At 43.4% G+C, this 144,179-nt stretch overlaps 1 protein-coding gene and 1 long non-coding RNA gene across 2 annotated transcripts in view; one reads left to right on the plus strand and one right to left on the minus strand.

Annotated features, from left to right (window-relative positions):
* The first annotated feature begins 29,224 nt into the window (after window positions 1-29,224).
* On the plus strand, window positions 29,225-117,098 carry PIRT (phosphoinositide interacting regulator of transient receptor potential channels). The gene is made up of 2 exons (XM_088468406.1): window positions 29,225-29,389; window positions 116,560-117,098. Exons 1-2 carry the CDS (start codon window positions 29,225-29,227, stop codon window positions 117,001-117,003), a joined length of 609 nt encoding a protein of 202 aa, XP_088324532.1. The 3' UTR covers window positions 117,004-117,098.
* Window positions 117,099-135,349: 18,251 nt separating this feature from the next.
* The window catches only part of LOC148542467 (uncharacterized), a 91,544-nt gene continuing 82,714 nt past the window's right edge, over window positions 135,350-144,179 (minus strand). Inside the window, exons 2-3 of the long non-coding RNA XR_015877787.1 lie at window positions 135,894-136,237; window positions 135,350-135,772 (exon numbers count right to left, since the gene is read on the minus strand). This is a non-coding gene — a long non-coding RNA (uncharacterized LOC148542467). The remainder of the gene's footprint in view (window positions 135,773-135,893; window positions 136,238-144,179) is intronic.

Here is a 144,179-nt window from a genome sequence, read left to right on the forward strand (position 1 = left end):
AATTATATGTGTTCCACCAAGGTCCCGGTGATGCTTTCCAATAAATAGGAAGTCCCATGTGTTCCATAATGAAAACAGAAGACGGATCAGCCATTTTCTGGAAGATTAATGCGTTTCAAAAAATGATTGTGCAGTCCACATATTTAACCTATCGGATTATTTTTTAATGGAGAATTTGGAATTAAATGAATAAATAGTTGAAAATACTCTTTTGATGCGGCAGTCTTATTTTAAAATGAAGAAGTTCCAAAAATATGGGCATACTCGCATGTATTCCTGCAGCGGCACTGGCTCACACTCACACATTTAGCTCAATATGTTAAATAAACATAGCGTAAATGTCATACTTATTATCAATACTTTAAAAAACATTAAGGGCCAGATGTAATAGGGTGAAAGTTTAGAAAATGTGAGAAAAAACTCTCACATTTTTATACTCGGCCAATGTAATAAAGTCACAGAACATGCAAATTTGCATGTTTTCCAGACTCAAAAAGTCAAGATTTAAACTCTCATCTAGGTGTTTCCTGTATTGAAAATACAACTCGATCAATGTATTAGTGTTCGAGTTTTACTGCTAAACTCACATTTTCTAAACTCTCACCCTATTACATTTGGCCCTAAAACTGTCAGAAAATCCTTAATTTTAATAATCAACTGTGGAATGCACGTGTCCCTACATCTGGCTACAATTCCGCCCCTATTCCCACTACGCCCCTAACTGTGTGGAGTTTGTATATTCTCCCTGTGCTTGCATGGGTTTCCTCCGGGTACTCCAGTTTCCTCCCACACTCCAAAAATATACTAGTAGGTTAATTGGCTCCCAACAAAATTAACCCTAGTGTGTATGTGTGTGCTTGTAAGCTCCACTGGGGCAGGGAGTGATGTGAATGGCCAAATATTACCTGTAAAGCGCTGCGGAATATGTGTGTGCTATATAAATAACTGGTAATAATAATAATTACATCTCAATAGCGAATGCGTTGGTGTGCGTCCACTAACGTGCATAAGTTCCCTCCTGGAACTAACAACACACCTTTGCCGTTCTCTTAACGCAAGCATCATTATACGTCAACCTATATGCATTGGCCATGCATTTATGGCATACCCGGAAGTCCCTATGCATTCCAACTCAGAAATGCAAAGCGATAAAGGTGGAAATCATTATAATACAGACATCCAATGTGAATAGAGATCTTAACATGTAATTGGCCCACAAAAAACTGAAGGATAAAACCACAAGTGCTTTTAGCCAGATAACAATATTTGAGGAAGTGCAAGTAGGAAATTGTCAAGTTCATAGGGTATATATGTGTATATATATATATATATATATATATATACTAGTCCAAAAAGCTGCACTCACAACGATGAAGCCTCAAATTGTGGGGTGCTCCATTAAAGACATCAAAGTCCCAAATATATAAAGTCCAAAAACGGAATAGGCACTCACCAGTCAGTTGCAAAAAGTGTTTTAATCACTCACATGATCGAAAAAATGGTCGACGTTTCGGTCCAGATTGACCTTTGTCAAGACAATAAATCACCAGCATGTCACCACCACAGGTAACCCCAAGTCCACCTGTTATGTGAGCCTATTTATATAGCCAGAACCAGCGAGTCAGTACCTCCCCTAGGTACAACCCGGAAGTAACAATGGGTTGTAACTAGGGGAGGTGCTTACTGACAAAGGTCAATCTGGACCGAAACGTCAACCATTTTTTCGATCATGTGAGTGATTAAAACACTTTTTGCATATATATATATATATATATATATTCATATATATATATATATATATCCAAAGAAATCCTGCACTCTCCTACAATAAAAGCAACTACCTGCGTGCTCGTGCTGTATACGATAAATGTCCTGATAGGTGTATGACAATCAAACACACCATGCCCGGCACTGCAGTATATATACTGCAGTGCCGGGCATGATGTGTTTGATTGTCATACACCTATCACGACATTTATATATATATATATATATATATATATATATATATATATAATATATATACACAGTATAAAGAAATCCTCTGGCGTGGTTGTGCGTCCACGCACTAATAAAGGACGACGGCACTCCGATTGGTAAGAAGAGTGAATGTATTCAAGCAAACAGCGAATTCATGGTGTAAACATGTGTCGACGTTTCAAGGCACAGGCCTTTTCATCAGGACATACACATATATATGAATAGACAACCAGGGTGTGGATTTGCAGGTATATCCAGCAAGTGCAATAATGGGCCTATAAATTAGGGAAAACATAGGACAATACCTATTTTATTTTTCAACTAAAACTGTAACCGCTTACATGCCAAACTTGTTACAAACATAGAAAATTGTTACCAGATATGAGATTGTGACAATGGCCAAGGTCTAAATAGGGTTAGGCCACAGTTTCTTCATGATCACCAGCAACTATATATGTCAACTTTTTGAAAACTATTGGGGGTGTCCACACTAATGAAAATTGGCATGCATAGATATTGCCAGTGGCTGTAGCACCACAACTATTAGGGGTGATCAAGAACCCACATAGCTGACACGTACACCATCAGCATAGCTTTATACGCTCTGGAAGTACTAGAAGAAATGGGTCATGATGGAAACCCTCTTACCACACTCACCTATATTAAACTCCAAGAGTGGATTGGGCCACCAGGAAAGTGGGAAAGTTATTGCTGGGCCAGTCCCATTCTCTCCTCTCCTGGGGCGGCTAACACTGCCTACCGGACCAGATGGCTGCTACCATGTTTGGAGCTCAACTCTGATTGGGCAGCGGTCAGGGCTCATAAGTCACACCTCGCAGATCCACCTCCAGCACAATAAAGCTTTTTTTTATTTAGTGCAGCAGGTCAGGTGCAGCAAGTGCAGCATCATGAAGTTACACTGCGCTGCTGAGCAATGGAGCATTGAAGAGGAGGAATAGCCAGAACAGAAGAGAGACACAGGCAAGTAGTAGAGACATTGGGACTGGAACCAGAGAGACACAGAGGGCCATAGAGAAGGACTGAAGATGGAGAGATACAGGGTTGCCTGGAGAGTCACAAGGGAGCCTGGAGTTGAAGAGATCAAGGGGGAGCATGGAGAGACACAAGGGGGCCTGGAGAGATGCAGGGAGAGCATGGAGAGTTGCAGGGGGAGCCTGGAGAGATGCAGGGGGACCTCGATAGACATGGGCCTGGACCTGGGGAGACACAGAAGGGCTGGAGAGGCACAGGGGGATAGATATACACTCTCTCTATTTGTTTTTGCTCTTTTCTAATTACATTGTAGCTCTCTCATTAGCAGGGCTCTCACTACTCTACTTTCATGCCTACATTAATTTGTTTACTGTGTATGTTTTATGTATATGCTGTTTCTACTCTGACCATACAAGTCTTTTCAAGATTATTGTTTCTAATAATTTTTTTCTTTTAAATGTTATTCATTAGCTTTATATTTTTCCAACCATGATGAAAAAAAAGATGTGTTTTGGTTTTTGTTCTAAATCTTCATTGTGTTTTGGTTTTGTGGGGCCTATTCATTAAACGTAAAAATTCAATGGAGATAATTAGCTTTAGAACTCTCATGGAGTTCTAGCTAATTATAGGTGGAATTCATCATTCCACCTCTCCATAAGTATCTATTCCGAAAAGCTGTCATTTTTGCGATGACAGCTTTTCGGGAAATAGATACTTTTCCCTCTCTACACTACCTTATCGCGTCTGGAAACAGTGCTGCGCATGCGCTGTTACATCTGTAAAACCAGCGCAAGCGCAGCACTGCCAACAGATGCGGTAAGTTTCGTACTTACCTAACCTTAACTCCTACCCCTTCCCCTAACCCCAATACTTACCATCGGTATGTCAGCGCATCGGGATGCTTGTTCCAGGATTCTGACTGGTGTTGAGATTCTGGCGCTGACATCCTGACCACCGAGATCATAACTGCATTCCCTGCAACGAGCTTGCTGGCTAAACTAAGTGGCAGAGAACAAACACATGGCAGTTTAAAAGAATATAGCACATATATGACACATAGTGGCACAGCAGTGGGAGGCAGGATGGCAGTTTAATAAACTATAGGACCCTATAGAATGTTTTTTACAGGTATTAATCATGAACTAATAGTCTAAAAGTAAAAGCCTAATAGAAAAAAATATTATATATTTCCAACACACTTCTGCAAACAGCGAATCAGAATTCACAGGCCTCGGGCCTATACAGGTGACTCAAGCCAGAGTAGCAGCAGAATAAGAGGCTAGCACAAGAAATTGATAATTGATAATTAATTATTATCAATTTAACTAAGCAACAGAGCAGCGCAACAAACATATGTCAGTTTAAAGAATATAGCACATCTATGAAACATAGGGGTCTATTTACTAAGTAGTGTCAGGAGACAGAGTGAAAAGTGATAAGAAAGTGATAAGGTGCCAGCCAATCAGATCCCAACTGTCATCTCACAGACTGTGTTTGAAAAATGACAGTTGGGAGCTGATTGGCTGGCACCTTATCACTTTCTTATCACTTTTCACTCTGTCTCCTAACACTGCTTAGTAAATAGACCCCTTAGTGGCACAGCAGTGGCAGATGGGATAGCAGTTTAATAAACTGTACAACCCTGGGATGAATGGGAAGGCAGCTAGTGCCGTGCGCTAATCACCGAATCACCTCAGCCTCCTCCCACTCTGCCCCCCACACGCACACACTGCTTGACAGTTTACTGCAGGAGTCCCTGTCTACTATTTGGGGGTGGTGACGGTGGGGTGGTCAGCCGAACGTTTGAACGCTGTTGCATTGGCATGCATCTATTATCCATTGCGATACAATATGCAGCCTGAGGCCTCATAGCGTGCACTGAAGTAAGCAATTCCTGAGTAAGGTCTGACCTGCCTTAACTGTGCTTGAGGCTGCGATGGCACTCGATTGTACCAATGTTTTCGCAGTCTTGCTAAACATTACGGATGTGCGTGTAAGGTAAAGTGGGCGTCCTTATTTAGTGCTGCGGTGGCATTGCAATCGCTATGGATTAACATACTATGTCAGTAAAACTGCGTGCGTACGCAATATTGTATACCGTAGTGAATCAGGATCTTAATTCCATGAGCACTGTATATATACTGTATATAAGAAGCCCTCCTGACTTAAGTGCCCTGAGCCCCCCAGAGCTTTAATCTGGCTCCGCTATGACCCTATAGAATGTTTTCATTAATTAAGAACTAATAATCCAAAATGAAAAGCCTAGTAGAAGATATAATATATTACCAACACACTTCTCCAAAGCTGCTAGTTTACATTCTGCTCATTGCAATGGAATAGTTAAAAAAAGATTTAAATGTATGGGGTTTCCCTCAAATCAATAACCAGCCCTGGACCTCTGAGTCTTGTCTGGTAATGAAAAATAGGGTTAAAAAAATGGTGTGGGGTTCCCTTATTTTCAAATAACCAGCACCAGGCTGAGCCAGCCGGTGGGCTGGTGCTATAGCAAGAAGCAGGGGCGTGCAGTCATAGTAGGCAGGGGAGGCAGAGATTTGATATAAAAATGATTAGAATAATACAGAAGATATTGATAACTTATAAACATCTTTGTTTATTGTAATAATTTTTATAGTTAACCCTCACCAGCTTTGTGGAGCTCCCTGGGACTGCAGGGAGATGGGAGATGAGGCAGCAACAGCTCAGCCTCGCTTCTGTATAGTCAGACACTGCTTGCAGAGCTGGGGACAGGACCACACCACGGGCAGTAAGCTGCACAGAAAGAGAGCTAATATAGGCATGCCTAAGAGTATGGGGGGCGTGCCTTGAGCACTGATGGACACGTTGGATGTGTCATGTGACCAGGAAGTGCACTGCAGTGTTTAGAGATTGAAGCTATCAGCAGCAGCAATAGAAGACACAGTGATGCAGGAAGGAGAATCAATGGATACTGAAGCTTAGTGTAGTAAAGGAATAGTTACAGTTAGTAGGGGGTTAGACAGGCTCCCAGAACTCAGACCCATCTCCATATGTGCCTCCCCAGTCATTGACCTCACTGCACGTCACTGGCAAGGAGACACACAGAGTGGGGTCCTCCTGCCATATCGTCAACCAAAACCAAACTGGTGAACTCAGGCCTGGAATTCCTCAGAAAGTGGGGACCCCCAAAAAAATTTTCTTTTTATACTGGCTACTGACTCCTCATGGCTTCTGACAGCTGAGTGTTGCAAAATCATTAGTACGCATCCGTGACTCTTGAGGACAGAGCTGGATTAAGGGTTTGGGGGCCGGGCCACTTAAGGCAGAGAGAACCTTATGGACTAAAATTTAGAACATAGGGCACGATGGTTTGTGTACAACACCAATGGTGAGAGATCAGTACTGCACATTTGCAAGCCTCCTTCTTCGAGATCAGTTGACATGCTGCAGTCGTTTGGGGGTGGTACGGGGAAGCACCGGTGAGCATTTTATAAAATGTGGGTGTGACGTCCCTAATTTGTAAGTGTGTTGAAGCCAGTGTTTGCGTCTTCCCCCGCAGATTTCCTGGCCATGGCAGAGTGAAAACGCCGGCCATCCTGCGTTACCTGAGGGTTACTCAGATGGCCAATGTATTCATAGATGATCCGATGCTGCTTTCCTCGGATGCAGCAGCAGGTCACAGAAGCTTTCAAGAAACCTCTATTTACACAAGACGTCTCCTGTTAGCATACATACACACAGCAGCTGCGTCCAAAGATGCAGCTGCTGTGTCTCCTGCATCCATCTCTGAATCAGGACCATAGTATCATCATTTTTGAGATAGAGAGTTACTATGTAGGCAGGGGCGTTTCTAGAGCGGAGGGGGCCCGTGTGCAGTCTCCGACACGGGCCCCCTCCTCTCTGTCCGGCGGCCGGCTGTGCAGTGAGCGATGAGTGGCCAGCACCGCACTTATAGACTCTGGGCACTAGAGTCTATAGTGCATGCGCAAGTCACCGGGAAAATGGCAGCTGCGGCCATTTTCCCTGTACTACGCATGTGCAAACGATGAGAAAATGGCCGCGGCGGCCATTTTCCAGCCGTTTTTTACAGGCGCAGACACCAGAGCCGATGTGGGGCTCCAGAGAGGTACGTTTTATGGGTGCAGGGTGTGCAGTGCGGGCCCCCCCTGCACCCATTATAAATACGCCCCTGTATGTAGGTGATAAGTATTAAGAGACTTTCAGACCATATCCATCACAAAAGAACACACACTGGTATCACACACCTGAAATACACCGAGTATGATACTCAAGCCACAAGTACATGGACTGATTGAAAAGTAACGAGACTGATTTTTTTATTCAGAATCAGATGACTCCACAGTATCTGAACATTTTTATTTTTCAAAGTAGCGTCCTTCACATTCAGTACATTTTTGCAGTGTTTCAACAACGATTCAAAGACGTGCAGTAGACTGTTTTGTGACATCACTTTTAGTGTTGCAGGTGTGGCATTTTCACTTCATCATCTGTTGAGAACTTCTTTCTGCAGTTGTTTTCAGGGTTGGGAATGCCCAGAAGTCACAGGGCGCTAACTCCGGGCTATATGGAGGGTGTTCCAGTGCTGTTCCGCTAATTTCAGTCAGTGCTGCCAAAGCAACAACAGCAACATGTTGCCAGGCATTGTCTCGGAGCAAAAACCACTGTTTCTTCAGCAAATGTGGTCTGCATAGTAGAGTAGTCACCATGAATTGTCTGTCCATGGGGAACCCAGTGCTGTAGGAACATACCGTTCGCATCAAAGAACAGCAGAAGCATGACTTTCAACGCCAAAGGCATCACACAGAATTTTTTGGCTGGAGGTGAGTTCGGGTGTTTCCATACACTGGACTGTTAGTTGGATTTCGGATCATAATGACAAATCCACGATTCGTCACACGTCACAATCAATGTCAGGAAATCTGGTATCCTCTCCGACATTCAAACGGTGTTCTTGCATGATTCAACTCACATCTGCTGTTCTGTGAGATGTCTGGGTACCCACTTGGCACACTCGGATGCATTTTTCAGTTCCTTGTCACAATATGCTGAACTCATTCGAATGAGATGACAAGTGAAGCCGAAAGTTTGCGTAAAGTTAACCTTCTGTCATTTTGCAACCTCGCCGCAGCTTTGGCAATGTTGACATCTGTACAGCGGTGGATGGTCCCCTATAACGCGCTTCATTAGTCACTCGCGTATTACCCTCTTTGCCATAACATTTCATGAGTTTCATTTCCGCTTTTTCAAGTTTAACACAAAAATAATTCACACATCCCTGACGTAATCTCACAGACACATCTTCCTCATCTGCCATGACGAAACGTACGAAGATCTTCCACTCGCTGTGACCAAACAAAAAAGACTACGGCAGTCCAACCGCAGGTTTAGACACATCGACTTATGAGCTTCACAATAACCAGCATATCGTTGCCACGTCTACCAATGGGACAGAAAAAGAGGCAATCTCATTACTTTTCAATCAGCCCTCGTATATAACACACCTGATACACACTGATCACTGTACACAGGACATAGATATACTGTATAACACAACTGAGGTACACTGATTGCACCAACATTACACGCCTAATACACATGGATCACTATCCACGATTCCACACAGGTCACACTGATGTCACACATCTGATACACACTGATCACTTTACACAGGATATACAAACATCACACACCCAATACACACTGGTTACTATTCTGTCTGGGGCATAACTCGACCTGGGGGGCTCCATAGCTAAATTTTGTCGGGCCTCCCTAGGTCCAATGCCCCCTCTCCTCCGCACACCATGAGTGGGCTACATAAGATTATAATAGAAAAAGTTCAGGATTAGATTCATGAAATTCAACCCTCAAAAGTTGAATGTGAATATACATTTACAGGGTCACTGTGACACAGACTGCACCGCGTGTGTAGCGCTGACCGGACGGAGTTCGGTCAGCGCTACACAAGTGACAAACACACAGCCGCCGGCACCGGCAGCTGTGTGTTTGTTTTGATCAGTAGCCAATGAGAGTCTGTCAGACTCTCATTAGCTGCTGCTGCGCCCACTGCAGGAGCCGCTCCATCTTCCGGCTCCTGCAGTGGGCAATGGGAGAGGCGTCATGACATCATATGACGTCTCTCCAATAATGCAGAGCGGCCCGGCCCGGGAAGGACAGACAGAGGAGCGGATGGCGATGGCGGGAGCGGGGATTCAGGTAAGTGGTTTTTTTTTTTTTTTTTACTACGTGTGTCTACTGGGGGGGAGGCTGGCACTACAAGGGGGAAACCACTACTGGGGGCACCACAAGGGGGGAACCACTACTGGAGGCACTGCAAGAGGGGGACTACTACTAATGGGGGCAATACAAGGGAGGGACTACTACTACTGGGGGCACTACAAAGGGGGAACCACTACTGGGGGCACTACAAGAGGGAGGGACTACTACTGGGGGCACTACAAAGGGGGAACCACTACTGGGGGCACTACAGGGGGGTGGCACTACAAGGGGGGACCACTACCGGGGATTATAACTGGGGGCACTTCAAGGGGGGGACTACAACTGAGGGGACTACTACTGGGGGCACTACAAGGGGGGGATTACTACTACAAGGGGGGACTACTACTGGGGCACTACAAGGGGGGGACTAATACTACTAGGGGCACTACAAGGGGAGGGGACAACTACTAGGGGCACTGCATAGGGGGGAGGGGACTACTACTAGGGGCACTACATAGGGGGGAGGGGACTACTACTAGGGGCATTACATAGGGGGGAGGGGACTACCACTGGGGGCACTGCATCGAGGGACCACTGCTGGGGGCTCTATAAAAAGGGCAATACCGGGGGTACTGCATAGGGGGAGACTACAACTGGGGCCACTATTTAAGGGGCACTGCATAGGGGTTACCATTATTGGGGTACTGCATGGGGTGTGGACTGCTACTGGGGACACTATATAAGGAGCACTGCATAGGGGGTACCACTACTGGGGGCACTATATATAGGGCTTACTACTAGGGGCACAGGGGGCACTGCACAGGGGGGACTGCATAGGGGGGATCACTACTGGGGGCACTACTGGAGGCCTGCATAAGGGGGTTCTCTCCTGGGGCACAGGGGGGCACTGCATATGGGCACCATGATGGGGCTGCCCCTAATCTTTATTTTTACTTTACATTAATCCCATATGGACCCGCCTCCTCCCTGGAACACTTGAGGGGGGGCGCCATAGCACGCACATTCTTCGGGCACCCTGGCTACACGCTACTCCTCTGCCAGGGCCGCCTGCATGCATTTGCCCCCCAGGCTAAAAGTTGCCAGCCAGCCCCTGATGCAGTATATGGCTTTCACCATCCAGGAGGTGGATTAAGCTTTCTGCTCAACAGTGCCAAATATAAGGAATATCCAAAGGATTAGCCAACCAATACCAGCCTGCTAAAACTGTGTGAACGGTGTTTTCAACAGTGTCATAGTTCCTCTCAAGTATATGAGGATGCTCTTCACCATTGTACTGCCCCGCACTGTGTCTGACAAATTTGGAGCAGCCAGCATAACCAATACTATATCTTCCAATAATCCAGTCAGATGTGATCTTAAGAACTGAGTTTATTATTCGATAGAGGAACTTGCGTAGATGTACACAGATCGATGCGTATAAACAAGTGTGCACGTGTGTGCGCATGTGTGCGTGATGAGTGATGATAAGTGATGATAAGTGATGACAAGTGATGTGGTAAAACTGTAAACAAACAATGAATAACAATTACTATATGTGCATGGGAATGCAAGGCAAACCTATACATAACATGAGATATGCAAACAACATGAAACATACAGTATGCAAAGTATAGACTGTAGTGTCACATAGTACAGCTAACATGCATAATATAACTGGCTAGCAGATCTATGGCACAGTTGAAGCTTAGAACTCACCATCGGATGCTGTATCAGGTTGAGCATATGTAATGATGACTGTCTGGGACCATGTGAAAAGGAAAATGGCTGCTTACAGCTCCTTTAGCCCAGAATGCATTGCTAGACTGCTATGGAATGTTAAGAAGGTCAAAATGGATCAGATTTAAACTGCTGCTGTCCTGACCACTAGGAGGGGCTGCTAATGTGAATTAGTGCAACATAACAAAACCTATGCTGAAGGCATGACAACCATATTTGCTTTGCGACAACACAGCACCTATCCCTACAGTACATCTGATGCATCTGTCTGTATGACTAATTAATTTTTAAAGTCAGGTGTCTGCCTCAGGATTCCACGTGACCATAACTGACTGTTTACCCTAGTTAAGGTCAGTCAAAGAAACAGCAACATTGATTCCTAGGTTCTTCTGCTTCTTATTTAGGGGATTATTGCCCTTTTTCGTATTACCTCAATTTTATTAAGTTGGGGCTTTATCAAACCTTGCACCTGATTTCTTTGAAAAAATCAGTTTGTCGGAAGAAACCGGTCAGAAGGTATGCTTGGGAAATTCATTATTCCTACCTGCTGCTATCCATGACGGTATACACACTGGTGTGCTATTAGCCAGGAGCATAATTATTGGCATGTTTTTGCACCACTGAGGTTATGCTAAATTCCACTCAATAGAGATCCAGTATTCATGAGACCAGGGGGTCTTAGTCGTATCGGAGCTACATTTGACAGATCGCAAGCCAGCTCCCTGGCCCCATCATTACTACACATCTCAATATCTGGGGATCAGGGGATACAATCGCATAGGAGCATCATCTGACAGGCCGCAAGCCAGCTCCGGTTGTCCCTTTGTTACACCACAGTGGTTGGATACCGGTGGTGAGTGACTGTATTGGAGCACACGGCAGGTCGCAAGCCGGCTCCATCAATCATTTTGCTTACATATTTATTAGCAAAGACTGCTTTCTGGTTTTTTCTCACGTTGCTCTGGACTAAACGTAACAAATTATTTGCTAACTATGAATAGATTTTTTTATATATTCGCACACCGGCCCTGATTCAGAGCCGGACGCTCTGACAGAGCGCTCGCTCTGAATCAGGGCCGTCCTTCTTGATTTTTAGAGCGGCCCCCTGGCCGCTCGTATAGCTGTGGGTGACCACCCACAGCTATAACGAGCGTCCAGGAAGATGGTCGCGATGGTCAAGACCATCGCGACCATCGGGCTTGCGATGAGACCCTTGTGGTAGGGTCTCGTTGCCGCAAGTCCTAGAGTGCTTTCGGCTCAAACAGAGCCGAAAGCACTCCCACTGACATCACTTGTGATGTCAGTGGGGCCGGCCCCAGACAGTAGGCGTTCCCATGGGAACGCCTCCATCTGGGCAGCCACGCCCCCGGCACGCCCACCAAAGGGGGCATGCTGTCACTCAACATCGAAAGCACGCCCCCTTTGGTACGAGCCCCGGAGCGACGATTTGCCAGTCGCTATCCGTGTCTCGCGCATGCGCACGAAGGAGCCGGCTCCGTCGTGCACATGCGCACTGGGCCAACATCGACCCGCTCGCGAGCGGGTCTGAATTAGGCCCACAGATTGCTATACATATTGGTTGATGTAATTCATATGTACACTGTATGTTTGCAAATAAGTGTTTGTACAGGATGCTTATGATTATAGGTTGATTAATAGAATATATTATATTTTTTTTCATAAATAAGGTATTTCAGAGCCGGTGTGCGAATATATAAAAAAATCTATTCATAGTTAGCATATGTATTTGTGATTACTTAAACCCACTATACCGCTGCTTATATTTTCTTTTTTTAATTAAACCTGCCTATGATGTATTCAAGATACTCTTTCATCCCTAAGCAACATTTTTGGGGGGCTGGCTGTCAATCCTGCCTCACGGATGGAGTCCAACACTGCTTGTACCCTGGGTAAGTGAGACTGCCAATCAGGACTATAGATGACTACATCATTGAGAGAAGCAGTAACCTACTGCACTGTCTATGAGCAGGGCCTCAACTGGGGGAGGCTAGAGGTGCACGTGCACCGGGCTCCGGATTTGAGGGGGTGCTGAAGGGCTGACTGAACCCCCGCAGAACCCACGGTGGCTTGGGGGCGCGGAGGCTTGTGGGGCGCGGTGGCTTGCGGGCTGCAAATTCCATGCGGACTAGCCGTCCGCATGGAATCTTCTGAAAACGTCCCTCCAAAAATGGCCGCCGCCTAGGAGGAGATAGATGCTAGAGGTCCTACTGGACCTCTAGTGTTTGTTAGGCCAGCACATAGCACATAGCATTCCCGGAAGTGCCGGGAATGCTGGCGCTGCTGGAAAAAGATGCAGAAAGCTGCATCTTCTCCCGTGAAACCCCTGGCAACGAGCATAAAACTAGAGATGAGTGGGTTCGGATCTCAGAGATCTGAATCCACCTGAACTTAGAGATCCGGGGCAAGAACCGAACGTGCATCTGAAGCAAAACCTCAGAGACAAAATCTCGCGGCTCGCGAGATTTCATCTCTGCTATATAAGGAGTCCCCACAGCAGCGCCATTTCACTCTGGCTGTGGAAAGTGAACAGGGAGGGTGGGTAGTGTAGGGCTGGGCTACTGTCCTGATCTATCTGGGCTGGTGCTGTCTGCTGTGTCCATCTGGGTTGCTGTGCTGTGTCCATCTGGACTGGTAGCATGCTGCCTGTGTCGTCTATCGCTACTGCCTTGGTCAAGGCTCCAGGAGCAAAGTTCTGGACAAAAGAAAAAAAAAATGTGTTTTTTTTCTGTGTGCGTGTGCGTTAGCCACACTTTTTATCAGAGAGCAACCTAGTGCTGCCTGTGTCTTCAATCGCTGCTGCCTCGGTCAGGGGTTCTGCGGGCCCCAAGTTCTGGAGAAAAAAAATAATGATGAAAACTGTATTTTTTTTCTGTGTGCACGTGTGCATTATCCGCACTTATTATCAGACAGCAATCTAGTGCTTCCTGTGTCGTCAATCGCTGCTGCCTCAGTCAGGGGTGCTCCGGGCCCCAAGTTCTGGGCAAAAAAATAAATAAAAATAATAAGTGTATTTTTTTTCCTGTGTGTGCATGTGCATTAGCCGCACTTAGGACCTCATTCAGAGTCGGTCGTACGCCACCGATGTTCGCTAAACTGCACATGCGTAAAGTTCGCAATGCGCGTGCGCAAAATAGCCGCTACGATCAGAAATTTCTCTCTCCTTGAACACAGCCAGGTCGGTAGTTTGAGTGACAGAATGAGGCGTTTGTGGGTGGTAACAGGGGAAGGTGCTTGAAAACGGGGGAGTGGAGATCCGAACGCAGGCGTGCCTAATTACGCAAACGGCGTTTTATGGGAGTGCATAATTAACAAATTAGTGTCATGGCACACGTGACATGGGTGGTTTGTACACTGACCTGATCGTAGTGCTTAAGAGAGGGTGTGGCCGGAGGCCGACTACACGTGATTAAAATGGCTGTCTATGCATTGAGGGGATTAACCCTCATGCCGTTGCGCCATTTTTAAAAGGACAGTGTAAAAGCACACTGCACATGGTTTATAATAAACTGTATTAAAGTATATATGTATTGCTGTAATGCACTGCAGCTGATGTGCAATGCATTAGTGCATGAAGCAACGTATATTTAATAGGCTATACACTATATGGTTTAACTGTAAACTGGTTTTAAATGTACTTTTTGTATATGGCCTGCCTCCGTGTCTGCAGAAACTAGCAGGAGGTCTGATGAATAGGAAGACCTGTTGTGGTCAGTGAACTCTGGCTGGAAGGTTACTGTGTGAAGGTGTGAATGGTGTCATATAGCCAAACCCTTCAGATACAGAACTTCCTTTTGAAGAAACAATTTGTTTTTAAGAAGATCCTTTTGGATGCCACTTCTAAAAGCTGATTGATAAGGATGAATGTCATTTACCATTTCCTGTGACATGTTATATCAACATTTTAGGAGACAGTATAATGTATGATAAATCAGTTTGTCTTGGTGGATTAGGAAGGAGGATATTGAGTGACTCCTTTGAAATGTAATTGGCTAGAAGGAACACAGGGTGGATTTGCCCCCTGTGATGTTGTGTGTAAGAATGACATAAAAAGAGGGACTGTGAGCCCTGTATGTGGTACAACCCTGTAACTTCTTTGAGGAGAAGAGCTGCTGATAAGATTCCTGTATGTGGTACATCTTTAGAAATCCTTTGTGGAGAATTGCTGTTTGATTTCTGTGTGATATTCCCCTTCAGACGGAAGGGAGGGTCTTCTTTAAGACTTTGAGCAATAAACATCTTTCCTGAATTCAATTGTATCTCAATCCTGCGACCAACAGAATTGCGCAAAATGCTATTCCGTTCTCCTGCTGTTCTGGGTAAGAGCTCCGTGTCTCCAAGTTCAAGCCCTCTGCCAAGCTACCGTGCAGACCTGGTCCATTGCGAGGGATCAGGGGGGAACAGCCGACACCAAACAGGAGGTGTGTCCACAGCTAATCAAACGCATATGCAGCAAAGCGGTTCCAAACGCCGATGGTAGAGTTTGGTGGTGGCAGCATCGTTACACGCCCACGGCGCAGTGGGCGGAGTCAGTGACAGGCGGTCACTGACGGTGAGTGGGAGTCCAAAAGCGCTAACCCGTGACCAGGGCCGGCCTAGGCGAAAGGCGTCCGGTCACAGAGGGTATGGTCAACCTTAAGCTCTACGACCAGTTCCGATGGTTCCCGATGGTCTCGATTAATCCTTATATGGCCGGAGATGACGTGTAATGAGTAGAGAAGGGGACATATTTTTTGTCTTACAGCCACATCCTCCCCTTGGTCGGCCAGCTAACGATCCGATCTTAAGGATGCAACTTGCAAGTGCATCATTTGCATATCCGGACCCTTTTCCCTTACGACCGTGCGGCCGCTACGACCGACTCTGAATGAGGTCCTTATTATCAGACAGCAACCTAGTGCTGCCTGTGTCATCAATCGCTGCTGCCTCGGTCAGGGGTGCACTGGGCCCCAAGTTCTCGACAAAAAACAAATAAAAAATAATAAAAAGTGTATGTTTTTTCTGTTTGAGCGTGTGCGTTAGCCGCACTTATTATCAGACAGCAGCAACCTAGCCATAGCGCCAACTACAGAAATATCCTCCTCATCCTCCTGGTGCACTTCCACAGAAGCATCCTCGATTTCTACATTCAACATGTTGACTTCTGCTGCTCACCCTCACATTTGCAGAGGGCACACAAATGGTGGAAGGAGGATCCTCTTCAAGTACAGTATTAGAAAGGTTAGGCTCACACATGGCAACCGCGGACACACTTGGACTCTCCTGGGATCTGTGACTTTTCTGAGCACACAGGGCCTGATTCAGAGCCGTACACTATTTGCACTCGCTCGTTTAGAAAAAGGGGCCGGCTATTTAAATTGAGCGCTGGCTCTTTGCGGTCTGTTGACGCCTCTATGTCTGAGCGAGCGAACAAAATATGTGCTTGCTATTTTGTAAAGACGCCCCCTGGCCGCTCGCATCCTACGTCATCTCCGCTATTTATTTGATTAATCGAGTACATCGAAAGGCATCTGAACTGCTTGCAGTGCTTGTGGTTGGATTTTCCTACCGCAATCATGCGGCCAGTTCAGGCTAAGAAACAACCAAGTGACGTGGTCGATGACACTGCTTTGTTAATTATGCACACCCTTAAAACGCCCGTTTTGACCTTTTGGCACGCCTGCGTTCGGATCTCCACTCCCCGTTTTCAAGCACCTTCCCCTGTTACCACCCACAAACGCCTCATTCTGTCACTCAAATTAGCAGGCATTCGCTATTTTGCGAGCACATAATTTCCGTCCGCAATGACTGGTTCGCGCATGCGTATTCCAACCCATACGCAGGCGCAGTTCGGAGCGAACGAGCGGCCGCTTACGAGCGGCTCTGAATCAAGCCCACAGTTGGTTCATGTGCCTTAGCAATTTTAATTTTTTTTCATAAATAAAGGCCAAGGGCTTATCCTTTCCTTGCCACTTTTTTTTTGTTTCTCTGCAGCTAACTTAGCTATTAATTTTTTCTTCTGTGAAACATTGCTTGTTTGATTTTAAATGACGGCCTTGTATCGTCAACATGACTGCTGGCAGCAGTTGCAAGACTGGTATGTTGTTCCTGCTCTCCTCTCATTTGATCGTCCTCCATATCAACAAACTTACACTGCGGTCTGACCGGCAGTGTCACCGAACAATATTTTTTAACGCTAGGGAAGAGCACCCCTGAACGATGCAGCAGCCCCTTGTTGAACAACACAGACAGCACCCCTTCTTTATGGACCATAAAGCCCCCCTGCCAAGTGTGAACAGATCACCTGCAGTGCAGAGTCACAAACACGTGGATGATAAACTGCCGTCTGGCTGGCAGTGTCACCTAACAATAATAGCGCATCTAAGTTGCTAACGCACAGACACAAAAAAAAAGAAAAAAAGCACTTTTATTTTTTTTTACACTACGGAAGAGCACACCTGATTGACAGAGCCCCCCCCCCCCCGGACAACACAACACCCTTTTATGAACTTCAGCCCTAGCCCCTTGATGGACAGGACAAAAACACAAGCAGCAAGCAGCAGCCCGTATGTATAACACAGCAGCAGCCCCTTGATTGACAGAACAAGTGACATAGCAGCTGCCCTTATGTATAACACAGCAGCAACCCCTTGATTGACAGGACAAGTGACACAGCAGCTGCAGTCCCCACTGAAACCCCCCTTTATATACTGCAGCCCCAGCCCCTTTATGGACAACACAGCAGCAGCCTTCAGCCCAAGACACCACAAGTTGGACAACACACTGACACAGACAGTGACAGCGACACTTCTGTTCAGTTCACCATCCACATCCGGAATGAAAATGGCGCCGATCACCGGGACCTTTATAGAATCCAAAACCCGCGAGAATCTGACAGCGGGAGGATGACATTTTGTCCCGTTTTGAGATCCGAGTCAGGTGGGAAAACCCGAGCCGAGCTCGGTTCTCACCTCGGATCTGGAAGTTTGGAAGGGTCCAGTTCTCTGAGAACCGGACCCGCTAATCTCTAATATACATATATACATATAAATATACATATATATATACACATATATATATATACACATATATATATATATATATATATATATGATACCAATATAGGCGGCACTATGGAGACTGTAGTTATAATGTATATAAAAGTCCTTTAATATACCGACGTTTCGGGAGTCACCCCGTCATCAGGGACAAGATGGTATCTTGTCCCTGATGACGGGGTGACTCCCGAAACGTCGGCATATTAAAGGACTTTTATATACATTATAACTACAGTCTCCAGAGTGCTGCCTATATTGGTATCATGTGGATGGGTCTTCAGCCCTAGGAGGGCACCGGAGCATTTGTTTGCATCAATTGGAGTGCCGGATACAGCTGGATTTATATATATATAATTATATATATATATATATACGACAGGCTTAATCCACGGCACTCAACCATCTGGGGTGCCCTTGGCATGTGACCACACCATCTACATAAAAAATATCATACAAACTCGGCACTCACATGCTTTTCAAACTGCTGAAGCGGTGGTCAGCTTAACAAATTATTGCAATATTTTGGAACCAACATTCCCTATGTTCAAATGAGTTGCAGTTTGAAAAGCATGTGAGTGCCGAGTTTGTATAATATTTTTTATATATATATACATTTTTTTTACAATTTTGTATTAATTTTTTTATTTATTTTTTAACATTGATGTTTTGGCAGTCCTGTATCAATCAAGACTTGGGACCTCATTCAGTCTCTCGCTAGACACGATCGCTCACCCCCAACCTATGCAAATTTGTCAAAGTGACGCCACGGGAAGTGATCGCTCGCCAAGGCATAAGCACGCCCACCATGTCTTAGCGAGCGGCCAGCGTACGCCCAATCGCACAGGCAGAGCCGCCCAAAAGCACACGTCTCCAGGAAGTGTATTAAAACATTGGTACATCGAGGACAATCGGAAGCGATCGCAGCATTTGTGGTTGCCTTACCCTACTGCAAGCACTGCGAGGACTTCAGTGTAAAAAACAGGCATGTGACGTGTACTATGACACTGCGTGTTAATTATGCACGCCTCTAAAACGGCATTGAAACACTCAGGCATGCCTGCATTCGCACCTCCACTCCCCCGTTATTAGTGTCCTGCCCCTGTTACCACCAACAAACTGCCTCTCCTGTCACTCATTTCACTGGGCTGTCTTTGCTGGGCGAGTGAGCGGCCTGCGATCACACAGAGTAGTTCGTGCACGCACTGAACGAAGTGTGCGCATGCGTGTACGTAAACCATTGGGCCGCTTGCGAGCACACAGCGCTAGTGAGAGACTCTGAATGAGGTCCATGGTATGGGGCCTCCATTTAGGGATAGTATACTATACTAGGGATAGTCAACAAACCATCGATGGTCTACTGTATGACAAGTGGATTTTCCATCGCTAACGGGCACCGTTGCTGCACAATTGATGTTAAGGAAACATCGGTGACTGTGGTCTCAAACAATCAATGGTATAGTATACTATAAAAAATTGCTATTTTTCTGGTATACAGTCTTTAAAAAATATACACTACCGTTCAAAAGTTTGGGGTCACCCAGACAATTTCGTGTTTTACATAAAAACTGACTTTATTTATCAAATATGTTTCAAAATTAATAGAACATATAGTCAAGACATTGGCAAGGTTAAAAATAATGATTTTTATTTTAAATAATAATTTTGTCCTTCAAACTTTGCTTTCGTCAAAGAATGCTCCTTTTGCAGCAATTACAGCATTGCAGACCTTTGGCATTCTAGCTGTTAATTTGTTGAGGTGATCTGAAGAAATTTCACCCCATGCTTCCTGAAGCACCTCCCACAAGTTGGATTGGCTTGATGGGCACTTCTTGCGTACCATGCGATCAAGCTGCTCCCACAACAGCTCAATGGGGTTGAAATCTGGTGACTGCGCTGGCCATTCCATTACAGACAGAATACCAGCTGCCTGCTTCTTCCCTAAATAGTTCTTGCATAATTTGTAGGTGTACTTTGGGTCATTGTCCTGTTGGAGGAGGAAATTGGCTCCAATCAAGCGCTCTCCACAGGGTATGGCATAGCGTTGCAAAATGGAGTGATAGCCTTCCTTATTCAAAATCCCTTTTACATTGTACAAATCTCCCACTTTATCAGCACCAGCAGTCCCAGACCATCACATTACCTCCACCATGCTTGACAGATGGAGTCAGGCACTCTTCCAGCATCTTTTCACTTGTTCTGCGTCTCACAAATGTTCTTCTGTGTGATCCAAACACCTCAAACTTCGATTCTTCTGTTCATAACACTTTTTTCCAATCTTACTCTGTCCAATGTCTATGTTCTTTTGCCCTTATTAATCTTTTCCTTTTATTGTCCAGTCTCAGATATGGCTTTTTCTTTGCCACTCTGCCAAGAAGGCCAGCATCCTGGAGTCGCCTCTGCACTGTAGACATTGACACTGGCGTTTTGCGGGTACCATTTAATGAACCTGCCAGTTGAGGACTTGTGAGGCATCTATTTCTCAAACTAGAGACTAATGTACTTGTCTTCTTCCACAGTTGTGCACCGGGGCCTCCCACTTCTCTTTCTACTCTGGTTAGAGCCTGTTTGTGCATGGAGTAGCCTTTATTTCTAAGAACAAGGATAGACTGTCGAGTTTCACATGAAAGTTCACTTTTTCTGGCCATTTGGAGAGTATAATCGAACCCACAAATGTGATGCTCCAGATACTCAACTAGCTCAAACGAAGGCCAGTTTTATAGCTTCTCTAACGAGCAAACCCATTTTCAGCTGTGCTAACATAATTGCCCAAGGGTTTTCAAGGGTTTTAATAATCCATTAGTCCTCTAACGCGCTTAGCAAACACGATGTACCATTAGAACACTGGAGTGATGGTTGCTGGAAATGGGCCTCTATACACCTATGTAGATATACCTTTAAAAACCAGACGTTTGCAGCTAGTATAGTCATTTACCACATTAAGTGTATTTCTGATTAATTTAATGTTATCTTCATTGAAAAAAAAACAGTGCTTTTCTTTAAAAAATAAGGAAATTTCTAAGTGACCCCAAACTTTTGAATGGTAGTGTATTTTTTTTTTTTTATAAAAACGTGCGGCTACGTTTTAAAAAGTTATTCTTGACCTAATTTTATCATAAAAAAACCCCAACAATTTCTGAGCGGCTTTTGAAAAAAATATTAGCCCGTTCAGTGGTTAAGAAGCTCTTAAGCGCTTCTTTACATTGCCCACAGCACGCAGGCAGTTGCTCACGGCATTTACTGCTTCTGTGATGCCTTGCCACCTCGCCTTCTCTCTGGCCAAGGGAGTATGGTGAGCCTGGTCCCCAAGGAGGCAGTGAAACACTGGCAGCACTGCATGTACCAATGTGCTATTTACATCACACATAGGGCTCTATTTATTAACATTATTTTTACTAAAATAATGTGAAAAGGGATGTTTTCACACCCTTTTCACATTATTTTAGTATAACCTACAGTTACTAAAGGGCAATTGGAGTAGAATTCGTAAAATTCTACTCCAACCCCTAAGTATCACTTATTTTTAGTAAGCAGATCGCATTTCCCATAATTGTAATGGGAAATGTGATCTGGCCAAAGTTACTTAGTGATGGGGGCGGGGCTTGGCAACAGGGGAGTAGCAGCGGCGAAAATACCGTGATAAGGCTCCGGAGGGGATTCGTAGGGACAGAGCTTTCTCGCAAGCTCTGTCCCTGCAAGGGAGTTATAGTAAATCCCTGTGATATTGCCTGAATTACCAATTTGGATTGTAGTAAATAGAGCCCATAAAGTGCACATTCCTCCCAGTGCGCTTCTTTCCTGGTAAAGCAGCAGTAGGCTCATCACTATCCTCCTCCTCCACCTGTGTGTCATTCTCCTCCTTCTGCATCTCCTGCTCACTCTCACCCTGCCTCACAAACACCTCCTTTTCCTCTGCTGACCCCCAACTCTTCTCTTGTAAGCCATGCTGCTCTAAACCCAGTTTTCTCTCTCTCTCTCTTACTAGTAAGAATTCTCGTGAGATGTCAGATGAGAGTTATGATTGTGCCTAAAAATTTGCATCCTATTACATTTGCGAGTTGCGGAACAAACTTGCACCTTCTAAATGTGCAAGAGGTGCGAGTTTAAACTTGCAAATAAACTCGCACCTTATTACATTTGGCCCCATGTTTTTATATTGGTAAGAGTCTTCGGAAAATTGAAAAAAATAAAAAAGTGCTTTGAACAAATCAGGACAACTAGTAAAAAAATTATCTGAGATACAAATTATTTATTACAAACAAAAATAACTTAAAAAAAAAAAAACATTGTAGTCATCCAATCAGATTCCTCTGTCTTGTACTGCCTTCTGCCAACATTAGAGGGCACCATCAGATCAACAACAGCTTCTATATGTTATTTCAGCATTGATGACAGAAACAAAAGTGTCTTATTACTACAGCTGGGTATGGTGATGTAAACCAATAGCATATTTCAGTGAAACACCTCATTCCATTGGTGTGGGAGCTTGTGTACTGTTCAGCACAACTTGAACAATGGTGACCATTATTCATTAAATTAATAAAAATAAAAAAGGAGAAAAAAACAGAACACATCCATGATTAGCAATTCTGAAAGCAGAGTCGCAGAGCTTTGCCCCATTGGATGTTACAGTGTAAATTCATTAACATACAAGCAGAATAGGGTTAATTTTGTCACAATTCAATTAACTTAAGGGGTCTATGTACTAAGCCCCGAAGAGATAAAGTGTACAGAGATAAAGTACCAACCAATCAGCTCCTAACTGTAACTTCACAGGCTGTGTTTGAAAATGACAGTTAAGGCCCCCACATACGGTACGAGTTTTTAAATGATGTTGCCATTTTCGACCGGTTGGAATAACATATTATTTAAAAATGTGCCATGCATAGTCATGATAACAATACGATGTGCACTCTGGCTGGTCATTGATAGTTGTCGGTGATTTCTTCAACATGCAGAAAGAGCACGATTTGCCACATTCCATGTGTGTGCATGATGAACGATGTCATGGCTGACACAGATGCATGCATGGATCAGGGAGATCTGTGATGCATGCATCTGTGTGTAAATATCAGACACAGGGGTGAAAGGGCTCCCCTGGCTGTGGCATAATTCCCCCGCTAGAAAAAGTTTGGTTGCTGGTTATGGAAAATACAGGGGACCTCTACGCTTTTTGTCCCCTATATTTCTATAACCAGGACCGAATCAGAGCCCAGTGCTGGTTGCGCTAAATACAGGGGACCCCTACATCTTTTGTCCCCTGTATTTTGGCAACCTGGGCCGGCTCTGAATAGCACAGGGCTGGTTGTGCTTAATACAGGGGACCCCTTTGCCGTTTGTCCCCTGTATGTAGCACAACCAAGCCCGGGGCTCGTCGTGCTTTTGGGGGGTGGGGGGCACGCTGTTTTTGTTTTTACATTTTACATTGTTTTAAATTTTTTTTTAACACAGAAGCACAGACGGATCTCATTGATCCATCTGATGTATCTGTGTTTTTATACACAAATGCGTGCAAGCATCTGTCTGCTATTGTTCACAATATAATGATATGCAAATCATTAGGTTGTGCACGATAGAGATTTTGCTGCACATCGTGACCTGGAGATGCCGGGGAGAGTTAAAGGGATCGTTAACGAGAATGGATCATTACCTATATCGTGCCATGTGTTCCCACCTTTAGGATCCAGTACCCATGGTACGGGTGAACAGTGTCAGAGTTGCTGAAGGGGAGAAGCAGACAAATGACAAGTAGCAATGGTGATAAGGATAGTGCAAGGGAATGAAAAAAGCCAAAACAACCCTGCCCAAGAACTTACATTTTAAAGTGGTGGATAAACATTTATAGAATGGACTGGGAAGGCGAAAAGGTGGATAGGAGGAGGGAGTAGGAGAGGAATTTACTGGAGGGTAGAGATGTGCGCAGACCCTTGTGTTTTGGTTATGGTTCTTCTAACTCATTGTTGTGTTTTGATTTTAGAAAAACCACCCTCAAGTGTTTTGGTTACAGTTTTGGTCTTGGATCTAGATTTTTCAAAAAATATATAAAAAACAGCTAAAATAATGTAACTTGGACCTGTTTTTGTTCCTATAGTATTATTAACATAAGTAAAATTAATTTCCAATTATTTCCAGTCAATTTTGACCACCTCAAAGCACATTGTTTTCATCAATATTGGCTAAAGGCTGCTGCGAGCTGGCTGGCTAAACTAAGCGACAGAGCAGCTGTACTAACACATGGCAGTTTAAAAGAATATAGCGCATCTATGAAAAAGAATTGTAAGTGCAGCTCACTTCATGTTCACTTCTAATAAACATACACAAGGGCCTGTATGCAGTGGATTGCAGTTACTTCGTGTAGTAAATGGCATATTGCCAATTTTTTGTTTCTCTGCAGCTAATTTAGCTTTTAATTTATTTTTCTTTAACACTGTAAAACATTGCTTATTTGATTTTAAATGCCCTGACTTAAGCCCTTGGGTATCAGCCTTCGCAGATGACTTTGATGGCCTTGCATTGTCATCATGACTGCTGGCAGCAGCTGCAAGACTGGTATCTGGTTCCTGCTCTCCTCTCATTTGATCGTCCTCCATATCAACAAACTTACACTGTGGTCTGACCGGCAGTGTCACAGAGCAATATTTTTTTAACACTGGGGAAGAGCACCCCTGAATGAGGCAGCAGCCCCTTGATGAACAACACAGATGGCACCCCTTCTTTATGGACAACAAAGAAACCCTGCCAAGTGTGGACAGACCACCTGCAGAGACAGAAATATGTGGACAATAAACTACGGTCTGGCCGGTAGTGTCACCAAACAATAATAGCGCAGCCAAGTTGCTAATGCACACACACAAAAAAAATATCTATTTTTTAATTTTTTGGTGGATTAATAATATTCATTTTATTTCACTTTTATTTTTTTAACATTAGGGAATAGCACCCCTGTACGAGGCAGCAGTCCCTTGATGAACAACCACAAAAAGCTCCGCTTTTTTATGGACAACAAAGTACCCCTGCCAAGTGCGGACAGACCACCTGCAGAGTCACAAATACGTGGACTTTAAACTGCGGCAGTGTCACTGAACAATAATAGTGCAGCTAAGTTGCTAATGCACACACAAAAAAAAGAAAGAAAAAAAGCACTTTTATTGTTTTTTACACTGGGGAAGAGAACCCCTAAATGACAGAGCGCCCCCCCCCCCCCCCCGGACAACACAGCACCCTTTTATGGACTGAAGCCCTAGCCTGATGGACAAGCCAACAACACGGCAGCAGCCACAGTTAATTGACAGGACAAGTGACACAGCAGCTGCAGCAGCCACTAAAGAAATCCCCCCTTTATATACTGCAGCCTAAGCCGTTTTATGGACAACACAGCAGCAGCCTTCAGCCCAAAACCCGGACTGGACACACATACTGAGTGACTGACGTAACTACACGTCTGCTAGCTACTCTCTCCACAGCCGGAGTGAAAATGGCGCCGATCGCAGGGACTTTTATATAATCCAAAACCTGCAAGAATCCGCCAGCGGGAGGATGACATTTTGCCACGTTTTGAGATCCGAGTCACCAGGAAAACCCGAGCCGGTTTTGGATCCGACTTGGAATTGCAATGTTCGGGTGGGTCCGGTTCTCGGAGAACCGGACCAGCTCATCTCTCGTCAAAACATACCACATGCACTGTAAGCAACAGAAACTCATTATAAAAGGCTGCACACACCCAAGCAAATTGAAAGGGTGCTTTGTGTAGAGAGAAGAGGGAGGCGTGTGTAGCAGGAGAGTAGGGATTTCATATACTGTAGGTGATTAAAAAGTGAATTCTGTGAGTTTTGTCCTGTCAATTTCTGTATTGTTATTGTCATTTTGAAGTTTGTCCTAGTTTTTGTCTTGTCTAATTTTTTTATTTTGTCAGTGTTCCTGTGTGTGTGCCTTGGCAGTGGGTGTGTTTAAGTTTTTTGTGTTTTTAAGTGCAGTTTGTGTATTTATTTTTCTCTTTGTTATGGAGGCCTCCCAGAATAGGGCAAGAGAGGATAGAGAGGTGGAGGAGAGGGATCCAGTTGGTGAGGATAGTGTGATGAGGAGGCAGAGGGTCAGGACTACAATTCGGGCAGGAGCCTCAACCTGGCAAAACTAAATCTGGCCGCAATGTCAGCTTTAACTTTGAGGAACATTGTGCTTTGGTAAACTCAGTGTTGTCTAACATTGAGGAGTTATTTGGTTGCCGGGCCATGTGGCAGGTGGCAGTTGATGTGGTGAATTCTAGTAGGCATTTAAAACGCGACAAGCACCAGTGTATGAACTGTTTTTTGAACATCCAATGCTGTGTCAACTCCAAGATGGCCCTGGAAAGGCGCTGGAGGAGGGTCACCTGTGGAGGTGGATTATAATGAGTATGAGGAAAGGGTCAAGGGAATTATGCAGCAGAATCTGGTGTCAGAAGTAAAAATTTTATGCCACAGTGCATTACATGCTTGTGTTTCCTTTTATAGGCATCATAATTAAGGGCCTGATTCAGAGCCGGACGCTATTTGCACTCGCTCGTTCAGAAAAAGGGGCCGGCTATTTAAATTGAGCGCTCGCTCTTTGCGGTCTGTTGACGCCTCTATGTCTGAGCGAGCGAACGAACGAAACATGCGCTCGCTATTTTGTAAAGACGCCCCCTGGCCGCTCGCCTCCTACGTCATCTACGTTATTTATTAGATTAATCGAGTACATCGAAAGGCGTCTGAACTGCTCGCAGTGCTTGTGGTTGGATTTTCCTACCGCAATCATGCGAACAGTTCAGGCTAAGAAACAACCAAGTGACGTGGTCGATGACGCTGCTTTGTTAATTATGCACACCCTTAAAACGCCCGTTTTGACCGTTTGGCATGCCTGCGTTCGGATCACCACTCCCCGTTTTCAAGCACCTTCCCGTGTTGCCACCCACAAACGCCTCATCCTGTCACTCAAATTAGCAGACACTCGCTATTTTGCGAGCGCTCGATTTCCGACCGCACTGACTGGTTGGCGCATGCGCATTACGACCCATATGCATGCGCAGATGTGCGAACATCGCTCGGAGCGAACGAGCGGCCGCTTACGAGCGGCTCTGAATCAGGCCTTAAGTTCCTACCTATAGAATGGTGTTTAGAAGCTACAAATTACCTGTTTTTTAATAGTCTATTCATGTGGGAATTTTTCTGTTGATGTTGTAGTCAATTTCCAATCTGACTGTTAGTAAATGAAGAATCCTTTAGTGGTCTATGGGAAAGTATCGATGTTTGGTCAATAGTCGATTTTGGTCAGGATTCGGTTTTATAGTCGATTTTATAGTCGATTTTGGCTTTAGTAAATCCCTGACTTGCAAATCACCTAGCAAATCACCTAGCAAATCACCTATAAATACATCAAAAAGCCAAAATCGACTTTTAGTAAGTATACCTCTAGAGTGTAGTTACCAGGGCTACTGTAGGCAAAGCAATCCTTCTAAAAAAACAAGTAAACCCACAACTAATAATATCTTTCATAAATACACAGCCTCTAACTCTGGTTCCCAGCACCTGTTGCCCTTACTGAGCTACTATATTTGTAAAAAACCTGTTTGCTCTTTTCTAAGTGTGTAATCAGTGACAAATAATAAGGGCTGAACTCTCCCCTGACTTTTTCAGTCAATGACATTGTGATATCACACTGTATGTTTCAATTCATTTGTCCCATTTCTATTGGAGACTCTAACAGTAACAGACTTTAAAATATAAGTGTCGCATATTTATGTTTTATACAATTATTATAACACATAAATGGAATAGAAGGGTAAGCTGAGAAAACAGAAAACACAATGGATAGACTAAGAACACCAGACACGCCGATTCAAACAAAGGGACCAATTCAGAAATGAACAGAAGTCATCCACAATTCCACTCGCACTGTGTGCATGGAGCTAATGTAAATGTGGATATACACCTGTATGCCGGGTTGCACGCATCTATGTGAGTGCACTGTCTACTGTATATCTATTTGCTTCTGAATGTAGCTATCATCATTATCAGCACTCACTTGAGCCGTCTGAAATGAGACAGTTTTCTGCATATGCGCAATTCCATCTAAACGCCCCTGACATGTTCTCACTAAACTTTACTTAAGTGTAAACATCTCATTCCTGTCCCGTTGAACCCATTCATCCACGTGTGCAGTTGCGAATGAAATGCCTACACCTCTGAATCATGCTTAAATGTATGCGCTTGGTAAAGGAGGATGTCCAGTGTGAAAAATAGCAAGAGCCAGAGCCGTAATAAGACGTTTTGGTGCCCTGTGCCAGAAAGAGCATTGGCGCCCCCTCATTGTTCAAAGGGACATAATACACCCAAAAAAGGGCCATGGCCTTATGGGGAGGGGCCAGGGAAGAGATAGGGGAGGCCAGGAGATGCTGGGGATGAAATAAGAGGAAGCTACAAGTGAGTATGATAATAAACAGAAATCTGACAGGCCCAAGCAGCGCCACCTGACCTGTGGTGCCCTGTGCGATGGCACCGGCCGCACTACCCTTGCTACGGCCCTGCAAATGCCCATGACTTTAAAGTGATTTGGATTACAGTTTGGGAACTAACCATATAATAAATGCAAAAAAGGTACAGACACAATTTATTTTTTTTATTCATATTGACAAGGTGATTGTGTTTAGCAAAAAACACGCATATGTTATTTCCAGTTCTTAGCTGGTATAGCATATTGTCAGAGTCCCTCTCATGTCCAAACTTTCCGAACTACAGTAGGTGGGGAAATCTGGGCATTATTCATAAAGGTATGTAAGTACAACTGGTGAGTGGTTGTTGGATAGAGAAGGAGATACAGCAACCAGCAACTGTTTATGATCACAGTATGTGAAGAATGATTACTAGGCTTATATTGATTCAAATTTAATACACGCCACCCCCTCCCTGATATTTGTTCACCTGCATCAATGAGTGAGAGAAAGATGAGAGGAGCTTCCCCTGAGACATCTGGAAATCTCCTCCCTCTCCTCTCCAATGCTAAGATCCATTTGCCATGAGTTCATTAGACAAGCCTAAACTTCTTGATGGAATCAAAATTCTGCTACCAACTTGTATCACAGTAATTCTGCAATCAACAGGAATCCTGACAATGGGTTTTCCTTGTTGTAACAGCTGGAAAGTCAATTTGCATTACACCATATCATTCTACTAAAGTATTTGGCTTCCCAACCAAGGAGCAAAGTGAGGAAGGAGTTAAACCATTAGCAGCACATTATGCTGGCAATATCATCAGCACAAGAGGATGGACAGAGCAGCTGTGACAATGTAACAGGGATCTACGGACAGGAAAGTAAGGATTCTCCAGACTGCGGACTTCCCTGGTCGATGATCAGTAAACTTCTGTTTTTTACATATGACAGGACGGACCCTTGTGACGATGTAAGTACCGCTACCCCAAACCTTGCCAACCTCTGCATAGGGCTGTAGCATGCTGCAGAATCTACTGGGCGTAACATGCTGAAATCTCTGACGATATAACAAAAATAAGTGGAAACAAATGAGTCTGCATATGGTGTGACAATATTTTATTCAGTATTGTGTTAAAATGGAATGGGATTTGATGTGTTACATGGCCAAAAAAACAACAGCAGGTAAGAAAGAGTTAAAGAGACAGCTGATCATTTTAAAAGTTACACTAAAGGGTAGGAAGACAGACACTACCCAGGTAGCAAGTTATACATTATCACTCCGGAAAAAGGAATATTATTGTAGTGTAGTCTTTTCTTTGTTGTCATATTTGCAATACATTACATTAGGAACAGCCTCTATTGGGACTTTTCTGTGGTCCCAGAACAATGTCACAAATTGGGGGTCCTGAGCTAAACAAATAAAAGAAAAAAACTGTTGGAAACTATTGAGTAAAAATAATGTTGCTGGAAATATTATTTTGATAGGTACAAAAATAATCATAATGTATCAGACATTTGTTTACATTATTCCTCCTTGCACCAGACTGATGAATTGTTGGGAGGATGTCGGCATAGGGAATCCAGCTTACCTAAATATTACTGTATATGTTCTCTTTGAGTTCTAGTTCAAAAAATGTTTGAAAACTGCTGAGCTATGTTAGCTTATAATAAATAGTGTTCAATAATAGTGAAAATAATCCTTCTAAAATATTATCATTATTATTAGTATTAATAATAATAATAAAAATATAATGCAACAGATTGATGAAAAGCAGGAAAAGAACTGAATGTTTCTGTTATTGTCATTTTCCTAGGCAAGCTCAGAGAAGGAAGGGGATGGGAGAGGCAGAGGTGTAACTATAGTGGGTACAGGTGGTGCCATTGCTATGATGCCCTGATGGTTAGGGGCCCATCTCCCCTGCACCCAGCTCATTTCAGAGGTGGATCGAGAGGATCAGTTTGTTTGCCCCTCCCCCTAGCATTGCGCAGATGCAATTGCAGTCACTCTCCCCCTATATTTCCCCCGTAAATTACCTTCCCAGGCAACCAACCAGTACTTTTTATTTCCTGCATTGTAAAATGTGACCATCTATTGCAGTCAGGGATGGTTCTACCACTAGGCAGCTTTAGGCAGCTGCCTAGGGTGCTGGGAGCTGGGGGGCCCACTGAGGCTGCCCATCACATTATTAAGAATGTCTCTAAAGGTGCGTACACACTTGCCGAAATTTTGGACGACTGAACGATAATGATATCGTTCACTTTTTCGGCCAGTTTTTACGCAAAACGATGAGCGATAACGACCATGACCAAGGATGCGCGCTCCGCAGCTCGTTGGTCTTAGTCGTTCATTGAACGAACATGCAGGGCTGCCTGGCGATATTGTCAGGTTGTTGCATGCTCGGGGATGAGGGAGGGTGCCTGGCACTGAACGATATTGTGAATTATATCATTCAGTGTGTGTGCTTAATGTCGTTAACGACATCGAGCACACCCCTGCCGGGGACACACTAAACGATGTTGCTCATGGAGTGAATCGTCTAGTGTGTATGCCCCTTTAGAGATATCCTTGTTGTACTCAAAGCAGGTGGGAATTGTGGAACTTACAAATCGTCGCCTCTGCACTTTCACCCGAGGAGCTGGGAAGTGGGTTTTGGTGGTGGGGGGAGGCTGTGGGCTGAAGTATTGCCTAAGGTGCAGAGAAGCCTTTCACTGGCCCTGACTGCATTAATGGGCAACAGGCAGCCCAAGGGCAGTACGTGCGGCCTCCATCTTCTATTTATTATCTGATTTGTTTCTTATAGATTGTAATACTTAAAATGCCTGCTGATATGTTATCACATATATTTGTTTCTTTAATTAAATGTATTGTTTAACTTTTTACTGAAATTAAGGATAATGTTTGGCCCTTTAGAATGTTAGGGAGATGCCCAATATGGCCACTGAAGCATATTAGGTTGCCTATCACTGGTCTGTTGTACTTAGGGGCAGAAATGAAACATCAGTCACAAAACTAAATTCAAATGTAGCAGTTGCAGGACAGGTCCTCTGAGCCCCCCAGAAATGACAAACTTTCTATTGCTGTCTCCTCTGTAGACGTCTGTGCAGACGTGGATTTTGTTTAATAAAATTGATTTTGTTATTCATTTGGCCGCCACTGAAAGTGGTTGTATACTACAATATGGGGTAATGACTATAGTGGAAGATGATGGTGATACGAAGGCATGTGAAGATGAAAACGTTAATGCCAGTGACGTAACTATGGGCCCCGCAGCCCCCGCGGTGGCTTGGGGGCGCCGGGGGCCGTTGCTTCGCCACTGCAACTGAGAGCGCAGGCTTCTGAAGTGATCAGAGGCTAAGGAAGCCTCCGATCGCTTCAGAAGCCAGCGTTCCCAGTGATGCAGTGCGTGGGTGATGTTATGACGTCACCCGCAATGTGAGGAGCCTGCGCAAATTAGATCCAGTCAGCATGGCAGCGTGGAGTCAGGCAGGTAGTGGGATCAGGTAAGTACTGGGGGAAGGCACTACTTTAAGGGTTAGAACTCCAGGGGCACTAATTTAAGGGGCACAACTACAGGGGGCATGACATGGACACAACTATGGGGGCACTGTATATGGGCACAACTACAGGGGGTACTGCTTATGGGCTCAACTACAGGGGGCATTGCATAAGGGGCACTGCTACAGGGGGCCTGCTTAATGGGCATTGCTACAGGGGGCATTGCTTAAGGGGCACTGCTACAGGGAGCATTGCATAAGGGGCACAACTTCAGGGGGCATTGTATAAGGGGCACTGCTACAATGGACATTGCATAAGAGGCACTGCTACAGGGAGCCTTGCATAATGGACACTACTACAGGGGGCATTGCATAAGGGGCACTGCTACAGGGGGCACTGCATATGGGCTCAACTACAGGGGGCACTGCATATGGGCACAACTACAAGGGGCACTGCATATGGGCACAACTAAAGGGGCACTGTATATGGGCACTACTACAGAGGGCCCTGCATAAGGGGCACTACTATAGGGGGCATTGCATAAGGGGCACTGCTACAGGGGGCCTGCATAAGGGGCACTGCTACAGGGGGCATTGCATAAGGGGCACTGCTACAAGGGGGCCTGCATAAGGGGCACTGCAATATGGGGTATTGCAATTGGGGCACTACTACAGGGGGCATTGCATAAGAGGCACAACTACAAGGAGACTACAACAGGGGGCACTGTATAGGGGGCACTAACTTGATACACACAGTTTACAGGTTATAAGCTATGCTCCCAATAATCTGTTTCTACACGGACATAGAAACTGTGCAGACTGGCAGGAGCAGAGAGGAGGGTTGGTGAAGTAGATCTGTCAGGGTGGGATGTATTGGGCATTACTGTGTGGCATAATGTTTAAGGGGCATTACTGTGTGGCACAATGTGCTATTAGGGGTATTACTTAGTGTGGCATAATTTGTTTTATTTGCATTACTGTGTGGCATTATGTGCTATAAGGGGCATAATGTGTAAGGGGCATTTCGGTGCGGCATAATTTTTTATAAGGGCATTACTGTGTGTCATTACATGCTATACGTGGCTGTATTATGTAGCATAATGTGTAAAGGGCATTACTGTGTGACATAATGTGTTGTAAGGGCATTAAGGTGTGGCATTATTTGTTATAAGGGCATTATTGTGTGGCATAATGTGTTATAAGGGGCATTACTTAGTGTGTCATAATGTGTAAGGGACATTACTGTATCATGAAACCACACACCTTAAACAGCGTCTTTGTGTGTGATTGTTTTTTGGTGGGGGGGCCGCCTGAAATTTTTTGGCAGGGGGGAGCAAAATGTATAGTTACGTCAAATGTTTTAGTTACGCCAAGTTTATAGTTGCATTGATATGATAGGCAGCAGTAAGCACACCCCTAGGGAGGAGAATTAGACTAAATACACACAATATAGAATGAGCTGTTTAAAATATGAACATTAAGGGGTCAATCAAATTAGCTGCGAATTGCGAGTTGCTATTTTCTCTTCGAATTCGCATAGCAAATTAATTTTGCAATCCAATTAGAGATGGGTGAGGGATGAAGAGATGAGAGATGGAAAGGAAAATCTTTATTTTAAGGTTAAAATGTCGCGACAATGTGCTGAACCCCTTGGACACCCCCCCTAACGACTAATTAGACAATTGGAAGTTTCAATTTTCATTCAATTTACCCCAAACTTTTTGGGGGTAAAAAGTTTTCCAGTCCACTGGATAACAACATATGTGCAATATGATCGTTGAAAGAATAGTCCTCTCAAAGGACGTGGTATGACTCAGAAAAGAATAAAAGAAAGTGCATATAGTGAAGCACAATTTAATAAACATAAACACATAACATTAGAATAAAGTTAGCAGCATGTAGTCCTCTGCATGAGGTGTCCCACATAGACATAGGGTTGCAATTACTGAATGGCCAGAAAAAATTAGCGTGTAGTGTATAGTCTCAGTGGAAGTCCCAGGCTATCCGCTGGGCACCGCTCACCTCGCCGTCTGATTCTGCTCTGCAAGACCTCCGTCCATGGGTGGTATCCCTCGTGTTCACCGACGCGTTTCGACCAGTTGTTCTGGGGTCTTTTTCAAGGTAAGTTTCAGTGGTCTACAATATTTTTTAATTTAAAAATAATTGTTTTTTTTATAATTTAAAAGGTGCCCTAAAAGTACCACAAAATCACCCCTTTTCCTACTTTATTTTTGCGTTTTTTTCATTTTATTCGTTTGAGATTAAAAAAAAAAGTTTGTTTTTTATTATTTTCTTGCATTAAAAAAAAAAAACACAAATCAGCCATTTGACACCATTTAAAAACCTACAGTGCCTTCCTAATGCCCACAAACAGCCTTCTATGCTGTCCTGCTAATGAAATTATCCATTGTGGGGGTCCAGGATGGTCTCCCCACTTTTTCATGATTGTCTCTGAATTCTCATTTGGCAGTCAATTCACAAACCTCCGCTGCGAGTAGTGTGAATAGGCATTTATAATTGGATTGGAGAATTCTCGGGAGCGTGCATCGATGCAAAGTCTGCGAGTTTCAAGAAACAGACTCGCTACTCGCCATTCGCACCTAATTGGATTGACCCCAAAGCTTTTTGCAGAAATATAGGGTAGTATGAGTTGTAAATTCTTTAAGGAAATACATGTGTACTATAAACAGAAAATACAGATGTGTCCACATACCTGTACATCTTACCTCCGTGCACTGCAAGTCGCGTAGAACCAAGCATCTTTTCGTGCGACTTTTCACCTTCAAATGTGTCTTATTTGCAAAGTGATGCAAATAGGACACTCAAACCGCTGATTAAAATGACATGCGGCATGCCTATATTCTGTGTGCTACTGCAGGTGTATCTGCATGTGAAATACTGCGTTACAGTGTCAGGAGCTGTGATACTGTAACGTAGTATTTCGCATGCAGATACACCCGCAGTCACACACAGAAGATAGGCATGCCCAGGGCCATCTCTTCCATTGGGCTTGTTGGGCAGTTGCACAAGGGCCTGAAATTTTATTGACCATTTACATTTTTTTTCCCGTGAATGGGTGGGCAATGCTTTGCCCAGGGCCCATACTGCTGTTAAGACAACCTTGGGCATGCCGCATATCATTTTAATCAGCAGAAGCTGCTTGTGGGTCCAATTTGCATCACTTTACAAATAAGACACATTTGAAGATAAAAATTGGCACAAAAAGACGATCAGTGCTACCAAGTCACCCCACGGCATTGTGCAACTAGAAGGGCTGTTTAACGTGCAAGGAAGTAACATGTGTGTGGACACATCTGTATGACCGTTTGCTGAAAGGTGGAACCCCAGCTTCCCAGTCTGAAAATCATGGCTTAGACCCAGATGCTTGCATATTTTATGATCAATTTGGGTTATGGCAGTGTTTCCCAAATACAGTCCTCAGGCACCCCCTAGCAGCTCATGTTTCAGTGTTTGTTTAATCATGCACAACTTTGTCTATTTGTCTGGATCAGTAATAAATTCCCCATCGCCTGATGAGTGTTCTCTCCTAACAGTGCAGGGTAAATCATCAACCATAGTCATAATGAAATAATGACACAGAGACTTATATAAGGGGAAAGGAAGGTCAGATTTATTTCATTTTAAACGAATTAAACTATTTAATGTATAACTGAACTAATAGAATAAGAAAGAAAGAAGACAAAGTATGGTGGCGCAGAAAGAACTGCCCCACAATGCAAGATCACCAACTGCATATTCACATCGAACTTCTAAATGGGAGGTGAGCAGCCAGCCCATTACCACGCCCAAGGTATCCACCTCCCACCCCAATGACACGACGTGAGGTCCACCTGGTTAGGTGGTTGCTGCTGACCCCAGTAGGGTAAAATCAGCCTAAGCCATGTATTGGAAGGGAGAGCACCTCAAGCTCCAAAGACAGATGGTGACTGCTACCGTTCTTTCCCGCCAACAGCGGTTCCAAGCTAAGAACCGCACCGCCACCATACCCTAATCTACAACATCTTGACTTCTTCCAACTAACTCCTCAATAACTCCATTCCAATGCACTATCCATCCTTTAAAGAGGACATCAGTGGACCTAATCAAAGCTGGTAAAATGACCACTCCTCCAAAACCCTTGACACTGTAACTCACAGCCAGGTTTATCCATCTTCTGACCACCTACAGGGTCCCAGGAGACAAAACCAGCTCTCCAACCCACAGCCAGGTTTATCCATCTTCTGACCACCTACAAGAGTCCCAGGAGACAAAACCAGCTCTCCAGACCTGCTGTGGAATGATATCAAACCACAAAACTATGCAATAGGGGGCACATGGCAGTAATCGTCTCCAAATGAGCTGAGATGGAATACTCCAAAAACCCTAAACCATCTAACCCTCTCCAAAACTGGAATAAATTCTGTATATTAAATAAATACACAACAAAAACACAAATAGGAAAGAAAAGAGTAGCAAAGACAGAAGCCTAATACAAAGAGAGAGAGGGGGGGCGGGGAGGGGGATCCTAACTTGACCTGAGGCAAAACATAAAACATCCACCAGCCGGCATGCAGCCAAGGTTATAAACTAGTGGTAAAACAAAATTCCCAGGACCCCCAAATATGACGAGTAGCTAGTCCTCAAGTTAGGATGTAAAGCAAAATTTTTACCGAAGTCTAAGGTACATTTTTAAGCACTAGACTTTCCTCAGCTCATGGCCTAACTCTGATCAACGGAAAAAACCCAATGCAACAGTCAATGCAGCTGCACTAATCTGGGCTCTAAAACTGAAAAACTGCCGAAAAAAACTTGTAATAACCATGCAGGAAGACACAAATAGAGTGGGTGCCTACCAACAGGAGGAGCAGGGACCAACTTGGCCCTCCCCTTCAAAGCTCTCTTGACCAAGAAACACTTTGAAAGGTCCTCCAGGCCCAAGACACAGAAAAACTTGAGACAGGCCTGCTAACATCATTACCACTATAGCACTGGACCTGTCCCAATGCAAACAAGCTCTATGGAAAAGCAAGAATAAGCTTTCAACTGGTCTTACCTCGGCTCCCTACATGGGCCAAAATTCAACGCTTTGCCCACCAAGCAACCTGATAAATTGCAAGGTCCTGGGAGCTAAGGACTGATATGCTAGCTCCTCCATGCTGGCTTGATAATATGCTGTATAGCAGAAGGGCAAAAATCGCTGATCTAACTAGGCTAGCAGGACCAAATCGCAAAAATGCAACTAATCAAAATGCGACAAGGCATATGCAAGCATGTTCTAACACCAGGGGTATGCCTGGCCCGAAATAGACTATTCGAACAATGTATGGCTTCATCCAGGTCCTCCAATATGGAAAAACTATGGCTGCTAGGCTTATGCCTTCGCTGTCGCTTTGACCAAGTACGCCACCCAATCTGCATAAAGTGCGAAAGTTGTCTCATCAGAGCTGACCATCTGTTCACTATGTCCAGAAACTGCAGTTATATCTCCATCCCCAGCGGGAGCACCATTCTCTGGAACCGCAGCCTCTGAAAGAGAAACTGAAACCAAAAGAACAACAGGACCAGCCACTGTAGACCTTGCAGAAGAAGTGTAAGATTATTGCTTGCATTTGTAGCAGTATTAGGGCTCCCTTGGAATATTGTAAAGGGGAGGGGCTGTGGTTACCGCTACTGCCAACGGGGTCAAAGTGTATTATACAGTGTGGTGTGACCAGTGTAATTTTCCGAGAAAAGTAGGTTCAGGAACTGTGAGTGGCGCTACTGGGGGAGGAGCTAAAGGAATTAATTATAAACACACACATAGCCCTTTGTGTGACCATTATCCGTGTATACTCAGTATTACCATACAAAGCGGTGTGCTCATCATCAGTGTAATAACTATACCCTGTCTATACTCAGCACTATTATACAGAGCAGTGTATCTTACCTTAGTGGTGTAACTATACACTATGCATACTCAGCATTATTATACTCAGTACCATCATACAGAGCTGTGTGCACACCTCAGTGTTACAACTATACACTGTGTTACTCAGTATTACTATACAGAGCAGTGTGTTCACCTCAGTGTTATAACTATACACTGTGTATACTCAGTGCTCTTATACAGAGCGCTCACCTCAGTGTTATCACTATACCGATAGCTACATAAATAACTATATATAAAAAACTATATGTAATATGTTCTATAAGATCCCATTTATGAGACATTTTACCACAGAATTTGATATTCCGCTGTGGGTCCTGTAATGTACTGTATGTATTTCTCATAGCAATCAAGCCAGAAAAATTTAAGAAATCACATCTTATGCCACTACACAAATGTTTAAAAATTTAAGATTTTATTACGTGCAACAGTATCAATTGTATTTATTTAATCGAATGTTTGTGGCCACCAATATATTTGAACAACCACAAGGAGATTCCGAGACAGATAGGCAGAACACCTGCGGAATATTAAAAAAGGTGTTGCCAACCATTCCCTCAAAAATATCAAAATCATTATAGGGATTAAAAAGATTGAAGGCAATTGGCGTACAAAAGGTACTGATACATTTTTAGCGAAGGCAGAAATGAAATCCATATGCGAAATTAAAACACTACAGCCATAGGGTTTAAATACAGATTTCGAACTAAAGTGGTTTTTATAGTTTTAAGAATTTTTAAATGGTTTTGATTCATATAATAACATGATTTTATATTATTTTTAGATTGTGTTTTTATGCTGGTTATTTTATAGATCTTATTACTGTTTACATACATATATGCACTTTTATTATAATTGATATGCAGTTTTATATTTATTGTTTATAATACCGAAGCCGTTTGCTATATACTAATTATATTAGAGAATTACCTATTTTGCATTTATATCAAACTAGTGAACTCATGTTATACAATGATGTCCCCAGGGTAGTTATTTCTGGTGGACAGACAAGTGCTGGCATGCAGACATACACCCTGACTTGTCCAGTACTTTGCCGTCATGTTAGACCTAGTGGTCCTGTGGATTGCGTCATGTGCTCCATGGCATTGCACACACACCGAGTCCCCCGCAACCATTTCATGTCCGTGGGTCACGTAGCTGGCAGTGTGCGTTCCATTACTAGGCATGCTAGAAGCGTCCTCGAGTTACAGAAAGTGATGATTATCACTAACAAAAGGGGATTATGGCTTGCTATATAACGCAGTAGCTGAGGATACAGCGTACCTAATTAGCGATGAGCTTATACATTAGTACTTTGTATATGTAGATATTTATTTTTATTTATAACTTATATCCACCCATGAGACAGGAAGTGGACGGAGACTTGAATCCCTATAAAGACCTGATCCTGGTCTGATATACAAACACACCTTGAAAAAGACCTACTGTATAGGTAGAAACGCATTGGTGGAGTATTTTGGTACAGCTCAGTAGGGGGACCTAATGAAAATGTCCCCTATATGTATTGATTTGTACCTTTTCCAAAAAGGACTTATATGGTATGCAGCCATTTATGATGTGTATTTTTATGTTGCAATAAATGATTTACTGCTTAACACTATGGATGTGTTCCCCTTATATTTTTTATGATGTCTTTACGAGGGACAATAGAATACTAAGGGACACATAGTATTGAAAACTGCTTTTTTGGAGGACTCAAGTTTGGACTACTTAATGACTTTCTGTATCATATTGAAGTATTGGTGACATCACTATCCGGTGGAAATTATCTTCCTATGAAAAATGTGACTATATATCAGAGATCTTATATTCGTTTCTTTGAAACTATATGTATTTATCCTTACCCGTTAAATCTGGGTTGTATTGTACCTTTTTAAGGTAGAACGCTTGGACCTTTTTATTTTTTAAGAATTTGTATCTTGTGATCTGGTGTTTATCACTTACCTTATATACTCGAGTATAAGCCGAGTTTTTCAGCACAAAAAATGTGCTGAAAAAGTACCCCCTCGGCTTATACTCGATTCAAGTGTAGCGCTGACCGGACGGAGTTCGGTCAGCGCTACACACTGCCAAACACACAGCCGCCGGAACTGGCAGCTGCGTGTTTGGTGTAATCAGCAGCCGCTGAGAGTCTGTCAGACTCTCAGCGGCTGCTGCTGCTCCCACTGCGGGAGCCATCTTCCGGCTCCTGCAGTGGGTGATGGGAGACACGTCGTCATGACGACGTCTCTCCCATGCAAAGCGGCCGGAGGAGCGGACAGCGGCGGGACCAGGAGCGGGAGTTCAGGTAAGTGATTTTTTTTTTTTATCTTTTCACGTCTCTCTCTACTAGGGGGGGGGGGGACTACAGGGGGCCCTACCAGGGGGCGATGACTACAGGGGGCACTACCAGGGGGCATTATCAGGGGGCACTACCAGGGGGCGATTACTACAGGGGGCACTACCAAGGGGCATTATCAGGGGGCGATTACTACAGGGGGCACTAAAAGGGGGGATTACCACTGGGGGAACTACAAGGGGGGGATTACTACAGGGGGCACTACCAGGGGGGGATTACTACAGGGGGGATTACTACAGGGGGCACTAAAAGGGGGGATTACTACAGGGGGCACTAAAAGGGGGGATTACCACTGGGGGAACTACCAGGGGAGGATTACTACAGGGGGCACTAAAAGGGGGGATTACTACTGGGGGTACTACCAGGGGGGGATTACTACTGGAGGCACTGAAAGGGGGGATTACCACTGGGGGCACTACCAGGAGGGATTACTACTGGGGGCACAACCAGGGGGAATTACTACTGGGGGCACTACCAGCTGCTGCCATTTCCCACACTAGGCTTATACTCGAGTCAGTAAGTTTTCCCAGTTTTTTTGGGTAAAAGTAGGTACCTCGGCTTATATTCGGGTCGACTTATACTCGAGTATATACGGTAGGTATTAAGCAGCCTTCCTTCAGTGTGAGTGCACAAGTGTGTATTTATAATCTGTATACTCTGTACTATAATACATAGCAGTATGCATACCTCAATGTAATCACTATACACTGTGTATGCTCTGTACCATTATACATAGTAGTGTGTACAGCTCGATGTTATCACTACACACTGTGTATTCTTTGCACTATTATACATAGCAGTATGCACACCTCAATGTTATCACTACACACTGTGTATTCTTTGCACTATTATACATAGCAGTGTGTACACTTCAATGTTATCACTACACACTGTGTATTCTTTGCACTATTATACATAGCAGTGTGTACACTTCAATGTTATCACTACATACTGTGTATATTCTGTACTATTATACATGGCAGAGTGTACAGCTAAATGTTATCACTACACACTGTGTATATACTGCACTATTATACACAGCAATATGCATACCTCAATGTTATCACTACACACTGTGTATATTCTGTAGTATTATAAATAGCAGAGTTTTTACCATCAGTGATCACCTCAGTGAGGATAATTAAATATATACACAATGGGAAGAAGGAAGACAGGACAGAAATGGAGCAGATATATAAATAAATGGAAATCAGAGAAAGGCAGAATACAGGGTATAAGAACAGTGAAAAAACAGGCAGAGGGGCAGAGAGAATGACATGAAAAGACAGAGAGAAGAAATAGAAGTAGGTAGAGATAATAAATAGAAGTATAAGTCACATAAAGTGAAGTTTTCCTGTCACTAGCACAGCACCTGCTCAAACAGCCGACCAGAGAAATTTCTATAAAATGGCTGCCAAGCAGCAACTCTGAAATAGCACTGACCCACCCTCTGCCAATCCTATAGGCTAACCAAACCTAACCCCACCCCACAACACTATCTCACTAAACAACTAGCCCCTTCTTGTCTAGAAGCCGACACCCACAGGCTCGGGTGTTTACTTTAACTCCTTGCATATGAAACGCACTCCGTCCTATTTATTTTACCTGAAAACATGAGCATTGGGGCAGGGGCTGTATTTGGAAAGCAGTGAGTCACAGTAACATAGCAGTGATACTAAGGGGCCTATTCAATGTGACATAATTATCACTAGTGATAATTATGTTTTAAATTCGCTGCGAGTTTAAAAAAATCTTTTGGGGGCATTCATCATATCTCACTAACAAAAGTAGCACTTCTGAAAAGCTGCTCTTTTTGCGAAGTCAGCTTCTCAGAAAAGTCATACTACAGGTGTGGTATCCATAAGGATTTCCTCACTACGTCTGCTCCCCTTCCCCCCCTCTATTCCCAGTTGTTTTTGCCCCCACCCCCCACCCCTTCCTCGTGGCCTCTGGTGTCTCAGGGTGGCGTACAGCATTTTCAGAACATGATGAATTTCATAATTCTATAAATAATTCATAATTTCTACATCTCCATACTAAAGTATGGGGATTGTGGAAATTATCAAGGCACATTTGTAACCATGAGATATCTGTGACATCTCCAGTGTTACATGAATGATGAATGGGTCTGATACTTATATTATACATAACTAGTATAACCTCTGTGGCTGTAAAACATCACTGGAAGATAGTTTTAAATGTTGCCAGCTATATTACTTTACAATCCCATATCTGTGTAATTGTCCCTGTCTAACTATGGACTGTCTAACATCTGGTGTCTATCTAGACATTGTCTATATAATTACTGTCTATCTGTTATACCACACCTGATCAATGGGTTCTGGACTATAGATACACAGTAATTAGATAGACAATGTCTACATCAGGGATGGGGGAACCTCAGGCCCAGGGGCCATATAAGGCACGGGGAATCATTAGGTCTGGCCCTCAGAGCTTTTTTCTGCTAGCCTCATCTGGCTAGCAGAGTACCCAGAATGGCACCCTGCAGCCAGTATCTATGCAGCAGTGCCGCCAAGGGGCATCCTTAGGACCCTTTTGACGGTACACCGCTGCCCTTACACCTCCCCGGAGCATCCTCAGGATGCTCTGGGTATTGCTGTAATCAACGGTGAATTGTGGCCTCGCCCTGTGCGACGTCACATTGAGGGACCGCGGCCTGCACCGTGCCCACGAATAATGTTATATATATCAAAATGGCCCTCGACAGAAAAAAGGTTCCCCACCCCTGGTCTAGATAGACACCAGATGTTAGACAGTCAATAGTTTGTCAGGGACAAAAGGTAGACAGGGACATAAGTGCGACAAAAAATGGTCGACCCATTTTTTTAAAAAGTTTTTTAGGATTAGGTTTAGGGTTAGGCACTTACTGGAGGGTTAGGGTTAGGCACTTACTGGAGGGTTAGGGTTAGGCACTTACCCCCACGGTTAGGGTTAAGCACCAGGAGGGAGGTTTAGGGTTAGGCACCAAGGGGAGGGTTAGGGTGAAGATTAGAGCTTAAAATTAAAAATGTTGACCATTTTTGTGTTGACCATTTTCATATCAAACTTTTGTTCCTATCGACCTTTTGTCCCTGTCTAACTATTGACTGTCTAACATCTGGTGTCTATCTAGACATTGTATATATAATTACTGTCTATGTTATAACACACCCGATCAATGGGTTCCGGACTATAGATAGGCAGTAATTAGATAGACGTTGTATAGATAGACATCAGATGTTAGACAGTCAATAGTTAGGCAGGGACAAAAGGTAGATAGGGACAAAAGTCAGACACACTAAAGTTCGACATGTAAAAAGGTTGACAGGTACAAAAGGTCGACAGGGTCAAAAGTGCGACAAAAAATGCTCACATTTTTTTTAAGTTTTTTTAGGATTAGGTTTAGGGTTAGGGTTAGGCACTTACTGGAGGGTTAGGCACTTACCCCCACGGTCAGGGTTAGGCACTTACCCCCACGGTTAGGGTTAAGCACCAAGAGGGAGGGTTAGGGTTAGGCACCAAGGGGAGGGTTAGGGTGAAGATTAGGGCTTAAAATGAAAATGTCGACCATTTTTGTGCCGACAATTTTCATGTCGAACTATTGTTCCTGTCGACCTTTTGTACCTGTTTAACTGTTGACTGTCTAATATCTGGTGTCTATCTAGACATTGTCTATATAATTACTGTCTATCTGTTATACCACACCCAAGATCAATGCAGGAGTCTGATGCAAATGTTATGATGTCATGTGACTACTGTAGAGCAAATTCACATATTTTTACAGAGAAGCACTTTCCAACCAAGATGTAGAAATTTGCACTTTTATGATGTTAGTAGGGGGACATTATCCTTGCGGAGTAGGTGCATGCTGAAATGAGAGATGCAGAGAAGCATTTAGTGGGGATTTCCTGGTTCTTCTGCATCCTCTAGGTCTCATCTCTATTGTTTACCTCCCAGTTGCACTTTTATGGGAAAATACATTTCCAGGTACACATGGGTTGAGTTGGATACGGAATGCCGACGCTCGTGATACTGACGGTCAAAATCCCAATACTGGCATTCCAACAGGGTCAGGACATACTTGCCTACTCTCAAGGGAGTCGCGGAAGGCTACTGATTTTTCAGGTAACCCCACCGGCCCCGGAAGAGTAGGCTGATCTCCCGCATCCCGCCCACTTCCTTGTGAAGGATGGGGAGATTTTCCAAGAAATGTTGGGGTCCGGGGCTTAATGACATAAATCATATCAATTAGCCCCGCCCCCTCACTGACCCACAAAGCACGAGGATTTACTGTGAAGGGGCGGGGCCTAATGACGGCTATAGCCTGGCCTCGCCCCCCAACGCTGAGCCTCTCCGGCTGCTCTCGGAAAGGACTACTTTAAAGTCAGCAAGTATGGGTTAGGATACTGACACCTGTCGGTCGATATCCTAACCCTTCTCCTACCTTCCCTCCCCGCGACCTCAACCTAACCCTCTGCTCCGCAGCCTAAACCAAACCTGCCCTGCCTACAGCCAAAACCTAACCCTCCCTCCCACAGCCTAAACCTATGCCTCTCCCTAGTACCTAACCTTAACCCTCCCCCTAACCCCACTACATTCCTTTGAGATGCCAGCATTCAGGATGCCAACACCGGGACTCTGACAGGTGTCAGAGATATCGCCTGGTTTCTGTCCGCCAATCCTCTATCAGGCATCCCCAGAGTTATCTATGGGGTCAATATATTACAAGCAAAACTTTGCAGATCTTGCATGCATGGGCTAACACTAGCCTTCTAGAGCTTTCCTGTCAGTTTGAGGCATGATTAACCTCTCAGAATACAATTGCTTGCAGGTGTGGTCTAGTAGCAGATATGAGTTATGTGGGTAAGTGTGACATTCCTGGGGAGGTGACATAATTGGAGGTGTGGCCTGTTAAAGTGGTGGAAAATAACTCCCTAATTTTGCTTACAGCAATGGTTCCCAAACTGGGTCCAGTGGCATCCTAGGGTGCTGCAGGGCATCTGCAGCAGGTTTACGAATTGGTGGTCCAGTACCAAACCAAATTATTTATGGTCAATGTTATAGGCAAAACCAATGCAGGTGGCTGCCAATCAAGTGAGGACAAACAGAAGGACAACCCTGTCCACCACCACATAACTGACCCTAAAGAAGACAAGTAACCACATTTTACTTAGTTTAATAATTTTTTAGGTTGTGGGGAGGGGGGATTAGGTTTAGGCACTAATTGGGGGAGGATAGGGTTAGGCACTAAGGGGGGAGGTTAGGGTTAGGTACCCCTAAGGGAGGGTTAGGGCGGGGAGAGGGGAGGGTTAAAGTCTAACCGTTAGACTACTTACCTGATGCTGACGGGATTCCAGCCTATCGGGCTTCCGCTGTCGGTATTTGATCCGGCATTACATACCGATTCCGCTGCTCCATGCAGCCATTTTAACAGTAGTTCTGTGGTTCATCTCACAGTCACAGAGATTGCAGATTCTGAATTGTGGTACCATTCACACCCATCTTGGCATCCTAGAGGCAAACTTGTATGTTTTGTGAGTTCTATATTACAGAAACCATGGGAAAAAGGTTGCCTGGAATTGCCCCAGTGAGAATTTGAAGGAGCAAGTCTGTAACATTTGGGGCTCTATTTACTACAATCCGCATAGGGAATGCAGATTGTAGTGTGATATTACCGACTGAATTCGCATTGCGAATTCAGCCAATATCACAGGGATTTACTAAAAATCCCTTGCAGGGACAGAGCTTGCGATAAAGCTCTGTCCCTGCAAATCCCCTCCGCACACTTATCACGGTATTTTCGCAAAAAAAAACGTGACAAGTGCCTGTGCATGCGCCGACCGGCCGTCGCTAAGCCCCGACCCCGTGATCGCGGAACCCCCCGCATTACTAAAAATAAGTGATAATTAGAGCTTGGAGTAGAATTTTACGAATTCTACTCCAATTGCCCTTTAGTAACTTTAGGTGATACTAAAATAATGTGAAAAGGGTGTGAAAACACCCTTTTTCACTTTATTTTAGTAAAAATAATGTTACTATTAATGTCAATAATGTTAATAAATAGAGCCCTATGCAAAAACAAAGCAATGCAGCATTACACTCATATGGATGGATCTGTTGGCAATAAAAACTACTCCTTACAAGGACCTAATGTTTAAAGCCAAGCTGGATGAATTTCAACAATGTCCTGCAGTGAAGTAAATCAAGATGAACAATTTCCACTCCTCATTTCCACAGACTGCGCAGTAAAGAGAGGATTCTAGGAGTTTATATTACATTTAAATGTTAAAACTAATTACAAGCACTTTGTTTTTTCTGCTCTGGTCAGACTCCAGAGTGTGGGAAGGAAGTTGGTATTATCAGAGGCTGTCCAGTACTTATCACAGGCACAAATTTCCTGCCCTAGATAATTGTCTAGCTGAACATATCATCTGTAACTCTCACATATCCACTAATTGGTTTCTTTCATATGAAGAAATTAGTCTGTTTGAGGTTGAAAGCACTTGATGCTGCCTTGTATCGTAGGTACATAAAGGCAGCCGGGCACCTCCCAAACCAGAGTATTGCCATATCTGGAATGGCAGTGCCTGCTGCGGAGCTGTTTAACCCTTATATTATATGTATCTATATCTGAATACAAAAAAAAAAAAAAACTGACAACGTTGTCTCCCAGGCAGATTTATCTATTTTTTTTGCTTGTTACTGCAACAACAAAACCACTTTGTAGATACAGCTGTAAACAATGCACAGACATAAGCATATCTGGGTGAAGGAGCAAAAAAAGAATAAAATCTGTCTGGAATATAAAAATGATTGACTGTAAAGTTCCCATTACATCATATTATTTGTGTTGGCTGTTGTGTATTCATCAGTGATTTACCTAGGTCTCCCAGTGACAGACTGATTTACCAGACACATTGGAAATCTACATAAAGCAGGCCCACCCCATACAGTAATACAAACCAAGATCAACTGATAAATTAGGCAGATGCATGTACAAACGTACTGCTCGCATTACAATAAATTATCTTTCTATCCTGTTGTCCATGTCTTTATCTGGTGTCCCTGACTAATTATACAGCGACCAGCAGGGACGCAATTACCAGTCGCCAGCTCCACTGCAATTTTTTTTAGGGGGAGGTTGAGCAATGTGTATCATTCTACCCACTACTTAATAATCTCCGCTCTGCTTTTCTAAGCATGTAATCCCCTTTTTGGCTTTCCGTTCCTTCAGTGTATAAATGTGAAAATATGGAATTGGAAGCCTAAATCTGTGCTTCCAGTCCTCTGCACTTGAGTAAACCAGCAAGCAGGGTAACGGATCTGCATATGCATACAGAATTTTGCAACAAAACTAAACCACTGCCAACCATTATTGCCAAGGAGTTGTGTAGCACTCGGCTACACCAGCTGCAGTGATAACTGATTTTCTATTGCCGCGATAAGCAGCAATAGAAACAGCCACGTTTCCACAGAGTAATAAATGGTCCTTTTTATGTGCCTCAGAGCAGGCCCATAGTGCTTTCCCCTCCAACCCATCCCACATAGTGTTTTCCTCACTTCCACATCCCGCATTGTGCTTTCCCCATCTCACAAAGTGCTTTACCTGCCTCCACTCCCACATAGTGCTTTCCTCTCCAACCCATCCCACATCGTGTTTTCCTCACCTCCACATCCCGCATAGTGCTTTCCCCATCTCACAAAGTGCTTTACCTGCCTCCACTCCCACATAGTGCTTTCCCCTCCAACCCATCCCACATAATGTTTTCCTCACTCCCAGATCCCACATAGTGCTCTCCCCTGCCCCACATCCCACTTGTGCTTCCCTATCTCACATAGTGTTTTCCCCTGCCCCCATTCCCACATAGAGTACCCCACTCCACCCCTCACCCCCCCCCTTCCCCCAGGGTCCTCCCAGGCAGGCTACACTACCTTTAACAACACTGGCAGGAAAGTGAAAGGCACCCAGGCAGGGCCATCTTCCGGCTCCTCTAAGTCTGCATTGTCCTGTCATGTCTGATCATGCTGCCGGGGATTGTACAGGCTGAGCTCTGAGGTGGGGGTGGGGCTGCCTGGTGACTGAAGCAGAAAGTTCAACTTACATTAGTTCTGATTACTTGGATCACTGGCTGATAGATCCGAGGAGTCATAAGGTAGCCCCGTCCCCACCCAAGTGCTCAGCCTGTCCAGTGCCCGGTGGCAGACTGATGTTGATGCCCACCGGTTCCCCAATGCTTTAGCCCTGCTTGTGTGTGCAGTGTGTGGCTGCAGGCAACTGACGCCCCCCTCAAGGTTAAATTGTACTGGTCCAGGGGCAGATGACAGCGGCACCCTGCCACCTGGCCCAGCCTGCCCCTTTCCCCGGGCCATCACTGTCACTGTTGATCTGCGGATTATGGCACCCTCTACACTATGGCATCCTACACAACCGCGTACCAGGCATAATGGTAGGACTGGCCCTCGTAACCTGCACCTGCTCATGCTAAAATTGCATTTTTAAGTTTGACTTTGTGTTCGATTTGGACATGGGCATCCAAAATGGAACAAGAAATAACTAGTCAAAATTGAGCCACATCGAATTCGATTTAGAAAAAGGCTTACAAAATCGAATTTTTCTAAATGCGGTACAATGATATTTCAGGTGAACATAAAATTTAATTCACATTTTTTTAGCAGATCGCATATCCCATACTTGTAGTGAGAAATGCAATTTGCTTGAAATTTACCAAGGGTATTTTTAACGTAGCCTTGTTTTTACAACGCCATTTGGAGATGGGATTAAGAAGGGTTCCCCCCTCCCAATTCCCTGAATCGTCCTCTGCTCATACAGGCAGAGCAGAGCCAGGAGCCGGCCCTTGTGATCAGCTTTGTCGTCTAAGTACACCACAAGTTGATCCCTGTAAAAAAAAAACATAGTTAAAAAACAAACACTTACTGTACCTGCACTGGGACCGGCAATCGGTGACCTTATCTGACGGGCGGATCAGCGAATGACTGCTGTCAGCTGAGATACAGGAAAGTGCCGTCCGGCATTTTTCTGCATTTCAGCCGACTGCAACATCAGCTGATCTGCTGGTCAGAGGAGGTCACTGCTCAGCCCCTGATGCAGGTATTCTTTTCTTCCTTTTTTACACCAGGGGTAGGGGGCTAGGGCAGCAGCCACAGGGTTAGGACAGACAGTGGAGGAGAAGAGGGACAGCGGCGGTGGGCAGGCAGCAGCGGCAGGGGAGGTTTTCAGCGAGTGAACATTAATACATTCTTCTTGTGATATTTCCTAAATTGCCAAGAAGAATTTAGGTGAAAATAGTCTACAACCACATTTGAAGTGCAAATTGTAGTACATAGAGGCCTAAGCCCACAGAATTGAATTCTCAGCTATATACAGGTGACAGATGCGCTTTAAAAGCTACTGAACTATGCTGACACCTCTACAATATAAAATTACATAACTACTTTAGAATAATTCAATTGTAGATGGGCATGGGTCTGGTATGTTTGGTCGACAGTTATCATGTTGACATGCATAAGGTTGACATGAGAATGTCGAGATGGTTGGAATGCCAATATGATCTAAATGACCATGTCGACATTCATCATATGTACACGGGTGACATGTCGACCTGATAGACTGTAGAAAAATCGTCCCTGGTGGTCTAGTGGTGAATTTCCTGGTCCCGGCAGCGGCGGCATTTCCTGCGTCATCTTCTGTTTATCACGGTAGTCATGTGAGAAGTTCCAGCGGAGATGTCTGAGGAGCGGCGTTTTGGTGAGTATTCTTCCCCTTACTCTAATCCCTGATATCTCCCCCTCCTTCGCCCCACAACCTAACCTTAACCTCCCCCAGCAGCTTAACCCTAATCTTGGCGACATTTCAGATGTCGACATTGTGAGGACGTGGACATGTCGAACCATATCGACATTGTGGAGTCAACAATATAAATGTCGATATGGTAACTGTTGACCATGTGACCAGATCCTGATGTGCACATAAGATAGGACATACATGTCCAATGATTGTGACAAATTTATCTGGAATGTAATTTGGGCAGGGATATGGTTAATTCTTTTGTACAGCAAAAATAAATAAATCTATTATAAAGCGATGGCTTAAAAACAAATGAACTGTAAACACACCGTGATGTGCGATTTCACTAAGCAAATGCTTCTTACCCTTTGTCTACAAACAATACGCAGTCTTCTCAACATACAGTCTGTTATTTAAAACAAGCGCTCTTTTATTTTCCTGTACACACGTTAGAGTTGTTGTCTCAAGGGGTGATGTGCTTGGGAGCAAATGAGTGGAACTTGGAAATGTTCTATGTAATCAGATTGTAGTTTACTATATAGGCCAACTAGGCACATGCCAGGATCACACTGTTCAAGGGGGGCAACATACAAATGTTTTTATGCTTATTATATTAACAGTAAAAATAGTTGAAATTAGATTTTGGAAACAACAGTATAAACGGTGCAGTTACCATAAATGCAATACTTACACCAGAAGTGCACAACTTGTTTAATCAGGAACCCATATGGTAATCCAGAACCTTATTTTTGAATCACCAATTGTAAGATATTCAATAATTTTTACAGACAAAAGCATTTTGGGGGGTTCAAGAAAAATTTAACACTTACATATGGTGTTCTAGCTGAAACTAGATTACACACCAATAGCTTAGACAATTCTTTGCGGGCAAACAAGAGAAGCTTATTGGAAAAATGGAAAAATGTCAGTCCTGGTGTTGGATCAAATGCGCTCCTAAGGGAAAAATACAGATTAGTACCTGTCATCCTATTACAAGACCGGGAAATACCCAATAACCAGGATGGGCATAATGTCATCACTGGCATCAGTGCTCAGACACACTCAGCGTATGTTCATACACCTCAGACGATGCCTGTCTTTAGCACCCATGCACTGCAGGGGCAGATTGGGCCACTGGGAGAATGGGGCACTTCCAGCTGGGTCGAACCATTCTCTCACCAGTACCCTGGGTTGACCAGCACCAATAGAATTTTTCAGACGCTGTCACGCTCAGGGCATTGCTGAGTTGTGCCTGCCTGCGTCCAATCATAGCAGCAGTGACAGGCAATCTGCACTGGCTCAGTGTACTACACACACGGGCCACGCAGGCTGCAGAGTTAGGGGGTGCAGGCTACAATACTTTCAGCATCTGCATCCTCCATTAATTCCAGGCCTGGATCACTGTCTCACCCTCTCCTTCCCTGCCCTCTACCCCAGCTCCAGGGTGGAGTTTACTGCTGCCCTGATAGTTATATACTCCTGGAGCCAGATCTCTTTCTCCCCTTGCCTAGGAAGTGCTGCCGCCATCTGTGCCCAACTTGTTTGCAGCATAGGGCTAGAGGAACTGGGTATCTGGGAGGAGTTTGAGGTGTTCGGTGATCCCCAATGCTGTGTTGCATTGGGGATCTAGCAAATGCAACTCAATGAGCCCCATGTGATCACCCTGTGTCTAGTGGGCTTGCAGCACAGGTAATTATTCCAGCACCATGCACATGCGACAGGGAGCTTGCCATGTGTGGTCAGTCTGCAGATGAGCTATAGCATTCATTGTCTAGCCACCATCACATTGCATTCTTTCCGTCAGACCTGTTGCTGCCCTGATCACTGTCAAGATTTTACTGACTCACAAGAGCGGGCTGCAACACTGCAGACCCGCTCTCTCTGATATTTATGGAGTGCCATGACTGTAAAGTAAGGAGTGATGGAGGAGAGAAGGGGCCAAAGTGTGAGGGAAGGAGCACGGTGGTGGAGGAGAGGATGGGCTTGGAGTGTGAAGGAAGGAGCAGGGTGATAGAAGAGAGAATGCGGCTGAGATGTGAGGGAAGAAGCAGGTTAATGAAGAATCTGATGTGGCTGGAGTGTAGTGGAAGTAGCAGGGTGATGGAGGAGAGGATGGGGCCAGAATGTAAGGGAAGGATCAGAGTGATGGAGGCATTGAGGGGCCATAGTGTGATAGAAGGATCTGGGTGATGGAAGAGAGGATAGGATCGGAGTGTGAGGGAAGGATCAGGGTGACGGAGGTGAGAATGTGGCCTGAGTGTAAAGAGCAAGGTGATGGAGGAGAGGATGGGGCAAGATTGTGAGTGAAAGAGCAGAGTGATGGAGAAAAGGATAGGGCTGGAGTGTGAGGGAAGGAGCAGGTCAATGGAGGAAAGAATTGGGCCAGAATATGAGGGATGGAGCAGAGTGATAGAGACAAGGAGAGGCCGGAGTGTGGTAAAGGAGCTGGGTGATGTAGTAGAGGATGAGACTGGAGTCTAAGGGAAGAAGTAGGGTGATGGAGGAGAGGATGTGACCAGAGTATAAGGGAAAGAGCAGAGTGATGGAGGTGAGGATGTGATTGGGGGTGTGAGGAAATGAGAAGGGGGATGGAGAAGAGGATTGGGCCGAAGTGTGAGGGAAGGAGCTGGCTGATGGAAAGGATGGGACTGCAGTTTGAAGGAAGGAGCAGGGTTTTGGAGGAGAGGATGGGATAGGAATGTAAAGAAAGGAGCAGGGTGAGGAAGAGGGAGAACCACAGTGTGAAGGAAGAAGCAGGGTTATTGAGAGGATGTGGTCAGAGTGTGAGAGAAGGAACATGGTGATGGAGGATAGGAGGGGTCGGAGTCTGATGAAAGTAATAGAGTGATGGAGGAGAGGATGGGGCTGGAGTGTGAGGGAAGGAGGATGATTGAGGAGAGGATAGGGCCAGAGTGTGATGATAGGAATAGGGTAATGGAGAAGAGGATGTGGCAGGAGTTTGAGGGAATGAGGATGCTAGAGGAGAGGATGGAGCCAGAGTGTGAAGGAAGGAGGAGGATGTGGCCAGTGTGTGAGGGAAAGGAATGATCAGTAACTGTTCAACTATTAGGCAGATCAGACTGTGAGATTGGAGTGGGGGGAAGTGTATGTGAGTCGATGAGTGCAATGATCAGCCAGTTCCCAGATACTGTACATAAACCTAAAATCGCTGTCAGTGATTATGGTTATGGTAGCACTCATGGTTAAGAACACACTTCATTCTTTTTCAGCTGCTTATACTCAGCGGCCATCTTGCACTTCACTTTCGCCAAATAAAATAGAAAAGAAAAACAATTTGGGGAAGGGAGAAACTATTTGCACTTCTATTATGTCCTCTTTAAAATATTATTTCAGGGCATTCAGGTAACGGCGCTGATCGCTTTGCAAAAAGCGATCTCTTCGGCCGGATGTATCATCCAGGACATGCAGAGCCCGTCCCTGCGATGCCCCCGGAGAGCGGCCGGCCACTGCTGGGGGTGATGCGCATAGGGAATCGGTATGAAATACCGCCGGCCGCAGATGAGCAGAGCCCGGCAGCGGAAGCCCGACAGCGCTGCAAATCCCAATCGTGGTAAGGTAAGTATCAACTTATCTAACCTAACCCCCCTAACCCTAACCCTCTTTAGGGGTGCCTAACCCTAACTTCCCCCCCAAGTGCCTAATCCTAATCCCCCTCTAAGTGCCTAACCCTAACCCCCCCCCCTTCCTCCGCTGCCTAAACCTAAGTCCCCCGCATTCCGGATATTGATACATTTGGCAGCATCGCTTCCCCCATAGAAACCTAAGGGGGTCGCAGCTGCCAGCAGCATGGGAGTGATCACAGAAGGTATCAGAGGTACCTGCTTCGTCATTCCTTAATATATCCGGGGGATACTTAGTGTTTTCAGGGATTTTTGGGGAAAACAAGTGTTTTCAGGGATTTTACCTCAAATACACTTTGATAAATGGGCCCCTATGAGTCCGTGTAAGAACCGCAAAGACCAGGCTAAATGAAAAGATATTTACTATGAAAAAAGATTTCCAATGTGTACAGTACAAAAAGGTTTAAACAATTAGACATATAGATAATTAATTTGTTCAAACAGGTTTTTATGAAAACAATAGGGATGTAAATAAGAAAACTAAAATGTCACTTACATCAATGGTAAAATAAAATCAGTGTGTAGAAGGTCACAAAAAGTTACGTGAATCAAGTCAGCATAATATGCACTTCTATAAAATGAATAGTATGGGTAAGGAGGGTAGGACTCATGTTGTCCATGGACCTGCCTCGCCCCCTCTTCCTTCCAGGAAAGATGCTAATTAGAGACACACATCTTTAGTCAGCTTGCTTAATCAACAAGGGGGAAACAAAAGGATTGCAACATACTGCAAGGAGTGTTCATAACTCTCAGAAAGTTTTGGCCTAAAATACAGTACATATTGGACACATGGATCGTCACAAAGTGTTATTGAAGTATAGGCCGGACACTCTGGCTACAGTGTCATAAATTCACACATGCAGTTGTTGCAGCTGAGTCCCCTTTCGAAACACACTTTACTGGGTACACGCGTAAAGATTGTCTGTCCAACCATCCAACTAGTTGATTGGTTGGAATGAAAGTCTGGTAAGGTATGAACGCAAATGGCAATCAGCAATTTGCTCCCAAACGCCGGAAAATGGACAAAAACTGTTGTTTGAGCAAATTGTTTAGATCAAACATTTAACAAACTTGTCTAACGACCATTTTCATCTGTTTTCTGGCATTTAGGAGCAAATTGCTAATCATCGGTTACTCCCACACGATACCAGATTTTCATTCCAACCAATCAACTAGTTGGTTGGTTGGACAGAAAATCTTTACGTATGTATGCAGCTTAAGGGCCCCATTTAAAAACGAAGTATAACCCCTTTAGCGCTCACTAAAGGGGTTATACCATTTTGCTGTATTTAGTAAACAGCGGTAATCTTAGATTACCGCTGTTTGTACAGCATCGCACTCGCCATCTAAAAGATGGCGAGATTGATGCGGACCCCATTGCCGGCAATGGTGTCCCGGCGGTGCCTTTCCGGCTTCAACGAAGCCTTCCAGCCACTGCCGGGTCTCCCTGTCATGCACATGCGCAGACGGACCGTCGCACATGCGCATGACCCTGGAGCCCCGTCGCTGGCAGCACCCCAGCAGAGGACCTCGTCGAGGACGAGGATTCCGCTGGACTTCGTGGGACCTCACCGGAGGGGTAAGTATTACTAAATACCAGTGGAATTTCGTTTGTATCACAGTGATACTAAACGAAAATTGCCGCTGGTATTTCACTTCGTTTGTAAATGGGGCCCTTATGGTGCGTACACACTACACGATATGCTCCCTGAGCGATATCGTGTAGTGTGTCCCCGGCAGGCTGTGCTCAATGTCGTTCATGACATTGAGCACAGCCGCTGAACGATATCATTAACGATATCGTTAAGCGCCGGGCTCTCTCTCCCATTCCCCGACATGCAGCAACCTGACAAGGTTGTCAGATTGTGCTGCATGTTCAGGCGATGGACAATGTCGGAAAAGACCAGCGGGAGTGCGCATCGCTGGTCGTTTCCGACATAAAAGTGCACGATTTGTGCACGATTACTGAGCGATTGCACGATTACAATGTCGTAATCATGCAGTCGCTCAGTAATATCGCCTAGTGTGTACCCACCATTAGTGTGATTTTAGTCACAATCATTTACAACTAGCCCTAAGGGATGTAGTCCTGCCATTCAGCCTTCCTGGGCAGATAAGCTGTTTTATTGTGCCATCAGAGGTAGGTCACAGGTCAGCTAATCGCACTCTACATGTAATTCCCTCATAAATTGATAGACCATACAGTTATGACAGCAGTTACTGCTGGGCAGAACCATGACATGGAGCTATAGGATTAATTGTATTTTTAGGAGAAGGGACACTTATCCTTTTAGCCTCTCACATTATGCTAGCTACTTATAGCAGGAGGCAATATAACAGTGAAGTGAACTTATATTTGTGAATGATTAAAATTATATGGAGTGACAGTGCCTGTAATTAAAATTGAAAGGAGGATAACCACAGGGTTCCCCATAAAATAGTGCATTTTCCACACATTGGAGGAGGCATAGGCCTTTTGCCATTTCTGGCTTATTAGTGATTAATGATTTAGTACCCTCCTAATGCACCATTTTTGTTTCAGCAAATTGACTGGCCATTCTGTGTCACCTCTGTTCATCAACCCCCTCCCCTATAGATTGTAAACTCTCACAAGAGGGGCCCTCTTCCCTTATATATTTTTTCTTTGCTTACCAGTGCCATAATCTCCTCCTCCTTAAGCTGGGCATACACGGCCAGATAAAATGTCTGTCAGACCGACAGACATTTATCTGGCAGCCTGCCAGCCGCAGATGTCCGCGGCATACACTGTGAGATATCTCACAGTGTATTTGTCCGACATCTGCCCTCCGCCCCCGGGGGGAGGAGACATTTCCCTGTTCATTCCATGGGAAGGAACACAGGAAATGTCGGTCTGTCGGCCATGGCTAGGCATACATTGCCCGATGCGGCCAACAGTTTACTCCCTAAATATCGCATCGGACGGGCATGCTGGACAATCTGGCATGCCAGACCGAGCAATATTTAACCTTCGGTCAGCCGCACACACACTAAAATTATCGGAGCGATCCACGGATATAGGGCGAATCGCCCCAATAATTGTAGCGTGTATGGCCAGCTTTAGTATTATTTTGCAATCAGTGGCTCTAAACCCAGGGATGAAGCTATGCTTCTGTCACCCGGGGCAAAGTGTCAGTTTGGTGCCTCCTGTCCTTGTACTAATCCACCAGACAATACCCCCAATGCACTGCATTATTCAGCAATTACTAGCTTGCCTCTTTCCAGCAGATTATACCCCACCATGCACCTCTCTATAAAGCAATATCTAGCTTGCACCGCTCCATTCACCAATACCTAGTTTGCATCTTTCATCAGATTTTACCCACCATCATGCACCTATCCATTCAACAACACTACCCCGCTCGCAGCTTTCTGTCTGATGATACCTAGCAAGCAGCACTCCCTTTGACTTTAACCAGCATGCACCTCGCTAGCAAACAATATGCAGAACAAAACTCTTCAGGCAAATACAAATAAGATAAAATGGGTATGTTGAAAGTTTACTATTGTATAGCTTCTGAATAATTTACCAGTAGGTAAAGCATTAGCCACTTAAACTGCACTGCTTTTCACCACAGGGGAGACACTATTATCACAGGCTAAGTGCGGCAATTCCTGTAAAACAAGACAACCACTGCCTACCCCTCTCTCGCCTGAGTTTCTCACTTACAAAAACAAGCACAACAGGGAGATTTGCACCCAAGTAGATTAAAGAGACCGGTAAGTGCACTGAGGGAAGTATTCTGTGTTTTACAAGAGTTATTTTTATCCAAGCTAAAAGATCTTTTTTACACCTGCCCAGAGATGATATAAACCAGGGTTCATCCTATACCATTAATTGGTGACATTTTGCACCTCTCCTGAATGTACAGGAGACATACAAATGTTGGTGCATTCTCCCTACCTCCTGGGAGAGCAGGGCACCCTCATGGATCACCCCATTGTATACCCTGCAACATGTATTTACCATGTCCTCCTATCTAGTTTATATTCTACAAAGTAGATAGGCCCAAAAATATTATATTAATGTTCATCAGGGCCGAATTAAGGCTTGTGGGCCCCGGCGCAACTAGATTATGGGGGCCCATCAATAAAATCAGCGGCATTTCTAGAGAGATGGGGGCCTGAGTGCAGTCTCCGACACGGGCCCCCTCCCCTCCCTCCGGCGCTGGCTGCGCACTGAGTGGTGCACGGCCAGCATCACACTTATAGACTCTGGGCACTAGAGTGTGCCCAGAGTCTATAGCGCATGTACAGGTCACCGGGAAAATGGCCCGGTCGCCATTTTCCCTGTACTGCACATGCGCAAACGACGGGAAAATGGCTGTGGCTGCTATTTTCCAGCTGTTTTTACAGGCGGAGACACCGGAGCTGACGTGGAACTCCGGAGTGGTAAGTTTTATGGGTGCAGGGTGTGCAGGCCCCCCCTGCCCCGCACACCCTGCACCCGATTGCAATGGCTAGTTCACGCACACGCACTGCGATGCATACGCATGCACAGAATGCAACGATCAGCCGATTGCGTGCTTATTAGCAACTGCGTTCCTTGCTTAATCAGGCCCTTAGTTCACATTATGTCACATTGTAGGGCTGCCAGTATACATTAGGGATGTGCGCCAACCCCCATGTTTTGGTTTTGGATCTGTATCTCCCCTGGTTTTGGATCTGGATTGGTTTTGCCAAAACCTCCCTTCAATGTTTTATTTTTTGGTTTTGGATCTGGATTTTCTTAAAAAATCATAAAAACAGCTAAAATCACATAAGATGGGCCTTTTTTTGTTCCTACAGTATTATTAACCTCAATAACATTTATTTCCACTCGTTTCCAGTCAATTTTGACCACCTCACAGCTCACAATATTGATTTTTTTCATCTAGTTAAGGGCCAAAAGGTTGCATCCAGCTAGCTGGCTCAAAACTGAGTGATAAATACAGTTGAGGACTGTGCAAAGATGATGGTTGGGGTACCCCTTGAGGATTGAAGAATTGATAGTTGATAATTGATACAGTCACTGACAGAAGTAAGAATAGTTGATACTTGATCATTGGTGCAGCCACTGGCTGAAGTAAGAAATGATAGTTGGCACAGCCACTGGCTGAAGTAAGAATAGTTGATACTTGATAAGTGGCGCAGCCACTGGCTGAAGTAAGAAGAGTTGATACTTGATAATTGGTGCAGCCACAGGCTGAAGTAAGAATTTATAGTTGATAGTTAGCGCAACAACTGGCTGAAGTAAGAAGAGTTGATACTTGATAATTGGTGCAGCCACTGGCTGAAGAATTGATAATTGGTGCAGCCACTGGCTGAAGTAAGAAGAGTTGACACTTGATAACTGGTGATGCCACTGGCTGAAGTAAGAATAGTTGACACTTGATAATTGGTGCAGCCACAGGCAGCACCCCCGTGCAGCTACGTTGCTGGTGATAACTGTTGATAATGCGCACACACACACAGAAAAAAAACACTTAATATATTTTTTTTTGCACTTGGGGGGGAGGACCCCAGAAGGAGGCAGCAGACACTTGATAAACGATACCTGCAGCAACCCTGCGCAGCTATGTTGCTGGTGATAAGTGTGGCTAATGTGCACACACACAGAAAAAAAAACATTGATTGATTGAATAATTGATTAATTTTATTTTTGGCACTTGGGGGAGAGCACCACTGAACAAGGCAGCAGCCCCTTGATAAACAACACAGGCAGCACCCCTGTGCAGCTACGTTGCTGGTGATAAGTGTGGCTAATGCACACACACACAAAAACACATTGATTGGTTGATTGATTAATTTTATTTTTGGCACTTGGGGGGAGAGCACCCCTGATCGAGGCAACAGACCCTTGATAAACAACACAGGCAGCAACCCTGTGCAGATACGTTGCTGATAAGTGAGGGTAACGTGCACACACCCACACAGAAAAAAAAACAATTTCTTTTTTTTTTTTCACACTGGAGGTGAAGAGCACCCCTGATGAACAGAGCACCCCCTGGACAACACAGCAGCACCCCTTATGGACTGCAGTGACACAGGAGCCATTGAAGCCCCCTCTTCTGTCTGCAGCACAGCTCCTAGTATAGAGTAATACAGCCCTTATGGACAACAGGCACAGCCTAGCACAGCAGCCACTCCTTGTATGGAGTGGACAAGAGCCAGCCAGCCCCTATGACAAGTGACAACAGCCAGCCAGCCCCTATGCAGTATGGACATTAAGCAGCCAGCCCCTGACAAGCCCCTATGCACACACAGAAACAGCACAGCAGAGGTGTTCTGTTCTGTCCCAGCAGAAGTGATGTCAGCCAGATGACCACCCCATCAATTTGGTGGTGCAGAATTTTCTTTAAAAAAAAATGAAAGGGGCATGCAGAAGATGCTGTCTGTGGCCATTACAATTTCTGGACATTCATAAACCATTAAAAATGTCAGGCAGCAATGCCCCAAACAGCACATAATGCAAAGAAAAGAGGTGCAAGATGGAATTGTCCTTGGCCCCTCCGACCCACCCTTATGTTGTGTATATATATGAAACAGGACATTCACAGTTTAATAAACCAATCACTTCAGTGACAGGGACTGCCACTTGTGGCTGAAATTATTGGTCTGTTTTGACCCCCCCACAAAACAAGCTGCCAATGCGCAGTGGACATTGGTGGCAATGATCCCATACATAAACTGGCTTTACAACATAGGTAAGATGCTCAGATGTCATCGTCATCCCTATCAGTGTGTACATCCTCTTCTTCACATAATATTAATTTGTTCCCGCTGGAATCCACCATTACAGACGTTTCTGTAGTTTTTTTACTTAATTGCTGGTAAAGGTCTTCCTCGTGGAATTTGTAATTCATTTTGATGAACATCATCTTTTCCACATTCTGGGGAAGTAATCTCCTATGCCGATCACTAACAAGGTTCCCAGCTGCACTGAAAACTCTTTCAGAGTACACACTGGAGGGTGGGCAACTTAAGTAAAGCAAAGCCAGTTTGTGTTAGGGACTCCAAATTGCCTCTTTTTCCTGCCAGTAGTGAAATGGACTGTCTGAAATGGCTAGTGTTTGGATGCTATCATTAAAATAATCATCCACCATTCTCTGAATGGTGACCGTATCAGACAAAGTCACGGTAGACATTTCACTCATTGTAGGCAGTTCTTTCAGACCCAACCAGATCTCATTAGTTTTGTGCTGCCTGATCTGCATTACCACCAGCAGTGGGTCTCTTAGGAAAATATTGTTTTTTCCTGGCAGCTGCAGAAACTGAAGCAGATGATGCAGTGTCACGTGCTGCTTGAGCTGACAATTTTTTCACAAACAGCTCTTTGCATCTTTTCAGATTTATGTCCATCGGAAAGAAAGATACCAGGTATGACTTAAACCTGGGATCAAGTATGGTCACCAAAATATAGTGATCTGATTTCAATAGATTGACGAACCTTGGATCCTGGCGAAGCGAATGAAGGGCTTAATCTACAAGTCCGATATACTTAACAAAATCACTCAGTTCCTCCTTCAGTTTCTCCAGCTGCTTTTGCAAAAGTCTGATTAGGGGAATGACCTGACTCAAGCTGTCAGTGGCTGAACTAAGGCCCTCATTCAGAGCCGCACGTTACCAACAGTAAGCTCGTTGCGTTCCGATGTTGACTAACCGCGCATGCGTCGGTGTTACACAGCGCATGTGCGTACGGCAGATTGCAATCTTTTTTTCTCTCGTTCCTAAAATAGCGTACAGGAAGTGACATGTCAAATGTGATTGACAGAACAGGGCGTTTTTGGGTGTTGACGGGGGTGGAGATGGAAAAACGCAGGCGTGGCGAGGCGTTTTTGGGGCGTACATACATTAGCAGATGCGAACGTCAAATGTGTTCGGACCGTCACATACGTCACTGGAACATCCTCTTTCCCTTCAAAATGCTCGCACAGTTTAGGGTCTGGATTACTCGACCACATTGGCGATGACCTTCTCCTCCGTCCCGGGACTCCATGATGTTGCAGCGATTAATCGCGGGTGGTCACAAAAGCAATTAGTGTTGTATTGAAAACCGGCTTGGTATGTGTTTGGAAAGCAGTTTATTGGGATAGCACAAAACCGTACGCAGGTGGAAATCATACCTGCTAATGTCAGGATTACACAATCAATTGGCGTACATTTTTTGGGGGTTTTTTTGGCCTCAATTTGTTGTTTATGGCCTATTGTGACAATAATGTCATCATGTTTTAATTAGCTCCCCTTTTTTTTTTAATGTGGAATTTGCATCGTTATGTGATTTTTTAAACGTTCCTTCAAGAGGCCTTTTTTCTTAAAAAATGAAATGGTTTTTTGTGTCCTTTTTTGCCTTTAGGGCCAGGATTAAATGTAACCCATTTGTACAATAATGTCACAATACAATGTCAGATTTGTATCATAAATTTATTGTTTAATCACAAACCAATTGGCATAATATTTTGTTTTCTTTTTTTCTGGCAAAGATACTTTTTATCAAAAATAAATAATCAATAACTGCTAACATAAACGTACAAAAATAAATTAAAAACATTTCACAAGAAAGGAGAGGGAAGTTTTGACCAGAAAGGAATATGAGCCAAGCACAGAAGGATTGTGGGAAAAGTCGCCATTGCTGTCACCGTTTTTTCGCCCGTTTGGATGGGGGAGGGTGGGCGCCAGACCGGGTCCGGGATGCCATCGGGCTGGCCTGTCCAGAGGCAGATGTTGTGGCCTCTGGACTAGGCACAGGGCTAGGCACATTTGGAGGATTGGCTGATGTTGTGCCAGAGGTGGAGGATCCTGATGTTCCGGCAGGAAGGGAGGTCGGCTCCACCATGTGCTGGCGAACGAGCTGCTCCAGGGCATCGGCGATGCGGATGTTGGCCCTGGTATTTTCCGCCAGGGCCTGACCAATGGTCACGTTGGCCGCAGCATTTTGCTCCAGGGCCTCAGCCACCCGTATCAGACTGGCGTCCATCCTCTGCAGAATCTCCGTATGGAAATCCGATTTTAAATTGAGTTCTGTGAGGAGGCCCACTGCCTGCAAGGGGGCACGCCCTGGACTGGCTTCTGCAGGGTCCTCAGCCGGATGTACTGGTTCCTCCCCTGCAGAGCCAGCAGAAATTCTGCGGCCAAGGCTTCCCTCTGGAGCAGACTCATCCGCCTGTGTCTCTGTTGGGAAAATGAGAAAAGAGTCACATTAGAATCTACATATTGGCACAATAGTATTTCAGAGTTGGTGACATCACAATACTTACCTGGGCCAACATGAGGAGCCGCAAAGTCTGGCATGTCCGTATCCATGTTGGACACGCCAAACACCTCCACAGGCTGCACACACCCCTGTGCCAGCTCTTCTAAATCCGTCAACTCCAATGACACAGGGGTGGGACCCCCACCTGTCCCCCTTGCATGCCTAGCCCTGTCCGCGAGTTTTTGCTTTAGGCGATATTTGAAGTCGCCCCATCTGTGGGGAAAAATGGAAGCCATTATCCTTTGGTTTAAAATGGGGTTTGTTTTTAGGGGGGGCAAGGGTTTACTTACCGCCGTTTGACATCCCGGGCTAGACGGACATAATCACCCACCCTATTGACAGCAACGGCTACCTCTTCCCACATTCTCCACTTCTGGCTTAGACTCATATTCCTGTCTGCCTGTGGCAGGATGTCCACACACTTCTGGATCAAAACCTCCATCTCCTTTCTTGTGAAATGTGGCTGCCTTTTTTTTTTGCCTGCTTTGGCCGGAATACTGGGCCCAGCAGCCTCTTCCATGTCATCCTCCTCACCTATTTGTGTAAATTTACAGAATTCACCAAATCACAACTTGCCTAATCTTATGTTTCAAATTAATCATTGATAGAAAATGCATGAAAGACTTACCGCCTGACTCTTGGGCATTTTTTCCCTGGTCTGTCGCCATGTCTGAGGTCCAAACAAGAAATACACCAGAATTTGAATGTGTTTTCGTGACGTATTTATACATGCGTCCTTATTTTGCGGCCGCATCATTGATTGTGCGGCCCTATGATCCCTCCTTAATTTGTGCGGGAAACGAAACACTATTTATGGCTTGGTGTGTCTCAAGTCGAGGTGGCGTTTTTGGATTGTTGGAGGTTATCTTGGCTGGAGTTTATTGATTGCGTAGAAAGGAGTTGGCGGTTGGAGATTCGTTTGTTGGTTAGATTTGCGTTTTTTTTTCCGTTATCTTTGTTGGTTTATATTTTTGGGACCTCGTTTCTTGATTTGGTAATGTTTGTGAAGTCTAACTTTTGTTCAATTGTTGTTTCATTGTGTTTCGTATATTTTGTAATTTTTGGATCCCTAATTTCTTCTATTTTAGATTTTGTTTATTTTCGACCCCAAAGACCTTTTGATTTTGCATCTTAGATATTTGCTCTTGGTAAGTCCATTTTTTATCTTGTATTAGCGAACTAATTAGCGCATTTTTAGTAGTTACTCTTGTGACTTGTATTAGCGAACTAATTAGCGCATTTTTAGTAGTTACTCATGTGACTTGTATTAGCAAACTAATTAGCGCATTTTTAGTAGTTACTCTTGTGACTTGTATTAGCGAACTAATTAGCGCATTTTTAGTAGTTACTCATGTGACTTGTATTAGCGAACTAATTAGCGCATTTTTAGTAGTTACTCTTGTGACTTGTATTAGCGAACTAATTAGCGCATTTTTAGTAGTTACTCATGTGACTTGTATTAGCGAACTAATTAGCGCATTTTTAGTAGTTACTCTTGTGACTTGTATTAGCGAACTAATTAGCGCATTTTTAGTAGTTACTCATGTGACTTGTATTAGCGAACTAATTAGCGCATTTTTAGTAGTTACTCTTGTGACTTGTATTAGCGAACTAATTAGCGCATTTTTAGTAGTTACTCATGTGACTTGTATTAGCGAACTAATTAGCGCATTTTTAGTAGTTACTCTTGTGACTTGTATTAGCAAACTAATTAGCGCATTTTTAGTAGTTACTCTTGTGACTTGTATTAGCGAACTAATTAGCGCATTTTAAACAGCTTAATAATCATTCTAACTTTTTGGTGGTTTATCTTTCGCTTTTTGAGCCAACATTTCGACCCGTTTTGATGTACTGTTAAATGTCGCTTTGCGGTTTTGCTAAATGGGTGTTTGGCATATTTTAACTTTGGTCTAGCACAAAATTTATAAACAAAAATGCACAGAGTGAAATGTGTCAAGTAATTTTGGTGTTTATTTTCAGTTTGGACGTATCATGACAATACCCCGGCATGTAAGCAGCAATGGATGGTATCATCAAGCTAAGTTGTTTTAATATAGTTTTGGGGTGGGTCAAAAGCCTTACTTTGAAATCTTTGAATTTCAGGTTGATCTGGGGCGGATTGTTCTGGCCATGCTCCCGGAAGCCGACCAACCTCAATCTCATCCCAGGCGTAGGCATCGTAGGCATGCAAGGCCCCAGATATTTCGAACACGTGTCACCCTTTTTGGAATGCCCGATGATGAGGTTTTAAGATGCTACCGTCTACCTCCCAAAATCATCATAGACACTCTCTCATTAATAGAAAGTGATCTTGAGCGGCAAATTGACAGTCCAACAGCAATACCACCACTGACGCAATTTATGGCGGTGTTACATTTCTGTGCCTCAGGATCGTTTCAAACAACGGTGGGAATAGTGGCGGGCATCTCCCAATCCTCCTTTTCCCGGATCCTGAGGGCAGTGATGGAGGCACTTTTCAAGCACCTCCATCATTTTATTCAAATGCCTTTGGATATGGGTGCCCTTAGTGTGGCCAAGGCCAATTTTTACCAAATAGCTGGCTTCCCACACATCATAGGGGTTGTGGATGGTACTCACATACCACTTCAGCCTCTAGCACGGCTGGAGGCAATATTTAGAAACCGGAAACACTATCACTCCCTCAATGTAATGGTGGTATGTGATGCCTCCCTCCAGATCCTGTCCCTGAATGCTAAATTACCAGGAAGTGCACATGACTCCTTCGTCATCCGGCAATCAGGGATATGGCAGAAATTAACCAACCTACAAGCTGGTGATGCGTGGCTTCTGGGTAAGTGGAGACCTTTAGTACATAACAATGTTAAGCTTGATACACAGTGTTCCTGATGTTGTCTCTTATTTTTCACAGGAGACAGTGGATACCCTTGCATGTCCTGGCTGCTCACTCCTTATTTGGCTCCCACACCAGGCCCACAAAGTGAGTATAATTCCGCACTTACAGCCACCAGGCAAGTGGTGGAGCACTGTATCGGCCTTTTAAAAGGCCGATTCAGATGCCTCCACCGCTCTGGTGGTGAGCTCATGTATTTGCCGGATATGGTGTCGAAAATTGTGGTCCTGTGTGGGATATTTCACAACATCGCCATAAGGAGTGGTGTCCCAATGCAGCCAGAGGATGCCTTACCTGAGGATGGCCCCCCCGAGGTTGGTCGGAGGTCAGTATGTGGGGGGGCCATACGCGATGATGTGGTGGCCAGATTTTTTAGGTAAGTTTGACCAAAACTACAGTGTTTATACCTAATGTGTTTGTTTGCGAACATCTAATTTATTTGTATTTTTTTCACCATCTTCTGTTTGTTCACATAATCTTTGGCACTCCAACGCTCACTACTTCCTGCTACCCTTACCAAACCTGGATCTGGTGATCTGGGGCATATATTCTGGAACCCATATCGCAACGCCATGTTTGTGGAATCATGTTGGCATGGTCCTTCGTCAACCAGTTCTTGATTGTTTTTTTAATTTCAATATTTTATTTGTATGTGTTGTATTTGAGTTTATCACTGTGTTTTTTTTTGAGGGAGTGACCACTTTGATTTCTCATTTATGTTGTGAATAAATGTTTGGAGAGTGAAATGGTCTTCCTTTTTTTGGACGTTAACAGCAAGTGTAACCAGGTTAACACACCTTACATTTGACTAAGGGGTAATCCAGTACTGACACCAGTTGATGTAAACTGAAATATGTTTTCAGGTTCCCAACCCACACCAAAAGGAAGCCTGTCCAAACCTTTGGATTTGGAAGATTGGCCTAAGCAGCTTGCACACCAACTAGGAACCTGTAAAATGTAGAAATATCTAATTGACACTACACCCAAAAAGGGAAATGACATTGTTACTGTTCTGTGTTTCTTGTGGCTGATTTACATACAAATACAAAACACAATCTAACTTTTAAAAAAGGGAAATCCTTGCAGGAACAGTCAACTTATGTCAGGGGTTTTTTTTTTGGTTTGGTAAAAAAAGAATGAGCCAGAACGTATATTCGAAATCAACAATTTATTTAGAAAACTAAAAAAACAAAAAAAACTACTGGCGAAGGATGCCAGACAGCCGGTCAAGGCCCACAAGAACGCCAATGACATGTTGGCGCATCTGGCCAACACATTCGACCACCTCTTGCCGACGCCTCTGTTCCTCTATGGGTGAGAAAAGTGTGTGGATTAATAAAACAATAGGGAAGCCACATTATCCAAAAAAAAACACAACGAAATCACTCCTAAACCTAAAAAAAAGAAACCAAAACAAAAAGGGGGTGCTGCCAAAAATACCAGGCCTATGTACAAATTCCCACAGGTGTGATATGTGTATGTTGAATCCAGCAGGAAGAGGTAAAGGCAAACTGCTAAATCACCAAAAGTAAACCCAAAAATCACGAATAAAGGCACGACACATGATTACATACAAACAGTTTGTGCTTAAAAAAAATGCAAAAGAAAAACATACCGGGAGCCAAAACGGGAGCTCCGGAAGTCCCTCCATGTTCTTCCTCGGAGGAGCCTTCATTCCCCAAAGAACGGGGAGGGGTAATGACGGACTCCGGGGAGGGGGTAATTGGAAGAGGGGTGGGTGGAGGAGAGGGGGAAGTGGGACGGAGGGGAATGAGGCCCGACAGTTCCGGGAGAGGGTCTGGGAAGGCTGGGGAGGAGTGGGGTATAGGGGAAATATTTGGGGTGGAGTGTTGGCTGGGGGTTGGGGATAGTGGCCGGGAACGCCGTCTGGCCGGACGGTGACGGCGTAGTCTTGGCTGTCCACCTAAAATATGTCAAACAAATTGAGGTTAGTTTCTGGCCAAATCCGGTGCCCAAATAAAAAAAAAAAAAACACCAACAAATAACATGCAAATAGGAGTAGAATGAAAAAAACAGAAATAGAGGGAAAACATGCACACGCAGATATGAGGACAAATAATAAATAGGACAGACAGGAAAACATGCACACGCAGTTTGCCCCACAAACACAAACATGAAAACCACAATACATAACACTTACTTTCCAGTATCTGCATGCGAAAGCATGCCAGCAAGCGGGGCGTTCGCCGTTGCAGGTCTGACCACCTGCGCTCCAGCTGCCCGATGTTGCGGCGTGAACCTAAGGACCGCAGGCGGGACCGTGCCTCCGCATACGCGGAGCGCTTCTGCCGGTTGGTGATGGGTGGAGGCTGGCTGGTGATACGGCGATCCATCACCTCCGTAAGCACCAGCAGCTCGCGCCTGGTGAATGCGGAGGCTCTCATGATGGCAATGGAGTTTTTCATACAAAACAATTTTGATAAAGTGTGCAAAAAATTTCTGATTGGCTAATGTATTTTGGAAATTAACAGGAGCAATTTTATTGGTTAGTGTATGAGTCATGTGTTCAACAGGGCCAGAAATCTCTGGAGAGTTATGATAGGCTTGATGCAGTGACATGCGTTTGCAAATTTAAATAAAGAAATGAACCCCGGAAAATATGCGGGGATCCACAGCAATAGAACAATTGTTTAATTGTGGTTCACATGTTTTTGAACAATAAAAGCGAATGTTCCATCCGTACGTATTCTGCGGGTAAACACAAACACGGACAAGAGTAAAGTTTATTGCATTGTGTTGAAAAAAAAACAACAATTAAGCTAATTGATACATTGATTGGCATGATACGATTGAGGGAGGTAGGCAGAATAAAGGAGCAGGTAATCGACATCTGACAAGGCCACTTCCGGTTTCACTTGTGCGTGCGTTCCCTTCAAGCCATTTCGGGGATGTACGCTCGCTATTTCGCACGCTCGTTAGTTAGAGGAGGGGTCGCCTGAGTTTAGGGAGGAATTTTAGATGCGAACGAAAATACGAGCGAGCCATTGAATTTAAATAATTTTGTACGTACGCCTAACGTACGTGCGCCCACTTGCGAGTGGGTCTGAATGAGGGCCTAACTTCACATGTGGCAAGTTCAAAGGTTTGAGAACCTTGCACAACACGGAAATTATTCTCCTCTGGGCTTGTCTAAGGTGCATTCCCGCTCCTCTCCCTATGTCATAGGCTGTAGTGTATGGCCTGTTGCCGCTTCTCCATCCGCTGAAGCATATAGAGGGTAGAATTCCACCTAGTTACTACCTCTTGCTTCAGGTGAAGGCAGGCCAAATTCAACAGTTTTTGCTAGCTCTGCAATTTTTGACACGCAGTTGCTGAATGTCGAAAATGGCCAGAAAGAGCATCTCCTGCACGCCCCTGTCGTTTTTTTAAAAAATGTTGCACCACCAAATTAATTGTGTGAGCAAAACATGGGATGTGTTCGAATTCACCCACATGTGATGCTCGCACAATATTGCTGGCATTGTCAGAAATCACAAATCCCGAGGAGAGTCCAAGTGGGGTAAGCCATTTTGTAATGATTTCCCTGATTTTTTTTAAGAGGTTCTCGGAGGTATGCCTCTTAGTGAAACCAGTGATACACAGTTTAGTCTGCCTCTGAATGAGCTGGCATTTGTTAGATGCTGCTGCTGCTGTTTGCACTGTTGGAGGGCTGTCACAGTCATGTAATCTTTAGTTTGCCCTGTCCCACTTGTCAACATATCTGTGGTTAAGTACAGTGGGCACAACGGCATTTCGGAGGACATTAATAAGGTTTTTTTAATGTCCTTGTACAGATTGGGAATTGCTATTCTAGAGAAGTGGAATCTAGAAAGGACATGGTAGCAGGGACACAGGACCTTCATTAACTGTGTAAAACCCACTGTATTAATGGCAGATACTGGACGCACATCTAATACCAGCATAGCTGTTATGGCATCAGTAATCCGCTGTGCAACTGGGTGTCTGCTGTCATACTTGTTCACCATTGTAAAGGATTATTTGACAGTCAATTGTTTGGTTAAACTACAAGTAGTCTTCATCCTTTTCCCCTCTGGGATGAAGATCCACTCACAGCAACAGCAGCAGCAACAGGCGTAGCACTCAAGAATCCTTCTGAGGAACCACGGATAGGAGAGGAGTCAGTTATTCTTATGGAATTGAATGCAGGACTATCGATCATGAATGAGGATGTTGATGATGAAGCAGGTGTTGGTGGTGGAGATTGAAAGTGCTTGGATCCAGGTAGAAGAGAGCAGCTAGATGACACTGCACTGATTGTTGTTCGTTTTTTTGTCCCCAAAGTTTCAGAATTTGAACTACTCTTTCCAATTTTATGACTGCGCTGCAAGTGACGTAACAGGGAGGGGGTTCCTAGATGTTTAAAGTCCTTACCTCTACTCACTGTTACATGGCAATGGTTACAAATGGCTTGGCAAATGTTGTCTGGATTTGGGTGGAAATAATTCCACACATGAGAAGTGTATTTTTTGGTCCTTTGCCCAGGCATGCCAACAATGGGATTTTTCCCACCATGGGCAACAACTGTTGCCTGATTTACAGTTTTTTTGCATAAATATCCTCGACATCAACAGCATCAAGATCCTCATCATCCTTGTTGTTATCGCTAACTACATAAATATCTTCCTCATCCTCCTGATGCAATTCCATAGAAGCATCCTCGATTTCTACGTCATCATGTTGACTTCTGCTGCTCATCCCTACATTTGCAGAGGGCACACAAATGGTGGAAGGATCCTCTTCAAGTACAGTATCAGAAGGTCAGGCTCACACATGGCAACCATGGACACACTTGGACTCTCCTCGGGGATCTGTGACTTTTTGGAGACAATTTAATTTTTTTTGTCCCTCTGCTACAAGCAGAAGGGCTTATATTATCACAACTAGAACCACAGTCATAAATAAAGGCCAAGGCCTTATAATTTCTTTGCCACTTCGTGTAGTGAATGGTATTTTGCCAATTTTTTGTTTCTCTAAAGCTGACTTAGCTTTAGATTTTTTTTTCTTTAACAGGGTAAATGTTGATTTTTTTACATGGTCTGACTTAAGCCCTGGTGCATCGGCCTTCATAGATGACGTTGACGGCCTTGCATCATCATCATGACTGCTGATGGCAGCTACAAGACTGGTATGTGGATCCTGCTCTCCTATCACGTGACTGTCCTCCACACTCACTGCAATCTTACAGCAGTGTCACCAAGCAATTATAGCACAGCTAAGTTGCTGCTAATGCACACAACCACACATAGAAAAAAAAATTAACACTGGGGGGGAGAGTACCCGTGAACGAGGCAGCAGCCCCTTTATAAATGACACAGGCAGCACCCCTGCGCACCTATGGTTCTGATAAGTGCGGCTAACGCGCACACACAGACATAAAAAACTTTATTTTTTTCACTGAGGCAGCAGCCCCTTGATAAATGACACAGGCAGCACCCCTGTGCACCTACATGGCTGATAAATGTGGCTAACGCACAAACACACGCACACACAGAAAAAAAATACTTAATTTTATTCACATTGGGAGTGGAAGCACCCCTGAACGAGGCAGCAGCCCTTTGATAAATGACACAGACAGCACCTCTGTGCACCTACGTTGCTGATAAGTGTGGCTAACGCGCAAAATATATATTTTTTTCTCACTGGGGGTGAAGAGCACCCCTGATGGACAGAGCACCCCCTGGACAACACAGCAGCACAGCCAGTCAGCCCCTATGGACAACAGCCAGCCCCTATGGACAGGACAGCAGCCAGTCATCCCCTATATGGACAGCAGCTAGCCAGCCCCTATATGGACAACAGCCCGCCAGCCCCTATGGACAGGAAAACAGCCAGCCCCTATATAAACAACAGCCAGCCCGCCCCCTATGGACATTAACCCTGCGTCAGGCGCAGCTGACCTGACAGGCGCCACAAAGCTGTTCTCGCTCACCTCTCCGCCGCAAGGGGGCGCAGGGGCCTGCCCCTCCAATACCTTCCTATCTCTAGGTGCTGTTTGAATCCCCCATGTCAGTGTTCCCGCCGCCTGCGTGGAGTGCAGTAGTGACCTCCCTGGCCTCTCAGGCTCATTGCGCCCAAACTCGTCCGACTTTTGAAGGTACGTATTTTTTTATTTTCTCACAATTTAGTGTATTTTGCTCAATTTCTGAATGAAAATTACAAAGATTCTGGGTATTTTGTGGAAATATGTAGGTTCGTCCAGGGTGGCCTCTTTGACACACTGCGCCTTTTAAAATTTAGCATTTTTTGTTTTACTTGCTTTAAGGTTAATAAATGTGGTTTTGTGAATCAGATTTCCATATATTCTCTCTTTGTACATCCTAATGAAGGTCACTGATCACGTTAAGAACGTTAGAATTGAGTTAATTAGGTGCTAATGACAATTTTATAAAAGGCACCTGTCATGTGCACTGCACCCAAACCTGGGAGTCCCAGAGGTGTGCCTGATGCAGGGTTCAGCAGCCAGCCCCTGAGTGACAACAGTAGCCAGCCCCTATGCACAGCAACAGCACAGCACAGTGATCACATTCACAGCCCCCTCCCTCTTCACTCCAGCCAGAATGAAAATGGCGGCGGTCGCAGGGAGCCTTTTTACAATCCAAAACCCATGAGAATCCGACAGCAGGATGTTGACGTTTTGCCTCATTTTGAGATCCAAGTCAGGAAGGAAAACCCGAGCCGTCTCGGAAGCGACTCGGATCTGCGAAATTCCGCTGGGTTCGGATCTCTGAGATCCAAACCTGCTCATCTCTATATACATTACACCACATTATGACATACAGTGTCCCCAATTCATATTATGCCAATTAAAGTGCCCCCAGTTCATATTATATCATAGTAAAGTGCCTCCACTTTATAATGTGCAACATTACAATGCTCCAAATCATATTATGTAACATTATAGTTTCCTCCAGTTCATATTATACCACAACACAATTAACAAGTGGGATTATGCCACGTTACAGTGCCCTCCAGTTCAAATTATGCCACATTACCGGGCTCATTTCAGATAATGTCACATTACAGTGCCCCTTTATCATTATAACACACTGAAAATGGAATGTCTCTCAATTTAGGCTGGGTAACAGGTCGGCCCAAATTGCTTGGCAGGAAAATCCGTAAAATTGGTATGAAACTAAAGTATACAACCTGGGTCATGGGACCCCTAAGCCTCTGGGCTCCATAACAATGGCACCCCATGCACCCACTATAGTTACACCCATGCTTACCTTTACAATCAATCCTGTACTTTATGACCCTCAGCTGCCCACATGAATGTGCTGGTGCTTCTGCCTTCTGGCCTTACTACTAGGTAAGAGACTGTTCCATACAAAGCCAAAATCTATCTGTCACAGAATATCACAGTCAATTGTGACAATGGGACATATTTACTAATTATCAGGGTTCAGACCATACTTGCCTACTTTTGAAAAAGCATTTCAGGGAGATTGTGAAAGCAGCACCTATGAGCGCAGGAGTAAAGTGGGTGTGGACGGCTAATCTGAGGGGCGTGTCATAAAATTGATTTACATCCACATGTAAATGAGCCCCAAAGCAGTTAGTAAGATCTACTTGTTGATGAAAACAAACTGATACTTCTCAGAAAATACATGTAGCCATAGAAATCATTGTACCTTATAACCAATGCAGGGAAATTATACTAATGATCCCATTTGAATGTATATATCTCTTTTTGTTCTTTTATATCACAGTGTCATAATGGGGGGAAGGTGAAATGAGGGAGATTGGTAGACTCTTCAGGGAGATAGGGAGATTGCTGCTATTTCAGGGAGTCTCCCTGACAATGAGGGAGAGTTGGCAAGTATGGTTCAGAACCAATAATTAAAATGTATGTTTGCCGCTATTCGCAGCAGTAAGTAATTCACATTTGGCCGAATTTGCTAAAAATCACATGCAGGGACAGGGACTTTGAAATGAGCCCGCCCCTGCAATGGGGCCCATGAATGGTCAGCAGACCATGCATGTGTGGCAGCTATTGCCGGGGAGGGCAGCAGACGGAAGAGCCCTCCCGGTAATTTTGGCTAAATAGCAGCCCACCAGCTACTATAGGATAATGCCATATTGAGACAGCTACAGCTATGGGGGCTGCGGCTGCTGTCAGAGATGGAGGGACCGCAGCAGATATTGGAGATATTTGATGTGGTCTCTCCTTCATAAATTCAGGGGATTATTAATATTTGCAGGTATACCCCGAAAACTAGTGTTTTCTGGCAATAATCCCGCAAATATAACTTGATAAATAGGCCCCAGTGTGACATGTTCAAATATGTATTTTCTGTCACAGGAACATCTACAATGACCTACTCGCTTGTAAATACACAAACATTATATAAACATTCATAATCTGCATATTTTTAAGTCTAGACATGATTTTTACTATCTTCTATGAAAAATGTGTATGTTTGATGTTATATTTTGTGCTGTGGTAGATTGCAAAGGCTTTTCTAACTTCAAAACATAACACCAAGTCCAAAAGTCTTTCCATCCCTAGTTTAAGTGGTTTTGTCTTCCTCTGGGGTTTCCTACAGATATAATCCACTCCTATATCCCCTTTCTCAGGCACTGTTGGCATACTGTACACACTTTTCATCATTTTCAACCAGGAAGCAGTGTGCACGAAAGAGGACATTTTTGTGTCACAATGGTGGCATTGCCACATCACAATGGGGTACCTCAGGGCACGTGCATGCATGCCTCAGGTTGGTGGTCTAGTACCAAAAAAATATATGTTTAGTCAGTGTGATTGGCAGCCATTAGCACTGAATTTACCTATCAAAAAAGATATGTGGACAAAAATAACTCAGCCCTATCAACCACCACATAACTGAACCTAAGGTTGACATATTTACTTCATTTAAATTTTGTTGAATTTCTAAATAAGAAACTTTTGGCCCAGGGGTGCCGTGAAAAAAATGTTGATACTCTAGGGCGCCGTGATTCAAAAACGTTTGGGAACCACTGCTTTAGTGATCATGTCCACACCGTATTCTTGGCCATATCCTCTGAAGTACCATTTTGAATACCAGGGTAAATGTAATGCCAAAGTGAGTATAACCACAACATCTCACTGACCTCTAAAGGCCCGGGCTCCTAGATAGGCCCAGGCCTGGATAGCCTGTGCCTGCCTCACCCACTTCTTGGCACTCCTGGAGAGGGATTACTGCCTAATCAAAAAGAGTTTTTGCTATTGCTATTATTAACAGACTAACCATGTAAATCTTGATATAAATTATATATACATGCAGCAGTTTGTAAGAATAGTTAGGAGTAGGCAACCTATTGTTCTCCAGACCCGAGTACAGTACTAAGGCCCGTATTCAATATGGAGCGAAAAGGCCATTGCCAGACTTATCGCCGTCTTTGCCGCTTTTCTGGGCGAAACTCAAACAGGTGAAAAGACCTGTCGTTTTGGGGAAATCAGCCTGACCCCCCCCCCCCAAAAGATGCTCTGACATGGGGGTTCATTATGAGCACCCACGATTAGTCCTGCTGAAGGTATTTGGGGTCTTTGAATGGTGTCAATAGGCGCTATTCAGCGTCTGTCACCAAGTAGTGAAGAATAGCATTTTGCTACTTTTTTTTGGAGAAAATAAGTATTCCCATCAAGTTTGGGGTACATGAAAATGGGTGCAAGCATATTTTAAAATGTCTAAGGTCAAGCATTAAATAGCACCAAAAACGCACATTCAGCAAGCACCTGCAATAAAAAAAAACACCTCCCCCATACTTGCAGACCCCCCCCAAATGCTATTTCGCTAGTTTTTGAATTTGTACCTCCACTTTGATTTTTTTCACCCATTTTTTCAAAGTGCTTTTTTGGGGTGTCCTTTGTGGGGTTTTTTGCGTTTTTTGAAGCAGTTAGTGTCAAGGGGGGTGTAAAAAAGGTTAACGGGGGTTGCCGCAATTTTGCACCGCAAAACCCAGATTCTGCACTTATTTCTGCCGGATGTTCATAGGCGAAACTTTCTCACCTATTAAATTGCATTGCGTTATCGTGCCAGCGAAAAGACACTGGAATTGAACACGGGGATAAATGAAATCGTCGAAAATTACAACAGCTTTTCGCTCCAAATTGAATACGGCCCTAAGACTAGTAAATCCACCAAAGCTGGAGAGCCATAGGTTACCTCAGTTTGCTATAGAGACACATGCATCATGCATCTGAGCTAATTGCAATGGCGACATGCACAATATGTTTAGCATTTCAGTCTGGATTTACATGGATGATCTGGTGACAGTAATTTTTGTGTTGCATCTCCAAGTTTTTTATTACTGTGGCCAGATAACAAAAGTGTGCTTGTACATTGTTAGGAAGTTTTAGCTAGCTTGGCACCATAAAAATAGACTGTTAATCCTGTGTCCTGTATCTGTGGTAAAGCTTTCTCTGAAATATCTCCAGCCCTTATGCTAAGTGCATGAGTCATTAGAGGATTCGGAGCACAGGGTTAATCACATTCTCTTGGTGATGACCCAAAAGCTGCATTCCGGTTTCTTTATAACTTTTAATCTCCTCAGAAATGTTCTGTCTGTGATTTAGGAAGCCATACAGTATGAATCTTTTTGATTAATATGCAAAAATGTTAACCAATACTGTATGCAGATTCATACAGTATGGGGACAATATAATTGTAATACTTTAGATCTGTTGTGTGTTTTAATTATTTCTATGAATTCTCTGCATTTGGATAAGATTTAGTGCCCCCTCTTCATATAGCATTTAGGGGTAGGGTTCGGAATCACCACCATTACTAAAATGAGAGTTGTACACTTCAGCCTGGGAAACACAAGATGTACGCCATGACCCAGAAATATATTCCAACATTTAAACTAGAGATGTGCGCCGACCCCTGTGTTTGGTTTTGGTTTTGGATCTTGATCTACCCTGGTTTTGGATCTGGATTGGTTTTGCCAAAACCTCACCTCCGTGTTTTCTTTTCGTGTTTTGGTTTTGGATCTGGATTTTTTCTTTAAAAATCATAAAAACAGCTAAAATCACATAAAATGAGCCTGGTTTTGTTCCTGCAGTATAATTAACCTCAATAACATTTATTTCCAGTATTTTCCAATCAATTTTGACCACCTCACAATATTATTTGCTTCATCTAGTTAAGGCCCAAAGGTTGCATCCAGCTAGCTGGCTGACTAAGTTAAGTGACACAGTGGGCGGCACTAACATGTGGCAGTTCAGCTTCTAATTTCCAACACGAATACAGTGTGTTATACAGAGTGGGTTGGATACACCAACAGTGCACTTACTGTGACAGCAGTGTCGGCAGAGCAGGGTTGCTGACAGTGTCCTCAGTACATGGAATAGCAGTGCTGCGGTGCTGGCAGTATCCTCAGTGAAGGGTACCGGTGATTTCGGCAGTGCGGGGGTGCCAGCTGCGCTCCGATCTCCCTGGATCCCTGAAACTCGGGTGGGTTCGGATCTCTGAGATCCGAACTCGCTCATCTCTAATTTAAACAGTTAGGTCTGCTGTGAAAATGGGTATCAAGTTTGCATGCTTTACCAAGTAACATTTAGTTTTTTTTCACATTTTATGTAAAGATGTGTGCGGATTGTGGACCCCCATGTTTTGTTGTTTTGTGTTTTGCCAAAACCACTCTCAAGAGTTTTGGTTATGATTTTGACAAAACCACCCTCAAGTGTTTTGGTTTGGATTCGGTTTTGGATTTCTTTAAAAATTTCTAAAAATAGCTAAAATTATGTCACTTGGACCTGTTTTTGTCCCTATAGTATTATTGACATCAATAACATTTAACCACCTCACAGCACCTGAAATAAAGAAAGGGACTTAAATGCAACCCAAAATATGCAACATCTGTTTTTTAAACCAGAGCCGGACGCTCTGACAGAGCACTCGCTCTGAATCATGGCCGGTCTTTTTTTTTTTAGAACGGCCTCCTGGCCGCTCGCATAGCTGTGGGTGACCACCCACAGCTATAGCGAGTGGCCATGATGATGGTCGCGATGGTCAGGACCATCAAAACCATCGGGCTTGCGACGAGACCCTTGTGGTAGGGTCTTGTGGCCGCAAGCCCCAGAGAGCTTTCGGCTCAAACAGAGCCGAAAGCTCTCCCACTGACATCACTTGATCTCATGGGAACGCTTCCGTCTGGGCAGCCACCCCCCCGGCCCGCCCATCAAAGGGTTCGTGCTGTCACTCAACATCGACAGCACGCCCCCTTTGGTACGAGACCCGGAGCAACGGCTTGCCCGTCGCTATCCGGGTCTCGCGCATGCGCACGATGGAGCCGGCTCCGTTGTGCGCATGCACTCTGGGCCACCATCGACCCAATTGCGAGCTCTCAGTGCTTGCGACCGGATCTGAATCAGGCCCTCTGTTCTATTCGGAACCCCAAAGTGATTCCGAACTGGTTCTCGGTTCGAATGTTTTACCCTAGGGATACTGTCAGACCTCTGTGACAAATATTAATATGGACATCCAGATAGTGGGGTTGAATCTGAGTTGGGAGCAAACCAATAAAAGGAACAAACCATGTTGCAATACAACCGGTGCAAATACATTTATTTTTTCTATTATTTGTATGCAGCGTCAATACTGGCTGCTTTTGCATGTATACTCATGGGTGTTAAATCATCTAAAATGGTTCAACAAGAAAAAGTAGTTCCCTTTTGTGGTGCACTCTTCTATATGACAATATTGTCCAAACTTAATTTTTAATTATATTAATGTAAAAATAAGAATAACGGAGGGCTCGGATGAGCAGGGAGTGGCTTAAACCAGAAGGCTGGGGGCTGACTTGGGTGATAATCACATGCAGTCAGTTAACCTATTGCACAGTTAGGGGTGTGGTTTTTGCAGAGTTTATTTAAGTCTTGGTTTGCAGACTTTATGCTTTTTTCCTAAAGAAAATTTTCCCAATAACCTGGTCTGTGCTGAGCGTTTAATACCTGTGGTTATTGTGTGCTACTTACTCTGCCTATTTCTCTATTCCTTTCTTCTCTGCCTATACTTGCTGCCTGACACCTTCTCCTTTCTCCTGGTTCCTTTTCTTTCTCCTCATATCAGCATTCCTCTCCTCTCTCTCTCTCTTAGGCCTTGTGCCCTTCTAACTTTTACATCCCTGTATGGCTTTAAACTGTTGCGGCCATGCTCCGCCCCCACCGCAATGTGTGTCCTCCCGCGCCCGCTACCTCCTCACCTGTGGCGGTTGTGACTGCGGTGGTGGCTGGTCCGGCTCCATCTGAGCCTCCATCGGCAGGGTTCACGGGTCGTTGTGACCGTGATGTCACATGCCGTGGCTCACTCGCTCCTGCAACTAGGCACCAGGTGTGGGGTTCTCCGCTCCATTCGGATGCTTCAAGTGCAGCAGTCGCTTCTAGTGGCCCTGGGCTCTTCCCTCAAGGGGTGTTACAGTTACTATTAGCGGCCCTGCTTCCACTAACAGGAGGGGTAGGCGCCATATTAGGTATCAGCAGGGGGCGGAGCTTACACACCCAGTATCTCTGCCTGGGATTGCTTGTGCAGCCCAGGCTATCCTCCCCCTTCATTAAACATGTCATTGCCTGGCGCTGCTTGTGCTCCACAGGCTTCTGCTGCTGCTGGGCTATCTGCACACTTAGCTGCTCCATCTGTGTCCCCAGCTCTGGACCCTGCTGGGTTTTATTTCTAACATAGCCACTGTGTTTGCCCTAGTGTTGGAGGCTTGCTCCCTACTGCGGTGCAATCCCCGTCACCGGCCTCTATTGCTTCTCTGGCCACTAGCCTTGCACAGGAGTTTGCATCCGCGGCTGGTCTGCCTGCTTTAGCTTTCCCTTCTGCTGACACTTCACTTGGATCTGTGTCCTCAGGCGTAGCATCAGGGGCTGCAGTTGCTGGCATTGCAGATTCGGACGACCCCTCGTGGGAAGCTGGTGAGGAGGAGGCCGCAGAAGGTTCGCAGTTGGGTTTATCCAAGGATCCTCCCGTTCAGGTTTCAGGTGGGTATTTATCGGGCTCCCATTCCAACTTTAGCAAAGCCAGTTCTCCTACTTGGAATGAGTCTAGTAACTCCAACCCCTCTCAGAGGGCGCGGGGGGGCGCCGGCACGGCGTGCGTTGAAGTTTGCTTATCTGGAGGCGGATAGGCGTGATCGGCAAACGCTGCCAATTCGCTTCACTGCCCATGATGGCAGGGCTCCTGCTGATAGCACTGATGCCGGGGTTGTCCGCTGTGCTAACACAGCTGTCCTGCATTGGTCATGACTTAGCATTAGGGACAAGATTCGTAAGAGATGATACGTTGATGTGTTTCCTTTATGGAGAAAATGAGGATAGATTTGCGTGCTGCAAAATGCAACGGCGGTATAGGCTAGGATGCCTTCCAGTCCCATTCCAATTGTCAGATGGGGATATTTGTTTTCCCTGCATGCTATTTGGGGACTTGTCCCACCGAGCACCCAAATATCACCAAACATTTCCATCTTATTCATAGCATGTATAGGTCGGGTAGAGGGGAAGGCATGGCATTTACGGCAAAGACTTTCGTCACAAAAGATTGGGTCGCTATTATTGATTTTATGTGCAAAGACATAGAGGTGTGGCTTGAGGTCACTCAAGGTTCTTGTGTTTCTCCTGCCACGGCTTACCAGCATTGCAACTTAGGTGCAGGTCGCCCTGAGACCTCTTCAAGCAATAAGGGCAAGTGCTTCACATTCAACTCTGCCCAGTGTCCTTTTGGGCAGCAGTTTTCGACACCTCTGCATCAAATGTGGAGAAGGCCACCCCACATCCAGCTGCTCAAAACACGTTGCTACCCCATCCTCCAGGAAGTCAAACGGATCCAGGGCTGGTAGCTAAGGCTTTTTCTCCTGGTTAATTTGGTTGCCATGGCCAAGTGGTTGGTAGAGTATCCGAGCAGAGTTGATGCACAAATTTTGAGCGATAGTCTTCAGTTTGGTTTCTATTTACCAGTAGGTTCATTTGTGCCATTTGGTTCTCCAAGGAACCTTAGGTCAGTGAGGGACAAAGTCCTTAAGGAAGTGCGGCTGGGTCGCGTGATTGTACTTTTCTTTGCTCCGCCTCTAGCAGAATTGGTGTTGTCCCCAGTTGGCATAGTCCCTAAGAAGACGCCAGAGTCTTTTAGGCTCATCTGGCATCTATCTTATCCATCTGGGCATTCAGTTAATGATGCCATCCCACAAGAGCTTTGCTCAGTGGCCTACAGTATCTATCCTTTGATCATGCGCTCCAGCTTCTTCAGGCCCATGGCCCTGGTGCTTTGAAGGGTAGGGTTGATGGCGTATCGGCTTTTCGTTTCTGCCTCTACACCCTGACTCGTTCAGGTTAATGGGTTATCGACTAAATGATGGATACTACATAGACAAGTTCTTGCCTATGGGGTGTTCCATTTCCTGCACATTATTTTGAAAGTTTCAGATCTTTTCTACATTGGTGCATTGCGTCTGGAACCGGGGGGCACAGTATTGTGCATAATCTAGATGATTTTGTATGTTGGTCCTTCTGATTCCCCTCGTTGCAGTTACCTGCTGCATTCCATTCAGGCATTGTTTTTCCTTTTTGGGGTTCCTATTGCCCATGACACAACTTTAAGCCCTGTTAACCGACTATCCTACTCGGGTATCGAAATCGATACCTTGGATGATTGCTGCCACTGGCCGATGTACAAGATCCTAAAGTTGAAAGATATCATTCAGGTTTGTTTGGCCACTGTGTCTGGCACAATCTCTTTTGGACTTGCTTAACTTTGCCTGCCGAGTTATCCCCATGGGTAGAGTTTTCTCTAGGAAGCTGGAGGGGGGCGCTGCAGGCGTACGTAGGTCGCACCATTTTATTTGGCTCTCTGCTGAAATCAAAAGGGACCTCTCCATTTGGCTCTCTTTTCTGGCTGACTTTAATGGTGTGATTGTTGTGGTTGCCCCCAGTGGTCCCCAGCTCCCAATTGCAGTTGTTCACCAACACCGCTGGCTCCTCTGGGTTTGGATGTTACTTAGAAGGGGTCTGGTGCACTTCCCCTTGGCCTGCAGAGTGGTTTGCCAGTGGCCTCACTAGAGATCTTCTGCTCTTGGAACTATTTCCTGTTATGGTGGCGCTGGAATTGTGTGGTTGCAAGTTGCGTGATAGGAGCATTGTATTTAGATGTGATAACCTAGAGGTGGTGCATGCTATTAACGGACAACGTGCATCCTCATTGCTGGCGTTGCACTTTCTTGCTCAGCTGGTGTTGCGCTGCTTATAATTCAGCATTGTTTTTGAAGTGCTGCATGTCCCAGGTGCTGAAAATGCAATTGCTGCTGCGCTCTCATGCTTCCAGCGGGACAGGTTTAGGGTTCTTGCACCCGGGGATTGTTTGGTTGGGGCATTTGCCCTTCTAATGTTTGGCAGGTCATAGAACCAGCAATGGGAGCCTAGCTGAGCAATCACTTGCTCCTGCAATGCTGTGGTCCTATCAGAAAGCATGGATGGAATTGGAAATTTACCTCCATCACCACAGACAGGTGAGAGCAAGCATCCCTCAATGCTATCTTTTATTTGGAGTCTGTATGTCTCTGGTCGGTCTCGGATGGTTGTCTCCAGGATTCTGGCTGAAATTTCTTTCTTTTCACGTTTCAAAGGGCATCCTGATCTTACTAAGAGCTTTATTATTATAATTATTATTATTAAAGCCCTTAAGGGTCTGGCTCGCTCCACCCCTTGTCCGGTCAATAAGAGATGGCCAATCGATATCTGACACTTTGTTATGAGTCCTAAGTGGAATAAAAAAACTGAATAAAAGAGCCTATGGATGGAGCAGAGATTATGGTTGGGGTACCCCTTGCGGGCTGATGGATGATGCAGCCACTGGGTTGTGAAGCAGCCTTGAGGGTTGGTAGAAGATGCAGCCACTGGGCTGAGTAGCAGCCTTGAGGGCTGGTAGCAGATGCAGCCACTGGGCTGTGTAGCAGCTCTGAGGGTTGGTGGAAGATGCAGCCACTGGGTTGAGTAGCAGCCTTGAGGGCTGGTAGAAGAGGCAGCCACTGGGCTGTGTAGCAGCCTTGAGGGCTGAAAGTGGTTAACAGTTTTTGGTATAGCAGCCTTGCGGGCTGGTAGTAGATACAGCCTCTGAGCTGTGCAGCAGCCTTGAGGGCTGATAGAGGATGCTGCCAATGGCTGTGTGGCAGCCTTGAGAGCTGGAGGTAAACTCAGTCTCTGGGTAGAAATGGCAGTAAACGCTAAGGAGACTTTTGCCGCTGAGATGACACAAGTGGCAGGATGCTTGAGTGCAGCTAGTGCTGCTGAAATGACACAAGCGGCAGGACTGCAACTACTGTTGCCAGGTTGACACTAGCGGTTGATGTCGCTGGAGAATGACCTGTGCCGCCGAGATGACACAAGCGGCAGGACGCTGGAGTGTGGCTAATGTCGCTGGGTTGACACTAGCGGTAGATGTCACTGGAGTGCGACCTGTGCTGCAGAGATGACACAAACAGCAGGATGTTAGAGTGTGGCTTTACCGCCAAGATGACACAAGCGGCAGGACGCAGGGGTGTGGCTAATGTCACTGGATTGATACTAGCGGTTGATGTCGCTGGAGTGCGACCTGTGCCGCCGGGATGAAAAAGCGGCATCACGCTGCAGACAGACAGGCTGAGGACACTCGACCAACACGATGCAGAAACCGGAAACATGTGAAACGCTATCACCGGCACCTGGGCAACGCTCCAACAGGACAGATAAAGGAGGAAACACCAATCCCACTCCAGCAGGGATGATGTACCACCTAAAGGGAGGACTTCATGAGTAATCAGTGTGGCGTCTGTCTTCCAGCAACCGGCCTGAGAGAACCACCATCCAACGGAACGTGGCTGCGGCATGTGACACTCTTGCTTTGGTTACTAGCATCGGCCGCTGCGGTTGTAGTTTCTAAGTTTGAGGTTCACCTTTTCCATGGTGGTTTTTCAGTGGTTGTTCATGGCGTCTTTTGAGTATTGGAGCCAGTTGCTCCTGCTAAATTAGTGTTGCCTGCCATGCTTGGCTCAGACGTATGTGTTGGGGAGAGTGCAGTGTTATGCAATATTAGGCATTCTAACACTGACCAAATGGGTTGTTGGGTCTCCCTGATGGCTTGCACTGATGGGCGCATTTGTCCAGTTTCCCTGGCCAAGATGTACTTAGATTTGCGACCAACCGTGGGCGATGCATGGTTAAGTCATGCTGATGGTTCGCCAATTACTAAATGTCAGTTTTGGTTTCATTTTTGGGCGCTGTTTGCTCCACATTGGCCTCTCCTCAAGCAATTTTTGGTACTCATTCCTGGGTACCACCACGTCCGCTGCGTCGGCTGGGTTGTTGGTTCCACAGATCATGGCTCTTGGTCGGTGGAAGTCAGCTTGTTATAAATGCTACGTTAGGCCAGTTGCCACTGGATGCAATTTTGTCTACTTAATGTCTGTATTGTGGTCCTGTTTGTCTGCATGCTTGTCATGTCATTTTTTGTCTCCCCTGTCCATCCTAATTCGGTCCAACCATACAGTCCCTCAGCAGGTTTTGTTTTTACCTCTTGTCGAGTTATTGTGTTTTTTCCTGAACTACCCTCCCCCGCCCCGCCCCTTTTTTATCCCCACCCTGTCTCTCCCCTCCCTCCCTTTTTTTCCCTGGTCTTTCTCCTTTTGTTCCTTACTGTTGTCAGGTTTCTTATTAAAATTAAAATGACTAATTAAGTTTGTTGTTTTTCAATGGCTTATTTGGAACACTGTTTTTCTGCTCAATTAAAAATTTTAATGTTTTTAATTTAATATAACCTACCTAATAACATTCTTTAAAATAACCTACCTAATAACATTATTTAATGCAATATTGATGTTCTTGCTAATTTAATTCCCGCCCTCTGTTATAGGTTTGATATGCGATGTTAAGGATGTGTGGTTGTGGTCATTTGTTTGTATTCTGAGCGGCTCGCTCTGCTGCGGCTATGGAGTGGCTGCAATGTCCGGATAGGATTGGGAGAGTTGAAGCTTTGTGCTTAGTACCCTAGTGTTTGGTTTTTGCTTCCACTGGGCGGACACCGCCCGCAATGCAGTGTTTGGTTGTTTAGTTTGCATTGTTGGGCTGCTCTGTGTAGGGGCCGTCCTTTCTAGCCACCATACAATGGCCCTCATTCAGAGCCGTACGCTCTGAGCAGAGCGCACGCTCTGAATGAGGGCCAGGCTCCATGAAAATGGAGCGTCCTCCTGGACGCTCGTATAGCTGTGGGTCACCACCCACAGGCTATACGAGCGTGCATTGTGATGGCCGCGATGGTCGTGACCATCGCGACCATCGAAATTGCGAGCCGGAGCCTGCGGTTGAGGTTTTCAACCGCAAGCTCCGGAGTGATTTTGGCTCTATCAGAGCCAAAATCACTCCCACTGACATCACTAGTGATGTCAGTGGGCCGGCTTTTGACGGGAGGCGTTCCCGTGGGAACGCCCCCGTCAGGGAGGCACGCCCCCGGCACACCCACCAAAGGGGGCGTGCTGTCAATCAACATTGACAGCATGCCCCCTTTGATCGGACACAACGAGCGAAGGACTTTCCTTCGCTCGTCGCATCTGGCGCATGCGCACGACGGAGCTCCCTCCGTCGTGCGCATGCTCAGTCCATAACATCGACCCACTTGCGAGCGGACAGCCGCTCGCGAGTGGGTCTGAATCAGGCCCAATATTTTAAAATGAAAATGAAATAGCTTACCTTTTTATTTCCATTTCTGCCTCTGTGTGTTTATTTTAGATAAGTGTTGGTTATGTATGATGATCACACACCCACGACACACCTCAGCCGTTACTAGGTTTAAAACATTTGTGGTATAGGACATATATGTACATATGATTTCATGCAGACAATTTAAGCAAATATTTTTATGCAGTAATCTCATTAACTTCTTTTCTCTCTTCTGAGGAAAAGATATTCAGGATAATACCTGGCAATAATAATTTTTTTGTTCCTGGCTCAAAAATAAAAGGATCCTGCTAGTATACTGTAGCAACTAATATGTCATTTGAAAAAACCTCAATGGTTGCAGTATTACTGTGTTTTAAGATCAGGATATTAAGGAATAGTAAATTAAATTAATAGTTTTAACTAGGGGTGTGCACCGGACACTTTTCGTGTTTTGTGTTTTGGATCTGGATCTTTCTTCGTGTTTTGGATCTGGATTGGTTTTTGCCAAAACCACCCTTCCGTGTTTTGTGTTTTGGGTTTTGTGTTTTGGATCTGTATTTTTTGGGAAAAAAGCATAAAAAACAGCTAAAATCACAGAATTTGTTTTTTTTTGTTCCTACGCTATTATTAATCTCAATAACATTCATTTCCACTAATTTCCAGTCTATTCTGAACACCTCACACGTCACAATATTGTTTTTAGGCCAAATGGTTGCACCGAGGTAGCTGGATGACTATGCTAAGCGACACAAGTGGGCGGCATTGCAGTGGCAGACAGGATGGCAGTAGGCCCCAAAGAGTACATAATGCAAAGAAAAAAAAACAGGTGCAAGATGTAATTGTCCTTGGGCCCTCCCACCCACCATTATGTTGTATAGACAAGACATGCACACTTCAACAAACCAATCATTTCAGCGACAGGGTCTGCCACACGACTGTGGCTGAAATTATTGGTTCGTTTGGGCCCCCACAAACAAGCTGGCAATCTGTTCCTGCACAAACTGGCTCTACAGAGACAAGATGTCGTCAGTGTTGTGTACATCCTCATCCTCACAGAGTATTAATTCGTCCCCACTGGAATCCACCACCACAGGTCCCTCTGTACTTTCTGGAGGCTGGTCTTCCCGGAAGAATTGATAATTCATGGCCAGAAACTTTTCGAACCACCCAAAGAGTCTCCTGCACGCCCTTGTCGTTTTTCAGAAAATTATGCACCACCAAATTTATTGTGTGAGCAAAACATGGGACGAGCTGGAATTTGCCCAGATGTAATACCCGCACAATATTGGAGTCGTTGTCAGAAATCACAAATCCCCAGGAGAGTCTAAGTGGGGTAAGCCAGTGTGCGATGATTTCCCTCAGTTTCTCTAAGAGGTTGTCGGCGGTGTGCCTCTTACTGAAACCTGTGATACACAGCGTAGCCTGCAACAGCTCCCTCCCTCTTCACAGTAGCCAGCCGTACTTTATTATTTATTTATTTTTTATAACAGAGTCAGACTAGTCCGTCTATCACACTGCTCTCCCAGCTCCCTCCTAACTCACAGCCAGAATGAAAAATGGCAGCGATCGGGGGACCTTTATAGAATCTAAAACCCGCGAGAATCCGACAGCAGGATGATGACGTTTTGCCTCGATTTCAGTTCCGAGCCAGGCGGGAAAACCCGAGTCTGACTCGGTTCCCGGCTTGGATCAAGGGGGCTAGGGGGGTTCGGATTTCGGAAATCCAAACCTGCTCACCCCTATTTTTAACCAATATCTCAATTAAAGATTGTGTCAATATTTAATCTTTTATATAGACAGAACATAAACCAGGTTGTTAAAAAAACATCTATATATTACAAATCAAGCTGTATATAAGGTAGGTTATTTCCAGCAGTCAACACATTTCAATAATTTCCCCACATATAATTTTTGTTAATAAATACTCTCCAATTATTATAAATTACAATACCTTGCTATAACAATTACAAAACCTTTTTTAGATATATTTTATATAACATCTCCCGGTTAAAGTCAGAAATATTACATAGATAATACCCACAATAAATTAATGCACCTTAAGTATGCTCTCAATTATATATCATGCATGGATAATATCAATAACAAATAGCAAATACACAATCAATCTGCTTTCAATCATATATTATGCATGGATAATACCAAATTTGCTGCACAATACGTTACATATCATATAGTTGTTGCAGAGTCATTGTAATCGTGTACAGTGTGACAGGGAGAGTTAGTATAGTATTCTGAACGGAAGACACCTCTGCTTTTGCCTCTGTTTACCTAAGGTATTGGACAGAGCAATGAGAGAGTGTGACTCCATGAGTGCAGAATAGAAGCAAGGAGTAGGGCACCAGCTTCTGCTGTCCCCACGGTCTCCGTTTAGCCTCTGGTGTGTAAACACATTGCAGGGTGGAAACGCCAGAGGCCGCTGGATGAGAGAGCCGGCTGAAAATACTTGGTGGTCTAGGAGAGCAAGGCGGTGTGGGAGAAATGTGCGGGAACGCTGTCTCGAGTTGCAGTCTTCTGGTACTGTCACATACCGGGTCACTTGGGCGCCCTACAGAGACCTGGGGGTCCGTCCCTTGCTGATGACACACGTTTCATTTGGAAGCTTGTTCACATCGGAGCCTTTTTATTTTTATATTAATATAATTAAAAGTTAAGTTTTAGACAATATTGTCATATAGAAGTGTGCACCACAAAGGGAACTTATTTTTCTTGTTGAACCGTTTTAGATGATTTAACACCCACCTTTATGAGTATACTGTATACTGTACTTTCCCATGGTGCACCGCCAACCATACATAGATTGGACTTATCTATAATCTTTATTGAAGAGACTTATGCCAGCCTTACACGGTGCAATTTAGAAACGTAACAATGTGTTGTACGATTTCCCTTGAGATTCTTCCCTTAAAATTCTCAACACGATGTGGTCAAATGGTGTACACGATTGTACATACAAGAATATGATCCCGATATGCATATGTATCACATCCTACATGATAGGTCGCAATCTTACAGTTTTCCCGTAAGATCTACAATCCAGCTATACGACAGCGGGGACACGCATCAGCATCGTAAACGGACAAAAACACACGATGTGCCCGATTGATCGTTATGATCGATCGAAATTGGCCACATTGTGCAAAAAATCGCACCGTGTATGGGCCGCTTAAGAGGTTGGTCTTACATTGAAATTGTAATTATTTCTCCTGTGTGGATTCAATACCCTTCTCCATGCTTTTGCATGTAGCCTACAAATGCTGGACAGCTTTATTATTACATTGCAATTTGGAATTCGGTTGGACACGACCCTATGAAATCGAAATCTCTCTGCACATTTTACATCTACCCCACCTACTGCCAGGATCAGATTAACAATGGAGCGGGTGGAGCTACAGCTCCAGGTCACCCTATGAAAATAGGCCCACAAAACCTACTGCAGGGCAGAAAAAAAAAAATGCCTGTCATCTTCACAGTGTTCCAACTCCCCGTCCGACTCCATTCTGCTGCCAGAATCATCTCACCATCTCCCATTCCACCCCCTGCTGCCCTAAGCCCCGCCTACCCTCGGGCCTGCTCGTAGATCCGCCCCCAGACTATCCGAAATTCCGCCCCGGACAAGGCTGGCAGTCTATTTTGAGATGCACCCATTGACCCCTCACCCCTCATTGGCAAATGAGCTGGCACACTGCAGCCAGACACTGCAGTAGTCAGAAAGCTCATGAAAGTATACATAACCCAGAGGTGGGTGTAATATCTGTGTGTGTGTGTGTGTATATATATATATATATATATATATATTATTTTTTATTTTATTTTTTTTATATATCGATATCTCTCTCTCTCTCTGTATAATATATATACATATTCATACACATATATACACACACAGACAGATATATATTATAATGTGTATATAATATACATATTTATATGCATATATATGTATGTAAATATGTGTATATATTATATATGTGTGAGTATATATGTATGTAAGTGGGCTACTTGTGAGGAGACCCCATCATACTGGGTAACAAAGATCATGCGTTCCTTGGCTTTCTTAGCTTTGATAGCTACTTTTTTTACGTGCTCTGGTGAGGCATTCCTCAATTGTACTCCGCTTATAACCTCTGGCAAGAAAATGATCAAACATCTCACCCAACTGTATATCAGCTATCGCAGGGTCTGTGTTGTTTCTTATGACCCTCATAAATTGAGAAATAGGGAGACTGTTCTTTAGACTTGGTGGATGATTACTTGTCGCATGCAAGATTGTATTCTGATCGGTCTCCTTCTTAAAAAGTGTGGTACTCAAACCAGTGCCTCTACGATTAATGGTGACATCCAGAAAGCTAATGGTGTCACGATTGCATTGGCCAGTCAGGCATATCGCACTGTCTAGGTGGTTTAGCTCATCCAACATAGAATAAAAGTCAACCTCGGTGCCCCTCCAAACCAAAAAAATATCATCAATAAATCTGTTAAAATGAATAATCCTGTCACCAAACCTGGGCAGAATGTATTTGGTCTTATATACATGCCTTAAGGCGGTCGCATACCTCGGGGCCACATTAGAACCCATAGCAATTTCCGACAATTGTATATAATACGCGTCCTCATACGTGAAATGAAGATGAGCTCAAGCAACTCCAGAATAAACTCAATAGGCAACCCAATCACGCCCTTTTCTGTCAATAGGGATCTCACTGCCAAAAGTCCCTCCACATGGGGGATGACAGTGTATAAAGAGGACACATCGAGTGTGGCTAACAAAACATCATCCTGAAGATTAGCTAATAATACAATTTTGTCCAAAAAAAGGGACAAGATCCTGAAGGAAATTGTCCACAAATACAGCTAAAGGCTGTAGCAGAGAACCCCTGGCAAAAATTATAGGCCTGCCAGGGGGGTCCACCAATGTTTTGTGGACTTTCGGGAGGGTGTATATCACTGGACAAACAGGATGGTCCACTTTCAAATATACAGCAATCTCCTCAGACAGCCATCCACAACTTATGGCACTATCGATGATTACATCGATGATTTCTTTAATCCTAGGCATTGGGTTGCTAACACATCTTGAGTAGGTATTATGATCTGATAATTGACGTTTGATCTCATGATCATAATTGACAAAGTTCTGCAGAAAAACCGCCCCGCCCTTATCTGCTGGGCGTATGACTATTGAGCTGTTGTTCTGCAGTGACTTCAAAGCTTGTCTCAACTCTGGCGCCAAATTGCCAGCTGTCTTATTAGGTACAAGTGAATAGGTATCTTGAGATGTCATTCTTAGAAAAGTACGTATACTGGAATTTGATGACTGAGGAACAAACAGACTGGACTTCCGTAGTTTCGAAATGGTGCCCTCATTCAGTGTCTGATCATGGCTCATTGTACCAAAATGTTCCCTCAATTTCCTTCCAAATTTAAATTGATCTACAGCTAAATGAAAAGCATCATGTCTAGAGTTCGGCACAAATGACATACCTAAAGACAATAAAGCAGATTCATGAGTAGATAATTGATGGTCTGACAAATTAAATATTAGGTTCAACTCCTCCTGCGCCTGCCTCTTCTCCTTGTGCCCCCCTCGCCTCGGATGGGTCCTATATGACCTCCTTGAGTAGTGCCAGACTGCAGACTTGGGGCTGTGGCTAAAAAACCACTTGGCGGGAGGGAGGTAGAGGCATCAGAGTCAGATGCGGAATGTGATGATGCTGATTCCAAATGCCCAGTACGATCACTACGGCTTGTTCTAAAAAATCTCTGGCGCCGTCCCTTGGACAGTTCACCCATCAACCAACGATATACCTGGTGTGTCAGATAATCATTAGTGACAGTCTGCAATTTTTTCCTTTTAAATGAAATTAATTAATCTTTAAAGGATTCTATTTGTGTTTGCAGCCTGTCACACCAATTCTCCACTCGATCTGCTCTTAGGGTGGGAAGACTAGTTTTCTCCAGGTCACTGATCTCTTTTCTTATATTGACCAGTTCCAATCCAACCTCCTCAATTACTAATAAGATCAGATCGAGCGAGCACTTATTTAGCACACCACACCATTTACCACAAAAGGATGCACTAGTACGACCAATAGTTGTCACATTAGCAATCTGGAAACCTCGCGGTATGTTTGGACCTATGATAATCTGATAGAAATTGTCCATGTACTGTTAATTCTATTTCTCTCCGCTTTAGCCTGAACAATCTATGATAAACATCAATAGGTCTCTCAGCTGGTAGATTACCAAATTCTAAATGATCAAAGTATATTTTTTCTGCATCACCATCGGTGAGCGATACTAAACCATACTCAGCAGTTTGTAATAAGCCTTCATCAAAGGCAATCTGCGGTGTCTGAGACATTTAGAGCACTGCAGAATACAACCCAAATGTACTTAAAGGGTTAAATGACCAAAAAGTAAATAAATCATAAACAAATAAATAAATGTAAATGGAGAAGGCACCGAGGAGACAGATCAATACACTCCCAAAAAAAACCCTAATGGAAAAACACAGACAAAAAGGGGGATCACTATATGATATATTGCACCAAAGACATCATAGTATGGCTGTCAGGACAGAGAACAATGTCCCACATAGGAGATTGATCCCAAAATATATTGTAAGGCACGACCGCACTCACATCAGCAATTACTTGAAGTGTCCTGGGGTGTCACCCATGGCATCCACATAGGGAGTCCAAAAACATAGAAAAAATGAGGGGCACTCACCAGTATTGCACGTATGAAAAATATCAAACTTTATTCCTCACATAGTACATAAGTGAATAATTCTCCTCAACGTTTCGGTCCCATCTGGATCATTTTCAAGAGATACATCAATACAGCTTCCACAGCAAAATCCAACCAGTCCTTATGGATCCCAAGTTATACTGTGCATCTCCCACTAAGCCCTTAAATACCCCCATCAATCAGCTGAATGGCGCCCAAACATGTCACAAACACCCAGTGGCAAACGCAGGATTTTAAAAGGGGGGTTTCCAATACTTGGCTACAAAACCAATGGCAAAAAATCTAACCACATACAGGCAGCACTCCTCGGGTACCCAATAATCCAAGCTTGTTAATCCATTACTGTACAACGTTTCAGATGAATTTGTTACATATTTTGGCAAAGCCTTGACGAAATATGTAATAATTGCATTAACAAGCTTGGATTATTGAGTACCCGAGGAGTACTGCCTGTATCTGATTGTATGATCAAGACTGAGCAGTCTGCACTCCGGCTGTTGAACTTTATTTGGAGTGTCGGTCTACTTGACTATATTTATGTGGAGCTTTTCAGCTCCTCGAACAAATAAAAAAGGCGGCACTGCAAAAATACACTGTGACATATACACGCACACACACATCCACTGACACAGACACACACTGACAAAGCCTAAACGCATACACTGACACACACACTCACTGCACTGACAAAGCCTACACACACACATACTGATTAACACTACACACAAATACACACTGACACACACTCACTGCACTGACAAGGCCTACACACACACATACACATTGATAACACTACACACACACATACACACTGACAAATCCTACACACACTGACACACACAGTCACTGCACTGACAAGGCCTACACACACACACACACTGATAAACACTATACACACTGACAAAGCCAACACACACACTGACACAGACAAACAAACTGCACTGACAAAGCCTACACACACATACACTGATAAATACTACACACACACTGACACAGACACACAAACAGCACTGTCAAAGCCTATACACACACATACACTGACAGACACACATACATACATACGTACTGGCACTGCACTGGCAAAGCCTATACACACACACACACACACACACACACACACTGACACATACATACACACACAGACTGACAAAGCCTATACACACACACACAGACTGACAAAGCCTTTACACATACACACACTGCACCGACAAAGCCTAGAGTCACACACATACACACTGACAAAGCTGGCACACACACACTGAAATACACACTGACACAAACACACCTCTCACTTGACACAAATTCAGTCATATAAAAACAGCGCTGGCATGACTTATTAAATATCGGCTCCCCCCACATGTATTAGATTACACCCACCTGAAAGAGAGAGCGCCGGTCACTGTCACTTAGGAGGATCTGAATCACGATCACTCATGCCTCCCACAATGCGGTGCCCCCATGGGAATTGGAAACTGCCCGGGAGGAGCTGCGCGCTTCTGCTGCAGCTCCCCCTACAGCCAGCTCAGCCAGGTACAGTTGCCGGCTCACATAGATCGCTTTACAATATATATATATTGCTAAGCTGCGCTGCGATGTAGTGGCGGGCAGGGGGGGTTTCTAGGTACTCGGAAACCCCCCCTGCGTCCGCGTATGACACCAGACACAAATGGACCTAACAAGCGGCACTTACCACATGCAGTCCAGGAGTGCAGGGCGGCATAATCACACCAACACTTCCTGTGTATGAGCCGCATGCAGGGAACAACGCAGGTGAAGTGACGTAGCTTCCACCACGTGGAACGCATACGTCACTTCCTCTGAGCACATCACAAGTTCCATTGGTCTGCTGACATTAGTTACCAGCACCCTCCGGTGTTGTCAGCCACACCTACAGGGCGTGACAATGCATGCAGCTCATACACAGGAAGCGTTGGTGTGATTATGCCGCCCCCTGCACTCATGGACCGCATGTGGTAAGTGCCGCTTGTTAGGTCCAATTGTGTCTGGCGTTTGTGACATGTTTGGGCGCCATTCAGCTGATTGATGGGGGTATTTAGGGGCTTAGTGGGAGATGCACAGAATTATTCACTTAGGGACTATGTGAGGAATAAAGTTTGATATTTTTCATACGTGCAATACTGGTGAGTGCCCCTCATTTTTTCTATATATATATATATATATATATATATATATAACCATACAGAGTGTCCGCACTTGCAGCACCAGAATCAACTTGGGGGTGCTCAATTAAGGACAAAACAGCCCATGAAATATAAAAAAATGAGAAGAATTGGCACTCACCAGGTAGCTGACAAGAAAATTGGTTTTTAATTACCCATCTTGAGGGAGAAAGTGCATAGAGCCATAAAGTGCAATAGTCATAGTCTACGTTTCGGTCCTATGTAGGACCTTCTTCAGGACATCACAGCAGACATGTTTCAGCTTGAAAACCAAAGACAGACTAAATACCACCACCACTAGCTGACATATATACCCACTTCCATTAGGTGGAGCTCCACCCACGCAAAACACAATGTATGCTGGGACATAGTCACTGCATATTATAAACAACTAAACAAACATATCCCAGTCGACACTAAGATGATTTCCTTATTAGCAATGAGTCCCACCGCCCATAGAGCGTCGAGAACAACTTCCACATGGAATTAAACAACAGATATAAGAGAAAGAAAACGGCGCTATTACCGGAAGTTCCATGCGTTCCACAGCAGTGGGACGCATACCTACAACCGGAAATCGCGCACAAATCATTGTCGGGAGTTAGTCAGCGCTATAGTTACAAATAGCGCTGACATTCTCATGGGGCTGTCATTATAATAGTGTCAGAGTGCCCAAAATGGGATCAACGTCATCTGCACATTCAGCAGCAAAAGTTTATTGCTCTAATGCCTTCAATGGCACATAAGGACCCAAACAATAGAGGGCATGCAGCACAACATATCTCAATAACACCCCCTGCTGGTCTGGAGGATAATACAACTACACACCACAGGGAATAAATGTTCAAAAGTGGGTTCTCATTTAAAAAAATATTATTAGCAATGCGTTGGTGTAGGTATATATGTCAGCATAAAACCAAACATTGAAAAAAATATATATTACAAAAATAATAATCAACAATAAAAAGTCATGTATAAAGAAATGACCCTAAACAACATTAAATAAGGAAAAGGAAAAATAGGGACTCCCATAAATATATAGAAGCCCTCATTACAAAATACCATCATTACAAAACATCATTTCAAAAAAACATTAAGTGGATTGGATTCATTAAGTCCCTTTGGAACTAGAGTGTCTAACTCAAAAATCCATCTTGCTTCACGTTTACGTAAGGCAACATCCCGGTCACCACCTCTTCTCAAAGCAGGGATATGATCTATCATCATGCATTTCATACTAGACACTGAATGCCCAAGTTGTAGAAAATGTAGTGCCACAGGTTTATCTGTTCTCTGTGTCTCTATCGCCATTCTGATGGATGAGCGATGATTCGCCATCCGTTCTCTGAAGGGTCTCTTCGTCATCCCGACATAATACAACCCACATGGGCAAACTAGGATGTAAATAATAAAGTCCATAAGACAATGTAATTTGTGTTTTATTTTTATCCTTCTGCCATTGTGCGGATGAACGAAAGTAGCTCCAGTCAATAAAGACCGACAAGTTGTACAGTCTGGACATCTGAAACATCCCATCTTCCGATTGTGCAGCCAAGTGTTCGTTTTTACTTCTGGTGTCATAGTTGGTCGCATTAAAAGATTACGAAGATTGGGACCACGTCGATAGGCACAAACCGGCGGCTTCTTGCCCAATGCTCCTAATTCACGATCTGACGTGATTATGGGCCAATGTTTACAAATAACTTTATTGGCATGATTAGAAGTTGCATCAAAGGTGCTTGTAAATAGCATCCTTGTCGGGTCCAATCTGGAATTTTCTGTCAGACCTGTCTGTGAGTGCCGTGTTCTTGCCTTAGATAAACATCTACGTAAAGTCATGTCTGAATAACCTCGTTCCAAAAATCGCTGGGTCATCCCCGCAATTTGTGTTTCTGCTTGGGAAACTGAGGAATTGTTCCTAAAGATACGTAAGTATTGAGAAATTGGTAGACTTTCTTTTAATTGACTTGGATGTTGACTCGTAGAGTAAAGTAAGGTATTGCGATCAGTGTCCTTCCTATAAAGGGTGGTGCCGAGAGTGTTGCCATCACGATATATCGTGACATCCAGAAAATTTATCTCACAATGATGTACTTGACTAGTAAATTTTATAGGGGAATCCAATTCATTCAACAAATTGACCATGTCCATAAATTGAGCCTCAGAGTCCAACCAAATCAAAAACAAATCATCAATGTAACGCTTGTAAAATAAAATTTTTGACCCAAATACAGGTAGGATATGCATCTGTTCAAATTGTGCCATATATAGGTTGGCATACGCCGGCGCCAAATTTGACCCCATGGCGGTGCCTTTACGTTGTATAAAATAACTATTACCATATTGAAAATAATTATTAGTCAGAACTAATTCAATAAGTTCCAGCATAAATTCAACTGGAGGACCATGATAATCATTGTTTGTGAGAGCTTGTTTAACAGCCTGTAGGCCGCCATCATGAGGGATCACAGTGTATAGCGAGGATACATCTAACGTAGCCAACAGTATATTGTCAGGAAGATATGTCAATGATTTAAGGCTAGTGAGAAAATCATTAGTATCCTTCACATAACTAGGCATCTTAACAACAATAGATTGCAAAAAAGAATCGACAAATTGAGCTAATGGTTGTAGAGTAGAATTGCGTGCCGATATTATCGGTCTCCCTGGGGGATCAACCAATTGTTTATGTATTTTAGGTAACGTGTACAATATCGGACACACTGGATATTCCACTCTTAACCACCCAGCAACCTTTTCATCAATCCAACCATGCTGGCATGCCAACTCAATGGCAGAGTCGACTTTACGTTTCACTTTAATCATAGGACTAGTATCAACCTTGGTGTAAGTGTTTATATCAGATAACTGTCGTTTAATCTCTCTGTCATAGGCATGCCAATCCTGCACCACTGTAGCTCCGCCTTTATCAGCTTGTCTAATCACAATTTGATCATTTTGTATTAGAGATTTAAGGGCAATTCTTTGAGCTCTAGACAGATTATCATATCTCGGCTTGGAGTTGACCATCCTCATATCATAATCCAAAAGCCGTAAGAAGGTTTTAATGCTTGCGTTGTTACTTTGGGGATCAAAGATACTAGGTGATCTAAACGATGAATCTGGTATAGAATTGTTGGAGTTACCAAAAAATTCTCTAAGTCTCATCTTCCTACCAAGTTTATAATGGTCGACAGACCAACCAAAACTATTATGTAAACTGGTAGGAACAAACGATAAACCACGAGATAAAACTTCCAACTCTGCTGTAGATAATTCATAGCTAGATAAATTGAATACGTTATTTAGTAGCGTCTGCCCCTGCCTCTCCTTCTTCTTGTACCCCCCTCTCCTCGTAGGGTATCTGGACCTCTTCCTCTGACCTGATCCACATTGGATCTGGTCACTCTGCCTAAAAAAGTGCCACTGGGAGGTCTAGAGACAATAGAGCCCATCACACTTGAATCAGTGTGTTCACTCTCCGAGAGAGATTGGGATGAGGAAGAATCAATATGTTTAGATGTATATGTATGGGCTCTGGGTAGTCGTCTTGATCTTTTGGGACCTGAATCACCTTTCAACCACTTATACACCTGGTGGTTGTTATAGTCATAATTGACCGTTATAAGTTTTTTACGTTTGAAAGTGATTAAATCCTGCTGGAACCTGTCAATTTGTTCCTTGAGCTTATCACACCAATTAGCCGTTTTATCTGTTGTAAGAAGAGTCAGAGAGCTTTCATCAAATATGGCAATCTCCTGTCGGATTTTGGTAAGTTCTACCCCCACCTCTTCAATTACTAACAACATAAGATCTAATGAACATTTGTTCAACACACCACACCATTTGGTGCAGAATGTGAGGTTATTACGACCAATGGTGGGTACATTGTTCACTCTAAACCCTCTAGGGATCCTCTTATTTCTATAATAATCCGACAGGAATTGCCCATGTAACTTAAGCTCAATTTCTCGTTTCTTTAGTCTTAAACCTTTATAGAATAAATCTTTAGGAGTTTCATCAGGAAGTTGTGTAAACTCCAAATGGTCAAAGAGAACTTTGTCCGCATCATCATCAGTTAGAGAAATGACATTATTCTCAATGGCACTAAACATAGCTTCATCAATTTCATATACCTGTTCAGACGCCATAATAGAAAATAATAAATAACAAATGACAGGGCTGGACAGAGAGGCTCAACAAATGGACAACAATGTCACCATAAATAAAAAGTGACATACAAAAACACCTATTCATTAAAAAATATTTTAATTTTCACGGAAAAAATGATCATATTGAGTGAAATGGCGGAACAGTCAATATCCAGGTTTTCTTCAATCACTTGTAATAATCCTTGACAACAAATCCACAAAAACTAAGCAGTGCTGGACAAAATCCAGTTTATAAATAAAACCAGATCCAACTAATAACCATACAGAGTGTCCGCACTTGCAGCACCAGAATCAACTTGGGGGTGCTCAATTAAGGACAAAACAGCCCATGAAATATAAAAAAATGAGAAGAATTGGCACTCACCAGGTAGCTGACAAGAAAATTGGTTTTTAATTACCCATCTTGAGGGAGAAAGTGCATAGAGCCATAAAGTGCAATAGTCATAGTCTACGTTTCGGTCCTATGTAGGACCTTCTTCAGGACATCACAGCAGACATGTTTCAGCTTGAAAACCAAAGACAGACTAAATACCACCACCACTAGCTGACATATATACCCACTTCCATTAGGTGGAGCTCCACCCACGCAAAACACAATGTATGCTGGGACATAGTCACTGCATATTATAAACAACTAAACAAACATATCCCAGTCGACACTAAGATGATTTCCTTATTAGCAATGAGTCCCACCGCCCATAGAGCGTCGAGAACAACTTCCACATGGAATTAAACAACAGATATAAGAGAAAGAAAACGGCGCTATTACCGGAAGTTCCATGCGTTCCACAGCAGTGGGACGCATACCTACAACCGGAAATCGCGCACAAATCATTGTCGGGAGTTAGTCAGCGCTATAGTTACAAATAGCGCTGACATTCTCATGGGGCTGTCATTATAATAGTGTCAGAGTGCCCAAAATGGGATCAACGTCATCTGCACATTCAGCAGCAAAAGTTTATTGCTCTAATGCCTTCAATGGCACATAAGGACCCAAACAATAGAGGGCATGCAGCACAACATATCTCAATAACACCCCCTGCTGGTCTGGAGGATAATACAACTACACACCACAGGGAATAAATGTTCAAAAGTGGGTTCTCATTTAAAAAAATATTATTAGCAATGCGTTGGTGTAGGTATATATGTCAGCATAAAACCAAACATTGAAAAAAATATATATTACAAAAATAATAATCAACAATAAAAAGTCATGTATAAAGAAATGACCCTAAACAACATTAAATAAGGAAAAGGAAAAATAGGGACTCCCATAAATATATAGAAGCCCTCATTACAAAATACCATCATTACAAAACATCATTTCAAAAAAACATTAAGTGGATTGGATTCATTAAGTCCCTTTGGAACTAGAGTGTCTAACTCAAAAATCCATCTTGCTTCACGTTTACGTAAGGCAACATCCCGGTCACCACCTCTTCTCAAAGCAGGGATATGATCTATCATCATGCATTTCATACTAGACACTGAATGCCCAAGTTGTAGAAAATGTAGTGCCACAGGTTTATCTGTTCTCTGTGTCTCTATCGCCATTCTGATGGATGAGCGATGATTCGCCATCCGTTCTCTGAAGGGTCTCTTCGTCATCCCGACATAATACAACCCACATGGGCAAACTAGGATGTAAATAATAAAGTCCATAAGACAATGTAATTTGTGTTTTATTTTTATCCTTCTGCCATTGTGCGGATGAACGAAAGTAGCTCCAGTCAATAAAGACCGACAAGTTGTACAGTCTGGACATCTGAAACATCCCATCTTCCGATTGTGCAGCCAAGTGTTCGTTTTTACTTCTGGTGTCATAGTTGGTCGCATTAAAAGATTACGAAGATTGGGACCACGTCGATAGGCACAAACCGGCGGCTTCTTGCCCAATGCTCCTAATTCACGATCTGACGTGATTATGGGCCAATGTTTACAAATAACTTTATTGGCATGATTAGAAGTTGCATCAAAGGTGCTTGTAAATAGCATCCTTGTCGGGTCCAATCTGGAATTTTCTGTCAGACCTGTCTGTGAGTGCCGTGTTCTTGCCTTAGATAAACATCTACGTAAAGTCATGTCTGAATAACCTCGTTCCAAAAATCGCTGGGTCATCCCCGCAATTTGTGTTTCTGCTTGGGAAACTGAGGAATTGTTCCTAAAGATACGTAAGTATTGAGAAATTGGTAGACTTTCTTTTAATTGACTTGGATGTTGACTCGTAGAGTAAAGTAAGGTATTGCGATCAGTGTCCTTCCTATAAAGGGTGGTGCCGAGAGTGTTGCCATCACGATATATCGTGACATCCAGAAAATTGATCTCACAATGATGTACTTGACTAGTAAATTTTATAGGGGAATCCAATTCATTCAACAAATTGACCATGTCCATAAATTGAGCCTCAGAGTCCAACCAAATCAAAAACAAATCATCAATGTAACGCTTGTAAAATAAAATTTTTGACCCAAATACAGGTAGGATATGCATCTGTTCAAATTGTGCCATATATAGGTTGGCATACGCCGGCGCCAAATTTGACCCCATGGCGGTGCCTTTACGTTGTATAAAATAACTATTACCATATTGAAAATAATTATTAGTCAGAACTAATTCAATAAGTTCCAGCATAAATTCAACTGGAGGACCATGATAATCATTGTTTGTGAGAGCTTGTTTAACAGCCTGTAGGCCGCCATCATGAGGGATCACAGTGTATAGCGAGGATACATCTAACGTAGCCAACAGTATATTGTCAGGAAGATATGTCAATGATTTAAGGCTAGTGAGAAAATCATTAGTATCCTTCACATAACTAGGCATCTTAACAACAATAGATTGCAAAAAAGAATCGACAAATTGAGCTAATGGTTGTAGAGTAGAATTGCGTGCCGATATTATCGGTCTCCCTGGGGGATCAACCAATTGTTTATGTATTTTAGGTAACGTGTACAATATCGGACACACTGGATATTCCACTCTTAACCACCCAGCAACCTTTTCATCAATCCAACCATGCTGGCATGCCAACTCAATGGCAGAGTCGACTTTACGTTTCACTTTAATCATAGGACTAGTATCAACCTTGGTGTAAGTGTTTATATCAGATAACTGTCGTTTAATCTCTCTGTCATAGGCATGCCAATCCTGCACCACTGTAGCTCCGCCTTTATCAGCTTGTCTAATCACAATTTGATCATTTTGTATTAGAGATTTAAGGGCAATTCTTTGAGCTCTAGACAGATTATCATATCTCGGCTTGGAGTTGACCATCCTCATATCATAATCCAAAAGCCGTAAGAAGGTTTTAATGCTTGCGTTGTTACTTTGGGGATCAAAGATACTAGGTGATCTAAACGATGAATCTGGTATAGAATTGTTGGAGTTACCAAAAAATTCTCTAAGTCTCATCTTCCTACCAAGTTTATAATGGTCGACAGACCAACCAAAACTATTATGTAAACTGGTAGGAACAAACGATAAACCACGAGATAAAACTTCCAACTCTGCTGTAGATAATTCATAGCTAGATAAATTGAATACGTTATTTAGTAGCGTCTGCCCCTGCCTCTCCTTCTTCTTGTACCCCCCTCTCCTCGTAGGGTATCTGGACCTCTTCCTCTGACCTGATCCACATTGGATCTGGTCACTCTGCCTAAAAAAGTGCCACTGGGAGGTCTAGAGACAATAGAGCCCATCACACTTGAATCAGTGTGTTCACTCTCCGAGAGAGATTGGGATGAGGAAGAATCAATATGTTTAGATGTATATGTATGGGCTCTGGGTAGTCGTCTTGATCTTTTGGGACCTGAATCACCTTTCAACCACTTATACACCTGGTGGTTGTTATAGTCATAATTGACCGTTATAAGTTTTTTACGTTTGAAAGTGATTAAATCCTGCTGGAACCTGTCAATTTGTTCCTTGAGCTTATCACACCAATTAGCCGTTTTATCTGTTGTAAGAAGAGTCAGAGAGCTTTCATCAAATATGGCAATCTCCTGTCGGATTTTGGTAAGTTCTACCCCCACCTCTTCAATTACTAACAACATAAGATCTAATGAACATTTGTTCAACACACCACACCATTTGGTGCAGAATGTGAGGTTATTACGACCAATGGTGGGTACATTGTTCACTCTAAACCCTCTAGGGATCCTCTTATTTCTATAATAATCCGACAGGAATTGCCCATGTAACTTAAGCTCAATTTCTCGTTTCTTTAGTCTTAAACCTTTATAGAATAAATCTTTAGGAGTTTCATCAGGAAGTTGTGTAAACTCCAAATGGTCAAAGAGAACTTTGTCCGCATCATCATCAGTTAGAGAAATGACATTATTCTCAATGGCACTAAACATAGCTTCATCAATTTCATATACCTGTTCAGACGCCATAATAGAAAATAATAAATAACAAATGACAGGGCTGGACAGAGAGGCTCAACAAATGGACAACAATGTCACCATAAATAAAAAGTGACATACAAAAACACCTATTCATTAAAAAATATTTTAATTTTCACGGAAAAAATGATCATATTGAGTGAAATGGCGGAACAGTCAATATCCAGGTTTTCTTCAATCACTTGTAATAATCCTTGACAACAAATCCACAAAAACTAAGCAGTGCTGGACAAAATCCAGTTTATAAATAAAACCAGATCCAACTAATAACCATACAGTGTCCGCACTTGCAGCACCAGAATCAACTTGGGGGTGCTCAATTAAGGACAAAACAGCCCATGAAATATAAAAAAATGAGAAGAATTGGCACTCACCAGGTAGCTGACAAGAAAATTGGTTTTTAATTACCCATCTTGAGGGAGAAAGTGCATAGAGCCATAAAGTGCAATAGTCATAGTCTACGTTTCGGTCCTATGTAGGACCTTCTTCAGGACATCACAGCAGACATGTTTCAGCTTGAAAACCAAAGACAGACTAAATACCACCACCACTAGCTGACATATATACCCACTTCCATTAGGTGGAGCTCCACCCACGCAAAACACAATGTATGCTGGGACATAGTCACTGCATATTATAAACAACTAAACAAACATATCCCAGTCGACACTAAGATGATTTCCTTATTAGCAATGAGTCCCACCGCCCATAGAGCGTCGAGAACAACTTCCACATGGAATTAAACAACAGATATAAGAGAAAGAAAACGGCGCTATTACCGGAAGTTCCATGCGTTCCACAGCAGTGGGACGCATACCTACAACCGGAAATCGCGCACAAATCATTGTCGGGAGTTAGTCAGCGCTATAGTTACAAATAGCGCTGACATTCTCATGGGGCTGTCATTATAATAGTGTCAGAGTGCCCAAAATGGGATCAACGTCATCTGCACATTCAGCAGCAAAAGTTTATTGCTCTAATGCCTTCAATGGCACATAAGGACCCAAACAATAGAGGGCATGCAGCACAACATATCTCAATAACACCCCCTGCTGGTCTGGAGGATAATACAACTACACACCACAGGGAATAAATGTTCAAAAGTGGGTTCTCATTTAAAAAAATATTATTAGCAATGCGTTGGTGTAGGTATATATGTCAGCATAAAACCAAACATTGAAAAAAATATATATTACAAAAATAATAATCAACAATAAAAAGTCATGTATAAAGAAATGACCCTAAACAACATTAAATAAGGAAAAGGAAAAATAGGGACTCCCATAAATATATAGAAGCCCTCATTACAAAATACCATCATTACAAAACATCATTTCAAAAAAACATTAAGTGGATTGGATTCATTAAGTCCCTTTGGAACTAGAGTGTCTAACTCAAAAATCTATGGGAGTCCCTATTTTTCCTATTGAGATATGTTGTGCTGCATGCCCTCTATTGTTTGGGTCCTTATGTGCCATTGAAGGCATTAGAGCAATAAACTTTTGCTGCTGAATGTGCAGATGACGTTGATCCCATTTTGGGCACTCTGACACTATTATAATGACAGCCCCATGAGAATGTCAGCGCTATTTGTAACTATAGCGCTGACTAACTCCCGACAATGATTTGTGCGCGATTTCCGGTTGTAGGTATGCGTCCCACTGCTGTGGAACGCATGGAACTTCCGGTAATAGCGCCGTTTTCTTTCTCTTATATCTGTTGTTTAATTCCATGTGGAAGTTGTTCTCGACGCTCTATGGGCGGTGGGACTCATTGCTAATAAGGAAATCATCTTAGTGTCGACTGGGATATGTTTGTTTAGTTGTTTATAATATGCAGTGACTATGTCCCAGCATACATTGTGTTTTGCGTGGGTGGAGCTCCACCTAATGGAAGTGGGTATATATGTCAGCTAGTGGTGGTGGTATTTAGTCTGTCTTTGGTTTTCAAGCTGAAACATGTCTGCTGTGATGTCCTGAAGAAGGTCCTACATAGGACCGAAACGTAGACTATGACTATTGCACTTTATGGCTCTATGCACTTTCTCCCTCAAGATGGGTAATTAAAAACCAATTTTCTTGTCAGCTACCTGGTGAGTGCCAATTCTTCTCATTTTTTTATATTTCATGGGCTGTTTTGTCCTTAATTGAGCACCCCCAAGTTGATTCTGGTGCTGCAACTGCGGACACTCTGTATGGTTATTAGTTGGATCTGGTTTTATTTATAAACTGGATTTTGTCCAGCACTGCTCAGTTTTTGTGGATTTGTTGTCAAGGATTATTACAAGTGATTGAAGAAAACCTGGATATTGACTGTTCCGCCATTTCACTCAATATGATCATTTTTTCCGTGAAAATTAAAATATTTTTTAATGAATAGGTGTTTTTGTATGTCACTTTTTATTTATGGTGACATTGTTGTCCATTTGTTGAGCCTCTCTGTCCAGCCCTGTCATTTGTTATTTATTATTTTCTATTATGGCGTCTGAACAGGTATATGAAATTGATGAAGCTATGTTTAGTGCCATTGAGAATAATGTCATTTCTCTAACTGATGATGATGCGGACAAAGTTCTCTTTGACCATTTGGAGTTTACACAACTTCCTGATGAAACTCCTAAAGATTTATTCTATAAAGGTTTAAGACTAAAGAAACGAGAAATTGAGCTTAAGTTACATGGGCAATTCCTGTCGGATTATTATAGAAATAAGAGGATCCCTAGAGGGTTTAGAGTGAACAATGTACCCACCATTGGTCGTAATAACCTCACATTCTGCACCAAATGGTGTGGTGTGTTGAACAAATGTTCATTAGATCTTATGTTGTTAGTAATTGAAGAGGTGGGGGTAGAACTTACCAAAATCCGACAGGAGATTGCCATATTTGATGAAAGCTCTCTGACTCTTCTTACAACAGATAAAACGGCTAATTGGTGTGATAAGCTCAAGGAACAAATTGACAGGTTCCAGCAGGATTTAATCACTTTCAAACGTAAAAAACTTATAACGGTCAATTATGACTATAACAACCACCAGGTGTATAAGTGGTTGAAAGGTGATTCAGGTCCCAAAAGATCAAGACGACTACCCAGAGCCCATACATATACATCTAAACATATTGATTCTTCCTCATCCCAATCTCTCTCGGAGAGTGAACACACTGATTCAAGTGTGATGGGCTCTATTGTCTCTAGACCTCCCAGTGGCACTTTTTTAGGCAGAGTGACCAGATCCAATGTGGATCAGGTCAGAGGAAGAGGTCCAGATACCCTACGAGGAGAGGGGGGTACAAGAAGAAGGAGAGGCAGGGGCAGACGCTACTAAATAACGTATTCAATTTATCTAGCTATGAATTATCTACAGCAGAGTTGGAAGTTTTATCTCGTGGTTTATCGTTTGTTCCTACCAGTTTACATAATAGTTTTGGTTGGTCTGTCGACCATTATAAACTTGGTAGGAAGATGAGACTTAGAGAATTTTTTGGTAACTCCAACAATTCTATACCAGATTCATCGTTTAGATCACCTAGTATCTTTGATCCCCAAAGTAACAACGCAAGCATTAAAACCTTCTTACGGCTTTTGGATTATGATATGAGGATGGTCAACTCCAAGCCGAGATATGATAATCTGTCTAGAGCTCAAAGAATTGCCCTTAAATCTCTAATACAAAATGATCAAATTGTGATTAGACAAGCTGATAAAGGCGGAGCTACAGTGGTGCAGGATTGGCATGCCTATGACAGAGAGATTAAACGACAGTTATCTGATATAAACACTTACACCAAGGTTGATACTAGTCCTATGATTAAAGTGAAACGTAAAGTCGACTCTGCCATTGAGTTGGCATGCCAGCATGGTTGGATTGATGAAAAGGTTGCTGGGTGGTTAAGAGTGGAATATCCAGTGTGTCCGATATTGTACACGTTACCTAAAATACATAAACAATTGGTTGATCCCCCAGGGAGACCGATAATATCGGCACGCAATTCTACTCTACAACCATTAGCTCAATTTGTCGATTCTTTTTTGCAATCTATTGTTGTTAAGATGCCTAGTTATGTGAAGGATACTAATGATTTTCTCACTAGCCTTAAATCATTGACATATCTTCCTGACAATATACTGTTGGCTACGTTAGATGTATCCTCGCTATACACTGTGATCCCTCATGATGGCGGCCTACAGGCTGTTAAACAAGCTCTCACAAACAATGATTATCATGGTCCTCCAGTTGAATTTATGCTGGAACTTATTGAATTAGTTCTGACTAATAATTATTTTCAATATGGTAATAGTTATTTTATACAACGTAAAGGCACCGCCATGGGGTCAAATTTGGCGCCGGCGTATGCCAACCTATATATGGCACAATTTGAACAGATGCATATCCTACCTGTATTTGGGTCAAAAATTTTATTTTACAAGCGTTACATTGATGATTTGTTTTTGATTTGGTTGGACTCTGAGGCTCAATTTATGGACATGGTCAATTTGTTGAATGAATTGGATTCCCCTATAAAATTTACTAGTCAAGTACATCATTGTGAGATCAATTTTCTGGATGTCACGATATATCGTGATGGCAACACTCTCGGCACCACCCTTTATAGGAAGGACACTGATCGCAATACCTTACTTTACTCTACGAGTCAACATCCAAGTCAATTAAAAGAAAGTCTACCAATTTCTCAATACTTACGTATCTTTAGGAACAATTCCTCAGTTTCCCAAGCAGAAACACAAATTGCGGGGATGACCCAGCGATTTTTGGAACGAGGTTATTCAGACATGACTTTACGTAGATGTTTATCTAAGGCAAGAACACGGCACTCACAGACAGGTCTGACAGAAAATTCCAGATTGGACCCGACAAGGATGCTATTTACAAGCACCTTTGATGCAACTTCTAATCATGCCAATAAAGTTATTTGTAAACATTGGCCCATAATCACGTCAGATCGTGAATTAGGAGCATTGGGCAAGAAGCCGCCGGTTTGTGCCTATCGACGTGGTCCCAATCTTCGTAATCTTTTAATGCGACCAACTATGACACCAGAAGTAAAAACGAACACTTGGCTGCACAATCGGAAGATGGGATGTTTCAGATGTCCAGACTGTACAACTTGTCGGTCTTTATTGACTGGAGCTACTTTCGTTCATCCGCACAATGGCAGAAGGATAAAAATAAAACACAAATTACATTGTCTTATGGACTTTATTATTTACATCCTAGTTTGCCCATGTGGGTTGTATTATGTCGGGATGACGAAGAGACCCTTCAGAGAACGGATGGCGAATCATCGCTCATCCATCAGAATGGCGATAGAGACACAGAGAACAGATAAACCTGTGGCACTACATTTTCTACAACTTGGGCATTCAGTGTCTAGTATGAAATGCATGATGATAGATCATATCCCTGCTTTGAGAAGAGGTGGTGACCGGGATGTTGCCTTACGTAAACGTGAAGCAAGATGGATTTTTGAGTTAGACACTCTAGTTCCAAAGGGACTTAATGAATCCAATCCACTTAATGTTTTTTTGAAATGATGTTTTGTAATGATGGTATTTTGTAATGAGGGCTTCTATATATTTATGGGAGTCCCTATTTTTCCTTTTCCTTATTTAATGTTGTTTAGGGTCATTTCTTTATACATGACTTTTTATTGTTGATTATTATTTTTGTAATATATATTTTTTTCAATGTTTGGTTTTATGCTGACATATATACCTACACCAACGCATTGCTAATAATATTTTTTTAAATGAGAACCCACTTTTGAACATTTATTCCCTGTGGTGTGTAGTTGTATTATCCTCCAGACCAGCAGGGGGTGTTATTGAGATATGTTGTGCTGCATGCCCTCTATTGTTTGGGTCCTTATGTGCCATTGAAGGCATTAGAGCAATAAACTTTTGCTGCTGAATGTGCAGATGACGTTGATCCCATTTTGGGCACTCTGACACTATTATAATGACAGCCCCATGAGAATGTCAGCGCTATTTGTAACTATAGCGCTGACTAACTCCCGACAATGATTTGTGCGCGATTTCCGGTTGTAGGTATGCGTCCCACTGCTGTGGAACGCATGGAACTTCCGGTAATAGCGCCGTTTTCTTTCTCTTATATCTGTTGTTTAATTCCATGTGGAAGTTGTTCTCGACGCTCTATGGGCGGTGGGACTCATTGCTAATAAGGAAATCATCTTAGTGTCGACTGGGATATGTTTGTTTAGTTGTTTATAATATGCAGTGACTATGTCCCAGCATACATTGTGTTTTGCGTGGGTGGAGCTCCACCTAATGGAAGTGGGTATATATGTCAGCTAGTGGTGGTGGTATTTAGTCTGTCTTTGGTTTTCAAGCTGAAACATGTCTGCTGTGATGTCCTGAAGAAGGTCCTACATAGGACCGAAACGTAGACTATGACTATTGCACTTTATGGCTCTATGCACTTTCTCCCTCAAGATGGGTAATTAAAAACCAATTTTCTTGTCAGCTACCTGGTGAGTGCCAATTCTTCTCATTTTTTTATATATATATATATATATATATTATATATATATATTTGTGTGTACTGTAGATATATACAGGAATCGGTATGATATACCGCTGGACGGGATGCTGCTGGTCAGAAAACCGACAGCGGCATCCCGGTCTTCTAAATCCCGACAGAGGCAGGTAAGTACCCTAACCTTCCCCCGGGGATGCCTAACCCTAACCTACCCCCGGTAAGAAGTCACCTCCTGTCGGTATTCCGGCGCCGGTCTTGTAGCCGGGTAGTGGCATTCCGGCGCCGGGATTTCTTCAACCAATGAAGAAATAGATATACTGCGCTCAGCTGATGGTATTATGTGTTCTATTTGTGAACAGACGATAAAGTGGTACAATGGTATATAGGTTAAATGCACATATGTGGTACAATAGCTGCTGTATGGGATAGCTGATTCTATCCTTAGATCATAAACAGAAGAAATAGATATACTGCGCTCAATTGGTGGTATTATATGACCGGTCTGTGAACAGGTAATACAGTGGTAGCAATAATATATGGTGGAAAGGCACATATGTGATACAATACATAAACCAGAAGAAGAAACATTTCTTCTGTTTATGATCTAAGGATAGAGGGCCTGATTCAGACCCACTCGCGAGCGGCTGTCCGCTCGCAAGTGGGTCGCTGTTCTGCACTGAGCATGCGCACGACGGGGGGAGCTCCGTCGTGCGCATGCGCCAGACACGACGAGCGAAGGACTTTCCTTCGTTCGTTGTATCTGATCAAAGGGGGCGTGCTGTCGATGTTGATTGACAGCACGCCCCCTTTGGTGGGCGTGCCTCCCTGACGGGGGCGTTCCTAAGGGAACGCCTACAGTCAGAAGCCGGCCCACTGACATCACTAGTGATGTCAGTGGGAGTGATTTTGGCTCTGATAGAGCCAAAATCACTCCGGGCCTTGCGGTTGAAAACCTCAACCGCAGGCTCCGGCTTGCAGTTTCGATGGTCTTGACCATCGCGGCCATCAAACTGCACGCTCGTATAGGCTGTGGGTGGTGAGGACGCTCCATAGTTATGGAGGACGGCCCTCATTCAGAGCGTGCGCTCTGCTCAGAGCGTACGGCTCTGAATGAGGGCCAGAATCAGCTATCCCATACAGCAGCTATTGTACCACATATGTGCATTCTGTCACGATTCGTGTTTGTGAGTTGCCTGTCTCAGGTGATGAGCGGGATTCAACGGAGACCGGCATTACTGGAACCACAGATGAGGTGAATAGCTCTATTGCAAGACTTATGTGGCAGAGAGAACCGCCTTTGGTGATAAATGACAGGAACTTAGAACCAGTAGAAACTTGAGAGGAACGGACCGGAACTGGCAGGAAGACTTCACTGTGGAAGGAATGCAGGGAGAAATGCTGCAGCAGCATGATCAGAGCACATACAAATCCATGGAGACAGTTGGCAGGGGTAAGTCTACAGGCAAAAGGTGGAAACTAGACATGGTCGTGACACATTTACCCTATATACCTTTGCTACCACTTTATCATCTGTTCACAAATAGAACACATAATACCATCAGCTTAGCGCAGTATATCTATTTCTTCTGTTTATAACCTAGGGATAGAGTCAGCTATCCCATACGGCAGCTCACTTCTTCTCACCACTCCCTTCTGTCTTAGGGCCCGATTCAGAGCCGCTCGCAAGCTCTGTGCGATGTTGATTGTGGGCGGGTAGGGGGGGTTACCGACAAACGCAGGCATTCCCTTAGGAACGCCTGGCATTTGTAGGAGGGGTTACTGACATCACTAGTGATGTCAGTAGTGGACTGCCTGTTCTATTAGAGCAGGGAGTCCACTTGGGCTTGCGGCAGCTAGACCCTACCCCAGGGTCTTGTCGCAAGCCCGATGGTTGCGATAATCGCGATGGTCTCCAACTCGCTCGCACAAGCTGTGGGTGGTCACCCACAGCTTTGCGAGCGGCCGGACACCAAAAAAAAAAAAAAAAGCCAAGATTCAGAGCAAGCGCCTGCCAGCAGCGAGCGGCTCTGAATCAGGGCCCATAGTGTGCTAGTACATATCTGTTAGCCGATATGCAGCACGTCGGGATTATAACTACACCCCCCTGGATTTGTTACAAGTCGCGGTCATGACTTGTCTCCTTCGAGCAGTTTGCCAGTTTGCCTAGTCAGGACGGGGTTACTCTAGTGTCTCCTGTCACTAGGCGATCGGCACGCCTCAGGAAGTAACATGTCATTCACAGTGCTGCGTGATTGGTGCTTCCTTCTATTTGTACTCACTGGGCTTTGACGACCTCACCGACTATAGCGTATCTTTGAGTCCCATCGGCTTGGCTGCATGGTCAGCGTTCTGTTCCTCCTCGTGGTACAGATTTGGACCTTCCCAAAGTGGCTTCCGTGCTACCTCTGGCTCTCCAGCTTCTTCTACGACTTCCAAGCCGCACGTACAGCTCCGTGCTGCCATCGGCTCTCCAAGCCGCAGCACTGACTACTTACTTTTCTACCATCAGCTCTTGTTGCACCTTTGGCACATTTGCTGCACTAACAGCTTCCATGCTGTTACCTCTACGGCTTCCAAGCCGCAGCTACACCGCCATGCTGCCATCGGCTCTCCAAGCTGCTGCATTTAATTCAAACTACCAACTGATGGCCCTTGCCGCACCATCTGCACAATTGCCGCACCATCGGCTCTCAAAGCCGCAACACTTACATCAGCTTCCTATTAATGGCTATTTCCGCACCATCGGCACACAAGCTGCATCATCGGCACATTTGCGGCACCATCGGCACACAAGCCGCACCATCGACACATTTGCCACGCTATCAGCTTCCAAAGCCGCTACACTTCCGTCAACTTGCTACCATCAGCTATTCAAAAACATAAAAATAAAAAAGGAGGGAAGCGCTCTATGGTGAGTGGGTTAAATCAGGCAAGTATGTCTAACTGCCTAATGATTCCAATACGGTATAGTCAATATGCGTGATATATAAGATGACTGGTCGGCAAAAACTTGAGGCTGGAACTTGGTAAAACTGATACAATGTCTCAAATGAAAATAAATGTCTGTTTTAGAAAGCTGGTAGGCAATAACTTGTGGCTGAATATTCAATATATGTCAAATGTCCCTATATGGACTTGGTGTGTAGTGATAATAGTGCTTGACCAGTCAGATTGTGGCTTGGTGGGCAAAAACTTGCGGCTGGGTGTTCAGTAATAATATGATCGCCTTGCTTGTTATTCATGTTGTTCCTCCTTCCCTCAGCTCACGTCACCTCAGGGGATACGAATGCAGTGTCAGAGTGACAGTGACATTATATTGCAGTGTGGTATAGGTAAGAAAATGTACTTACCAAACAGTGTACCTCTGCTGGTCCGTCACTCCTCCGCACGTCCTCCGGTGCATGCATGCATGTGAGTGAGGGGTAATAGGAGTTTGTGAGATATGGATACTGAGGCTAGTGAACAATAAAGCAATTTTAATGTAACTCCAGTTACAAACTACAAAGCAATGTACAAAGTACAACATGAATGGGGTATATAAAACAAGTGGGTAAAGTCACTGTATCCCAACGCGTCCCTGGGAGGGACTTTTTCAAGGGCAAATGTCTGCTGTTGTCCGTTCTCCTGTTATATAGGGATACCAATTGTCAGTTCGGAACTCCGGTGTGCGGTGTGAGAGACGCACTTCCGGGTATCGCATTTGCGCATTCTCAGTGTATGTTCAAGTGTGCAGGGATCTGGGGACATCCATTAAGGATTGTTGATGCCTGTATCTCTACAGTTCCTCAATGTGATATAAGCTCTATAGTTTGTGCTTTAGACTAGATTCGCGGCGGCGGCCATCTTTGGTGAGTCTAATTGTTGCTCTATAGTCTATGACGTTAAGCGGCCATTTTTGCTGTGATTTCTATCCCTCTAGTTTTCATTTAATTCGTCTCTGGTTATCTGTTGTGTAAAAAAGTCTTGCCATGTTTCTTTACTTAGTAAGATTGCATCAGTGTGCAATATAGATGTTGTAACTAATTGAACATATTAAGCACATTAAAGTATTGATAGATTACTAAAATGTTGGTCATCTTAAATGTTTGCGCTTATCCAACTAATTGTGAATAATGATTTGAGAGTAACAAGTTCAATTATTATCTATTGGTGCTAATTCCTTCATAGTGAGTTTTATTTTACATATATAGTATGAATGGGAGGATGTTTCAATGAATGTAGTAATCTTATACAGGACCACTTCTCAAGAACGTATAGTGATATTACATCTATTTATGCCTCTGGATAGAAGTATAGAATAAGGGATATATATTACGGAGATGATTGATACAGGCTTGGGGGTCCTGATGTGTGACGTCTATAGGACGTTTATCTGCACAGAATGCTGGAAATTCTCTGAATCATTGATGTCAGGGGTTAGACAGAAAGAATAACCTTCTAAACTAGGAAAATAATAAGCAAAGAATAATTAATAATAGTGTAAGTGACGTGGAGGTGTGAATTAAACGGTTAATGCACTATTAGTACTTAATTGATGCCTATCATGACCACTCTTACCAAATATAACCCTTCTTAATTATTCTGCTAATTCTTATTGGTAGATTGTCCTGATTCTCATCCAAAATGTGTTATAACTTCTGGACCGGATCAGGGTGAAAATTCAGGCTGATTGTTTAAGGGTGCCTTGGTTTACAGATACTAGTGGTTGAATGTGAAGAGCAAGGGTTATGAGAGCAAGAGTTATGAATCTTCCACAAGGGGTGGAGTCTTGTTTGAGATGTATATTCGGGTTTATATCAATAATTATACGTGATCATCGGCCTCAGGGGTCAATGTTTAGACCTTCTGGATGTAATGTCTGTAATTCGTAGATCCATCTACTTTCTGTATGATCAATTCTTTCATTCTTATTCCCCCCTCTCCAGTTGAATTGGACTTCTCTATCGCAATAAATTTGAGATCTTAGGGGACTGCTATTGCTGAACCATCGGCATTCAAGCCACACCATCGGCACGTTTGCCGTATCATCGGCTCCCAAGCCATTTCACGAACTGTTCTTGTTTTCATTGTCCCACTCACCACTAGATTCCATAGTACCTTCGTGTGAACCACTACCACTTCGAGTATTAAGACCAGGCGGCCGCCTAAGTACCGGTGAATACAACCAGTTCTAAGGGAACAACGGGTGGTTGTTAATGGCAGAAGGCCTCGTCAGGTAGGTTCTAGTCGGTTCACACGAGGCAGGCTCTGGTAATCATAACAGGATTAAGGTGTATTGTGGCCCAAGAAAGTTGGCTTATGAAGGACCCCTAAGATTACCCCCCCCCTTCCTTGTGCTCACAATCCCATTCTATCTCTTCTGCTGTCTGTCCAGTTTGCACTGTGCTGTGCAGTTCTGTGTCACATGCTGCTCCTCAGAGTCCCAGCTGTACTGCATGGTCGTGCTGTATCTGTGTGCATCTGATTGGATCCCTCCCAAGGGGGAGCATACCGATAGGAAGCCCATATGCTTCAATTGGGTAATGCTACCTGAAGATGGCATTACCCATTGGTGCTTTGTACATATGGGGAATGCGGTAAAACCCAAAAAACTGCATTTTCGGGGTTTTACCGCATTTTCCCCATTAGTACATCCCGCCCTACCTGTTCTATTAGCACTATTTCAGGATGGCAATAAGAGATTACAGTTAAATTAAAAATATATATATATTTTATATGTAAAGACTTTTGAGGGTTTTTGTAACATTTTAATTATTTTTTTTTTTTAATTAACAAAACGTGAAGCTCAAACCAGCTCATGCATGACCAGCTGCAGAGCAGTAAGGTAGTCCTTACTGCCCTAGTCCAGTATTACCATTGCAGATATTTAATTTTTTTCAAAAGCTAAAGAAGGCAGTTCATGTATTAATTTATGGTAGTGACTAAGGATGTGGGATGAACACTTATAGAAATATGACAATGATCAGTGAACAATTTGGATTTTTATTCTTTTATCAATTGCAACTATTCTAACACTTAATGAAAGACAGACAATAGAGTTCATACCCTTTCATACAGAAAGCAACTTTTTCTTGTAATTGCTCCACTATAGCCACACCCATGGCACATGCCACACACCCTGTGCAGACCACACCCACACTACACAGGTCACGACCCCACATCACTAGTTACACCACAGCAGCCACTGTCACATTCCCTGCAGTGGCACACAATAGGCCCCTAAATTTCAGCTCCAGGCCCATGTGGGCATTAATCTGGCACTGCCTACTGCAATGCAACATGGTTTTACCAAGATGCAAAATTACTTGCTCCCAACTCAGAAGACGCCCCAGTATATGAACACTGATGAATAGGCACTTGTGATGCTCAAAGCTGCCACCACACCTCCTGCCCTCCCTTAAAACATCCACTGTATGGCTATGGGCACAAGATTGAAACTTCTGCCTGGAAACAGGTGTTTGCTTCCCTCATCTCATTTCTGTGGTAGTAGAGCTGTAACTATGGCTCATGACGCGCGATGCAGGCCATATCCCCTCCATGTGATGTCACGTGTAGGGGGTGGGACTATGAACACCGAGCATTACAGCGGCTGTTAGAGCAGGGATGTGCACATCTGAAGTGTCTTAGGGACGCTCCAGGTGGCACTCCTGCATAGATTCTGGCTGCAGGGTGCTGTTCCAGGGACCCTGCTAGCCAGTTACAGGAGCCACGGGTGAGCGGCGGTGCCGCCCACAGGGCTTTGCGCTCTGTGCAGCCACACTGCTCGCACACCCCTAGTTATGGCCCTGTGTGGTAGGGCCCAGGAAAACTAATGGTCTAATTTGTGGATGTAGAGATAGAAACTCCAAATTTAAAGGGAGAGTATAGCTGAATAGTGCACATCTGTTCCTGCTTCTGCCCTGCTATAGGTAATAGGGGGCCCTGGGTAAGTGACCCCATATTTTCTATATGTGGATGAGAAAGATAGATTTTGTATAACACCAGATTTTGGCTTTTTAGAATGTTGAATGGTTTAAACATGACAGAATATAAACATAGAGATATAATTCTCAAATCATTATGTATTTCAGGTATTAGTTGCTGACCTGAAGAATGAGACAATGAATAAGTCACCAGAGCACATAGCTCTCAGTGAGTACAGCAGTGGAGAGAGGTCTTCTTCTGAATCCAAGGACCTGGTTACGAGCAGGACTGAAAGCACATTGTACAGTAGCTCAAGAAGTGAGTCTCTTTGGACCACTGTCCACAGAAGTGCCTGGGACACTTATCAGAAGCCAATTATCATCATGTCCATCGGGGGATCAGTGTTTCTCTTGGGGATTATAATGACCACAATGTACTTTCTCTATACAAATGCACCAGTCTCCAAGAACTTTGGACCTGTTGCTCTCTCAATAGGATTAATGGTTTTGATTGTTGGTTTGGTCTGGGTCCCCATCATTAAAAAGAAGAGGAAACAAAGGTCAACCTCACGGCTCTTCAACCACCAACGACAGCTGTTTTTTCACTTCTGACACCAGAAAGGTTGATATGATCAGTGCCTTCACATGATCGGCCCAGTGCATAAACAATGTGGATTTATCACAAAAGCAATGTTGCTGAGAAGCAGTATGAACTATGCCAAGGTCCTTCAAAATGTTGTGGAAAAGCTTGCTGGTCTTCTTCAAAACGTTGAGGAGAACCTGATATTCTTCAACATTTTTAGGGTTCACAGGCAACAAGATAAGACAATCCAGAATATATAAAAATAAATATTAGATCACAAAATGGAGGATATAGATCACGGGAATACTATAAATGTGTCTAAGAAGTTGGACAGTACAGATCTGCACTGTTATTGGCCTTTACTTTTAGGCCATAAAGAATTGTTGACCTTTTGCAAAAGATTTTAAAAAAATTATAATGCTGCAGTTTCAACTCATAGCTTAACACATGTTGCTTATTTAAAATGACCTAAGACCCTTATATATAGTTGCGTTGTTCCTGAGTGATGACCTTCTGTATGTAGGCATGGCCTTCTAATTGAGTGCATATTAACAGTTAGACAGACCAGACCAGTGCATGTCACCACTTGCATGACAAGTTATTAAGGTTAATTTTTACACCTACTTATATTTCTTATGGATGGAAGAGATACAGTATATTATCCCCTGAAAGAGATTACATACCTGTGCCTTAATAAGCTATTTTTCTTTTTAGAACTTCTAATAATTATAATTACTTATACTTATTTTACTCTGCAAGCTTTGCAGTGAATTATTTATTACTTTATCATATTTGGAAATACCGGGCGGAGTCTTTTGTTTTGTTTATTGGGGGGTGGTAAATCTTAAAAGGTGTTTAACCATTTTCCATTTAAGTCAATGAAGGCTATAAAGTCATTGTTCTACCAAGAGGTTTCTGCTTCTTACCTGATGCAACACTCTTCGACAAATATGGTCCACTTGTGTAGAGTGTCAAGTAATAGCATTTGAGGCCAGTACCAAAGACTAAAAGACTACAAACTTGCATTAACTTCATGTTCTTGTCTCACACAAACACCACCACAAAGAACACTTTCCTTCGCTCACTGGTCCGATATTTTCTCCTGTCCTTGTCCTATGTATTTCAGAGATTATTCTCAAATAATATTTAACATTTCTTATTATTAAGGAATAATATTATTATATTCCTGAAATAATCATTAATAATTTGTACATACTGATTTCTCCGAACAGTTGAATCTGGACAATTTACATATTAGGTGCCACTTACTGCCTTATTTGATTACAATTTTTTTTTTTTAATTAATACAAGTTTCCTCATCCACCACTCTCATATTTATATATTTTTTATTTTTTTACTCTGTAATGATTAAATAAGTTTCTTATAGCTATTCCAAAAACTTCAAATATATATCAACTTTATATATAGTGACTGTTGACCATCAATTTTAGAAGACAATTTACTGGTGTGTCCCAAACAAGTAGACCACACTGTTATACTAGTCTCACTTTTCACCAACCTCATTCATTGTTGTAACCCCAGGAATATATGAATATTATTATATTATATATAATATATATTATTTTTATTTTATTTTTTACCCCTAAACATGGTGGATTAAACCTAACAACAAAAATAAACAGCCGACATGTAAACTAACAGTAGAACAACTGAATGCCAATTCCATAGCGCTTTTATAACCATAAGGAAAATTCATCCAAATTTTACATTATGCTGGGAAAAAAAGAGTATAGAAACATCGAAAAGATAAGCATAAAAATGAAAAATTTAGACAGGGGGAAAGGAGGGAAAAGGGGGAGGCTGACTCAGCTGGACAAGCCCATGAGTCCAGTAAGTAGGAAGAATGAGGGTAAAACATCAAAGAGTACTTTACAGTGATCAATTATATGTTGGGGGATGTGAAAATGAGAGGTCCATGGCTCCCAAGGTCTTTGTAAAACTTTTGGAAGAATTCTTAAGAATACTGGTCATATATTCCATAGAATGAATATGCCAGATTTTGGCTGATGGCCGCTAAAATACATGTGGCTGCCATAACTATATGTTGAAATAGTTTATATAGATGGTGCGTGGCATCAGGGTCACACAATGGTAGTAAGAAGTAATTAGGAGTGAGAGGAACGTGTAAGTCCAATATAGTGTGAACCAAAGTGTTGATCTCATTCCAAAAGGGGACTAGCTTCAGGCAATTCCACCAGGGATGTAATTTATAGACCGGCGGACTAAATGCCACAGGTCTGTATCCCGACAGCAGAAGCCCGACAAGGGACTTAAGATAGGCACCAAAATACCTACGCCTATCTTAATCCCAACGCCGGAATGCCTAAGGACACTGGACCGATTGATGTAAATCCGGCCGTCCTTAGCACTTAACCGCAGGGGGGGTTAGGTTTAGGCATCCCCGGGAGAACTTAGGGTTACGCACCCTTCGGGAAGGGTTGGGGTTAGGCTAGGGGAAGGGGGTTAGTTAGGCGCTATGGGGGGGTTAGGGTTAGGCACCCCTCCTGAGAGGGTTAGGTTTAGGGTGTGGGGGGGAGGGTTAGGTACCACCCTGGTTAGGCATCCCTAAGGATTGTGGGGAGGTTAGGGTACTTACATGCTCTGTCTGGATTCTCCTCTGTCATGCTTCCAGCATCTGCATTTCATCATGGCGGCTATTGAGCTGCCGGGATATAATACCCAACCCTTCCACCATATATTTAGAAATGTTTGTAAGCAGTCTTTTATTCCAAGGCATTTAGAACTGGTCTATAGATTGTAAGCTTGCGAGCAGGGCCTTCCTACCTCTATGTCTGTCTGTTATTATCCAGTTTTGTTCTATTAATGCCTCTAATTGTGAAGCACAACAGAATATGTTGCGCTATATAAGAAACTGTTAATAAACAAATAACTGGATGGCACATTGGTATATATATTGTTCCAATCTTCATTATCTATAGTTTCCCCCAGGTCAACCCCCCATGCAACTTGAGGCACATTGGTTATATAATGAAATGAACCCTACTTAAAGCGCGGGTTGATCTGCTTTCATCAAACAGTATGAAATTCACTTGTATGTATACTAATATATGGCAAAAGTCTAGGCACCCAAACAGCCCCCTGCCTTGAATTACCTTTCCAAAGGGAGTATTCATAATAGCTTGGAGAGAGATAAAATTATGAAAGATAAAGTACCAACCAATCTGCTCCTAACTGTCACTTTACAGGCTATGGGGAGTATATACTAAGCCTTGGATGGAGATAAAGTGAACAGAGATAAAGTACCACCCAATCAGCTCCTAACTGCCATATCACAGACTGTGTTTGAAAATTGACAGTTAGAAGGTGATTGGGTGGTACTTTATCTTTCACAATTTTATCATGAATACACCCTAATTCCTCAACAAATATCTGTTATGCCAGGCACACACTAGACGATATGTCGTCCGAACGGTTGGATCAGACGACATATCGGGCACATCGTCTAGTATGTACCCACTATGACGCTGATGATGTGCGCTCCCACGTGGCGTCAGCGACATCGTCAAATGCAGCATGGCCCCCCCGTTGTCGCTTTGTCACTGCCAGCATCGGCAAGTGTGTACACACATGCCGATGCTGGTACCCCGCCGGATCCTGACGATAACGAGGTCAGTACATATTAGACATCATCTAGTGTGTACCGGCTTTTAGTATTTCCCTTTTTTAACGTTCCTCTCTGTAACTCCACATTATTTGTACATTCTTTCTTCTACTTAACTTCTCTCTCACCCAATGATTCTTTCCTGAATCAGGTATGAGTGCGAACCAAGAAATGGACCTCAAAGTGTCATATGATACCAATTTACCACTTGTGATATAATACAAAACCCATATTATATTGTATGTCAGTAAGCACTAATAAATGTCCTTTTACTCATGGAAGAAGTTTATTATCACCTGTCATTTGATGAGCCCTATTCAATTCTATTTTAATTTTTGGGTTGAAAGTTACTTTACTGTTTTGCTGTTACATTGCAGGTTTCTATATTTAGGACTGGACCACTGAATATGGAATACATATATTACTGAACATTTATAGTAAACTTCGTACTTCTGAGCTTATAGATTTGAAATAAGTAAAATGTTTCAACTTTTGGAAATTGTTCAAAAAGCTAACTCTGCTGTCACTTAAAGGACCCATACATCAGCAATCACAAACGATTCATAAATTCTCCAATTTTTCCCCCCCAATTTAAAGATTCCACAATCCACCAATCTGTGGCCATACCTTACAGATATTTTTCAATGATTTAATGATCATTATCAGGAAAGACAGATGTGCCAATCTTGAAAGGCTCATCATTTTGCTAGTAACGGTCCTAAATTCAGCTGATCATTACAATACATTAACAATCTGCAGCCCCAATTGGTCGGTGAAGTCCAACATGTTCGACAATCTGATTTACCTATACTGATCACTTTTTGGTCAGAATTGGCGATTGGTGTTCCCCATAAATTGCCAATTTTTTCTACCAATTATCTGCAAAGCGGGGAATTGCTTTAGAAAATGAAGAGTGTAGTAATTTTCTGCATTGCATAATCATGATCATAATCATCTGTGGCCCGGTCATAAGGTGACCAGGTCCCAGTGCAGTATGGGATGTCAGCTGACTGGAGGACATTACCGGAGCCCAGATCATGTAGATAAGTGTAATTAAGGAAAAGGGGGGTCGTGGGGGGTCCACAATCGCGGGGGCCGGTGCTTGGTGACAGGAGCGGGGCTTAGCGACGGGGGGGTAGCAGCGGCGGACAGTCGGCGCATGCGCGGGGCACTTGTCACGGTATTTTTTTTTAAAATACCGTGACTAGTGTGGGGAGGGGATTCGCAGGGACACAGCTGTCTCACAAGCTCTGTACCTGCAAGGGATTTGTATTAAATCCCTGTGATATTGCCTGAATTCGCAATGCGAATTCACTCGGTAATATCACACTACAATCTGCATTACCAATGCGGATTGTAGTAAATAGAGCCCATAGACTTGACCAGTGATGTCAATGCAAATTTGCATAAAAATATCTGACAAAGGATGATTTACTATTTACGCTTTTTGCACTTTATCCATTTACCTGGCATGGTCACGTGATGCAACTGTGGCCAGCCGGGCTTTCGCTTGCACGTTTGCATCCCATGAGACCGTGTCTGCTGCTGCTGCATGCACCGGTGATTTCAGAGGAGATCCGTTCTCCTCCTTACTTCCAGCCCCCAGATGGTGGTGTCGCGGTCTGTGACCGCCAACATTACTGTGGAAATCATGCCCCAGAATGCTGTGCAAACAGTTCTCTGAGCAGCATGTGCCAAAATGTACAAGTGCAAAGTGGGGAACTTAGTTCCCCTCTGAGCACTGTAAACTGATCTCTGCAAGTGCAAAGATTAGGTGCAGCAGAGAGGACTGATGATCAGTCCTCCCTGACATACACTTTGCTGCGCTCTCTTCAGGAGAAAGGGGCAATGCCATGGGGAGGCATTGCAGGGAAGGGAGGGTAATGGAGAGTGATCCTTTGCCACTGGGGGGGAGAGTGGGGGAGAGGATATACCCCAAAAATAAGTTATAGGGTAGAGTCATACATTAATATAGTGACACATTGGGTGTGGGTGTGGGTGCGAACCAATGCAGTGAGGCCTATAAACACTGGTGGATGGAGGGGGTTGTGCCACTGTGATCAATAAAAAGCAGGGGGGTGGGGGGTAATGCCATTGGGGATCTTTTACTGCTGAGGAATTTATTGGCACTGGAGGCGGGAGCTAATTTTACAATGGGGGCCTATGGACACAATGGGGGAGGGGGATGTGAGACACCCCCTAGGCATATTTTGTTTCAATAAAATATTTAAATATCTTTAAAAAATATTTTTAAGGAACAACTATTTATAGGTGTTTTTTTAAAAGAAAAATAGCCAGTTAAGTGGTAGGACTAGTTTTTTTTTATCCACTTTCCAAATGCTATGAACAGTGGCATTTGTTCATACAATACACGAGAAAGGAAATATACCATTAATTTTTAGGAGGAGATTTATCATAGCTTGGAGAGAGATAAAGTGGAGAGAGATAAAGTACCAACCAATCAGCTCCTGTAATTTTAAAAACAGAGCCTGTAAAATGAAAGTTAGAAGCTAATTGGTTGGTACTTTATATCTCTCCAAGCTTTGATAAATCTCTCCCTTAAGGGGCCTATCCATTAGGCAACCTGAAAAACTGAACATCTAGCGTTCAGTCCTTCAGGTCGCTGGGTGTGGTGCCCGCACTGAACAGCGTTCATTGAAAGTCATTCAGTGCAGGAGACCGACCTCCTATCTGAGAAAATGCTGAACCTGATGATTGTCGCCAAGTTGACGCCAGACATGTTCCACAGATAGTCGACGTCGGCAAGGACCCAGCGTGCACGCGCATCAAAGGTCCTTGCCGGCTATCCATTAGACGGCTTTCCGAACGTTCCAACCAAAAACTCCTGGTTTTGGTCGCATAGTTTAGAAAGTCGTCTAATGGATAGGCCCCTTTAATTGTTATCAAAACTGCAATGGCAACATTGATGATTACATTTATTTACACAAAAAAGATCAATTTGGACCATTTATTTTGGAAATGACAAACTGTAACACATTGTGTGTTAAATTGTATAGAACTCATTATTTAGACTTTTTTTTGGAGAAGTAGGTTTAGGAACTGTAGGTGAAGCTACTGGGGGTGGAGCTATAGTAAAGCAACTCTATATGTTTAATATATAAGCCATGCATTTAAAGAGCAAACAGCGCAAACACTTATCAAAGCACAGGCAGTTGGGGATGTATGTTTTTAGGTCCCAACCCGACAGCTGTTTTAGTGTGTAAACACCTTCCTCAGGGGTCTGCCATAACATATGCTCTGCCAGATATCGGTATAAATAACCCTTGTGCTAATCACCTAAAGAGCACTCACCTGTCTTACCCCACCCTCCATCGCACCTTTGGCAGCGGGTCCCACAAGGCAACCACTCACAGACGGAACCAATCTGTCACTTCCCACAAACTCGGGAATGCAGGCAGGTTCCACCCGTAACAGAAGTGACATCATCGGGCGCAGCGGCGTCACTCACAATGTAAAAACATAATCAATAAATAATGAAACCCAGACGAACACCTAAAATACCAAATTGGAAGCTGAGAACAATTCCCCATACTGAGAAGAGTATAATCAGAACATAGACCAGTGTGTTGATCATCGTTTATGTGACAACCAATCAGAAGCAAGAGCCGTTGCTAAGCAACCACCCACACACAGTAATAGCCCTTTCCCATAGCTATAACAGGACTCGCATATCTTATACACTTATTGAATTAAATCATTATTTGCCATATTTAGAATTAGCACATGTCCAAAGTGGCTGGTCACTAATATAATACTGGGTTGGTCACATGCCGCCAGCTTAAGATGTGGGAGCACACCAGTGTGCAATAGTGTATTATTTATAACCAATATTTAGGTAATCTATAAATCAAGGTCGCCTAGCAACACTATAAGTCAGAATATTAGTAACTAAAATGAGCTGCTAGTTAGCATTGGTTGTGAATATATATTATTATTAGAGGAGTATCATAAGCGCACTATTAGATCCATCATGCCCAGGGGCAGAACTATGGTAGACAATGGAGGCACCTGCCGTCGGGCACCAGCACCGAAGGGGCACCTCCTCCATTGCCCACAATATATTCACCCCACTTAGGGCTATTCTATATTAGTGTTTTTGTGCGTATGTGGTTGAGAGACAGATAGGTAGATAGATAGATAGATAGATAGATAGATAGATAGATAGATAGATAGATAGATAGATAGATAGACGCCATAATTATTTTCCTTTTTTTAGGGAGGTGGGGCACCAAATTATAACTTGCCTCCGTGCTTCTGGGAAGAACTTACGCCACTGATCACGCCACGGCCACTCTGGGACCAGAGCTTGTCGCCATGCGACCAACCCATAAGGCCTATAAATAAGCTGTAGAAACATTTTTGTTAATTCACATTATGCTATCTAGTCATCCTTATTAGCCAATATGTACAGCTTAATAGACACAAAAAATCTCATCCATAATTGAAGATTTTCTATCACATAGTACATAATGTCAACAAACCTATCTCAACCCATATAGTTCAATATTTTGTCACATAAAGTTCAGCCTCCAAACAAGCCAAATATAACACCAAAATAGAGCAAAATCCACTATATATAGTAAGAGATCCCCACACAATAAATGTCAGTAGGGATGCATAGATCCATATTTTGTGAAGATAATTACAATAATTATCTAATATTTGAATAGAAAGCATAAATAAGAATATCTCTTCATACGGTCAATTACAAACTCATCGGTATGGATGTTACTCCATTCTAGAACATTGCAGCAAAAGGAAACGTCCTAAAGGGACCCCATCAACATTTTGAAAGTATCCTCATGAAAAAGGTGTCAATAAAAGGTCTTAATTTAAGCCAACGGGAGCCATCGAATTGAGTTTGTAAATCCACTGGCACTAACGTCCCAGAAGCAGATTATGCCTATCACCACCTATCCTGAGTGGTGGAATGTAATCAGTTGGCATGAAAGTAAAGTCTCCCAGCGTATTTCCACTGGTAGCAAAATGTTTGGCCACTGGAGGGGTACTCTGGTCAATAATAGAAAATGCTTTTTTAATTGATGAGCAATGCATCGCTACCATTCGAATTGTCTTCCCTACATATATTCGTTTACATGGACACTGAATGATATACATCACGAATTTAGTGTCACACGTTGGAGACGGTATTTTATTCCCATAGTCGGATGTTGAAACATACTGCCTGTGCTCATAAATGGGCAATTGACGCACCCTGTACAAAATGCACCATTTTGTAGGCCCAACCATTTATTGGTGTTATTGACTCTCGGGCTGATATCTGAATACATGATACGTTCTTTCAGGTTTGCACTGCGTTTGTAGCAAAACATCGGCTTGTCTTGACAACTTGGACCCAGATTGGGGTCAGTCTTTATGATATGCCAATGTTTCAAAATAGCCTAACGAATCAGATTAGATGAAACAGAATAAGTACTGGAGAAGAGTAGTGTTTCCATTTTTTCTCCCTGAGGAGCCTATTCATCAAATAGTTTCAAGGATATTTTCCTTAATTACTGTTATTTTAGTATTCATGAACGCACTTAGCACAGGAGATATCACTGATATCTCCGGTTAAGTCCGCCTGCGTTCATTTCCACACTCCCCATATATTAGTATGGGGATGTAGAAATTAGGCCATTCATGAAATTCCGAAAATTATGTATTTTTGGAATTTGATGGTGTTACTATACGTCACTCCCAGGTGGCATATAGCGGGTTACACTTATCAGCTTTCAGCTGGGCAGGCCCTCCACACCACAACAAATTTACTAATTTTTACACTGATGTTCATTACTTCATTAGTCTCAGTTTTTTTATGATTAAATAGTGGCATGCACAGTGGTAAATAAAATTTTAATTAAAAAAAAAATATATGCTGTAGCTTATATTACTAATAACTGCATGCTTTAATTTATGCATGTTAGTTGGTTGTGATCCAGAATGTTGCAGACAATTGGCAGTGTACAGTGAGTACATTATGAATAATTTTCACAAAGTACAGATGTACAATATACAGAGCTGTTCTGACATTCAAGTAAAGATAAATCAATCTGGCCTGGATTTATGAAAATGCAATTTAAGGCTTATCTATATTACACTTCCTTCAAACTGTCAGCACAATGCAGCCTTTCCCACTGTATACTGCTTTGGAATACCTTATATAAAATGAGGTTAGACTAATTAACAATACACAACATGCACCTCCCAAATCAACATCACAGAATGAGCATTAATAGTATAACAAGAGGGGACAGTGTGATAAATCATATTTACATTCCACCTCATTTAAGAATGTGAGTTAACCATTTGTATGAATATTTTATAATTATACAGAAAGAAAAATCTGTGTTTTTATTAAATCTTCTAAAAAGCAAAAGTGGAGGTGTTGCCCATAGCAACAGATTTTAGCTTTTATTTTCTGGAAAGATAATATGTAACTAGAATCTGATGCCTGCTTTAGGCAACACCTCCACTAGGGGTTTGGGGAGTAATGTATCAAGCTGTGAAATAACCCAAAACTAAAGTTTTTGGAGGTTTACCACAATACATATGGATCTACATATGTTTTAAAATGGTCTGTAGCAGATATCGGCACAAAAGCCTCATAGAATGTGTCCAAATGCAGCAATCTCTGGAAAGTGTAACTTTCTGGAACTTCTGTTTGATGGGCAAAGCCATCTATAGATGCCGTTGCCTATAGAAACCTATGGGATTCTTTCCGCAAGAAGTCTAAGGAGAGGTATCGGAAGGGTGGCTACTCACCCGCAGGGCCGTAACTAGGGTAGTGCGACCAGTACCATGGCACAGGGCACCGCAGGGCAGGGGGCACTATTTGGGCCTGTCCCTATTTCCTGTTTATTATCATTCTCACTTGTAGCTTCCTCTTCTTTTATCCCCAGCATCTCCTGGCCTCCCCTATCTCTCCTGTGGCCCTTCCCCATGAGTCCATGGCTCTTTTTCAGGTGCACTATCTTATGTCCCTACTAAAAAAAATGGGGGGACATCAATGCTCTCTCTGGCACAGAGCACCAAAAAGTCTAGTTACGGCTCTGCTCATCCGCATTAGTACTCTATAAATCTGGAAGTCACTTCTTCACTGGAATAGCTCTATATCACAAGAGCTGTAATTATTCATGTTTACTGGCATTATGTATGTCGAAGTCGAATGATTGCATGCGACCGCAATTCAACTATTATCGGACGATTTGGTCGTCCGCTGCCCGATTTATGTTGGTACAATCCACGATGTAACATTGCGTGCGCACGCACCCAGTGTGTGCACGTATCCACACATTCGCACAACACTAAATAGTGAATAATATACAACACTCTCACACTGACAAACACAATAATGATGCAGGGTTTAGTTAGTAACAAGAAACAGCTTCTGTATACATGTCTGAGAAAAGTAATTAAAAAACAATACACCAGGATACTGTGAGTGTTTTACATATAAATTGGGAAGACCTGTATATAGTCAGGTTTGGCTGTGACAATTGAAATATAACCCAGACTTTGATATGCACAATTGAATTTGAGTTAACAATGGTCAGAGATTTTGCTTACCAGACGCAGTGGCAACGACAAACAGCTGGGGGTCCCCACCCTGCTTGAAAGTGAACCTAGCTGTTTGTAACACCTTGCATTATAGTTTTAAAAATATGTTAGTAAGGGATAGAATATATATATATATATATATATATATATATATACATATATGCATACATATATTAAATCCATCATAAATAGACTTACATGCATAAAACACACACACACATAGACTCACATGCATAAACACCACACATTACGCACACAGTTGCGCTGTTTCACTCTACAAATAAACGCACCACGCATATTAGCAACTTTATGCAATATTCTCTTACACTTACACATACACAAATTACATGAAAGGTTCCCTAGTATTAAAGTGTAATATTCAAGGTTTATTCAGCGATTATTAATGTTGTGTAATAAAGGTTATTTGATATCTAAGGTTTAGTACATGGTAAGCAGACCGTGTCTGGTGTTGTACTGATCCACTGTGTCTCCACAGATTTCCGGTACCATTGGTGAGAAGATCGGAACCTGCGTCTGCAAAATATGGACTATAGAGAGTTAAAACATTAAAAATGTTCTCTGTAATGTTAGCAGCTTAGATTTGCATGCAGGGGGAAAAAGGATACAAAGGGCGGTTGGAGGCCTTTAAGAAGAACTAATGGAATCATGCCAAACTTTATTGTATTTCCAAATCCCTGCAAGGGTATACATGTGCGCTGTCTGACCCCAGTCGGGGTCAGACAGCTGATGCTGTTGACGGAGGCTTCTTGCTGATGCCAGTATCTGGGCCAGAGTGTGTGCGTATATAACGACTGTACCTTGGGTCTGTATGATTTATTTGCGCTAATTGTCTTTAGATCACAGCATGTAACCATCTGTTTTTATGTTGAATAATAACTTTTTGTGCTTTGGAAACACATTCAAAGTCTGAAGGCATTTATTTAACTGTGCGACTCATTACGCTAAATTGCGACAATTCTAGAAGGTATAGGCAGGATTTAGAAGGTATAGGCAGGATTGTACCAAGGTTTAATCAGGGTATAACATGTATAAGAAAATGGACAGGGTGTATCGCAATCAAATTGCGATACATAATACATCTTGCCCTTGGCACTCTTTATTAGACTGAAATACAGTAAATGTAGAGGATGAAAGATATTACTTAATACTATTGCAGTGAAGATCAGAGACATTAAAGTTTTACAATATTTAAGATGTCCACATTTGAGAGAAAGGTATACAGACCTGCTCTTCTCTTACACTGGGTACATATTTTAGGTACCCTCCCCTGAAACCATTAAATGTGCTCAGAGCAGCAGGATCCAGTGCTTACAATAAATGGGGGTTAGTCACTCTAAAATTTCAGTATTGGCTTATGAGCACCAGAAGAAAGGATAGATCTAACTTATGGGTTGAATTGGCAGCCTGCTACTGGATGGATGTGTGCATTGTTTCCACTTTGAGGTTCTTGTCCTGTTCTTCCTGGTTTGCAGCAGTGTTTCCACTTTTGGATTTTATCCCCCAGTTTTTCTGGTTTGAAGCAGCCTGTTTACAGGGAAATCTGGTACGTTAAGGTATAGTGTTTCCATCTTTGGTTTGATTTTATTCCTGGATGAATAGAATTACCATTTAAATTTTTTTACTGTAGTTATTTTTGTTAGCTTTCCTGTTATGTAATTACCACAGCATTGCCAGGGAATTTTTCATGGGAAACCAGGAAAAAACTGGTAGAGACCAGGAAATCTGAACATCTGAAAGTGGAAACACTGGATGGGCTTTCCAGTTATCAGAAGTACAGTATGACATCCCTACCTGGATTTCAGAGCTCATACATCATTACTGAACTCTTCCAACAGAGGTTCCAACTTCCCCACTTATAGTAAGTATAGACATTGAATTATAGATAAATAATAGATATGACCAAAAGGTGATAAAGAAAATTGATAGAAATAGCATACTAAATATACAATGAATAACAATGTGACAAGTGCACAATCAATTTGTACATAAGGAAATATAGCCAAAAAATTGTATACATAGACAAGAAAATCATGTATGAGACACCGGGGAATAGTTCAACACCACTGATTAGGTGAAAAATCCCAATGAAACCATGCACAAATAATAAATAAATGGCAGTCTAGAATGTGTGCAGTTTAGTCCTATTATTTCTGGTATCAATTCACTTACCTCTAATCTTTCATTTTATGTTGATTCAATTATTCAACCTCATGTCCCTATGCTTAAGTCACATCTCAAAGATACTACTAATTTTCTTTAATGCATTCAATCCATAGTGTCAAAGAATACATATGCCTTCCTCACTTCAGAGGTTCAATCTCTATATACCATTTTGTCTCCCAAGTATTTTCTATTTTCAGACATCTTTAATCTTCAAGTCATGGGAATGGCCATGGGAACCAAGTTGGCACTCAGATTTGCCAACCTCTACATGGATAAGTTTGAGGATCATTATGTATGGGGCAGTGACTTTGGTGCTTCTCTGGTTTTTTATGGCTGTTACATTGACAATCTATTAATAATTTGGGACGGGGATCTTTCTTCAGCACAATATTTTGTTTCTTCTCTTAACACCCACACTTTTAATTTATCCTTCATATTGATTTTCCAGAAGTGACCTTTGAGACCATAGGCTCCATCATCCAGACCTTTAATTACATGAAACCTTTAAGTATTCAACTATATCTACATTTTAAGAGTGAACACTATATACCCTGGTAAATGAACATTCACAAGGGTCAATACATCTGCCTGTGGAAAAATTGTTCTCATCCTGAGATGTTTTCTAAACAAGCCAATGAGATAATTAAGTCCTTCAGACAAAGGGGCTATCCAGAATACATTCTACAAAATGCTCTAAATGAAGACCAAGATATAGATAGGTCTAGTCTTTTACAGACCAAAAAAGAAATTAATCCTGGGACTTTAGAGGGGAATATAACAGATAGGGCCTTTTGCATCCGTAGAGCTTTTGTTTCACAGAGAAGTTCTACATTAATTTTTATTACCCAGTAATCTTTAAGTACAGAGGTTGAGGAGTTTCTGGGAAACAGGAACTCTCTTTTTATAGTGTGCCTCTGACAATAGCTATGAGAGTGGCTTGGTCTAAAATATGGCATAGAATAGGTAATGAAGTAGTAAATGGAAATAACTGAATTGGCTCATAGCCTGCACAGAGGGATATCATAAAACAAATGTAGCGTATATATGTTATCTTGGCTGATGCTAGATCCAAGTTGGCAGAAGGACCTCTGATGTCATATCCATGTGACCGCTATGGCAGGGCCAGTCAGCTACCACTTTAACTATCCACGTGGGCATAGATGGAGAATATAAACCTGCCTGAAGCGTGGCGAGTGAACCGAGCACGCGAGGGTACACTTTTGGCCCCGTGATTTTACCCTTGCTCCTCCCCCTGTTGTTGCAAGTCACATGGTTGTGATGTCAGAGATCCTGTAGTCCACTTCACTTAGACCTAACCCATGTCATAAGGTATACCTTGTGTTGTGAGAGGATTATCACATATGGATAAGACTAGCAGATGGGTTTTAGAAAGTGATAAGTTTATGAAACAAAGATAAAAAATAATATCTCTGTGGGCAATTTAATCAGTTGTGGTCAAAGAGCTGCCCAAGTGCAGCCATTAGAGCCTTCACAAGTGGCTCCAGCTCCATTCTGCTTTATGAATATTCTGTCTTTTTCTCTTTATTTTGCTTACTCTACCCCAGCTTTTAGTCTCTACTACATGTTTCACTGAATTTCCCTCACTACTGCAGTTTTTATTAAATAATGAGGCTGACGTTTGTTTTAAAGCAAAAGGAGGTATGAGAGGCATGTGATAAAATGAAAGAGTGTGTCAGATAGTCAGGGATGTGTGGGAAGGTTAATGAATGGGGAGGCACTGGCTAGTATCAGAGACAGATTTACACACACATATATGAACCTTGTCATTCACGGGCACTAGGAAGACCTCTGTTGAGGTCGAGAACCGGGGGGTTAGGATAACCTGTGAGGCAAATGATGGAAGACAATGAAAAAGTCTTCTAATTGTCACCAAACCCAGGTTTGGCTAGATCTGTCCAGAGGCACAGAGTCACTTGGTGGTTTTCTCCAGTGACCCCTCCAATCGGCATTGGGTTTCGCTGCACCAAGTGAGCAGGTCGTGGCCCTCTGGACAGGTATCTGGGAGTAACAGAAGACGGATCTATATTAAATGAATACCGGAACACTGGTGATTAACTAAATACTTGAACACTGGTGATGAATGGAATACTTGAACACTGGAGATTATCTTGAGAATGCTTGAACACTGGTGATGAACGGAATACTGGAACACTAGTGATGAACTAGAAACTAGAACACTGGAGATGAACGGAATACTTGAACACTGGTGATGAATGGAATATTTGAACACTAGAGATGAACTTGAGAATGCTTGAACACTGGTGATGAACAGAATACTGGAACACTGGTGATGAACTAAATACTAGAACACTGGTGATGAACGGAATACTTGAACACTGGTGATGAACTTGAGAATGCTTGAACACTGTTGATGAACTTGAGAATGCTTGAACACTGGAGATGAACGGAATACTTAAACACTGGTGATGAACTAAATACTACAACACTGGTGATGAACAGAATACTTGAACACTGATGATGAATGGAATACTTGAACACTGGAGATGTACTTGAGAATGCTTGAACACTAGTGATGAACGGAATACTTGAACACTGCAAAATGTACTGGGAATTTTTAGAGGTCCAGGTGCCAATTTGCACAGAAAAACAGAGAGGAAATGGACACAGGTATGTACTGGGAATAGCTAGAGCTCCAGCTGGAAGCTAACTAGCAATTAGCACAAAAGCTGACATCACAAGAACACAGGGAGGCGATTAGAGAGCTCAGCAGCACACTAAAAGACAACACAGGGATTACAAGAAATACTGAAGTTCTTTGAAAACTGAAGTAACATGCAAGGAATTAGCATATAAGCTAATATAAGTAGCACTGGTGGGCAGCGTGAGGGCTGCAACAACAAACTGTAGATTCTTCTTGGGAAACACCAGAGAGCATAGTAATCAATGGAACAGTGAAGTTGATCAGGCAACTTCCTGTTGCAGGAGTCAGACCTAAATACCCCTAGGCAGTTGGTCATTGGATCATGAGATCAGCTGACAGACCGCAGGACTGCCATTGGAGGAGACTGATCAGGTGAGATGAACTAACATGGCTGCGCCCATACCTGCTACCACAGGAAGCGGGACGCATGCTTGGAAGCCCTAGCAGGCCTGGGGAGAATACTAAGACATAACTCATCACTACAACTGGCGCCCGAATGCCTCGGAGCCTAAAGACACTGGTTCAGCGGTGAGTAAAGGCCGATCCCAGGCTGCATCCTGACAAACCTGCCCCACTTGCACAGATGTCCCCTCTCGCACAGATGCCCCGACACACAGATTCCCCGAAGCACAGATCCCCCTCACACATATTTCCCACTAGCACAGAGATCCCCACTACCAAAAAATATTTCCCCCACACATACTGTACACAGATCTTCCCCTAACGGCGGACGCTCCTCACCTTTTTCTCCTTTGTGTGTTTCCTCTGTCTGTATATGCCAATTTTCTTCACTCCTCAGTACTGCTGCTGAGCTCAAATGCCTGAGTACTTCCTGGACTGGTCACTGGTCACCGCAAGTTTGGTGAGTTTTGCCTATAAAATCGACCAGAATAGTACAAAGAAGATATTTATAAGTTATAAATATTTTCTTTGTATTATTCTAATAATTTTTAAGATCAAAACTCTTCAGTCTGACAGAGAGTATGACAGGGGAGGCTCTGACTCCATTCCTACCCTGACTGCATATCCTTGCAGGCAGTGCCAGACTGTGGCAGGTGCTTACAGAGTTCAATGCTGCTACTAGGTTGGGTCTTTGAGCTGCTGGCTCATCCTGTTTGTCTCCAAGATCTGCTGGTTTCTCCCTATAGCCTATACCTCCTTGCAGTGGTGTTATTACAAAAATCAATGGTAATGTGTGGCCCTCTTGCAGGCTACAGGGCTAGATATGGGTGTGCATGTGTAGTCATGCACAGGCTATGGGCAAGAAGTGTGCGACAACCTCCCAAACAGACTGGTCATCCTAACCTGTCCCTCTGGGCACAGTATATCCAGCCGGATATTTATTTATTTATTACCAGTTATTTATATAGCGCACACATATTCCGCAGCGCTTTACAGAGAGTATTTGGCCATTCACATCAGTCCCTGCCCCAGTGGAGCTTACAATCTATATCCTTATCACATGCGCACACACATACACGCTAGGGTTAATTTTGTGTTGTGAGCCAATTAACCTACCAATATATTTTTGGAGTGTGGGAGGAAACCGGAGCACCCGGAGGAAACCCACACAAGCACAGGGAGAATATACAAACTCCGCACAGATTGGGCCGTGGATATATGGACTACTTACCCTACACGCTTGCTGAGACATAGGCTACTCACCAGGGCAGCAGCCACTGCTATTTTCTCCTTCTCGCATCACAGCTGGCTCCCAGGGAAAAGGCAGCCTCATTTTGAATTCCCTTTACCCGTTGTGAAACTACTCTATTCAAAAACAGCAGTTTCACATCGACAGCTTTGGATTCATAAAGAGGCTGCCTCTTCCCTGGGAGCCAGCTGAGATGCGGGGAGGAAAAGCTTTAAGTAGGTGTTGGGGCTGTCTAAGGTCACTTGTCCCACTGCCTTAACATTAAGCAAATATATCTATCAATATGAGAAGCCAGCTGTTTCCATGTAACCTTCCAGGCCAGTACTAAACTGAATCATAACAACAGCAGTTACCAGAATATGGCATGGGGAAATAATGTTATTATTCTACTGCTGAGAATTGTTATTATTCTACTTTGACAGGAAAGTGGTATCCAAATAATGTCGTGGTAAGAGGTTAAAAAAACAAAACATCTTTACAGGAAAAATAAAACATTTTAAGAGATAAGAGAATGAAAATTCCCTTTAGACCATAAATGTTTGAAAATGCCTGCCATCAATGAAATGTGGTTTTTACAATACATTTTAATGAAGGATCAATAAATATACATAGTATGTACCATATTCCCAGCATTTCACACTTAAAAGAGGTTATACAGTGCAATAAAAACAAGAGAACTTACTCAGGGTGGGTTTCATTTATGAAAATATTATTCACATCCACCACACTCGTCGTGCATTACAACAGCCACCTTGCACAGTAGATGATGATGGGCTTTTATCTGCTCGTGGTTCAGAGGGGGGAGCCCTAAATTTCTGCACTCTCCGCGGAATGACTTTCCCTTACTAAGTGGATCAAATGTACTTTTTGCTCTTAATTCAATTTGATTACAGAGCAATTTAAACTCACAATGGGGAAATTTATCTTGCCAAATACATTACGAATTAACCATTAGCCCATTAAGAGCAGACAGAGAAAGGCCAGTTCATTTTTCTGGACAGTCCTATAAGCCAAGTTATTTAAGGTGCTGTTCAATGTATTGTGGAAACATTAACCCTGTCAGTAAAAAAAGAAACAAAATATTGTATCAAAAACCAGCAAACATATAATGTATGTTAACGTTTTCTAAAGAATTACTTATAACATGCAAAGAATTTATTTTTAACAGTTTCCATACCTTGACAGGAGTTAAGATGTCATTTTATTAACATCTGTTCCACAACATAAATGCATAATAGACGGTTCTTGCCAGTGTCAGACTGGGATAAGAAGGGTCCCCTGGGGGAATTACATGGTAGGGGCCCAATGAAGGGCAGTGACAAACCACTGAGGGGGTATAGCCAGACACCAGAGAGACAGAAGCAACCATCCGGGTAACCTCACTTGAGTGATTCTTCTTTCCTTTTGACACAGTGCAAGAGCCATAGGTATCATTCGAGCCAGTGCAAGGCCACTCTCCAACTACTTTTCCATCCACATCATATATAAGGTCCTTTGTCTGTATCCTTGGATGTTTTGGGCCTGTTTGGAAAAAGGGATAGGTACATGAAATACCCTGTAGGCATCCCTACCCAAACCTGCTCTGATGTTAAATCAATAACACCCTCTGATGAAATGTTGCCATTATTAGAATGTTGACAATACTGTGTGTCCAGGTGGAACAGTGGCTTCACTTATCTGGTGGTGGATCCGGCAATGCAGAGGTGTTTTCTTGGTCCAGTGGTCATCTGATCCAGCAGCGGTGAGCATGCTACCCCTAACCCTGATCCTAACCCTACCCCCACAGACTAACCCTAAACCTTCCCTACTGTATGTTTATAGTAAACTATACAGTGAGACTAAGTAAGTTGTCTTAACAGGGACCATTCCGTTTGGTGACACACCTTAAGTATGTTGGACTTAACAGTAACTGGGAGAATGTCTACATAAACTCCCCATTTTTTATAGAATCTCTAAACTCCAGCCTCAATGTCAGGTTTGACAGCTCTCCTTTCATGACATAAAACATCTAAGCACTTTTTCACTAATGTAAGTGAAGGGGAATCTCTAGAAATACAAAATCTAACTTGCTTTGCAACCGTCTCAAATACTATCGAAAAAGGAATCAAGGTCAAGATCTGAGAGCATAATTACCAGGAAGGGAAATCTGCAAAGAGCACATTTCTAACATGAAATTGAAGTGAAACCAGAAATTATGAGCCAAATTAGCATTGGAACAATACCATTTAAAACATTCTCCCATCTCCAATTCCACAAAGTGTTTCCTACTAACTGAATCTGCTTAAGGCTTAAGGTGTGTTTCCTGAAGGAATGCCGAAGACAAAGCAGTCATAGTTTGACAGTGTAAATATTGAATAGTACTGTAGAGAAACCAGGGAAGTTCAAAAAGTCTAAATCCCAAGATTTAGCAGTATTAGGACGGTAGGTATCATGTGGAATAGCCACTGGTTCTCATACGGCGCCGGAAGGTCGATGGCTGGGGTCGGGATGCCGACGCCGGTATCCTGATCTCCTTCGGGATATCGGCATTATGGCAGGGTCCGTGATCCCGTCAACCGGGAATCTAACTACATCCTGTATCATGCATCTCATTTTGAATGCAATACATCCTGCTACGTACCACATGAATAGCACCATTTAGTGGCATATGCATGTAGATTTGTGAGGACTTCCTACTGCTCATGTGCAGTAAATAGCCAGCACATTCCGCAAGCTGCGGTAGACACTGGCAGGGATCTTATTGGATCCCTCTCTGGGAATTATCTCAAAAGAAGCTCATAGGCTTCCATTAGACAATCTATAGACGGTGTTGCCCATAGGGTGCAAGCTCCAGGAAGTTTTCGCTTTATGGAGTTTGATACAAATGAGAAATGTAGTTAAACCTCAGAAAACAGCAGTTTGATCGCATTTTAGTGTTAGTACATCCCGCCCTTGGTCCATAAATTAGGGGAATCAGCATACAACAAATCAGGGAATAAGGGACGAATTTTAAATTTAAAAGACATAGGGCCATATTCAACATGGGGCGAAAATTCAGAGGTCAGACTTTTCGCCCTCATCGACGTTTTTTGCAGGGATAAAGTATCGGGCGCGTGCCCGCTTATCCCCGCATTCAATTAGGATCCGGACAAAACGGGACCCGGCGGAAAGGTAAGTATGGAAAAGTCCTGTCAATTTTCGGGAATTCATCCTGGCACCCCCCTAAAGATGGTATGACATGGGGGATCACTATGGGTACCCCCGATTTGGCCTGCTGAAGGTAAGTCGGGTTTTTAAATAGCCGCGGCAGGTGCATAAATGCGCCTGTGAAGTAGTGAAGAATAGCATTTATCTTTTTTTGGGGGGGGGAAATAACTATTGCTATCAAATTTGGGGTACACGAAAATGGGTGCAAGCATATTTTTAAGTCCCTAAAGCAGTGATTCCCAACCTCGGTCCTCAAAGCACACTAACTGGTTTTAGTGATATCCATGCTTAAGCACGGATGGTTAAATCAAAATAACTAAGGTACTAATTAAGTCACCTGTGCTCAACTATGGCTATTCCTAAAACCTGGACTGTTAGTGTGCCTTGAGGACCGTGGTTGGGAACCCCTGCCCTAAAGTCATTCTTTAAAATTCTTCAAAAATCCACCTGCCGCTACCACCCGCATTCTAGAAAACATCTGCTGCATACTTGGGAACCCCCCCTGAATCAATTTCGCTAGTTTAAAACTTTGTTACCCAATATATATTTTTTCGCCCCCAAAATGAAAGTAAATTTTTTGAGGTGTCCTGAGGATATTTTTAACATTTTATGACACAGATTACTTTTAGAGGACACTCCCAGGGCTGCAGGCTGTGTTTTTTTAAGCCTGCACCCCTGAACCCCAATCCTGCACTTTTTATCGCCATGAATTACATGGTGAAAACTCATCCCCGTTTTTTAACAAAGACTTTTCACACCTGTCTTTGAAATTGAATATGGGGATAAGTGAAACAGGCGAAAATGACGTCATCGGCGATAAATTATGGCCCGATAACGGACTTTTCGTCTCAAATTGAATATGGCCCTTAGTAAAGGTAAGTGCAGTACATAAAAAATTTAACAGCTGAAAGGGCAGTGGTAAGTATAGTAGAGTTTATGTAATGGTGGGCTTGGAGAAAAATAAAGAAGGGGAAGATCATATTTTTCTCTAAGTTGTTAAAAAATATGAATAAATTCTCCAGGGACAAACACATCTTTTATAGAAATAATGCCCTTAAATTACCATAATTTAAATGCAGGAAATATGGAAATATTTTATTTTATTATGATATATTTTAATTGTGGAAATATGGTGAAAAACTATAATCATTGAACAAATGTTTTTAAAGGATACACCATGCATTAACTTTAGTAAACATAATGTTGCGGCAAATAGTAGGGGTGATTATAACAAATTGGGAATATAAAAATGCGGGTGGAGCATATAGCAAACAGAGCTCATGCTCCAAGGGCCTGATTCAGACCCAGACGCTATCCGCAGTCCGCTCGCTATTGCCGATGGTTGCTAATTTGCGTATGCATCGTAGTGCGCGTGCGCAAACTACACAGTGCGTTCGCAGATCCCTCGCTCGCACAGCAAAGCCAGCTCAGCAGAGTGAGTGACAGGAGAGGCCGTTTGTGGGTGGTCAGTGGCAGTCCAGTAAAAGCGGGGGAGTGGAGGTGCGAACGCAGGCATGCCTGAGTGTTTCAATGCCGTTTTAGAGGCGTGCATAATTAACAGGCAGCGTCATAGTACACGTCACCAGCCATTTTTTTACTCGGTTTTCCTCGCAATGCTTGCGGTAGAAAAAAGCTACCACAAACACTGCGTTCACATCTGATAGTGGTCGATGTAGCAATGTTTTCACAAACTACCAGGAGATGACGTGGGGCAGTGGGCGTCTCTGCCTTTGCTAAGGGGAGTCTGCATACACAAAGCGAACGCTCGTACAGGTAAGATGGGCGTGCTTATGCCTTGGCGAGATATCGCTCCCCACCGCGTCACTTTCAAATATTTGCATACGCATTGAGCGAGAGTACGCTCATAGTGACCGGGTCTGAATCAGGCCCCAAATCTTTATTAGTAAAACAGGGATGTGACTAGGCACAAACCAATTGCATATTGAAACGATGCAGATGCAGCAAGTAAAGTATTCTGCATACCTAAACCACCTCAACGCTTAGGGGCATATTTATCATTATAAAATTAATATTTTGGAGCAATTTACTATTCTGCTCTTGCCCATCCTTGTGTCATGCTATCACACTGCATCTTGGTTTGGGTCCTCGTCATGAACTGCATACATCACCGGTAGATGAAGGATTCCGGAGGATCCCTTTTTTGTAAAAATTGGCGAAATAGTAGCCCGTACCATACTATAGGATAGCACCATCTGGAGATGGCATTACCTATCTGGGAAAAGCTGTGGAATGCTTCACATTTCGGAGCTAGGTAAATGTGGCAGCGATGCAGATCGACAACTGTGGGGCTGCATTTGTAGCTGAAAATGTAGGGACCACAGCAGATATCAGATATATCTGCTGCAATCTCTCCATAGTACATCTGGGTGATCCTTAACATTTGTGAGAATCCCAAAAAATTATTTTTTCTGGGAATATTGTCCAAATATTTAATGATAAATAAGTCCCTTAGATATATATGTCATCCTCCTGGTCATCCACAGTCTACCACTACACCATCTAAATTGGAAAAGAAACTGGATACTGAACACTATAAAGCATCAGATTAAATACTGAAAACATTTGTATGGGATATGTGAGCTTGGGGAAGATCACACTTTTTATAACAGTGACTCATATTAAATCTTTCCAACTCACCAAAGAGAGCACATTTTTATCAATAATGAAGGTGTAGTTACACTTGTATAAGGAGGGTAAGTCAGCAGTAAGTCAGCGGAAAGAACTATTGGAGCACACCAGCCAGATAGACTTGAGCAGGAGCTTTGATTTATTTATAGTGCTCAGTAACAATACAGCAGTACTCACAGATACGCTATGGGTAGCGGAGATGGAGTGGAGCATACAGTGGACCAGCTGGTCATGTACAGTATGTAGGCACTGGTTGAAGGATATCGCACTACCATTTGGGTGTGCTAACCAGAACTTTGCACTGGTTTAGCCACTTACATTTAAATCCGGTGACACGTGCAATAAGTAAGGGACGCCCGCTGCACTTACACTCATTGGCATAAACAACTGAATACAGTATGTCGGATGCCCATTACTTACAGGTGTGATAAAACAACTGAAATCCCCACATAGTCTCTTTAAGATGTAATGCCTCCTTAGCTGACTCTGTAAATGCCATATATTCTGTTTTGGTGGTATATAAAGCTACTGTGGTTTGTTTTCTACTTGACTAGCTTACCGCTGTGCCTGCCAGTGGAAATAGATATCCCGTATAGGAATGACAATACTCTTCATCTTTTCCCCAATCAGCATCACAAAATGATTTGAGATTTGAGATTTGAATTTCCAGCTTTAGTAAATTCCAGCTTCAAGGAAGATGTACCTCTTAGGTAATTTAAGATTCTATTGACTGCTTTCCATTGCTGTCTCCCAGGATTAATAGCAAATTAGCTTATTCTGCTTACTGCATGCGTAATTTCAAGGCAAGTCCTGACATCACCAGTAGAGCTCTGATAAGGAACTGTCTTCGAAATTTCTGTTTCATCTTAACTCATTGGTGACATGGCCTTAGGTAGTTTCATGCCTTTGTCAATGGGAGTGCCTATTGGCTTAGCATCTGATCTGACATTCCATACTTTGCAAGTATATTCTTAGGGGATGTAGTTATGAAACCGGCGGCCGCAAGGTCTCAATACTGACATCCGAATCCCGGCAAGGGACTTAAGATAGGTGTTGAAATACCGATGCCTATCTTAATCCCGACGCTGGAATGCCGAAAGACGCCAGACCGAATGAGATAAGTCCGGTGCGCCCTTAGCGTTAGTAGCGTGGACAGGGTTAGGTTTAGGGAACGTAGAAGGGTTTTTGTATAATTTAATTTTATTGAAGAAGTAACAGAGGATAATAAGGAGACATCACAGAGATATGTTCCAAGGCAGTGAAAAAGAACAAATACCATTAATATGGTACGATCCACTGCAATACCACTCTTCCTCCAGTGGTGGTGCTCTCCCAGTGTTGATTCCTGCAGTACTGTTCTCACCAGTGGTGCTGCAATTTTGCTTGTGCTCCTAGCATACCATGGTTTGTCGCTATGCAGCTGGAGGCAATTGGCTAATGAGCTGCACCTGTTTCTCCTGCTTATTACCCAGCACTCAATGCCAGATCATCAGTTCATGTACCTGAGACTATCTGCTAGTGGAGGCTCTCTGCTGTTCAAGTTACCTGAAAAGATCCTGTTCCTGGCTACCAGTCCAGCTCCCAGATACCAGGAACAGGACCAGGCAGCTAGACACCAGGGCATAAAGCTATAACTGGCATCCCTCTTCAGTGTACAATAAGCACATCTCTTCAAAAGCATCCTGGGACCACCAGCCAATTCGGTCATAGCAGCACCCATTGCTTGGTACCCTCCAGCACCAGGACGTCCCCCACCAGCTTGACACGGCATCCCGGTCACCTAGCAACAGACAGGACCTGCTGGAGCCACGAATCACCGTTGCTTCTAACATCAGGACCAGGATTCCCCGTTGCCGGCATGACACGGCGTCCCAGTCACCTAGCAATGGAGCCGCTTGCCGTGGCCTCTAAAAGTTACAGAACTTTGCATTATTGCCATAGTTTATTGCATTCTAAGTCAAGTCTGCTATCCTGTATACTGCATTTCAAGTCAAGTTTGATGCCTTGTATATTATATTGCAAGTCTGCTATCCTGTTCTCCTGCATTACAAGGTTTTCCTGCTCAGTTATTAACCCCTACCTGCAATCTTGTGTTATCATTATCTTATGTAAACCCTGGTCTCTGTCTTACCCACAGGTATAATAAACCAGCGACTGTTTCATTCCACTTCTGCATTGCTTCTTTGAAATACACACTTGTAAGAATAGTCCAAGATGATTCATGACCAAGTTAGTCCTACCATGATACATAATAACAAGTAGTTATACGTATGTCACTGAGATGGCTTAATGATGTCATAAAACAGTTCAAATAAAAAAGAAACTTAATTCAATACTAGTATTATAAAAAAATCTGGTATGAGTGAAAACTAAAGAGAGAGAAAACAAAGTAGGAAGTCAGAGGGGGCACAGGATCATGGAGAGAGGTCTGCAGTAAGTCATGGTAGGAACCCGTTGATAGCCACGAGATTGAACTCCCCCTAACCCAATACTGGAGATCTGGGCCTGGTAAAGGATTATGGTCTGGGTGAGATGGTAGACATATAGGTTTTATAAGCATCGGAGGCTTTATACTCCAGCCACAAGAACCATGTCCCACTAAAATCGGAAATTTTGTCAGCTGAGGAGAGCAATATGTCTTCCATGGACATAGAGTTATGTTAAGTTAGGTCTGAGGGGAAATTTGAGTTGGCAAGGAAGAAGTGAGGAAGGCGAAGACATAGGATATGAATGAGAAGTGTCTCAGAAACTGCAGGCAAGAAAGTATGGGAGTAATCATTGGATGTATAGGAAGGGTCTTGGAGATAGTAACAAAGGGTGTATTTCAGGTTGTTGTCACAAATAAATGGCATTTATTGTTTAGTTTTTTTGCTCCTGGTCCATTCAAGGATCCTATTAGGAATTATGGCACTGTGGTAGTTCTTAACTTCTGGTAATTTGAGACCTCCTAGATGTTTAAGCCACAATAAAACTTTACGTCTAATTATTCGGTGTCTTTGAGACCAAATTAATTTTCTAATCAGAAGGTGAATCTCGTGAAACCAGGAATTAGGTATATGGATTGGAAGAGCTTGAAGTAAGTAAACAAGTTTAGGGAGTGTATGCATCTTTACCATATTCTGTTTAAACAATGAAGAGAGTTGTTTCAAGTGCCAATTATTGTAGTCTGAGCTCATAAACTACAGTTTTCGGAGGACATGGTCTGTGCTGGAAGCCGCAGATTTCCTGGCCTTGCAAGAGGCAGGAGGCAGCCAGTCTGAGTAAGCTTCAGCTTACTCAGATGGTCGATGCTACAAACATTGCAACTGATGTTCATGATGTTGATCCGAAGCTGCATCTACGGATGCAGCACTTGGATCTGCTAGCCAACTGGAGGCGTCTTTCCCTCAGATGCCTCCTGTAGGCATTAGTATATTAGATGTATTATATTGACCATCTGCTTCCCTGATGATCTAGTGCCATTGGATTTGGAAAGGCTTGCACTTCTCTTGGCCTGATGGACCTGTTGCCATGAGGAATGATCCATCAAACACTGAGGAAGAACCAGCTGGACCTAAGGATCTTTCCATTCAATAATCTCCATTTTCAGTAAGTCCAGGGAGGAACAGAATGGGTGAAGGTCAGAAGG

Source organism: Taudactylus pleione, unplaced genomic scaffold (genome assembly GCF_031769625.1).
Source record: "Taudactylus pleione unplaced genomic scaffold, aTauple2 ptg000012l, whole genome shotgun sequence".
Classification (NCBI taxonomy): domain Eukaryota; kingdom Metazoa; phylum Chordata; class Amphibia; order Anura; family Myobatrachidae; genus Taudactylus; species Taudactylus pleione.

What these genes read in the sequence shown, in the direction of transcription:
- PIRT (XM_088468406.1), top strand. Translation starts at nt 29,225, where the DNA reads ATGCTGGCAATATCATCAGCACAAGAGGATGGACAGAGCAGCTGTGAC. An exon ending in GGACGGACCCTTGTGACGAT is followed by an intron (nt 29,390 to 116,559) that starts GTAAGTACCGCT and finishes TATGTATTTCAG; the next exon opens with GTATTAGTTGCTGACCTGAA.